This window comes from Pomacea canaliculata, linkage group LG4 (genome assembly GCF_003073045.1).
Source record: "Pomacea canaliculata isolate SZHN2017 linkage group LG4, ASM307304v1, whole genome shotgun sequence".
In the NCBI taxonomy this organism is placed as follows: Eukaryota; Metazoa; Mollusca; class Gastropoda; order Architaenioglossa; family Ampullariidae; genus Pomacea; species Pomacea canaliculata.
Window position 1 is genome coordinate 1560648 of NC_037593.1, and position 144179 is coordinate 1704826.

At 45.3% G+C, this 144179-nt stretch overlaps 4 protein-coding genes across 18 annotated transcripts in view; 1 reads left to right on the top strand and 3 right to left on the bottom strand.

The window, feature by feature from the left end:
• The first annotated feature begins 3016 nt into the window (after window positions 1-3016).
• Window positions 3017-53319, top strand: LOC112562339. Of its 2 annotated transcripts, none has more exons than XM_025235556.1 (8): window positions 3017-4427; window positions 38344-38594; window positions 41872-41989; window positions 42930-43246; window positions 43524-43778; window positions 43927-44136; window positions 44350-44669; window positions 45433-53319. In XM_025235556.1, exons 4-8 carry the CDS (start codon window positions 43118-43120, stop codon window positions 45977-45979), a joined length of 1461 nt encoding a protein of 486 aa, XP_025091341.1. In that variant the 5' UTR covers window positions 3017-4427; window positions 38344-38594; window positions 41872-41989; window positions 42930-43117; the 3' UTR covers window positions 45980-53319. The 2 variants fall into 2 exon arrangements, with proteins under 2 accessions (XP_025091341.1, XP_025091342.1); XM_025235557.1 differs by having other exon boundaries at window positions 3017-4020.
• Window positions 53320-59724: 6405 nt separating this feature from the next.
• On the bottom strand, window positions 59725-78895 carry LOC112561071 (innexin unc-9-like). 8 transcript variants are annotated; one of them, XM_025233273.1, is made up of 11 exons: window positions 78701-78892; window positions 75818-76057; window positions 73144-73165; window positions 71794-71842; window positions 70365-70563; window positions 69701-69898; window positions 68507-68984; window positions 67906-68030; window positions 67143-67354; window positions 66303-66390; window positions 59725-62809 (listed from the first exon to the last, which is right to left on the bottom strand). In XM_025233273.1, the coding sequence occupies exons 4-11, from the start codon at window positions 71799-71801 to the stop codon at window positions 62756-62758; spliced, it is 1362 nt and encodes a 453-aa protein (XP_025089058.1). In that variant the 5' UTR covers window positions 71802-71842; window positions 73144-73165; window positions 75818-76057; window positions 78701-78892; the 3' UTR covers window positions 59725-62755. The 8 variants fall into 8 exon arrangements, with proteins under 8 accessions (XP_025089058.1, XP_025089057.1, XP_025089062.1 ...); XM_025233272.1 differs by having other exon boundaries at window positions 73144-73328; XM_025233277.1 differs by having other exon boundaries at window positions 70365-70578; window positions 73144-73328; window positions 78701-78891.
• Window positions 78896-98745: 19850 nt separating this feature from the next.
• On the bottom strand, window positions 98746-109950 carry LOC112561073 (innexin unc-9-like). 3 transcript variants are annotated; one of them, XM_025233281.1, is made up of 9 exons: window positions 109642-109950; window positions 108994-109010; window positions 106400-106598; window positions 105411-105518; window positions 102984-103461; window positions 102049-102173; window positions 101496-101707; window positions 101198-101291; window positions 98746-99629 (listed from the first exon to the last, which is right to left on the bottom strand). In XM_025233281.1, coding segments are annotated over exons 2-9 (1305 nt in total). In that variant the 5' UTR covers window positions 108996-109010; window positions 109642-109950; the 3' UTR covers window positions 98746-99542. The 3 variants fall into 3 exon arrangements, with proteins under 3 accessions (XP_025089066.1, XP_025089064.1, XP_025089067.1); XM_025233279.1 differs by having other exon boundaries at window positions 105411-105599; window positions 109642-109944; XM_025233282.1 differs by lacking the exon at window positions 108994-109010 and having other exon boundaries at window positions 105411-105599; window positions 109642-109944.
• A 6363-nt stretch (window positions 109951-116313) lies between these two features.
• The window catches only part of LOC112561074 (protein ABHD15-like), a 32839-nt gene continuing 4973 nt past the window's right edge, over window positions 116314-144179 (bottom strand). For 2 of the 5 annotated variants that reach the window (XM_025233287.1, XM_025233285.1), the window contains exon 2: window positions 116314-118732. In XM_025233287.1, the coding sequence (XP_025089072.1) occupies window positions 116916-118184 (1269 nt within the window). In that variant the 5' untranslated portion in view covers window positions 118185-118732 and the 3' untranslated portion in view covers window positions 116314-116915. Of the gene's footprint in view, window positions 118733-130139; window positions 132968-139853; window positions 140533-144179 lie in introns of those variants that run through there. The other 3 variants (XM_025233284.1, XM_025233286.1, XM_025233283.1) reach the window with 3 other exon arrangements.

The following is a 144179-nucleotide window of genomic DNA, read 5'->3' on the forward strand; positions in this document are numbered from 1 at the left end:
TTGCCGAGTGTCGCACCTGTCGCTGGTTACAGACCGAGAGAACCGCCCGCCACTAAATGATAATTAGCAACATTGCTTTGATGATGATGACGATGATGATGGCTCGGCCTTCACATCCATTATCTAGTCCACAGCAGGTGTTCATGGCCGACTGACCGAGCTCTCACTTGTCGGCCTTCCCGTCTCCTCTCCCCCACCTCCCCCCCCTACCTTCATAAAACTGTCCTTTGTTACATATGACAATTAAATTCCTGCCGTTAGAAAGGTTTATCAAAAAAAACTTTTTCTCGACCATTAGTCTCCCAACCTTCAGCTGAGGATACATCTACTAGTGTCCTCTGTCTTCTGTTTTATTCACTCTATCCACACTGCGGCCAAAATGTTTTAAACTAATTGGACATAGTCAGATGACATTTTTAGTCTGTGGACGTGTTGTGATGTTTTAAGTAACTTATGTGAAGAATCGAACCTCATGTCTCCCGATTGAAGCACAAGCTGGACAGGAAGACGATCCCGGGAATGTCACGAGTTCGAATCCCGGAGACCGCCTGCAGGTCGTTGTCGCAGTGTGAAGAACCTATGGTGGAGAGAGCGGCTCACCGTGTCTACAGCCCACAGTTCGTGTTACCAGCCACTGCGCATGAGCTGTAAGAGTGGCTTCCTGTGAAGAGCGCGAGGCAGCCTGCGGTTGACCGCCAGTGTGGACAATATGGCGAGAAACACCGATAGGTGGCGCTTGTCATCTCGCCACATCGCCATTATCTGCTCCTGACGGCGCTGGTCGCGATGTGTATCGGAGCCAACACCAGGCATCGATTGGCGCCTGGCAGCCCCGGGGGTGGACTCCGGCACCGCTAGCCACCCGCACCTTGTCGTGTGTGTCCGTGTGTGTGTGTGTCCGTGTGTGTGTGCTATCATGTGTCCGTGTGTGTGTGTTTCTGTGTGTTCGTGTGTGTGTGTGTGTGTGCGAGCTGTCCACCCTGGCTACTCATGACCAGTATGAGGACGGCGTTGGCGGGTGGATGACACGCTGGGTGCTACTCCGCCATAAACTAGGATCAAAGGAGGGTTTGTGTGACGGCGTGTGTGGACCTGTGGATGCCAGACACACGCACACACAGAGCAAAAAGTGCAAAGCAAAGCGAGGCTGAGCGTGCGGCCATAAATATTGTTGTCATGACGCCGGGCAGACGTTGAGCACTGAGCACCTTTCACATTTTTCTCGTCCCTTTCCTCGTGTAACAACAACACACGTCACGGTGTGGCATTTCCGCCTTGCTCCCACGTGTTGCCGAGGAGCTGCGCGGCTCCTAATGTGGAAGCTGTTGGCGACATCAGCCCTCGCCAAAAACCAGTCGCAACATCGACGCAGGTTGAGACCAACCGCCATAAAGTACAGTCTAACGAGACAACAGCCCCCAAGTCCGCCCTCAGCTTTGGCTGCGAGGTGACGCACTGACAGATAATCGCTGACACCAGCCGGCCGCCCAGGATTTCCACAGAAGTGCACGAGCTGCACTTTGCACGTCACAAGCCAGCGGCGCGATCTGGCGGAGGAATTATTTACAATGTCAAGATCACGACACCAGCGCCACACACCGGACACTACACCTGTCTAGTTCTTGTAGCTAGTGTGAGCCTGGGATACGTCACGGCATCATACGTGTTACGTCACTTCAGTAGGTTCGTTACGTCATCTCACGCTGCTATTCACGTCACTTCACTATATTAGTGTCATCGTCATGTCCGTCACATTTTAGTTACGTTATCACACGGTGACGTCATGTTGCATGTCACCTCACGTACGTTTTCGCCTCCTGACCTGACGTTTGCTTGAAGCCAGGCTATTAATAGCACCGGTCACTCTCTGAAGGAGGACCACGTGACGGCACAACTGCTCCACGTCGCCTGTGGAGTCCGGCGATAACAATCATCAACAGCAGCACGACGCATGTTGTCGTCAACGTGTGTGTGACTTTCATCTTTGATAACAACGTCGTCCACACTCCAAACTTAACTTGCATGTTGTTGACGTGAGCTGCCGTCTGCTAATGCATGAACAAAGCGACCACGTGACCACAGGGTTAGCAGCCTGGCAAACACGAGCGAGGCTGCTGCGGGTGTTCATCCAGATATTACAACAACAACTACAACAACTACAACAACAACTACACAGACTTCGTGGCGAGCCCTGCCGAGAGCAGATGGCTGTCACAATGGTCATCGACTCCTGTAGACGACGTTCAGTTAGTGACGTGTCACGTGATGACCCTACTGACATCTTGACTGACAATTCCTGATGGCAGTGTTTCCCTGAAACAACAACAACAGCAACAACAACAACAACAACAACACACGCACAAGACTGGCATCATACGATGACTTGAATACAAAGTCGATGGCGGGACGAAGGAAGGAGGCAGTGGGGGCGAGGGAGGAACAAGAAGCAAGCGATTGGCTTGAATAGTTTGCTGGTTTGATTGCTTGCTTGGTCTGACAAACTATTTTTGTTGACTGGTTTGACGGACACGTCGACATCTTACAGCTCAGTACGTCACGTGACGCTCACGCCGCTGGTTGACGTCCTGATACCGATCCCGACTATCTGAAGACCTCAAACATGCTGAGTCTTCACGATCTGTAATTAATGACAGACATTGATGACCGGGGTCATTATTAATGAAGAATGGAGAGTGTAGTGAGATGAAGAGCGTGTAAACACAATGATACTGTAGTCGTAGTCCGGACACAGTCTCGGTGAACTCTCGCGGACAGTGCGAGCACCGAGTGTAGCGTGACGTCACAATGGTGGTGTCAGGGGCGGCAGGTGTAAACACCTCAGACATCCACGCCTCACGTGACTTGTAAAGTATTTGTTTCCATCCACACTTGCACCTCGCCAGCTCCTCGCCATGTTGTAGACAAAAGCAGCCGTTGTGACGCTCGCCCAGCTCACGTGGACTCATTCTTTCAACGACTACAGCAGCGCCAGGACTGATAACGTGTTTCATTTTGTATGAAGGAGGAATAAAACAATCTATTTGCATCTTTTCGCGATTTATAGCAGCATCACTGTTATTCTTATCTGAATAAATGACAACCGTCAGTCACTCGCAGCTCGGCTTCACGGTCCGTGGACTGCGAGCAGAACAACGCGCGAGGGCTGTACGTGTACGGGTCACGTGACGAGAAAACACTTTGTGAAGACAGAGAAGTTAGAGGACAAACCCCGGATGACGGCGGAAAATGGTGCACAGCCTCCCCCCCCCTCCACCTCCCTCCTGCTGCTACCTCCCTCCTCCTGCAAATGAAAAGTCGTCTGCTCATTGATTAGCTTTCTGGAAGTTTAGGGCGGGCGCGGCGCGCGGGACTCGGCTCCCCCAGCTCCCCCTCCCCACCACAGCGACTACCGGACAAATGAGAGGACACCACCAGCGCCTGCCCAACTTGCCAACGCCGACTGCAACAGCGGCGGGTGGTGGGAGGCAGCGGCGACGTTTTGCACGCAGCGTGCAGGCGGAGGGAGGGAGGGGCTGGAGGGGAGGGCAGGGAGGGGCTGGCGTGGAGGATGCTGCTAAAGCCCGCTGCAAGGTGTGGCTAAGGCAGTCGCGCGGTGTTCACGGTGCACGTCCGTCCCCGCCACAACCCAGCGGCCAGCAGCCAGGCGCGTGCGCAGTCCCCGACTCACACCCGTCATCACACGAGGTGGCTGTAGATCACTTTCACCATCTTCACATTCACCGGCCTCCCATCACATTCGCCGGGACACCCTTCCACACCGGACATCTTGGACCACAAGAGATGCAAACTTGTTGATGAGGTCTGATGTTTGAGGAGATCATCGCCGGTCGTCGGTGAGATGCTGATGATGATGATGACGACGACTTCATGACGCTCACATTTCTAGGAAGTTTCACTTTCACGTCTGACGGCGATCACAGCGAACAACAAACTCTTCACACACTTTGACAAAAGTGAACGACGACCACCCGATGCCGTGTGACTGACAAACTATTTCAGGTGAGAGATCCTCCCACCGTGCCCCCACAGACCCACACAGGCCCACACACTGCAGCCCACAAAACTTACAACTGACGCCGACGTCGTGGAAGTGATACCTCCGCCCTCCTCCTCCCTCCTCTCCTCCTCTTCCCCTCGTCGCTGTCGTCAGTGGCAGACTCAACAGGCGTCGTGAGCTGCAGCAGCGACTGGCGCTGCCTCCCACTGTAGCAAGGTGTAGTGATGATGATGGGTGGGCGTGGCTAGGCTAATGAGCCGGACTGTCTTGAGGCTGTAGCATCTCCCCAGTGATAAGCTGCTGCGACAGCTGCTCGCGCCGACACTTCTGACGTTCCCTGACGCTCGTGACGTGCCCGTGGTTCTCGCCCTCCACAAGGCTCGCTATGAATGGAGTTCTCTGACGTCAGGTAAGTGCCGCTACTTCACTTACCTTCTCGGCGCATGCGTGGGCAATCGTCTCCGACTCGACTGTTCACTTCACACGTAGCGGGACTTTGTGACAGTTGTTGTCGGTTGATGTCAGCACAATCCTCACGAGTTCGGCACCACGAGGGGTTAGCAAAGGTCACACAGAGGCGAAAGTGGTGTAAAATATTCATGAACGTTTTTTCTGCAACGTCAGTCTGTCCCTGAAATGTGTAATTAATTTAATTTAAGCGATAAAAGGATAATGTTGATGCTTCCTCCATCACCGAGTGATTAGCATACGATACGTCTGTACACACAGCACGTATGTATCACACATCACACATCACATCACACAGGATCACATATTTTGCCAGTCACACATTACACTGTGTATCACATATTTTAAGTCAGTTTTAGGGAATAACAAGGGTTAGATGTGTCATGACAGGTCTGCCACTTTATTTATGGCAGCAGTCTAGTCAGTACGTAGATATAAATATATTTTATGCAAATGTGACGATCATGTGATTCCTGTAAGTTTGGAACATTTTGAGTGAAGACGGTGAAGGCAAAGCTTTAGACATGTAAACTGAACACATCTACAGGAACATTATACAAACTCAAGTTACAGAGACTAAAGCTCTCATTATCCCGGACATGAGAGTGAGCAGCTCTCACTGAAAGTCTCTCCTCTCTCTCTCCACCGTCACACAACCTCCTCACAAACCGTTACACTCTCTCCATCAACTGTAGCCGCCCCCCCCCCATCACAGACTACCCTCTGTGTCTTGCAGTAAACAGCTCGCCGCACAAAACTGCCTTTTGTTTGGAAATCGCGGAAAAAAAGATTTTGTGACAGTTCTTGGCAACACCTCTGCGCCATGATGGATTGCAGGCAAACTGTTCACGTCACGTGACTCACAAAAACTCACCGCTGCCAGAGTAGTGCAGGTAAAAACTGCTCACCTGCCTTAGCAACAAGTGGCGCCCTCCTTATCGCTGGCAGTTAGCTGCCCGTGTCAGCACACCCTGGTAATGACAGTAATGAGAGTAATGAGTGATTATGAGGGTAAAAGTGTCAGTAAAAGTGTCAAGGCGTGAAGGATTGTGGGAGACACTTGAGCTGCTAAGTGATGCTGTGGACGGGAGGGGGAGCTTTACCAACGGTCTGGAGGGGTATAGGGGCGCCCTCTGTCGGCACAAAAATGTGTTAGTGCAGCTCCCCTGTTACAAGTACATTACCAGCTGTTAGTGCAGCTCCAAGTAACCCAGTTACAAGTGCATTACCAGCTGTTAGTGCAGCTGCCCTGCTACAAGTGCATTACCATCTGAGTGTTAGTGCAGCTCCATGTAACCTTGTTACACGTACATTACCAGCTGTATGTTAGTGCAGCTCCATGTAACCTTGTTACACGTACATTACCAGCTGTATGTTAGTGCAGCTCCATGTAACCCTGTTACAAGTGCATTACCAGCTGTTAGTGCAGCTCCGTGTAACCCTGCTACAAGCCAGAAGAAAGTAGTTTGTCCGTCTGTAAATAAATTAACCAATCAGCGCCTGACAACATTATTCATGCTGTAACCGCCACTTCCTGCTTTGTTAGAACCGTTTCCTGTGAAACCGGTCTCTTGCACCCGTCTTATCCCCTCCTGTGTACACCCGGGGTGGCAGTGAGACCACCGATGTTCTTGATGTGCAAACTACTCAGGGACTGGAGTCAGTCGACGTGAACCTTCACCCTGGACTGTCTCTCCTCTGTCTTGCTGCCCGGGGTCTGGGGTCTGGGGTCCGATTTATGAGCTTAAGACTTAGGAGGTTGGAGTTCCAGACTTAGCGCGTCTGCAGCTGTGTGATCGGCTTTGTTGTGTGTGGTGAGACACAAGCTCATTAGTTAGCTTTACAGCTCTCGGGTTAGCCTCGTGCCAAGTGTGTGAACTCAGTTTATCAGACTTGTGTTGAGAACTTTGGGCTTTGACAGCTTTACTGGCTTTTTGTTAGGTTTCTGAGATTTTGATTACAACTGGGGACTGCTACATCAGGTCTGTGGGTTCTGTTGTCGCTGTTGCTGTCTCCGCATGTTGATACAAATTACTAAACCCATTTTAATACTAAACTTAAAATTAAAAATGTGGAAACAAAATTTAAGACCAAAACAATAAAACACAAATTCAACTTAGTCGGCCTTTCTCAAACTTGAAGCAACAAGGATGTGTGTTTGACAGTCTGTCCCCAACCACCCGGCCTTACTAACCCTGACTGTCATCCTGACATCGTGGGTGTTGGCGGCCATGAGATGTTTATGATGACCGTTGGACTTACTGTGAGGTTTCTGTCTAAACACAACAACTCGCAATGTTGTCAGTAAATTGCTGATGTACACTCAGAGATCACAAGGAACATCACTACACGACAAAAAAATAAAATAAAATAAATAAATAAAAAATAAAATAAAATAAAATGGTGAATTAATCCACAAAAGTGAATGTTTACTTATTTCTGTAAGTGCATTACTACCCGCCAAACTTAGTTTCTCTCTCTCTGTGATCGTCCATCCGGTTATCGTCCTCTGTTTTCTTGCCATCATGGCGCTGGTGTGTTCAAGCTGTGTGTCTGCTGGTCTGTCCTATTGTCTGTCTGCTGGTCTGTCTGCCTATTTTCTTCTTTTTCTTTATCTCCTTCTCTCTCGCTCTCTGTCTATTAGTCTGTCAAATTGTTTGTCAGTCTATCTTTCTCTATGTTTTTGTCTTTCTGTCTGCTGGTCTGTCGACTTGTCTGTCTGTTTTACTGCAATGTTTCCTCTCACCTGTAGTGCACCTCCCCTCCATCCCCTGTGAAATGTATTTACAATCATGTGAGCTCAGGTTGCCGGCGGGTGTTGTACCCCGGGTACTGACTGCACTGCCTGTACCCACGACAACAATGGCGGGTGCGGGCTGTCATACTGACTGACATTTGTCTTTTTGTCGTGAGTACATTAACTCAGGTGTTGCCACAGTAACTGACATTTGTGACCTTTCACTCACATTTCGTCCGCAGTTGGCAGTTGGCGGAGTTTTTCTGTCTGTGCTTCCGACACCCACTGGGAGCTCGTGTGTCTGTGAGAATGTTTGATCATTGCTGAGGCCTGTTTATAGGACATTGAGTAAAAACTTCACTGACGGATGTACCTGACAATGTACCCGGCATTCTACCCGCCACACACAATGTTCCTCTAACAATCTGTTGTCATGGGAAGCTCACATTTCCTCATCCAGGGTCACGTGATGGCGGACAGGCCTTGAAACTTCACAATAAAACTCTCGTTACACTCGTTTTTCTGTGATCTTCCACACAAAGCCCCTCCCGCTCTGTCAGGATGTGAAAGGTGAGAAGGTGCGCGAGGTAAAATACAAACATCAGCGTGTTCACCGTCAAGGACCCTGGCCTGGTGTCCGGACTGAGGCATCATGGGTAATTGCTCGGCCAATTAACAGCCATTGATAGCCGCTGCTCGCCACTGTTTCTCCACGCGCCACGAGAGCTCGTGACGGAGTGCCGCCGATACTCCTGCACTCCTTGCTCACCCGACAGCGCTAACTGCTGTTGTTCAACAACCCTCGGCCACCGACTGTAAACACGCCGCCGATGGTGTTGCCGGCGTGCACTGCACCCGCTGACCTCTGTCCCTTGTTGTCTTTCCCCGTAAAATCAATCTTTCCTTTGTTCACCTGTGTGAGAGGAGGAGACGGGGAGGGGCGAATGGAGAAGGTGGAGCGATGGATCCACAGATGTAGGGGGAGTCGGGGGATCTCATGATCCGGGTACAGCGAGGACTGAGGGATCTGGCTAGCGACCTCTTCATCAACTGCACCCCGTCTGTCGATGTTACTACCACCCCGATGTGTCCACCCGATGAGAAAGCAGCGCTCGCATACCGGCGGCTGACGGGGTACCCGACTCATTCACACCCCGAGTGTACCCGCCCACAACCAGGTGTCCGGACGGGGGATCAGCGACATGCTAAAGGTCGTCACGCATCACCTGTGTCTCCCCCTGGCGATTAAAAGGCCGCTCGAGAGTTTGGCGAGCAGCCGAAGGACCCAGTGGTACCATCTGATCTTAAAAATAAAACTAACGCAGGAACGCATGCACGAACACACTGACACGCCGAGATAATGTCTCGTGTAGCCGTACAACACCAGCCAACAGACAAAGTGCGGAGAAGAAACATCAAGGGAGGCCACTCACAGGCTTAACGAGTATGTATGTGACATTAATGTTCAACAGCCAAGAAACTCTTGAGGTCCCCCCCTCGTGCTCCATTCTCCACACCCGAACCCGCTGCCCTTCGTGTCTGGCACGCTCCCAGCTCATTTGCATGACACAGGAAGTGACGTCATAGCCTCTGACTTAAGCGGGGAAAGCGGTGTTGGCTGATTAATCATTTAATTGCGGGGGGCAGGGGGAGGTAGTGACTGACCACTGGGAGGCTATCGACCTGTCTGTACCAGTCACGCCGAGCGAAAGGTCGAGAAGGTCGGAGGGTTTTAATCGTTTGATTGAGATGGTAGGACGACAACAATTGCTCGTCCAATCAATTCTTTTGTCCTCCTTCCTCCAGGAAATGGAGAGAAGAAAGGAGACACTCCTAGGGAAGGTAACATGTTCCATAAAATTTGCTGGCGACTGGGACGTCCACCCGAGCAGCCGACACAAAGCCGTTAATTTAGTTGAATGTAGAGGCCGGGCCCTCACTACACCCGGGGTGCAGACATCGGGTGGACAGCAAGACGGTTAGTGAGAGCTGTGTGCACACGACACCATTGTTGCTGTGAGTATAGCAAAACCTGTCTGTCTGGTGTTTTGTATTCACAATCTTGACTGGCAGATATTTTCTGTAGTTTTTTTTTTTGATCACGTGTCACCGTGGGTGGAGGGTGGGGATGGAGATGAGTTCAAAGTTAATTACTGCCTCGTCACTACTCTTCCGTGAACTTCATTACCTTCGCCCTCTCCTTCCTCCTGCAGCCGCCGGCCACCTCAACTCTTTGTCCTCCTGTCGTCAGTCCTGCAGCAATCAGTGACCACCACCCCCACCCCTACCACCACCACCACTACCACCACCACCACCACCACCACGGAATAAGAGAAAGACTGTTGCTCGTGTGTTCTGTGCGTCGTTCACCCGCTGGTAGCCGTTGTTAATCAAGTGTTCAAGCCTCGGTCGTCTGCCACATGGAGGCGTTTACAGCTTCCGCTCTCGACAAAGACTAATCTTCAACTGAGTTGCTTGTGACGGACAATCACGTGATCATGACTGTGACTGCAAGTGCGAGTCACGTGACTGTCACACACGTGACCGCTGGCATGTCGTTGCCCGGACCAGTCGTGCCTGGCATCCCGCGCGTGTGACCTGTGGGTCGCGGACAGACGGCCACGCATTATTAATGCTCATTGCTTACCAAACCTTTGGCCGGAAATACACAAGGGAGGTAAGCGCGCGTCCTGGCATAGCAGCTTAGTAGATTACCGGAGTCCAGAGAGTTATGTCCCCGTTGGTGCCGTGTGCATCCTCCTCCTGCCCTCGCTGGTCAATGTTGTAGTTGCCGTGTCCTCCAGCCTCCTCTCACGGCGAGGGCTTCGAGAACGTCACTAAAGCTTCTGAATTAAAATATATATATATCTGTGCAAAGAGTTAATTAAGATAATTGTTGGTCTTGACAACCGTCTTAACCGGTGACGAATGAAAAAAATTCCCAGTCTGGTGACGTATGAGAAATGTCACTTCCGCCGTGTGATGTGACGTACAGAAAGGTCACTTGTGGCTGGTGACGTATGAGAAATGTCACTTCCGCCTGTTAATTCGCGAGCGACGTGACACAACAGCGCCACCTTGTGGCGGCGGCGACGACTTGCTGAAGTGGAACTTTTCTGTGGCAGACGCCGCAGTCCGACCCCCGCTGCTTTGTTCAGATGCGCTTGACACGAGAGTCCGGGCTGCGGCTGACCTTTCCCTCCCGAGAGCTGGCCGTCCTCGTTCAGACGCACTCCTCCCGTCCACACCCTCACGGCTGAGCCGCGCTCACAAACGACTTTTCCCGCGTGCAAAATTTGTCATTAAAATGGTAATAAACTGAGATAAGTGGATCAGGGCCTACAGACCGCTTAGCGCAAAATAACTCCATTTACTCGGCGCCCTCCATATTGCATCCCCCCATCATCCTTCTCCCCCCCATACAGCAACAATCATCATTCCTCTCCTCCCTCAGCAACAATCATCGTGCAATCACACATATTCTCCAATTGCTCTCAAGAAGTTGCTCGTGGAATTTGCTTGTAAAGACATTAGGGAAGGAGTCCAGGGTGTGAGGGTGGTGGGGTGGGACTACGGGTGGCGCGAGCAGGTCCCGCTGCACGTCCTCGCGCCACCCAGCAAGGGCCGCCACTCCAGCTTGATGGCATTTGGACGGTGACACGAGGTCAGTGGTTGCCATGCAAATGGATCCAGAGGGAGAATCGTGTTAGTGGGGGATGTGTGGCGTGGAGGGTCGCGAGGACGTTGGTTGCCATGAATGTTTGATTGTCACTCGTCTCGCGCACCTCTGGCGCACGCGCACTCTCGCGTCCATGCATGTCGGTGTGCTCGTCAGTGTGCGTGTACTCTTTCTCCCGCCAACCACATCAACTGATCGGGGAGGCTGATGTCGATGCTGCTGCTGCTGCTGATGATGATGATGATGACGTGACACAACCACGACCAACGTCTGAGTTCGTCACAACCACCTTTATTACAAGCGACAGGCCGTCGGTCGTTACCCGCTCAAGAAGTCTCGCGCCGCGTGGCCGCGTGGTTTGAACTGCGCGATCACTCATCAAACATCATTAGTTGTCTTCCCTCCAAAGACATCTTACGCATGGAGGGAGCGAGTGATTGCGGGTTCATCGCGCGGCGGCGCTGAGGATTAAAGGACCGCCACTCTGGAGGTCATTACCTCCCGCAGGCATCACAAGCACGTGACGACGGGAGGGAGAGCAGACGGCACGGACCGTTAGGTTACAGAGTGTATCCCACCGTGTGTCAACCTGGGGGAGGGTCAAGTAACCCCCAGCCTCGCTTTGAGACTGGTGTGACCCCGACACGTGTTACTGTCAGGGTTGTGGCTACTGTCCACCTTAATATTGTTTGCTGTTGTTTGCCCTGTCGTTACTTCTTGTTGTTGTTGCTGTAGCAGAGAATTGTTGGAGGATTGTAATGCCGGCCTGCAACACTCCAACACAGAGTTATATTAACAAATAAAAAAGTTAAAAGAAGAAAAGAAAAAATGAGTATTTGACAAGAAGTATTTTGAAGTGAGTGGGGGAGCTAGTAGAGGGCTCTACCTGACGCAACCTTTGACCTGGAGATGACTGATCTCATCACCGTTCTATCCGACATTTCTCACACACGTAGATGATGTTGACAGCAATAATATTGAATGTGTCGTAATAATATTGAATATTTACTTACAGAAAGAGAAATTTTTATGATTCCCTCTTTCCTTTTTTTTTTTTTTGATGTGGGCACGCGTGTGTGTTGATTAAGTTCTGTGGGTTTGTGTGTCCGGCTGGCTTCTTATTTTTTTGTTATATTCACCCCTTCCATCTGTCCCTTCATTGTCTACCTACACCATTCTCTCTCTCAGTCATGTCCTCCAAGTGTCGTCTGCTCTCTCTCTCTACGACGCTCATCGTCCATCTTCTTAATTCTTGTTTAAACTGTCGTGTCCTGCAGCAGTGTCGTCTGCTTCTCTCTCTCTACCTCCCTGTCTCTTTCTCTCGCCTTCGTCCCCCTGTTGCCCTTTTTTTTTTTTTTATATCCTACCTGCCCTTTCCTTTTTTCCGTCTCTGTCTCTCACTCGCTCACCCACCATTAGCAACTTTATGGCCGAGATTTATCACTTCCGGTTTTTGTGGCCGCTGGCAGAAGCCCCACTCGCTCTCTGGTTTGCGCTTCCGACATTTGCCTGGCTTGCTGCTGTTAGGACCGCACACCCCAACACACAAACACACAAACACACAAACACACAAATATACACACATACACACCCCAACACACACACATAAACACACACACACAAACACACACACATACATACACATACAGTCACACACACAAACACACATACATACACACTCGCGCGCACACTCATACACACACAAACACACTCGTCACGCGCGCGTTATACAATCCCGACACAAGTCACGTGACGTCCTAGCAGCACGCGAGATGGCGCTATAGTCTCGCAGACTACCAGACGGTCGGTGCTGACCAAGGATCGCGACTGCTGTCGCCGCACGGACAATATTTAGTATGGTGGACTAGACTCTAGTCATTCACTTTTATGACGGAGCACTCGTCTGCTCGCCTCCCGACACCTAACGAGTCTTCAGGGAGGAGGTGGGGAGTGTCACGTGACGTGTGTCCCCGAGCTCGGGCTTGTATTTCCGCCGCGCGTGTTACGCCAACCATAAAACATTTTCTCTCTCTCTCTCGCGGGATCTCGCGCCATGTTGGTCCCGAGCTTCCACTGACTGGCGGTGCACCTCGTGGACTGAGCCTGGAGACATGCGCGGACTCTCACACCAGCCTGTAGGTGGCGCCACTCAGTAGTGGGAACATGGCAGTCTGCACAAACACGGGTGGACAAGAGTTGGCGGCCACCCGATGGACGGGTATAGGTGGACTGCTGTCTGTCTGCCGAGACCAACGCTTAGCCTCTTGCCAAGTTCTCCTGTTAGTCTCGGCGAGCCGTAACAAAGAATGTGTCTAAGCCGGAAGCTTTGTATACACCTGCCTCGTTTTAGTAGTTAATCTGAAATGTGAATAAACCGGAAGCTTTGTATACACCTGCCTCGTTTTAGTAGTTAGTAGTTAATCTGGAAAAATCGTCTGCCAATCGTCTGGCTCAGCGGTAGGCGTGTCACCAACACAGTGAAGGTTGGTTGTCCTGGGTTCACCTCTCGTCTCGGGCACGCTGTTCTTTCTCTGCACGTGACATCTGTGTACAGGGCTGGCTGCCTGCCGTGATACAATCTTAGCTGCTGGCTCGGTGTAGAACACCAGTCGCCGCCCCTCCCTGTCCACAAGAGGATGTGAATGTATCTTTTCACAGACATTTCACAAGTGCTTCCATTAGAATGTTTCCACGGAGACATAAAACATTGAACATGCACTTGTCTCGACAAAGCGATATCATCGGTGTCTGTGATGATGATGGCGGTGGAGTTGGCGGTGGCGACAATTAAATTTTTTTTTTAACTCTACTCGTCTTTGTCCTTTTTTTCATCCCTCACTCACTTTTTTCCTCCCTCAATCTCATTCGCTGACCGTTTTTCGGTTTCTGCGTGGAGCTGATTACCCATCCTTCTGTCGTCTCTCGTTTTAATCTCTCTCTCTCCTACCTCCACCCCACTTCCCCAGGTCCCATTAAATCCTAAGCATGAGCGACTAAAAGGAGGCATAAACATCCAAAGAATGAAGCTCATCAAAACGACACAAACGAATGTCAAACGACCTCCGCCTCAGCGCCACCTGCAGCGCCCACGACACAAGCTCGATATGTGATAAAAATAAAATTACAGCAAACCAATCAAAACATCAAAAAAAAAAGAAATAAAATCCACCGTAGAATGAAAATAAAGAAAGACATGCTTACCGTGAACAATATGAACAACATGATGACGACGATGGTTATGGCGATGATGAAGATGATAGACCTTTAGCACAGCTTTAGGATAATGGAAAAGGTTTCTTTGAAAAGAGTTGACTGCCGAGGGCGATGCGGGTGGACAATGGCCGGGGCTGAGTGTCAGGGGAAGGAGGCATCACTCGGTTACAGTCTATTGATTCCCGCCCTGTGGCACGAAGGAAGAATTGCGAGGATGAAAAGGCTTCCTCTTGAGAAAAAAAGTCGTTGACGTGTGCGGCAGCATTTACCGCCATTTTGTGCATAAAACGACTTTAGCCTCGTCTGTGTTTATGAAATGTCAAGAGCACATTTCTTCCTCACTTTGAGGAGAGTGTGGATGAATACACCAGAAACTTGTAACTTGTATGGATTGACTGAAGGCGGCGTCACCACTGTCGTCGTCCTTCCCTCCAACACAAATAAACACGTGTCCCCGGCTTTGTCTCGGCACAGGACAGAAAAAGTGGAGAGAAGCTTCTGGAAGACACGATCATTACTGACATTAGGTTCGTTAAGACTCTCGCAAGGTGGTTGGCAGGTGTTTTCAACTTTTCTTCGCTGCCGTCGTCTTTGATGTCGGACGCTTCATAACCGCGATTTTTCAGCTGACAGACCACGTGAGGCTGTGACTGGAATGAGCACCGGGGAATTGTGGGTAAAAACATCTCACAGATGATAAAACATCTCTCACCATTCAGATGCTGGCGGTTGATGTGCTCCATCTTGTGTTCAGTGGCGGATGGAGATGATCATGTGGATGAAAGACGAGTTGCAGGGAGGGACAGGGAGGACGTGGGGGGCCATGAGGCTAGAGACAGCGGGAGACACAGTTGTGTGGAGAAAGTGAGTGACAGAGAGGGACTGGTGGGTGGCTGGAAGAAACATGGAGGTACAATGCATCACTTAGATAATGCTGAAAGTAAACACCAGCACGGCAGACAACAAATGTCCACGTGGCCAGGTGAGGACAAGGAGGGCAGTGTCATGTCTGTGGGAGGAACAGCTGAGTGGTGGTCACGGTGCTGCTGAGGTGTGAAGCCCGGAGACAGGAGATGTCAACAGCAGCAGTCATGGAGTTCTCCTACTCACGGCATCCTTCACACATGAGTCCGCTTCTCACCTGTTGTGCACAACAAATGTAGACAACAAAACTTTGTGAGATGGAGGCGGTAGAGCGAAACCCTTCTATGACAAACTTTGTCCGCAGACCCGACACTGAAGACAGGAAGGAGTCAGTCGTCAAGAGGACAGGACAAAAAATATGTTCATCAATCTTCAGCTCAAACATAGTCATCATCCTCAGCTCCGACGAGGAAAGGACATCTCTATCTGATGAAACACTTCTGATGTCTGCTCGTCCTTAGCAACCTGACACCGACGATGTTAATGAGTCGCTAAGAGCTGGCGACCTTTAGGGTCACGTGGCTCAGCATGCGTCCCTCGCAGCTCAGTCTTTCAGTAAAAACATGCAGACAGCGGTGGTGGTTGTTGTGTTGTTGTGCTGGTGATGATGATGGTGGTGGTGATTGTTGTATTGTTGTGGTGGTGGTGCAGGTTGGAACTCCACTCACTTTCTTTAGTCTCACTTGCCTCCTGACAATGTCTGTCCCTTTCAGCCTTAAAGATGGTGTACAGACCACTTCCTGCTCCTGCCTTGGCGACGGTTGATTAGCATACTCTCTCACCTCTCTCTCACCTCTCTCTCACCTCTCACACCTCTCACCTCCATCTCTCACATGTCACACACCTCTCACACCACACTGAGCCTCGTAACAAAACCAAAGACAGTCTGGTAACTTTCCAGCAGCTTTGAGCTTTCACTCGAGTCAGCGTTTAATTTTATCGTGATATTTACGAACATTTCAATATTTTTCGGCGAAAAAGCTATTTGTGTCAACATTTTAAATTGTTCATTTTTTTATTATTTACTGGAAGGCATTGTTGACCTCATTCCTCCGTCATTTGACCTCTCAACAGGTCGCTGAGTGAGCTGTAATCACTGGCGCCAAGAGGTTAGGCGGCTCTCGAGACTGAAGTGACTGTACCCGCCATCTCCCCTCCTCACCCTGTCTTTATGTCGTCTGCTGTCTGCCATTCCGTTAGTGGCTTTACACTCCAGATGTGTCAGGTCTTCTCAGGTCTTCAACGGACCTCATGTCCGTCATTCCATCCAAAGAACCTGAGATCTCGGAGTTGGAATGAACGAATGAACACAGAGAGAGAGAGAATGAATGAAGAGGAAGGAGGTGTGAAAGCGCTCAGATCATGAGAAGGACGAGCGAGACCGGAGGGCAGACAGCTGTTTGGCCAAAAGACAACAAACAATCTTTATGCCCTCGGCCACCAGAGGGCGAGCTGTGCGGCTGAATGGTGATTATCACAGATTATCTCCCGCTGCCGGTTGCAGCTGTCCAGACGACCTTTGTGGCTGTTGTAACTGGGAGGCTTTGTGCAAACTTTTTCTTCTTTGCATCTGGAAGCCTTTCTTTTGTATTGCGACTACAGAGACCGTTACAGACACGGAGGGGGAGTCGTGGTGTCCACAGGATCTGGTGCCGTGAGTATCGAGTGTTTGTGTTCTCACCTGTTGGCTCGCTACTCAATAATCTCAAGTCATTAATCTACTTTCCCCAAAAATAAAATGTTGAAAATAATAGGTTTTGAAAACTGAAGGAACTTTTGTAGACTCGTCTCTCTTATCACCTCAAAAACCGTTGTAACGGTTCTCAGGCCACAAGACCGTTTCCTCCACTCAACTGCTGTCAAATGTCAAAACAATTTCGGATTGTGCAAACATCTTGTAAGTGGTGGCATTGAGTGTCCGCTTCCTCTGCCAGGAATGTTTTCACATCCTTCGTTGCTTCCAGAGGAAGCGAGTTGCCAGAAGGACGACGACAGCGCCACCACCGTCATTGTGCAGCCGCGGCCTCCTCACCGCCTTCCGCCGCACTTTTTTCTCTCGTGTACTGGAAAATAGGAAACTCGCCGGTTGCACCTTTTTTTTTCCTATGCAATCCAAACATTTAATGAGCTGCCGGTGGCTTGCTATTGGTCCTTTCTGACTTGTTGTTGTGTTGTTAGTTCACAAATGTTCATAAGGGTACAGCGAGAATTTACACTCATAAATACCCGTCTATGTGTATGTATTTGTAAAGACAGATAAAGTGCATACTTGATTTTATCCGTTTTACCTGTACACCCCAAACCTTGTAAATATATCAGAGCTATATACTGTCCTTATGACTGATGTCGGGTACATTTATTTCAATTAAATCCTGAAAAAAATGTGAATCGATTTTTGTTTAAACTACATTCGGGGTAGAAAGTGGCTTTCTGTTCAAGTAGGTCGCTGACATCAGCCATCCACCCCGGGTGACATGTCAGCGGCCCTTGTGTGGGAAGCGGGTACACACTGCTCACTGCTGTCCACCCGCCGAGTGCGACAAAGCCAGGGACTGACGGCCTCCACCCTCCACCGCACGGAGGACAGCGATTCCCGACACAGCGGAGGTCGCGGGTGGTTGACTGCTTAGTCTCTTTGTCGGATGCAGTGATTGGTCATGCGCGCGCTGTCACGTGTCTGCGCGAGACGCCGACTTCCGTTTCCGTCACGCTGAGCTGTTCTCTTGTTCCACTGACCTGCGTGACCCCGCCTCTCGTCACAGACACAGAAAATCAATTTACATTGCACGTGACACGTGGTGGGGTGGGTGTGTGGTGGGGTGGCACCGATCAGCACCCGATGGCCGCCAGAGGAGGGCGCCACACTCAGAGGCCGCGAGGGTTCCCCCTGAGGGAGGTGAGCCGTGGGTTAGGCTTGTTGATGGCTGGACGGACACCAATTATCGCGGGGTGGGGAGGGGACGGGAGGGGAGAGATGCACCCCACTGTAGTCCGTTTGTTCAAACATGTCGGCTACATTCGATTGTCAGCAACAGTTAGCATCCTCTCTCTAATTGCTTTTTATTTTCTGTGGCTGTCGAGTGCGGATGGTGTGACAATGTCCATTAAAAACCTCATCAATATCTCGTCTTAGTTTGTCAGACGTTTTATAACTGATGCGGGTACTGCCTGGGTGGCTTCCTTCCCTTTTTGCACATCCTCGCTGTTTAAAGTTTTGATTTTGTTAGATATCAATAAATGATGAGAGCATGTCGATCAATCAAGCAGCCAAGTACACACAGCCATCACAGAAGTATGATCTTTGTGCCAGTCTGGGTAGGTGTACCCGTCAACAGGCCCAGTGTCCATCCTACCTGATGAATTGATGTGCACCTGCCACTAACCATCTCACCTGCCCACGTGTGTTTAACTCCGGGGCAAGTCCCTCCCACTAAGGCAGTGCACGTGGTGCACGCATCTTCACGTTCCCACCCGGTATACCCAACACCTACTCATATTTATTCTCTTAGCCACGAAGGCCAGTGAAAAGGCGACAACTTTGCGAAGGATGCGAGGAACGATGACAGGTGATCAGGTGTTGTGATGAAGTTGACGATCACGAAGACCGCGGGGATGTCTGGGAGCGAGGTGGGCGAGGGGCGGTGACTGTCTTTGTCGGGTAGAGAGGTGGGAAATACCGGGTGGATTGTGAGACAATGACAAGGACAACAACACGATTCGCCAACGTACAGCAAATTGTTCAACGGTCGCAACAACACAAAAAGTCGTCGGCAAAGTCAACAGCGATCGTCGATGTCTGCTAATGAATGCAAAGACAGAGTGAGCACAAGGTGTGGTCCGTCTTCTCTCATTCACATCGTCGCCATGAGTCATCAAGCTTGTCCTCCACAACAGCCACGCCAACGTCAGCTGCACACACGGGTACAAAGCCCGGGTAGGAACTGTCAACATGTCGGAGTCTACCCTCGCCCAGTACCCGCCAGTCACTCACATCCAGGTGTGCGCACGACTCCCATTGTTCCTCCTTCTCTCAGGGCGAAAGTAAATACACTCGGGTTTAGTGTCTTTGTACCCGGACACATTGATCTCCATTGATTCCACCCGGCAGCCATGCACCGCCATCAGGTGTACACCGGTGCAAAACATTTTGTTTAAATCCCCGGGTGAGCTCGGCACAGGAAACGATTTTTAAACACAGATACCCGCTTCCGCTCTCGTTGTCCACATACCCACCTGATACACGGACATGCGCAACGTGAGATCACCCCGTGTCAGTCACAGGTGTCCATGGATACTAATTAACTAATTAACACGTGGTCTCAACTCTCGCGATGATTGTAGTCTGGACAACATGTCTATGTCTATATGTCTATATGTGTCGAGCTCTCCCATTGGCTGTCGCCATGTCAACGGAAGTGAACTTATGAACATTTTGGAGGTCAGTGTCTTTAGTGCTTGACCTGTTTTTTTTCACAGGTGTATATTGTATATCTGAGAAGGGTAACAGGTGCTACCTGGAGGTTATTCACACCTGTCTAGGGGCAGACAACTTAGCGTGTTCTGCACTCTTGTGGACATTCAATCGTCTGCTGTTGACACTCCTACACATCTGGAAGATTCCGCCATAACTGAATGTTTCCATTGTCGTTTACATCTCTACACCAGGGGAGGGAAGGCTGTGAGTAAGGGGAGGTGACAGGGACGATGAGTGTCACGTGATCAAAATGTTTGTGTTCGTCTTGTGACACTAAACACTAGTTACAGGCGAAAACAAAATCTCCTCCCTGGTATTTATGGCAAGCAGTCCTCGCAAAACAAAATCGTCGTTCGTGTGTGTCCGTGTGTGTTTATTTATATATGTGTTTACATGTGTGTGTCTATGTGTGTGTTTGAGTGCTTGCCCACTGCTGTTTGTGAGGTCAGGTTGTTTATGCGATGTAAACCTGCTCATCCAGTCACATGTCTGTGCACTTGTCCGCTCATTCAGACGCCGATTGACACAGGAACGAGTCACCAGCCACCCTGTCCGCCCACCCTGATCCTAGCAAAGCCTGCCACACACCCTGCACGTGCACAGCGCCACCTAGCCACAGCTCAGTCCCAGCCTCAGTTGTTGCCCCTGACATTTAGTCTCACACTCAGTCTACAGTCTACACACTCATTCACAACGTCTTCATCGTGACAACAACTCATTGGTTCACTTCCGGGGCAACAGGAGCCGCTGTGACTTCCCACGTCAAACCTCGGCACAAAATATGAATGTGACAACAAGGCCTGAGTACAGAGCTTTACCCTCTGTCAACCACCATGCTGACCCCATAGCTGATGACGTCGCTGAAGGCTGAAGCCACCTGGCGGTGGGGTTTGAGGAAATGACAGAGGAAAAGCTAGACAAGAAAAGTAAACTCCGACCCCGACCTAACCCTGAACCCTGCGTAACGAACAGAGCAGACCTGCAGCAAGGCTGGATTTCCTGTCGAGGCTGTAGCTACTTACAGGCCGGTCAAGCTCGCGCATGTCAAAGAGACGATAACTCTATGGACCCCAGAGTTGTGTGCCCGTGGCGGGCAGACATACTGCCATGCGCAGAACACGTTTATCGGGTGGATCCGCCTGTAAACTCGCCACAGCCTCCACCTGTCACCAGGCGCTAACAACAACAACAACAACAACAACAACAACAACAACAACATATCATTCAAACCCCACAGAACCCGGATGTAACGCTACGCCATGTAAGCCGCGGATAATACACGATACAAGGATGTGGCGTTGAACGCGAGGCCACAGAAGCCCGTATGTAACGCGAGGTCACACAAGCCCGTATGTAACGCGAGGTCACACAAGCCCGTATGTAACGCGAGGCCACAGAAGCCCGTATGTAACGCGAGGTCACACAAGCCCGTATGTAACGCGAGCCACAGAGCCCGTATGTAACGCGAGGCCACAGAAGCCCGTATGTAACGCGAGGTCACACAAGCCCGAATGTAACGCGAGGCCACAGAAGCCCGTATGTAACGCGAGGTCACACAAGCCCGTATGTAACGCGAGGCCACAGAAGCCCGTATGTAACGCGATGACTTGTTTTTGTGGCCGAGCGCTGGCGAGATCGCGTACATCAGTTTCAGCGAGCCCATGAGACATGCCGGGCATGAACGAAGCCAGGAAAAGAAGAAAAATTGAAAACAAGAACCCAGCCCGGCTTTGACATGCGTCAAGGCGGACTTCCGTCTCCGGGTCCCCAGGGCATGCTGGGAAAGGAGGGCGTGGCCAGAGGGCAGTGGCAGAAAGAAATGTGTGCGGGCGGCGGTGTCTATACCTCACGTGCCTCTGACGAGAATGCACCGGTGGGGGTGGGGGAGGGTTGCAGGGGAGGCAACTGCACGTGCGTCCGACGTGAGGGGAAGCAACTCGAAGTTGCCATCCTGCAGATCACGCAGGTGGCCTTCACCCCACGTGCGGAAGAAGGCGCTGCCATTTCTTTAATTAACTGGTAACATTCTCTAACAAAGCTTGTTGCCTGAATACGCGGGGGATTAAATTTCAGCGCGCAATGTTTTTAATGTGATTTACCGCCCTTTCATTACTGCGCGCGCTCACTCTCGCAATTGCTTTACACACCACACCGTCAACACTTCTTCTAGCGCTCAGCCTTTGTTTTGTATTTCTCTTGTCTCTCAAATTCCTCATCACACAGTCCACCGGTTCCTGAGGGGAGAAAGAACTGCAGGCAGTTATATGTCTCTGGCAGATGAGTAGTGTGCGACCTCGTCAAACGATTTAATGATGGGCAGTGGGGAATGTGACACTTTCACACACACACCGTGAAGGGGATGCAGCAAAAAAAATAAATATTTAATTTAAAAATAAGCTAATGAATCAGTATTTAACAGATAAGCAAAACAAGATAAAAAGAAAAAAAGAATAAAGAAAAGAAAGAAGTTTTAGAAGCGAGACCTCGTCTTGTGCTGGACCTCTTTCCCGAGGACAACACGATGGGTGAGGTGAAAAAAGATGAGGAACAGAGAATGATTAGTGTACACTGTGGATGACACTAATACAGAGGATGAATAGTGTACACTGTAGATGACACTAATACAGAAGATGATTAGTGTACACTGTAGATGACACTAATACAGAGAATGGACAACAGACGATGTTTAGTGTACACTGTAGATGACACTAATACAGAAGATGATTAGTGTACACTGTAGATGACACTAGTACAGAAGATGATTAGTGTACACTGTAGATGACACTAATACAGAGGATGGACAGCGGTCAATGGAGGGAGGAAAAGACGTTTCTCTCAGGCACTAAATATTGGTGTCAAGCATTAGAGTTAAAAACACATCAAACAAACGAATAGAAACATAAAAGTCCGACTTCAAAAGAGCGAGGTTCATTGTGATGTAATGAACTATGAACCTCAGTGCCCGATGCTGTTTCTCAAACATTTCCGCTGTGGAGACGCCTGCTGACATCAACCTGCACGGAAAGTTTCCACTCGAGCTCGTCAACAGATGTTCTAATTAACATATTGACCCCGCTCCTCCATTGGCTGAAGACTTGACCCCTACACTTATCTGTGTACAATGCTGACGTGTGTCTTGTACTGACCTCCGCTCGGCAACACGAGGACTTGCACTTGACGACCCCTGTAAGTGCACGCCGTGCACGCGAGGGTGCGATGTCGACAAATGTTTCAATTTGACAAAAATAGAAAAAAGGAAAAAGTGAAAAGACCAGAAAAATAAAAAGAAAGAAAATGGGGGAAAATGAGGGAAATGTAGGCAGCGCCATCTGTGCTGAGAGGAAGTTCGACAACTCTCCCGCCGGGCAGGTGTGTGTCACTTGTGTCACGTGCACTCCACATAGCGGGAACTACTTTCTCTCCTGCACTTGTTTCTTCCTTTCCTTGCAGCAGATAGTGCAGCCATGCAGCATGCCGGTGTCCTGTCAGAATTTGTGTTTCTAGGGATGAATAAAGGTCTTTTATTTCTCCTTGTCTTTTATTCCTTTCCTGTTGCTGAGCTTGATAATTGTAGTCCAGCATTTTAAACGAGATTTTCTCCCCCCGGGAAATCTTCGCTTCAGAGGCTTTGAGAGAAATTATGGACATGAAAATTATGATTTTTTGGCGATACGTGACTCCTCCATTATTGACGGTTTGAACCACCTCCGCCCCTCCCGTCTGCTCGCTTGTGTGTCAGTTCAGCAAGGTGAGGCTGAGAGGTTAGACGATTCGTTTGTCTGTCCCGACGATGAAACATTCAAGATGCAGGTTGTCTTCACACTGCGATGTTTGAATCGAAACAAAAATCTGCCAAATCGCCATTGAGTAGGCACGAAGTCACGTGATCTTTGTGGGTTTGAGGCTTAGGAATGATGTAGAAAAGGTCACGTGATCGAACTCCCAATTTTTCCCAATGACAGGATGAGCCTCAGTGCAAGATGCTGTTTACCCACATTTGGGTGAATGTCTATTTCCGTTCCCGAGATACACGCCTACAAACACCTTGTAGTACAGGAAGGTCAACCCGTGACGTCACGCGTGTACACCAATAAGCTAATTAACATAGCATCCCAGGTACCCTACCTGTTGAGGCCTTGACACTAGAAATGTATCCACGATCCACGTACAATCTTAAGGTCAATGTTGTTAACCTTGACCTGCAGGTATGTGTCTCTAACATGACATACGGGTATTCGACCCGAGATGGTAGGACACGTACACTGCACTGAGTCATATCCATCATGTGACTGCACCCGACTAGTCCTTTGAGACACTGACCCCATGGGTATGCAAACCCGCGTGTGACAGTGGGAGGGCGGTGGAGTAGGAGGAAATGTGGAGTTGAGCCAGCAGACAGGTGGCGCTCAGGTGATCAAGTTTGACCCTCAGGTGATCAAGTTTAACCCTCAGGTGATCAAGTTTAACCCTCGGGTTATGAAGGCGGAGTTCGGGTTCCGTGGTCCGCATCACCTGCACCTTTTCTCTTCTACCCGTGAGTACGATCGAAGCTTTCAACTCTGGTCTCAGAACTCACCTGGAAATACCTTTCACACCCCAGCTAACCCTTCCGCTAACCTCCATTTCCCTTTCTTCGTGTTCGCCCCTCGTTGATGGTCGCCGCTGTCGTCGATACAAGCTTTTGTTTTTCTCGTCTCGTGCTTTATCGAGGGCTTCATTTCTTCGCGCGTGTGCGCGTGCGTCTATTATTATTATTAATGTGGAATTTGTTCTGGGAAAAAGCAGAGTTCAGGGAAGAGGAGAAAAGACGAGTGCTGGGATCAACGATTAAATTATCTCGGGGTCTTTCAGAACTGGACAAGTTGCTGGTCGGGGGTCGCCATCGCAGTCCGCCCCTCCTCCCGAGCTTTCACGGCGCGCGCTGATACAATGGAACGATTGAGAGAAAGGTATGAAAGGTCTGTATCTGCCTGCAAGTGAACTGCGAGCGGAAGTTGCCATTAAACAGGTAACCAACGTTCTCTCTAAACCACGTGACTCGTTTTTGGTTGTCTCCCCTTGTTTGCTGTGCGACGCCATTTTTTTTTCCTCCCACCATCGTAATTTGCAGCAACAGGAAGCCGCTAAAGTGTATTAAAATAATAAAAAAATCCCCACTTTCGATTACCTTCACTTAAACTTTCACCGCAGCCATGCTGTCGACCGGTTAATGGCATGCGCGCGACCTTTGACATTCATTTCAGCGGAGTTGTTTCCCCTTTTCCCGCTCCTTCTCGCGCAGCCCCGCGGGTGTCACGTGACCCTCTTATCAGTCTGGAGAAACAATCGGCGCTGTCGTCCATTGCAAGTGGTTTTGATGTTAAACATTACTCGATGCAACTAAAACACTTTCCTTGTCCCGCCAATTCGTTGTCCTGACAATTCAATTGCTCCGCCATTGTGGCGATCACGTGACAAGCGCACGCCGCGAGGACTGGAGGGTGGGGCTGGGGTGAGGGTGCGAGGGGTGGCAGCAGGTGAGGCATGGCATCGTTTCATTGCCAGTCAAGTGTTGGACACCTGTCAGGGTGGAAGCCAGGCGTGACGTAAGAAGGATGGCCGAGCGCTGGGCAGCTTCACGCTCGGGTGGCGCCGGTGTGTTACAGGAGCTTAGGAAGCTCTCCACTCCAGTGGTTTCCACAGCTGCTCTTGTTCCGCTGTTTAATCTGTGGGAGAGGCTGACAGAAATCCTCCGCGTGCATGCAGCTGCATGTCTGACCAGTCAGCGCGCATGTCCGTGCGTGCGTGCGCGCGCCTTTGTGGACATGGAGTAAATCACCGCCTGTCACACCACCCGGTTAGAGCCAACAACAAAACAGATGGCGAGCAGTGTCTGGCGGCAACACGTGAGGATGATCTATGTGCACGGAGCATGATTCTGTACAGCATCTATCACAACTGTCAGCACATCAGTCGGCCATCTTGGTCATGCGCACTGGACGGTTTGTCAGCATGCACTCCAAGTCATAGTTTGCACGTGATTGTTTGTTTCTTTTACAACCGCAACGAACATCGAAGTTTGTCTAAGAAGCAACCAGAAAATTAAAGACCAGGCATTCGAGAAAGGAAAACAAATCTTGTTTTTGCACAAACCGTCCTGAGACTGCCGTGTACACGAGGCGTGACGAGGCAACACACCCCGGGTGGTAGCTCCACTTCCCCGACACCTGATGTACCTGAACTGAAGAAAAACATTGTCGGGAAATCTTACAAGGCAGCTTTTCAAATTCTTGATTTTCTAAACAGTTGATTACAATAAATATAACAAACAACAGGCCTGCATCCTGATGTACAGGGTACCTGGTGTGACAAGACCAACATGTCGGGTACATGAAGGTTCTCTCAGCGCTAATGTCATGCTCAGACCTCCCATCCCATCCACCCCACATCCATATCAACCAGCAAGTGGCCCACAGTGTCACCTTTCTCCCCTCCCCCCACAGACTATAACAAGTCTGTGGCCCTCCCTCCTTTCCCCACCCCCCCCCCCCAGGGACTGCCCCCAGCCCCCACGCGCTGCACAGAACGGCGGCATCGACAGGCCTCGCCCTCTCCCCATGTACATCAGTTTAATTACCGACGACAACTCGGCTCGCACAGTCTCCTCAAATTAGACGAGCTATAAATAAGTGATGTTACATCATGCACGCCATGACTGATGGAGGTCTCACACCAGCGTTGACCTCACGTGACCTTATATACAGCTGTGTGTGTGTGTGCAGTCACCGCGTGTGTGTGTGTGCATCTGTGAGAGAACGAGCGAAAGAAAGGTAGGAAGGCCAGACAAGTAAGAGGGTGAGGCATTTCTTCCATAGCACCGCCCTCTAGCGGCCATCGATCCCCACGTAATGCGTGACGTGGCGCAACGGAGAGGTAGGAGAGAGTCGCCTCGTCAAGATGATGTTGCTCCTCTCAGCATCCTCGCCTTCCACCCGCTTTTGTTTGAAACATTTCATCTGCTCCCAGCTTGTCGCACCCGACCTCGTCCTGCCTCCCTCCACGCGCACACACTCACACACATAAATACATATACACTCACACATGCGCGAACAAACACACACACACACTCACACTCTCACTCACACTCTCACTCACACTCACACATGCGCGCGCACACATACATGGAGGTGGAAGCAAGAGATAGATGAGCTACACACGCCATCGATTGACAAAGCCAATACCCGAGTTCGATTATGCCACAATGGCTGGCGGTGCAACTGTAGGCTGTAACATCAGAAAGCTTTAATTTTCATCAATCATCGGCGAGTTCGCTTGTCCCTCGTTCGCTGGGAGTTTGTAAGCGTGACGAGCACCGGGTGCCGCTACGCACGGGTGGACAGCCCTCGCCCTGCTCTCGTGTAACTGATCCGAGTGCACCCCGCTCACACACCCGACTAATCTCAATATTCACTCGCTTCCACACCAACTTCCAGCCCTCGTGACGACACAGGGGAATGGCGGACACCGGGTGTCGCACCCACACGACACCTGAGGGAAATAAGCGGGTACGCTCCACTCATCGACTACCCGTCTACTTCCTGACCCCAGGGGATGTAACACGGGTCTCGGATACATTCACGCTTACTTGTCTGCTACCCGAGGTCTGACTATGTGACTGAGATATCGTTCGACCTTTAAGGTGAATGTTGTCATGTCTTTATTCTTTGTCAGCACGTGGCGACCGTCATCACGATGTTTGCAGTCACGTGACTAATAAGCCGATGCTTATCTTATTGTTGTCATCGTATTACTATTGTTAGTACTCTAATTGTTATTACCAGTATTGTTATCGTTATCACTGTTTTGTTATTTTGGTGATTAATCATTATCGTTATTGCTCTTGACATTAGTGTTATTGCTGTCAGATAATAAATAACGGTATACTTAGATATAAAATAAAATATATTTCAGATATAAACAGCTTAGTGAGTGAGTAGACTGCTAATCGAGGACAAAGTGATGAAAGAGATGATGGGTACAACAGAAATACTAGCGAGGTGATGATCCTCGTTATGATGATGACACATACAGTACCTCACAAAAAAAGAAGAAAGAAACCGACCAATAGCCGCAAGCCAATGTATCACGTGACCATCGCCTTCGATATCGACTTTTTCAAGTTCTGTGCTTAGAAACACTTTCTTTCTTTGTTTATTTTTTCTGTCTCTCCCTCTCTCTGTGTGTTGGCGTGTCTGTATGTGTGTGTGTTTCTGCCTCCCTTAGCAACCACGTGATGTCTGCCGGTCTCCTAGTCTTTCTTTCTCTCTGTCGCTCTCCAGTTTTTGTCGAAAGCGAATTTCTCACCCACACTATTCTAGCAGATTAGTGGCAGCACATCGTCATGGGAGAATTGTTCAAAACCAAATAGAAGCAAAATGAACGAAGGAGAAAATGAGCTTCAGTTTTTAGTTTTCTCTCAACACTTGCCAGTCTCTCAAATCCTACTCACCCGAACTTTTTGTTTCAAACCGAAAGTAATTTTCTTTGTAAAAGTAAATCCACAACAAGATGAAAGTGTGTATTTCTATATTTAGTCGCGACCCACTTTGCCTCTCCTGGGTTTTCCCCAGCCTCTGGGTGGTGGTGGTGTGGTTGGTGTGAGAGGTGGTCGGGTACATGTCACACGTCGTCTGGTAGCCGTTACTTCCACAGAAGCCAGTGTCCGGGCGTTTAAAAAAGATCTTGTCATTTTCTCATTTCTCTTTTTGTTTTGAAATTTTTCACCTCTCCTAAACCGAGATGCTCCATCTCTTCTACACCTGCCAGCGCCACCTCGGCGTCCCGAGGGCTTTGTGGAAGTAGTTTCTGTGTGCGTCACTCCACGAGCAGCTACGTCACACGTGCAGCAGCCAAACACCCTCCGTCATGCAAAAACACGTGACACCGCACTCCAGCACCAGGTCCTCCCACACCCCTCCACACCAAAAACTCTCTCCAGCTTCCGGACTGCAGTCCCCCCCTCGCGTCTTGTTCTTTTGTGAAGAAACAAAGTGGTTCATCGGAACCAGAGCTGCCAAGTCGAGCAAACAAATCCTTTCCTCTCAGTGTTGTCGCTCGCGGCTCTCCCGTTACAACCGCCGCTTGTTGCTGCACGTGACGTCCACTGTACTCACCATTAAACTGGTGATCTGTGGGTGTGTGCCAGTCGACAGGTCGCTCTGTAGTCCTGTGTCTGTGTCCTTGTGTCTTGTGTCCTGTGTCCTGTGTCCTGTGTCACTCATTGAGAAGTATCCCCCTCTCTAGCCATTAACGGAGGTACAGCAGCGAGTGGCCAGACTACCCAACCAGTAGTCGGTTCGCATGCTAAGTGGTTCATCATCTACAGCAGACAACATGCGAGAAAAGAAAGTCCACAGACGGAAATGTGATGTAAAATACTTTCGCTGCGTGTGTCTGTGTGTTTGCGCGCGTGCATGCGTGCTTCTGCCGACGTTAAACATGTTTGTTCTCGTTAATGTTCGCCTCATTGCCTGCTGGCGTGGCCATTAATGATTCATCAATCTTCCTCCTGCGCCCATCCACCTTTTCAGCCGCAGCTCAGTCGCATGTTTGGCCACTTTGAGAGCGAGGCTGAGAGAAGGGGCCGGTGCTTTCCGCTTGACCCTCGCGAGCTGCTTGCTTTCTCCACAAACAAATAGGGGGCGCTGCTGCACGGGCCCTCCGCCCGGCGTGAGTGGGGCTCAGGCTCCACAAGGGCGCGCGGGGTCAGGTCCGCACCGCAACTGCTGCAAACAGACGAGCAGCAGCCAGAAATCGCTCTTCTTTTCATTCCTTTTTCTCCCGCACCATGAAAAACCTGGCGAGAGCTTTCCTCCCTGTTCCTCCACAAATCTTCGCCAGTATACCCGCCTCCCATCTTCCCCCACTCACAGTCCACAGCTCCATCTTCAGAAAGTGATCGCCGAGGACGTCAGAAGCCGAGGGTTGTGCGAGGACGTCAAACATCTGGCGTCGTGCGATGCGATGCGCAGAACCGATGGAGAGGCAGGGTGGAGCAGGGTGGAAGTTGGGGAAGGACCCATGTTCTTTAACTACCATCAGTCCTTTAAAGCATACCCTGAGTATAAAGGGTACCACTGGGGTGGATTGACGTGTATCTGTCCCTTCCAGTGGGTGGTCTTTGAACGGTGTGATCAATCAACTCCAAAACGTGACGACACGTGACACGTGACCTACAGGTGCAGTCATGTAGCAGGTGCCTGGACCTCGCGGTTTATGTGAACCTAAGATTTTGGCGAACAAAAAATAAACACGTAGTAAATATAAAACACAATCAATTCATGCAACGCAATCTTTTAACTGTTGCTATGTAAAATGAAACGCGTGTTTGTTTGTGTGTTTTGTGTGTGTGTGTGGAGAGGCACGTCGTCAATTTGAAGAACGCATTGTATTGTCAGTTCCTAGAGTAGTTTCTACAACGTGAGAGTCGTTGTGTATTGACTGTCTTGTTTGGTATTGTTATTCATTAACATTAAGATAAAGTTCGTGGCGACTCGTTAAAACACTTGCTGTCCACTGAGATCTCCATAAAATAGTTTTACGATTATATATTTATATTTTTAATATGGATCCATATCAATTGTTTTGCATGGTAATGTATTGTGATATGCTTGTGACCTCGGTTGACCCGGAAGAGAACAGTTAACTACAGGACGATGTGAGAGAGGCTGGCGCCATGGTCAGGCGATGGAGACAGAGCAAAGCAGTCTGTCATAAGGCTACCGGACGTCGCGGGGCGGTTAACTCTTGACATCATCCGAATTATCGAACTGAACGGTACTTCCGACGTTAATTTCCGGTCCAGAGCCGGAGAGCCGACCACGTAGCTGCTTGGAACAGCTTCCATGTCCGAAGGAACTGGCGGATTTTTTATTTGCGGTTTGTTTTCATTCACCTGGCAGGTGCACCTGTCCGTTAGGCGCTGTTTAAACTGCAGGTGCAGTCAGGCGCTGGCGACTCCGGCTTTAGCAAACACGATTTGTGTTTTTCCGGGCTGTCACATCAGTCATCACAAACTGCGGCAATAAAAATATTAATTCTAAACACAATCATCGTCCTCAGAGAGTTCTCGTCACTCCACCCCAACTTAACACCCGGATAAACTCGGTGGCGACTCGTTAAAACATTTGCTGTCCACCGACTTGTCCATTACCTCGGGGTCGTGTGAAGAAATTCAACAGCATCACCGATGCTCTTTCTCGATAAACTGTCACCATGACAACGACAAGAATGCAGGTAGCGGCGAGGTTCTATTCACGACAGAGAGAGACGAGCGGCGGAGAATGGCTGACGGTTATTTCCAGTGGAGATGTCGTGAAGTGTCGACAGTCATCACGAGGACAGCTGCTGGCAAGCTGAGTCTGGGTTTAGGCAAGCGGAAGTCATCTTCATCAGACCTTCATTTGCTTAGAGGAGCTTGGTGTCATCATTACCGCCGCCAGTCCACCGTCTGTCCTGTTGGCGCGGAGAGCAAACACTCTGCCACTGCCTCACACCCGGGGTCCGCCCCACCCGCCCACGCGGCAGCCACCATCACCTCGCAATCAATGAAGAAGATGCAAAAAAGTCTTGCCTCCATCCTGAAGCCTTTCTCGTCGTTGAAAGATAATTTTTGTGATGCCGAGGCTGACAAACAAGGGCTGTGTGTGGGGCGAGACAAGCTAGCTTCCAAACGCTGGTGAATAAAGAGTCTTTCACTCGCTCCCCGCCGCCATTCGATAGAGCGATGACAGGAGCTTAGAAAACACACCCGAGCTTCTGTCGGAGGACAAGAGCGGCTTGAAAGCGTCAGGGCTTGCACCGCCCTCTGGCGGCTAACCGATGCTGCAGGCGTCATAATCGATGACGTCCATCTATCTCAACCTCGTTGGTCATCTTCCTCGCCGAGCTGGAAACGCGACCCCTACAGGGCACGACGTAGTTCCGGTGATCATGTGTGCGCAGGTTGTCACGTGACTTGTTTACAATGCGCCGTTTGTCGCTGTTGTTGTCGCTTGCATCAAAGATACGTGGGGTGGGGAAGTACCCAGCATCCCACCCGGGTGGCCTTCACCAGGAACAGAACATCTCGCAAACATCAGCCCTGTACCCACCCACCCACCATGTAGACATTCGCTGCTCTCCGCCTTCTCCAAGAACTATGCATGCATGTGACCTGAACCCCAAGAGCTGGTTTGAACTGTTCAGGTTTAGATGGCGGCTCATCGATATTTTTTTAAGTCGTCCCCTATTTTTTACATTCCCCTGGGGAGCGAAAATTTAAAGAATTTACTCTTCTTGTGAGCTGCTATATGCAGAGGCGGGAGGTGCTATGAGTGAGGACGGGGCCTGCTGCATGTGAGGGTGGAGCCCATCTCCTCTCTCTCTCTGGCTGCCTTACTTTCCCCATCCCTCCCCTCTATGGAGTCAGGTACACATTCCCGACAGCCGTGTGGACTCGGGGAAGTGAGCTGCGTTACGCGGGTATCGAACCCTCGCCCTTTATGTTCACACGCCGTCTTTATTCTGTAAAGTGTAAAAGTGTGGATTCTTGATTGTTCTGTTATTGAATATTCAGATAAATACAACTGGTTTAATTGACATTCTTACAGTTGAGCACGCGAGAACTCTCGAGGTCTGGATGGGAGGAACAAGAAGCAGTTTCAGTTCAATCATGTTGAATGATTTACTGGGAAGTACTCAGTAGGAAGATTGTTGTCAGACAATCCAGTCGCTGTTCTCAATCAAGGCGGTGTTATTGTACAGTCCTCTCATCATGTCAGTCTTACAACTCATGTCACAGTTACCCCATTGTCTTACAATCCTACAATGCTCGCTTCCTTCTCCATGGCTATTGCTGGCAAGCCAAGGAACGGAAGTCATAAATAACATTTTTTTTTGAACAATTTTGTGAGGAGTGCGAATAGCAAAAATGGATTGAAAATTCAGTTTCTGTAAAAATGTGTAGCCTGTGTCCAGACCACCATACATCCATGCTTTAATAATCAAAGTGACGAGAGAGATGTTAAAAGATGAAATATATTCCAAATCAACTCCAAATAATTTTGTTTTTGCGTGGGATACAATAACAAACAAAGTGTGCACGTTGTTTTCAACTGTAACTGTTTTATTATCAAAGTTACTGAAATGTAAAAAACACAAGAAACAGCAAATCACGTGACTTTTCTCAATTGCAGAAGGAGTGGTTTGTCCCTTTCCTTTCCCCCATCCCTTCCCCCCATGTTTTAACGGCCTGACTAACATTAAGGAAATAAAGATAAATTTCACAGATGAGGCCTGATATGACAGCAATACAGTCATGTTTGTCTGACACCTGTACTAGGGTGGCTACCACTTGACACAAAGCCACCCGGCAGTTCGTCTGCAATGAAGTTCACATCAGCGATAACAGAACAATCGCAGACGATCTGAGTTTTTATTTCCTGAGTTGCTCGAGTTTTTTATGTGTAAAATGTTTACTTTATTGCTCTTTTAGTGGCAGTTTAGTTTGAATTAATCGTAGTACGAGCTGTCGTGGAACCATCTCACTTCCTGTAAGCTGATACCCGCAATGACCTCATCAGCGTTTGAAAGTCCATCAAAGTCTGGGTGTCGACACCCAGCCTCCTGACATTTAAAACCGATATTGTCGTCCGATTATTATTTTAGAAGTGTCTGGTCTATTTCATTCGTTGTCTGTCAGTTATAGCTCGCATTATTTTCCTCAGTTCGCCAGCACAACACCCGAGACAAACACCTGTCTGTCGTTGACCCTTGTTTTGGGGAACCTGATGGCGCGCTAAACGCCTGTCACCATGACAACACTGATGTCGTGAATGTGTGGCGAGTTAAAGCTGTGTGCAAACAAACAGATCATAAATAGGAGGAAGAAAGACGATGGTGAGTTAATAAATGTACCCTCTACCCTGACAGGCTGTTCGAGTGTTGGAAGAACAAGTTGAGATAAGCAAAGTTTAAACATAGACGAGTTGTCTTTCCATGCGATGTCTACCCCAGCAGCTTCTAGAATCTCATGACAAAATATTCATCGTCCAAGCAAAAACTGTCCGAGCTTCTCTGCAGCCCCCCTTCACGGTCCCCTCCTTGACCCTGACAGCATGCACGTGACACACGCGTCGCGGCCAAGACACCTCCAGTCCAGGGGGTGGGGCTGGCGGCTAGGAGGAGACGGGTACCTGTGATTAATCACCGGAATGATAGTCGCCTCTACACCTAGTCTCGTTACAAAACAGCCGGCGTTGGGCTTCGATCCGTGATGTTGATCGCTGGCCCGTGGCGCCCGGCGCCAGCAACTCGAGAGATGCGCGGGCCGCCACCTGGCCCTCCACGGTCAATGGGAGGGCCATGAGGGCCACGTGGGCCGTGTGGGCCTCAGACCAAGCGCCGTAGCGGCTCTCCGTACACAAGAGCGGCTTTCGTCAAGTTCTCGGGCATAAATCTTTAACTCGCCACCCGGGTGTGGTGTCCACAAACTTCCGGCAATCATGTCACGCCAGGCCGCGCCATTTGTTCGCTGCGGCGGAGTGTTGGCTGGCACGCGCACCCGCACCCGCTGCCAGAACTTAAGCCACTAAGTTGTTTCTGGAGGATGGGGCGCTACAGAGGAGGGGTTGGGCGAGGGAGAGAGACGGAACAAGCCTTTAGCACACATGCCTCAAGCTTCTCTCCCTCGTTCTTCGTGTCCTCGAAAGTTCTTAAGTCAAAGTGGAAAAAAATTGACGAAGGAAGAGAAAAGTTACTGAGCGAATGAAGTCACTACGGAGCAGAGAAAAACTTCACTGGCTCATGAATAAATGACATCTCCGCGGCAAGATAGGAGGGGAGTGAGGAGCCTGCTCGCACGAGGGGAGAACCCATGGTTGTGGGATGCCGCCAAAGAGCGGGGGTGCGAGGGTGGAGGAGGTAGGAAGGAGGCGTCCACTGGCACTTGTGGCACCATCGAGCGCCAGAAGACGGCCTCCATTGAGCGGCGATTGCTCAAGTGGCGAGTGCGAGCCACGCGCCCTCTGTTTGAAATGCAGTGCTTATTAATTATTAAATGGCTTGGCCACGAGTCTGCTGGTACTTGTGTCCATCCGCGGCAGGACTCGATGGCAAAGTCTATTTACCGCCAACAGCAGTGAGGGGAGATTTAGTTTTGATTAATTGACGCGCATCTTCCGCAAGGAGGGACTTTGAGCTTGAGAGACCAACAAATAATACCGATCCCTTACCTCACCCTTACCTCCGCCCTTCTCTGGGGCTGCAAACGGGTAGTTTTGTAGGGAGGAAGGGAGAGAGGACCTGTGTGTGTGAGTGAGAGAGAGAGTGTATCTGTAAAAACATTCGTCTGTATCCTCACAAGATTGTTGCGATGTTGCCATTGGAGAGCATGCCATACACAGAGGCACACAAAGCTCTGTCCACAATGCTCTTTCTCATTTCTCCAGACCAGAGTCTCTGCAAGCCAGCTCATCATTTCTCACCAGTGAAATGCAAGGCTATGTCTATCACTGTTCACTGCATCTGCCTGGGGAGGAGGTACATTAGTCAGCAACACCTCCTGGAGTCGGGTGACAGGATAACTCAATGAGCCTGGACACCCGAGGATAGGGAGAGCATGACAGTCGTAACTTCACTGACGGTTTAAAGCACGTGACTAGTAACATCCGGGTATGCGCACCATGTTCAAACCTCGGGTGTCTGATGAAACTCAGGTAGAATGTGTCACAGGTGGACTGCTGTCCTTGACATCAGCTTGCTGGACATGCTCAGGACATTTTCACCTGCAGAGAGTTGTATGGCTGTCAGGAAAGTGATAACCTAGACTTCAAAACTAATGATTTTGCATAATTCACTGAATTACATCTACAAAACAATTTATTATGAAAATGTGCATCATCTTTCAATCGTTTGAAGGAAATACTAAAGATAAGAAATCATATCTTATCACTGTGCTATAAATGGCACACACACTTCAAACAAATAACTACTCACCTTTCTAAACATTATTGAGTTTACATGTTATTAATATCTTCAACAAGACTTTCACTTTCAAGGTTTGCAGTGCAAGTTGCCTTATGGTGGATTACATCAATGACTGTGCATTAATATATCAACTGTTGATATAATGACAATACTTCTCTAGATACAAATAAAGACTTGTGCTTTTTCATTCTTCTCAAACTTGACAATCAGCAGACTGACAAAGACAGCTTCATTAAGACATTGTTATTAAAACACAGTTCATGTGTAACTGCCGTCTCGCCAATTTTTAGTCAGTTTATTTCACTAGCCTCCTTGAAATGATGACAGTTTTATTTGTAGAATGTTGTTGTACAACATCATGAGACAAGGAAGAAAAGCTGAATTTGTGTGATAAGACTTACACTGCATTTATTAATGTGTCTGCAAATGATATGTGATAAATATTTATCTGAAAAAAAGTATTTTGAACTAAATCTTTGCTGAAGCAATAAGGTTGTGGATATTCTCCCTCCATTGTCTGCTGGATACATAGGTCTTCTGCAGACAAGTGTTATTCCCTGGCACCTTTCTTAATACATGTTTACAATATAACTTTCTTTTAAAAAAACTAATTTGTTAAAATATGTGGTTTAGATGATTTCTTTTTGCTGCAGCAGAAACGTGTAGGTGGGTTTTTCTTAATTTAGTGCTGAAAATATATTGTTAACAACATATGGCCACAGGATGTTTAGTTATTGTGCAGCAAACAATGGAACTCTCTCCCTGTCCATACCCGCCACCTACTCACTAGTGAATCCTTTACACGTGAACTGAACACACACCTCTTCCGTAAACATCACTCCTAACATCCTATCCCATAATGCTCGTCCTTTGTCACACCCTTCCTTTTGTAATATCATGTTAGTTTCTGCTCTTGTTCTTGTTATTTGGTTTATCTTTGTGTTTTCTGTCTTTGATTATATACTATGTTAGTACTGTTGTTTATTCTTCTATAGTTCATATGTTATTTGTTTGTTTTCCTGTCCGTCGTATGCTGTCCATGTTTCTTTCTAAGAGCATGCTACTTCGGAGTGTGAGTATGGGCTTCACAAATTTTGCATTTGTTATTATTATTTTATTTTTCAAACGTGACATTTTTATTAATGTGTACAACCTTTATAAAAAATGTCCGCCTGTAGAAAAGTGAAAATTGCAAAATGTGTTGACAAGATTTTGTACAAAGCAGTTTATTATTGTATGTATAAGCTGACTATCGACGCAGAAACACTCCGAAAAAAGTGTTGACAATGAGGCTGGGCGGCCATTGCTTTTAGTAACCATGACAGCAGAGGTCACTTGCTCTGACAATGAAAAAACGTTCTCTGGACACGTGATGCACGTGTTTGTCAGTAGTGGATCATGTCTTTGAGACGCAGTATACATTGACAAGTGTTTTACTCTGACTGCCGCGAACCCTCACTGTCGCCGGGGTCTCCAGGTTAGGCGTAGGATACGAACCCATGAGGGGTCACTGGGGTCACTATGGAGGGGTCCCTGTGTTTGATGTAAACTATGAGCAGTGCCGCGCCTCACTGAGATGTCTACTTTCATTAAATGACATTTCGATTGACAAGTCTGCGAGTTGCCCAGGCAGTGAGTTGTGCTCGTCCCTACTGGGGGAGCAGGTCGATGTCGGTTGTCGTAGAACTAAACTCCACTTTTGGCAAACAACCCTCGCCGGGGCTCGGGTACTGGACTGGTGGTGCGCGTGCCGTGGGGAAAGGCGGGTGCTGCCTGGGTGACGTGTCGGGGTAGCTGCCTGCTGGCCGGCTCGGTGGCGGCGACCGTGATCCCGCCGTGGCTTGGCACAATTGTGACTCGCTGCAGACACAAAGCATCGCAATTAACGGCTCTATTGTGGCCACAGCATGTTGAAAAAAATGCTCGGCTGCAGTAAGCGCTTCAGTAGAATCGATCCCTGAATGACTTAAGCGGCGCCGCTGTAGGCGATTATCAGAAGCTGAGAAGCGGGTGTGCAAGGGGCTGGGGAGGTAGGAGGTAGGAGCAGGCGGGTGCAATAAAGCGCTGAATACTTATTCAGGGTAGATGAAAGGGGAAAATATTTCTTCCAAATTTGTCAGGAGGAAGTCTCCGATGGGACGCTCGCCGCAAGTCGCCCAGTAGTGTAATCGCCAGGAGAAGGAAGCAGCTGCAACAGAGGGTAATGGCCACCACAGGGAGGTAACTGGCCTCTCCACCTCCTTCCCTCATTATCTACCCTACACCCTGCGTCGCTGTATAATAATTTTTTTCGATTTCGGACTGAACGTGGAACCGCACAAAGAAGCCTACAGACTCCATGAGGGGAGGTCCTGCACACCTCCGAGGTACCACGACCCACGAATATCAGTTACAGGTCCTGATGGAGGACATTACCGGCCGCCAACGACTTGTACTTTCCGCATGTGACCTGTGTGACTGGGGTAGGAGGACTGCATGCCTGCTGTACACTCTGTGTGTGTGTCTCTAGAGGATTCCTACGCTTGCTATAAACCGACTGTCTCGTGTAGATGAACCACACTACAATCAGACACGTGCTCTATATATCGACTTGTGTCGAGAGCTTTCCGTCGAGAGACCAGTCACTGTCTAGTCAACCCTCCGACCTCCGCTTTCACCTGACTATGTGTCAGACAGGCCCGACATGCTACCACGACCCAAACTATATTTTATGTAAGCAATTCAATACAAGATTACAAGTTAGTCACAAAATCAATAAAATTCTAGTTCTGACACGAATACTTAGCGAAAAAGCAACCAAGAGTATTTGCCGTTGTTTGTTGCAGATGACTGAGATAGTTTCTACATCCTTCACGACAGTCACCACAACAGACACACGTCGGCCGGTCACCATGGCAACAGCTTGCTTCCTGCTGCTCCTGCTCCTGTCGTTGCGTGTGCATGGCACGTGCCGATTCCCAGAATTCCTGCAGAGAGACGACCCCTGGGCGGCCAGCTACACGGAGGGGCGACTGGTGGTGTACGTCAAGGGAACCTACATGTCCATCAGCCAGCAGCACACCACCTACACACGCTCGTGAGTAGCGCTCACTGGCCAGCGTTAGTGAGTCGTTAGTGAGTCGTTAGTGAGTCGCTAGTGAGTCCTCTGTCACAGGATGATGCGGCATTTCTGGCTATGACAGGGTATGGGAGTAAGAGAGCGGTACCCGATACAGGTAACGGTATATACTATACCCGCTCCCTCACCTACCACCCCTCTTCCCTCAACCCCCTTTATCCCACAGGTGTACACACACGCTGACCACCACCCCTGCTCTGATAAGCAATTTTGCGGTCATTGTGTTAGGCTGCACAGGAGAGTTATAAGACTAGTGTCTGTCTGTCTGTCTGTCTGTCTGTCCCTCGACATGTCAGACACTCGTGCGGTTCCTGTTTGGTCTGGCAAAGCAGGAACTAATCGATAAAGCGATGGAAGGAGCAATGTTCGTCGTGTACAATGAGGCGGTTGGCAAACGACAATAGCACCCGGGAGTTGCAATAACATTGTGTCGGGTGGAGGGTAAGCGGGTGAAAGTACGCACGTGCATAGTTCAGGTGATGACGGCCTTGAGCTACCTGCTCAGAGACGGTGAGGGTCACTTCTCACATAGACATGCTAGACACAGTGAACCACTAAACAGGTGTGAGAAACAAGAAGGGTAGCACAGCGAATGACATGGAGGAACCAGCGAGGGCAAAACCCTTCACACACACACGCACCACACACACACATACAATCACACACACACCACACACACACACACACTCATACAATCACACACACACACACACACACACACATACAATACCACGCCATACACTCATAACATCTCAATCACCACACACACATCACCACACACACACACACACACACACAATCACCACACACACACACACACAATCACACGCACACACACACACACAATCATCACACACACACACAACACGGACGACTGTTAGCTACACACACGCGCTCGGGTCTCGTTCGATAAAAAGCTACCCGCTGAACTCGGGGAATCCCCTTGCGACGTCATAATTATGGCGAGTGGGAACCATAACCGTTTGAAAAGTTTTGAATTCGATTAAATGTTCACAGTCTTCTGATTGGGAAACTCCAGACTGGACTGAAGTAGGGTCACGGAGTGCACACAGGACACAATGTGCTGCAGCCACAGTGAAGTGCTTGACCCTCTCCTACCCTGCATCGCTCTCAGAAAAAGTCGACCACAAATAAAAGCTTTCAGCAATTAACTTATATATTCTGGCCTTCAAATTAAATATTAAAACCGTCTTTGTGTAAAGAATTGTTCTTTTCGAGTCAGTGAGGCTGCCAAGTCGTGCCCCGTTGATATGGTGGGCAGGCCAAGCGATCTTGCTTGCAGCGTTTGTAGACTTCTGACACAGTGTTAATTAATCTCGACTTAAAGAAATTAGAGTTTTCCACTGGCTGCATAAACGAACATGGTCGGTAAACTTTTGAGTGACACAGCAATAATTTATAGGAATCAGTGAACATTAGCAATAATAATTTATAAGGAGCAGTGAAGATTACAACTTACACGTAATGGTCCTCCATCTTCTGTAGACTGTAGACAACCCTGAGGAGAAAGTAGGTTCGAGAAAGGTAATTAAAAAAAAATTAATCGCTTTGACGTTTGTAAAGAAAACTAGATATGTTATTTAAACTAAACGGACCCTTTCTAAATAAAATAAACATTTGACAATTAAGTTAAGAATAATCAAAATCAAAATCAAATCAAAACAGACTTTATTTATTTAATTGATCCATTGAGCTACGAACGTTAATAGTTAACTAAGAAGAACTTTCACGGTCATAAGCTACAACAGTAAAAGCAAAACTAGATGTCGAAAAACTCATTATTCCCAGTCCAGTCACTACTGTAGACTGTAGACAGCCTTGAGGAGAAAGAAGGTTCGAGAAAGGTAATTTAAAAAACTACTTAATCTTTGATATTTGTAAAGAAAACTAGATATGTTATTTAAACTAATCTGACCCTTTCTTAAAATTTGTTTTTAAACGTTTTAATCGTCGTGTTACCTAGTAGTAAGGTCGTGAGGTTAGCTGTGTTCTCTGGTTTAAAGTTCATCAGGGGAAAAAGTGAGCATGAAACAGGCGGCACAAGCAGAGAGAACATGTGAAATAAAATAGCCTCAGTGTTCCTGCCAACTGTGCTCCAGTCTTCGTGTGCACAGGGCGCGAAATTTCTTCCGCCTTCAGGAACGAGGTGCGAAGGTTAGGCAGGCAGGTGTGCGGTCTGGGATCAGAGTTCAAGTCCCCTCGACTCTCCACTCGTTGCTCCGCATCCCGTTGGTCAGACAAAGACACCAACAGACGCAGACGTAGACTTTCGACACTTGCCTGCAGGCGCTGAGCTTTGTTCAACATCGAGAAACTCGCATCAGTGAAGTGAACTCACACACGGTGGAAAGTTCTTCTGAAAGGAAATAGGATTGGATGGCGACATTTATGTTGCTTTATAGCCTGTGTGGATGTTTTGTGTAAAGCTATGCTTTCATGCTATCGTCGGCAGACACAGCAACTGCATAAGAAGGATTAATAAAATGTTTTGGAAGTGTAATACTCTGAAAATGACATTTTCCCTGACATCAATCATCACTTACACACACACGATCCCTGCCTCCTCATCCCCGGTCCCCGGTCGGTCGTCTGGCCACAGGCTGCCTCCAGTGTCGCGCTCCCCGTCCGTCGCTAAATCAAGATGTCTACACCAATCATGTTATAAACTCCTGTCACCACCAGTCTTCACTTACAAAGAGCGACAGAGGAAGCAGGAGAGGAGAATAAATGTTGGAAACAGCGTGTAAATACTTCAGTCACAAGCAGACGTCAAGGCTCAAGCTACCCGGTGACTACGAATGAAAACAAGAATAAACAAGAATAAAAACCATTTGAGAATCTGACCGCCTGGAGTCACTGGATGCAGACGCTTGTGTAGATGATCCGATGACAACGACACTTGGCAAAGTAAAGACACACAGACACTTGGAAAAGTTGCACAAACTTTTAATCTGTTTGAAAATTAATGACACTGTCTTTGTAGATTGAATTAATTTTGTTGTTTTTACTTTCATTCTGGGGGTTCTTTCTCTCTGCGATTGTGCACGTGATGGTGACTTGGGGAGTGTGTTTGTGTGTATGTTTGTATGTAAAGCACTTTCAGCCTGCCTGTGTGAATAACTATTGTTGTTTTATTATTACCATTATTCTATTATCAAAAGCACGTGTATGTGCATGCGTGTGTGTGCGGTTTTGGCTGGGTGTACCTGTGCAGGTGTGACCGGAGTGTGCAGGACAACAAGTTCTTGGTGATGCACAGGGAGGACAACAAAGCAGCCAAGTTTCTGTGTATGCAGTTTATCCAGCGCAGTCAAAACATTGTGCAGATGAAGGTACAGTCACCCTCACATCACCATGGTTGTTATGACAACAGCAAGTGCAACCGTCTCTGAAACTCTCACAAACATTGAAGAAAATGCAGACCTACTTATACAGAAAATATCTCACATATTTTGCTTTAAGCCACTGTCTCATATATTTGAATAGAACAAACTATCAACAAACATCAAGATATCCTTTGCAGACATGAAAAACATGACCGTGTAAGACGAAGGTGTTTTGTGAGCTCAGGAAATAGAAAATAATCGAAGCCGCAATTTTTCTTGCCTTATTGCAAATGAATCCAGATTAAGCATTTCTTGAAACTTTTGAAAATCACTGGTTGTAGTTATCGATTGTTGGCGCGAGCAGAATAAACAAAATGTCTTTAGCCAATTCCTTAAAATCCGACTAAGATTAAGTGAAATGAGTAAAATTAAAGTAAGTGAAATTAGTTAAATCAGACTGATTAAGTGAAATTAGATAAAAGACAGGCGTTCCTGAAAAAAGTGGAAAACCTGCATTTTATTGGACATTGAAGTGTCGTCAGCATAGCTTAACTGTTTTAATAGTGAAGAAACATGAATATATATATATATATGAAAAATGCTTCTGATTGAGTGTTTTTGCACACTCCCTGGCCACATCTAAAAATAAATATCTATATATATATAAAGACAGAGCAAAACGAAATGAAAACAAGTACAGAAGGCCGACCTGTGCACACAGTGGTCTGTTCACATGGCAGACAAAGATTTCATTCTGTGTTTAAACTCCAAAAACTTTCCTCGCGGCCTTATCAGCTTACAGAGCAAACTGCGAATTTCTAGACAAATAAACTTCAGTTGATCGGCTGAATGCTACTTACCTGTAAAGACGACACAGGTGAGTAACAGCAGTAAATAAAGTCTTACTTACTAATACTGTATGCCGTGTTTTGTCGGGTGACCCTAGGTGTCGCAGCTGTACACCCGCCAGACGCTGGAACTGTGCGACGACCAGAACATGGCGCTGGACCGCTGGCCCATCGTGCAGGTGTCGCAAACACCCGAGCAGAAGATCACCTGTCCTTTCATGGGTGGCTACAATGTCAACATGTTTACCCCAACGACACGGCCGTCTGCCCCGACCTCCTGCTGGTCATGCGCATGGAGAGCGAGTGCGAGGAAGAGGAGGGCATCGTCTTCGACTTCCGGGAAAAACAATGCGTGCCGTCGTCACTTCCGCCGACCATAAAGCAACAGGTGTACTGCATTGCCTACTGGACGCAGGTAAGTAACGGCGATAGCGAAAACTCATCGGTTGCCCTCCTGACATTATCAAGGAATGTGTGTAGTTACAGACAAGACAAGAATACAACACTCCTGAAAAAAAATGAAGACAAGGCAGAGATTTGTTTATGTCCTTGCTGCTTAAATCACAAACTAAGTTGTGTTTTTGTAACAAACTAATCGTGTTTCAATAGCAGGCTAATGAAGCTTCATGGTAGCTTAGGTGGGAGGCTATGGATGCAGTCACGTGGTTTCTTTGTTCCTCCTCCCTTCGAAGGCCAGCCACTCGTTCATCATCCTGCAGCACGCCACAGTGCCCAAGCACACCTGGTGCCTGCGCATCAAGGACCCCCTGTCGGACATCCACAGCGCCTACCTGATGCTTGACCTGGTGTGCGACACCAGCCTCACCATCCGCGACACCGGCAACTTCTTCCGCCTCAGCCTCACGCGCCGGGTGTACGCCAGCACGTGCGAGGACGACATGGAGAGCGATGTGTGCCGCAGTATGTCCAACTCCAACCTGTGCAAGGTGAGCAGCTCCTCCACTCCCCTCCTCACCCCTTGTTTGTTTGTACTATTTTCTTGTTTAAACAACAACACTGCCGACAGACTGACGGATAAAATGGCGGTAAACAAGACGTTGTGGGTGAGCTGACCAGTGCCCGACCTGTCGACAGATGCACCACAGTCGCCACTGCGCGCGGACCTGCAACCTGTGCAAGTCGGAGAACGAGATGGGAGGGTGCGCCTTCGAGGAGCAGTACCGCGGTCAGTGGGTGGAGAGCGGCAACAAGGAGGATCATCGCCTCGTCGTCAACGCCTACTCGCTGGACATCGCCGTGCTGGGCACCTTCGACTGTCTTCGCCTGGAGAGTCGCGCGCACAAGGTCAGAGGTCACGCCTTCTCGTAGTCAGACGATGTCTAAAGGTGTGCACGCACACACAACCTCAAACATATCCTCACCACAGTCTGTGTCGGACCTTAAACAGAGGTCATCGCCGATGTGAACAGATGAGAAAATCTGGTTTATCTACTTGAATGTACTCTGCTAATGCAGCTTAATCTCTCTCCGATGTACTCTAATCTGTTTTCTAATCAGGAAAAGCAAATCCTGGTGCGGTTTGACGACAAGGGCTGCTACCCCCGCTACGCATGCGTGGAGATGGCGAAGGTGACAACGTCAGTGATGCGTTTCCGCCTGGGCAACCGCCACCAGTGGCCGCTGCACGACCACCACGACAAGCACGACAAACACGACAAGAAGGAGCAGGTGTGCTCCCCCAGCAACTTCCTCTCGCCCTCCGCCATCGAAAACATCCCCTCGGAGCCTCGACCCGCGCGCCTCCTCGTCAGCGAGTCGTACGTGCACCAGGTGTCGTGCAACCTGCCCCCGCGCCTGCAGCACGGCGTGGCCTTCAGGTGAGTGCAGGTGTTAGAGTTAGGTGAGTGGTGCAGGGATTAGGTGAGGGTGCAGAGATTAAGTGAGGGGTGCAGCCTTCAGGTGAGTGACGTCACCGCTAGGTGAGTGATGAAGAGATTAGGTGAGTGTCGAGTGTATTTCTACTCACACAAGTGCTGCGAAGTGTCGCATGCTGCTGACACTGCCAAAAGAAATGATTACTGTGCATATTTTAAGTAGAACACTAACCGTGCATCTTGCAACCTCCGTGTTGCCGCACATATTGAGCGCAATAAACATCAATACTGTTCTCACGCCCCGGGAACACGCACGTGAATATTGCTGCCGTCACGTGATGTGATGACAGAAACATAAACCATATTCCGGTGTGATTGTCGGCCCTTGGGGTAGGGGGGAGGCGACAAGCTGGGTGGAGGGTGCGACATCCGCTGTGTGGAGGACAGGGAGAAGACAACATGTTAACACACACGTCATCATTAACACCGCCCTCCCAGACATGGCGGCTCGCTCCCCACAGACACGTGTCGCGAGGCCATCTTGTCTATAACGAATTCTCTAGAGCAAAGATCGTTTTCAAACCTGCAATAGCAATAAAGTAGACTTCATTCAGGCAACTGGTTGTCGCCATACAGAACATGATAGTGAACTGTGCTGTGTGTATAACATGATAGTGAACTGTGACGAACTGGGTGTGACGTACTGTCATGCACTCTTGTGTCTAGAACTGTGATGTGACGAGCTTTTGTGACCTTTGTGACCCAGGGAGGAAGGCCGCAAGTGCAGCGGGTGCCTGATGTACCAGCCAGTCAGCGCCCCCGACAAGTTCACGGTGCAGCCGTTCAACTGCACACCCGAGGACAACGCCCGCGAGCGCTACAACCGCACCGCCATCAGCACCCTGGAGTACAGCTGCCTGGCCTCCATGACCTTCGACAACAACACCTACGCCGTGGTGACCAAGACATTCACCCCGAGTCCGCTGGGCCAGTACCTGTGCTGGGTCTTCACACCCGACAACCAGATCAAGGTCCTGAAAGCCGGCGAGTCGTTCCGCCTGGAGGACGACCCGCTGTACGTGCAGGACATCCTGGAGGCGCAGTTCTCCATCGTCAACGATGTCGGCGGCAAGTGCCGGTCCACGGCTCCCATCCGTCCCACCACCAGATCCCCGCTCGTCCTCTCCCCAAACCCGATCCCCACAACCCCGGCCAACTCGGACCCTCATCGGGGTGTGACGTACGGCATCAGCTCCCCGGCACCCAACACCCAGATTTTTTCCCCGTCTCCCCAGTTGTGGATAGAACCTTGAAGAGCGCGGGCGCTAACTCTGCCTCTCTGACACAGTTATGTGCCCTTGTCTTGCTGTTAGTAACGTTTTCACTCGTGCAGACCGAGCAGTGAAGAGACAGAACCTCCACATCCTCCCCTGCTCTGCTTTGAGTACCATTTTCAACAAATGTTTCTCTTTTTTTCTGAAATTCTTCGAGATCGGCTTCCGCTACAGTTGGAGACCCCGGCCAGAGCAGACGACATGTCTCAACCTGTCCTCGTCTTCACCAATCTGTCTTTTTCCTCCAGAACATCAAAGTGTGGGGACGGCGAAGGTGCAGTGGAGGCTCCCAATAAAAACAGGAACTGCGCCAGCACACAGGGGACCTCGTGCGATCCTCATCTCGCAGCCTCAATCATTGATGGAGTCGAATTACTACGCCGCACTGCGCATGGGCACAGGAGGACGGAAATGAGTGGTGCGCCGCAGACGGCAGAGCCCAGAGTCCGGACGCATGACGAATGACACAGAGCTGGTGCTGCGGGCCACACATACATCCTGCCAGTCCCCCGAACACGTGTTTGTCTGGCAGTGGACTCATACAACATCAAACACAGACAGCCCACCACGCCATGGCTCCCGGCGCTTGTCTGGCACTCACCAATCTTCATGAGGCTGGTCAGGGGTGGGGATGCTCAGCATCATCCACCCCACCCTACCCCACCTTGCTTATCATCTCCATCCAAACGTCTGCCAGCGACACTCCAGCTCTCGGCTTATCTCTCCAGTGTCCTCGACAGGTCCCGCGCGTCGAGAGGGTCCGCAAAGATTATTTATTTATATTTAATTACAGAAACTTTTATTTATTAACGGCTTCAATTTTAGGAAAGATTTTGGGGACGTTTCCTGCTCATCTTTTTATTTATTCAATTTCGGTGTGTGTGCGGCTGCCAGCTTTGTCGGCGAACTTTCTCAGTTCACTTCGGTCTCTCGTGTCTCTGGGTGCGTGCGCTGGCAACAGGCTGTGGGTTTATCTCAGTGACAGCTTACTGCATACAGTATTCACACCATATTGAAACACAATGCTTTGCGCTGTTGTACACAATAGTTCTGTCCTTTTCCATGAATATCGCTCATTTTTAAATATTAAATCCGGAAATATCTGGCTGAAAGTATTATGCTGGACAAAGGGTGTTGGAGGTCGAATGTGTAATTTATGACGAGAGGGTGGTAACTGCAGACACACACCCCAGCCCCATCCTTCATTCCACCCGTTTGAAAGACAGAAGGAGAGCCGTGTATGATGGTGAACATGGCGGTCAGTTCCGGTCTGCAGGCTGTGGACTGCGTGTGTGTGTGAGGTGGGGGAGGAGAGGAAGCAGCCTCCACTACTACAAGATGTTATTGACTACAGTCTGTAATCACTTCTCGTGTTTCCCGGCTCCTGGAGTCAGACCTGCCGTTGACTAACCCTCCTCCTCCCCTCCACACACACATTCCACTTCTCAGCCTCCCTGTGGCACACACCAGGCCTGGCAGTCTGGAGAACCAGTCTTGGGTTTTCATAAAGCGAGGAAGAAAAGAAGGAAGAAGAAAAGCAGGCAAGTTTCGTCTGTCCCTCGTTTCATGTGAGGCCTGTCTCTCAGTGTCGAGGGCGACACCCTGCCTGCAGGTCTTGTGGTGCCTGCACATCAAAGGGATGGCAGATGCCGCGGCACAAACGGCAATCAGAGGCTGGCAGGACGGGAGGGACCGTCGAGTGCAGACTCCCCGTGAAGCCAAACTCTACCGAGTGTTCGACTGTTCACCGAGAGAAGCGGTGCAGGTGACTTGACAGACTCAGCATCACCTGCATGAAATCATCAGAGGCTGATGACAAATCGTCGTCAGGTGAGACAGCGATGATCTGCTCCTGTTTCCGCCTGGGTGTGGGGCCAGCAGACGGCGCTACCCGCTGACCTCGTGTTGACCTGCGCTGTAAACACAACAATGAACTCTTGAGATGGATGTTCCTTGTAATTATTGTCCCTCTCTCAAACTGACCTCTCGGCCACTGTTGTTACGATCACCTGTGATTACCTGAGGGGTGTGTGCTGTGTACGAGAGGTGGTGTATCTCACTGAGTGTATTCAGCAATGACATTTCTCTATTATTACTATTATTACTTATTATTCTTCATGAAGGCGCTTGTCCAATATTCAATCACGTGTGCATTTATTATTTCGTATGTAGTTACTTGACCTCTGTTACGTACAGTTAAATGTTGACTTTTGACTGACAACAGATGACGTCACAAAAAACTGTGCGACTTGACCTTACAATACACTTGACCTATGAACTCTGTTACCTGTGTCCCCAAGTTCAGATGGTTCTGTGATGTGTACAGTTTCCCATGATTGAGTATGTAAATAGTTTTCTGCTTCTGTAGACTGCGAACTAGCGTCACTACAGTAGACATTGTTTGTTTGTTTGTTTTGTTTACTGTTAGATGTTGATGTGTGCAGTGTGTCTATGTCTGCAATGTCAACTCACACAATTCAGTTGCGCTCTACTCTTCTCCTACCTTTCCCACCCTCCCCACCTGTGTTCACCTGAACCTTGCTACGCCCTCGGTTCAATCAGTTCGCAGGTGAGTTTTGTTCAGCCTGCGAGCTAATAAAAAACCGTTTCTTGGCAATTTTATTGGTGATACTGTCCATAGGCTTCAGACAATTTAATCGTTATTGTTCTCGGTTTTCTAGTTATTTCTTCTTCTTTCTCCTCCTCCTCCTCCTCCCTCCTCCTCCTCTGTGGAGTTTGTCCACCGCTGTCCAAATATGGAAGACGTGCCGAGACATTTGTTGTCATCCTGTTGTTTCCAGAAGAAGATAAACATTGTGGGTGTGAACTACTGGCGCTGGTCAGTGATTGTGTAATGTGGGTTGAGACATCCCTCCACGCGGGGGAGCACTGACAAAAAGTATCTACGAAGCGAGGGAGGGAGTGGGGAGGGAAGCTGGGGGAGTGCGGGGCGGACCTGGTCTTGTGAGGAAACAGACCAAAGCAAAAAAACATTTCACGTTCGTGGCTGTGGGTTGTGTCTTCAATATTGTTTCCCTCCAGGAATCCGGCGAGAGACGAGACCAGCAGACAGAGGAGGCAAATGAAGGATAGGAGGGAAGATGAAAGGTGCATGCCAATAGATGGCGCTCTGTAAACGGCAAGAACAGGTCACGTGACTGACTGGGGCCGACCCAGTGCCGACTGCATGTGTGCTTTCGCTGCCCTCTGGGAGGGGATGGCGGCCTGGGAGGGAGAGGAAGCTGGGACTGGCATCAGGGCCCACATCGATTGGACAAAATGGAACCAATAGGGCGTCCCTTTTTTTGGTGGGAGGGGAGAGGGGCTAGGGGCGAGGGGCGAGGGGCGAGGGGCGAGGGCGAGGGCGGGTGTGGGCTCTTTGAAGTTTCGGACCGTCTTTTTTCGCTCACAATGTTTACTCACACCAGAGGGCTGCACACCCAGAGGTTTGCCCACCGTGTGTCTGTCTGACTGGGCGCGTGCGTGCGCGCGAGGTGGGATGTGACAGCAGGGCCCTGATGCATCCGTGGGTATTGTGAGGATGTCACAGGGCGGTAAGGAAACACGTTCCGCACGACTGAGCTCACCAACATCAAAGTCCTGCACGAGTGAACACGACTTTGAAATGACTTCATAGAACATGTATTCATGGGATGTGTAAGAGCACGCGCAACGCACGCGCTCCTGCATGCAGGCTTCATGCTAGTCACGGACTTCTCTCCTGTCTCAGCTCAAGTTGTTGAACTAGAAGAAGACAGGAGGTGCAGTTCAGTGTTCAGTTGTTCAAGCTGTCATCATGGACTAGAGTAGACGCAATGGTCCTCGCTCCACATTGTCCTCATGTATTGTTGCTGATTAATTCTTGCTTACTATTACTTAATAATTACTAAATAATTATTAAAAGTGCGTGCAGCTGCGTGTTTTATTTGCAGCTGTTGTCTTGACAACTGTTGTGTGACCGCAGGATGCACAGAAGACGGATCCATACTTTTTTTGGTTTGTTTTTGCAGCTGCGGCTTATTGTTGTTATGTGATTTCTGTTATAATATGTTACAGCTAACAGGTCTTGTGACGTAGTCATTGTATACTTTTTCATGTTATGATTCTTGTGATCTGCTCATAGTTCTTATGAACCCTTGAAGCTCATGCGTTTTGGTATGATGCTCCATTATTTTATGTCACGTGTAACACTTCATATCCGTAGTTACTGCTTTTGTCAGACTTTGGCTTGAAGCTGCCTGCCTGTGTAATGCGTTACAGCTCACATGTCATGCAGTGAGTTACAGCACTCCAAGTTATTACTGAGATGTTATGCTCCTTCTTGATGTAGTCCGGCTAAAAATAGTGTCAGCAAAGCACACATACACACACACACGCATATATATAAATACACAACGGCACTCAGCGTAGGTTTCACACACCAGCCAATCAGTCACGTGATTACAGAGACGAGGACTTGCAGCCATGAAGGTAGAAAAAAGAAACAGAAAATAGGGGCTGAGGGGTTAGCACGCGAGAATATCTGTGTGTGTGTGTTAGAGATACAGGAAGTAAACTTTTGTATTATTTGATGTCCCCTACGTCACCGTTGTACGATGTAGTTTGATTGGTTTTCTCGCCGGTCCTGTTGCCACGCGCCGCGTGCTGTTGCGACAACGCAGAGGGCAGGTGGTCGGCGAGACGAGGACGTGGAGGAGGTAGAGAGGAGGTCGGGGGTCGGGGAGTAGAGGCTGTCAGAAGATCACTGAAGCTGAAAAAGAAGCCGGTGCCAGACCCGATGTGGTCAATGAGACGGTTGGTTCAAGAACAAGGCGCGTGCAATGGCCTGCTGCTCGCTGCATCTCGGGGGCTGTGCTGCTGTTGCAGTTCTGGAGCAGGAGTTGTCGTGCTGCACGATGGGCTGGAACAAAGGGCTTGCTGTCTGCACGACCCGCCATGACAGTGATCACAGGACCCGCCATGACAGTGTCATCAAGTCACGTGTCGTTTGACGTCATCGCGAAAGTTTTCAAAAGTTACCGTTAGTCCATTATTTCTGAGCCTGGAGAGTAGCACTCAGTGCACGCAGCAGCAACTGAAATGAAAGCATCTTGCTTCTTCACCTTTCTCTTTTCTTCTGTCAGTCTGTTTCAAGTGTGATGCTGGGGGCTTGTGGGTAGTCAGAGCTGCCCAGTCCGACCAGTCTAACAATATGTGTTTGTATGTGAGTGAGTGTGTACACCTGTAAACATGTTGCTGCTCAGTTTGCGCCGTCAGGTGTAGCGAGGGAAGCGGGGGACAGAAGGACCTACACTGAAGATCTCTTTATGTCCAACAAAACATCGGATAGAAGCAGGTATCAAGGGTGGTAGTCGGTTAACTCGTTTCCTCTCTCCTACTCTGTTTTATCAATATCTCAGTCTCGGACATGACGTCACAGTCTTCATCCAATCAGCTGTCAGGTCTCTAGTGTCCCGTAATTAACTCACGAGCATCAAGGCCACTGTGTGAACTCATTGAACCTGCAGTCCAACGGCACATGTGGACCTTCACAAACACAGATTTACGTGGACCGTTGCAGGACGTGACCCTGTGATGACCAGGATGTAGCCAAGGCCCGTAACTGCTGGGAAACACGCTTTCATGTTGTTGTTGTTGTTGTTGTTGTTGTTGTTGTTGTTGTTGTTGTTGTTGTTGTTTTTGTTTTCTCTAGTGTCGTAAGTGGAGTGAAGTTGTTGCCATGCTGTATTTTGTTTAAATTTTAAAGCTCTTGAACCTGTTGTTACCCTAAATAGTTGATGACACCATGTTGGTGATGTGATCACTCAGCCCTCCACACCTTGTTACGACTACAACATCCACAGGAAATGTAGTCTGCGCCGTCAGTCTCCTGGGAAAGTTCGCCATCGGTTATGTTAGCTATTCAAGCAAGGACGTGTCGTTACAGTGACGATGACCAACTTTATTAATCCCAGTGGGCAATCACACTCAGAAAATGCGCAGGTACAGAAAAAAACAAAACCATAAACAAAACAAGTGTTCATTACAAGATAAAGATGAGGACAGCTAAGTATACGGTTGTACATCATAGAAAAAAAAAAAAACTACAATCTATCCTAGACCGTTCTGACGACTCACCCACACACAAACAACTGTCAATTCATCTCTAATTGAGTAGCTGGCTAGCTGAGACAACAGATGTCAAGTGCCTGTCACTTGTGTATACAGGTATAGCCTACCACAGACCTGAGCTCAATAAACAAACGGTCCTGCTAGTACCTCTGTATGGACACAATGCTTGCTAACAGTTTGCTGATCACAAAGGGAAGCGAACTCCCTCTGCCTGACACCAACCATCTTAAAACACAGACTGACAAAGCTGTTCACAGCATCCTCATCACTGGACAGCAGACCTCGGAGCCAGCTCACAGGAACAAGACTTTCAGTCAACGACTGATAAACTGATAAACACGACTCGGAACTACTTTCTTGCCTCAAACACTGCTCACCCTTTGCTGGCCACAGTTCTCTCAATGTTTACACCAACTCACCTGGGCAGTCAAACACTGACTGGGTACCCGCAGGTGTCGACCATCTCAACAGATTTCTGGTGCTGAGTGTCAACAGTGAGTACATGGCCATTGCTGGGTGAGTCCAATGAGTAAACTCCTTCATTGCTGCAGTTGGACAACTTCGCTGAATCTGTGAGTTCGACAGATGGGTGAGATGGATGTCTTACATTCATTGCCTCTTTGTGGAGTTCTACAACTGGGTGAGATGGATGTTCAACATTCTTTCCCTCTTTGTGGAAGTTCGCTGTGTGTCCTGGCGACATGTTCTCCTCAAACAATTTCAACTCGTCCGTTGTACGGTGGTTACAGCAGACAATCCTTATACACTTCTTGTTGGCACATTCTTTGGACATGATGTTACTGGACATTTTGCTGTTTACAATATTTATACGCAGTTATAGTCCTCCTGGCTGTAGAGTTTACTGTTCGTTGTCAGGTTGTAGCACCTGTCGGTAGCCATGTAGTCCTGTTTCTCGCTGATAGTCGTGATGTCCATTTACACCTGTCTACTTCATATTAATCGTTTTCATTTTGAGAGCTGCAACAGGCTTTGTCCTTTCTTAATGTGTGTGTGTGTGTGTGTGTGTTTGTGTGTTGTGTGTGTGTGTGTGTAAGAGAGAGAGATGAATATGCTCCGATGTGATCAGCTTGTATGTGTGATGAGATAAACAAGCCGTTGGGCGTCTGATTGTTTCTTCAAAGTGCATGTCACTGTGTGCTTGGGAAGTGACAGACCCAGGATGAAATATTAAACTATTTTATATTGAATTGTTCCAGTTTCGCTTTCTTCCATTTTGCTTTTCCTGTGGAAATGGGGTGAATGCTTGTTTTTGTCCCGCCCTCGCTTCTTGTCATCAGCACGTGCACGCACGCGGACAAACACACACACAAGCAAGATCGTGGAATTTAAATAGAAGAATGAGCGGAGGAGAGAGAAAAGAAAAAAGGAGAAAGAAAACAAAGAGTAAAGCTATCTGTGAATGAAGAAATAAATTCTATTAATTTCCCGGGATAGAATAAAAATGTTATTGTCAGTCATGTTACAATGGCGACAATCTTTCCCTGCTGTCAGTCGTTTGGTGTGAAGATGTTTTACGACATGCACGACAGCAGTGACGTCACCGACTGTTAACAGAACCACGCCAACGACGACGACAACATGCATGCGCACACAAACACGTGCGAGTGTGTTCGTTAGTTCCTCCTGCTTCGGAATTGTAGAGTGCTTGTTGTTTGTTTACGTGTTTATGCGACTGATGATATCAACTCTGGAGCGCAGTCGGTGCTTTCCGTCACAACAGGTCAAAGTTTATCAGACAAAAAACGAATGATAGAAAAATACACACATGTGCGCACACACACAAACACACAGAATAGAAAGACAAAACAATGAACAACAAGACCTGATCTGATCGCGCGTGCCGGAGAGAACAACTGTCGAGGATGAAGACCGAGAGTTTTGCTGTGGTGGCGGAGGATGAAGATCACAGAGTGCGTCTGCCGCTCACCCTGGGGGTCTGATGACAGACAGGCATTGTTACAGCTTCAGGGGCAGGTAAGTCAGGCATGGAGCCCGCACACCTTTCACCACCAACTTGTATTGCTGGACTGCTGGCAGACGATTTTTCCCAGTGAACTACTAAAACGAGGCAGGAGTGTACAAAGCTTCCGGTTTAGTCACATTCTTGTTGAGGCTCGCCGAGACTAACAGGAGAACTTCGCAAGAGGCTAAGGGTTGGTCTCGGCAGACAGACAGAAGTCCACCTACACACATTCGTGCTTTTACCTTCAAAACAGTGGACAGGCATCTTGACTATCGCTGCAAGAGTGCACACCTGTCCGAGTTTTCACCTGTTACATACTTCAGAGTGCGGTGAGACTTTCTTCTGTAACGGTGGTAACTCCAGCTGAGTAACAGCCATCCTCTTTCTACCTCCTGGTCACTCTAGTGCCCTTCAATAGACTGTCATCTTTTTTTGAAGAACTGACCCAACTTGCTGGGATACGACTCAAATCCGATTTGCTGGTGAAAAATGGAGCATGGGTGTGATCACCATCACTGGTTTCTTACAATCGTCTCACATTTGAGAGAAAGGTGTGTGTGTGTGCGCGCGTGTGCAATGGTTGCGAAATACTAGGATTGTAACCATGTGACCCCCCAGCCACAGACCACTTGTCCCGTCATGCACTGCTCTCCTCACCCTTCATCATCAACTTCTAGACCTGCTTGCACGGGTGTGAACCAGGTTTGTGTCTCCAAGTCACGGACAAAGGTGTTCACTGGCATCGCGGTGTCCGAACTGTCCAACAGCCACGCGCCATGTCCAGGGGCTCAGGGGCCGAGCGGTTGTGACTCCGGACTAATTATCATTGAAAGCGAAACATGTCGGTCAGACCCCCAGAGGGCGGTCGGGAGGCACGACTTGAGGGAGAGGAAGACGCCGGTCTTCATCATGGCGGAGGCTACAAAGCAAGACTGTCACTTTGGCTGCCTGCCCGACTTGCGGACACAGTGCAGTGGCCTCCCGCCGCCATCGCCACGCTCCACGCAGCCATTACTGCCACCTAGCGGCCACTCCAGGGAGCTAACTCTAGATCACATGAAACTCGTTTGCTGCGCCTTGTGTTGTGACGTCATGTTCTCGCGGGACTTGCGCACGTGCTAAATGGTCTCGTCTTTCCCTCGTTTCGCAGCCGGTCGATGGAATGGAGGAGGGGGAGTGAGTTTGGGGTTTGGTGTAGTGGACTGGGGTGGGCTGGGGTGGGAGGAAGCTGCGCGGGTTTCATGCTGGGTACAGAACTGTTTGGACAAACTCAAAATACACCGCTAGTGTATCCATGTCCTTATCTTCTTGATCATCACTCAAAACCCTAAAGGAAACAAAACACCAAACAAAAGCCACGCACGCGCACACACACACGCACGCACACACGTGTGCACATCCAGCACTACACAAGTAGCATTCACTCGCTGGTTTCAAGGAGTTTCCATGGCTATAAACTGTTTTCGATACAGCTCAGCTTACGACTGTTCAATACTTTGTATTTTTCCTGCACAAAAACACTGCGGCCCTCTCAGTAAGCCCCTGTAGCCCTCTCTCAAAGCCCCTGTTTGTGCCTGTAGCGTGCGCCGAGTGCGCGGGGGGTGAGGCGAGACACGCGGCGGTGTCTCAAGGACCGACCACTCCACGTTTATCTTCAGACACCAGCAGCACCAGGGCCAGGCGGGGTCAGAGGTCAGGTTCTTCATGTGAATGTACACGTGTATTTCACGCTGGTCCTGACAGTCTGCTCGGAGAGTTTGATCGCAGGCTGCTACCTAAGTGGTCATGCAGCTGGAGGAGGCGGAGGGCCAGAACACACTTTTTACCGGTTTTCGAGATTTTCTTTTGTTTGTGAAACTCTTAGACAGCGAGAGGAGGACAGACAGGAGACAGAAGAGCATCCAGGCCTGACACGTGACAGACACCAAGCTTCTCGAGTTATATGCTCCTCCAGTCTGAGTAAATAAAATAGCTGGAAGCTGTCCTGAGGTAGAGGTGTGTGTGTCGGTGCGATGTGCCTGCATGTCTATGTGTCTACATTTGTCTAGTGTTTCCACCGACGGCGTCAGGTGATTGCCTAGGAGACAAAAGATGTTCCGAGCTCGTGGTCTGGTGTTGCTTCAGACCTGACCCGGTGGCCAAGGTCTGATTACAGAGTTAATAGTGTAATTAGCTTCCCTCACAATCACCCTCGTCTTCATTCGACGCTTTACTGGTCTCAGTTGTGTAAGAACGAGGAAGCCGAGGTTGTTAACACTAGTGACAGTGTGTACCCTTCAACCCTCTGTGGACGTCAGGCAGAGGAGGTGGTGGTGGTGTGGTGGTGTAGGTTTCTTTCTTCCAGCACGCGCCGTCTCATTAGCAACAAGCACACGACTGGCGACACGACGGGCTAATCCTCGCCTCGGCCTCTCCGCGACCCACACCCCGAGCCTCTAAGAGGATTTTCTCCTCCTTGACTTCTACTTCAAGAGACTGTGTCCTGCTTCCTCACCTGCCACACCCCCTCTGGCTCACCTGTCCAAAGAGTGTTGTGTGAACCCATTCCTTCACACAGACACAATCACACACACAATCACCCACACAATCACACACGCAATCACACACAGTCACACACAGTCACACATTCATGCAGTGAGTGCGTGTCCCGCCAGGTTGCGGTCAATGAAGTCTGTGTGTCTGTGCGTGTGTACTAGCGCGGACAATCACCATCGAGAAGACACTCGTCTCAACCGTCAGACCTCGGAGATGTGAAGCTTAAGTACAAGTGGCGCCACCTTGGTGTCTTCCGGGATCTGATAGACGAGAGGACAATCTAGACTCTACTTACCACGTCTCTAGTATTTTGCCCTCCGCAACATTAAAAGGGAGGAAAATGTCAGGATATCCTTTATCTCCCTTGAACTCTGCTTGCTGATTGATGTTCAACACGCGATGCCGTGTACCTACCCTTCACACACAGACACACATACCCGAGAACGCACAGAGACGCACACACACACACAGGCGCGTGCACACAAATAATGTTACACACACGCGCGTGTCTGGAATAGTCGTGTGTTTCATGCTCTCCCAGGAGAATAACATGATAAATACCAGATACTCTGCTCACGTGACCTGCTATGTCTGTCTCCAGCTTCAGCACATGCGCACTGTAATAAGCGGGTGACACAACAAACGGTAACAATTACAAAATGTCAGTCTGACAATGTCTGTCTAACCACGACTGTCTGTCCATCTTGTCGCCATGTCTGCTGTGCCCCAGGCCTGTGACGATGTCGGACAATGTGTGAGGCAGCAGCACATCCTCCAGTCGTTGCCAGCGTGAACTGACTTGACCTCGTAGATAAGATGGAACAGACAGCGCCGTTTGGCTGTTCCCCAGGTTACAGAGTTATTCCTTGTTTACAGACCTCAGCGGGTACACCGCACCTGTTCCCAGCCTACAGCAAAACAACAAACATCATGTGGTGATGGAAGGGGACAGGGGGAGATAACGACTGTCACAGACCTTAATCACCGCACCAACCCCCTTCCCCTGGTGTTCGACCATCGCAGGTTTCGATCCGGGAGGGTTGGGTCAGTCAATGGCGAGGGCGCCAGGAGAGGCCCCATGTTGACAGCGCGTGGCCCTCGGCGTCTCGGATGACGCTCCTGCCGCGCGTGCGCAAACAGTAGGCGGAAGTAGGAAAAAAATGAGGACAAGCCCTGAGGATGGACAGGAAGCGGAAGTATGAGAATAAAATGAGGACATGTTCTGGAGACAGGAAGCTTGCCCGCCAAGGACGATAACCAGATCATACGAGGCTCGTGATGACTGCCGGTCAGTCAGTTGCTCCCCCTCCTGCAGCCTCCCACAGGGTGGACAAGGGCCTCAAGTAGGGGCACGTTTACAGCAGGAACAACGCGCCGGGTACATTATCTACCCCAGAGGTTGTGCCAGATGACAGCTGCTGACAAGAGTATTTTATCGAGCCTTGTCCACGCCCGCTGCCACAGACATTACATAATGTTGGGAGCAAATGAAATGACAGGACGCGAGAAAGATGCTGTAAGACTGGGTGGGTCGGGTGTGTGGAGGTGGGTCGATCATTCAATCTACAAAGAAATCCCTGACTCCAGATATGGTCTCCCCAGCCCACCCCACCCTGTAAGCCAAAGTAAACTGGGGAGCACGCGCTATGAGTTGACGCGGAGTATGATTAAACCGCGGCACCAGACAGAGAATCCAATTTGCAGGCTCCGTCTTGAAATCCTGGGGCCCTCCGTCCACCCCCGGGCCTGTGTGAATGGCCAACAAAGTCGGCGCTGACGGTTTGAGCCCCACCACGGTGACGACACGGCGCAGGGGAAGCAACTGAGGGTGTGCGAGGCAGCTGAGGGGGGAGGAGGCTGCGGCGCTTTGATGTGCATCACGACCGGCGCAAGCTGCTGCCTTTGTACTCAGGCTCCGCTCCAGTGAACAGAGTCGGCAAGTCGCGATTGTTGCCAAGACAAGTTCAATGGCGGGGCTTACACGTGCGGCTGGAGGGTGAGAGTAATGACCACCCCGCACAATGGAGGAAACAAGCCGAGGCACGGAAAGATAAACAGTAATCGTCTGCTCCAGTGTAATCCGAAAAAAAGCCAAAAATAAATAAATAGAGGGACTGGGAAAAATAAATAAATGAAATGAGGCACTGGAAAAAGAACATCAAATGTTGGAACACGAAGATGAAAAAAAAAAGGAGTGATCCTCAATGCGTGCGTGCGCGCGCATACACACATACAGATGCAGAGAGAGAGAGAAAGAAAATCGCGCCGCCATATTTTAGGCATTGAGCGACATGGGGCTGCCTGGCATTAACTAAGTGAATAGACTTTAATAGTATGACCTCCATCATGAGGGTAGGGGCACTGTTACAATATTGTTACAAAATTCCGCTGCTGAGGGGGAAGAAGCACGTGACACCGGTTCTGACGTCATCACGAGGGCTGCACGTGTCGAGTGCCAACTGTCTCTGATGTCACAGCGCTCACAATATCGCATTTTATTGTTATTGATCAGACATAGGATGCAAGGAGGGGGACAACTGGACTCGGGGAGTGCCACTGTGGCGGGGCTGGAGGGTGTGCACAGTCAGGAAACATGGCGACTGTCTCGTGATCTCACAGCTCGCCGTGTCTGGCAAGTGAACTGTGCTCGTGAATCGCATGTGTTGTGTGTTTGTTATAGATTTTCTCATTATTTACCTTTATCGCGTTTTCGATTTGTTTTCTCTGTGAGCCGATACGGCACTCAACAAATCTCCTGATCATCATTATGAAAATATGTCATACATACATATGTCATAAATACAAGCCTAACAACACTGTGCTGACACGGGTAGCCAACCCCGGTGCTTTCCCCACTCGGCCATCCACCTCCCACAACTCTGGTTAGCATCAGACTGTTCGTCTGCACAGCATGCAGGAGCACGTGCACACACACACACATCACAACACTATACAGCTGCGGACTACACCCATCACTGTCAGTAAAGTGACAATTTCTACTTCATCATGATCTCGCATACTCTTCAGACAGTAAATATAGCAAAGAGTAAGTATTGCTACAGAAATTGTTGAACATTTTCTTCTGAAACGCTGGTGAATTTTTTTTTTTCTTTATTTACTTTTCGCATGAATTCCGCAAATAGCAAGGAATGATGTTTCAACAATGAGACACAACCGACGAAAGTGTAAAAACTTCTTTCTTGATTAAATCAAAATATGAGGACAGACTCCCCCATTAAATACATAAATACACTGAGATAATACACTAATACATTGAGATAATACACTAATACACTGAGATTATACACTAATACATTGAGATAACACTAATACATTGAGATAACACTAATACATTGAGATAACACTAATACACAGATAATACACTAATACACTGAGATAATACACTAATACATTGAGATAACACACTAATACATTGAGATAATACACTAATACATTGAGATAACACACTAATACATTGAGATAATACACTAATACATTGAGATAACACTAATACATTGAGATAATATACTCCAACAAGTGTTGTGTTTAAAGTTGTCCGTTATATATTGTACAGGATATTTATACATACCTGTAAATTAAAACAAAAATCCAGCACCGGAGAGACAGAAATGTATGACAATGAAGTAAGAAAACTCATTGACACTGACAGCCATAGCTATCCCATAATATCATATTTACTGCAGTACAAACATGTCACAATTGTTGACATTTCTGAGACTAAAGGCGGTGTGTAGATAACAAAGTCGATACAATAAGTAACAGCTGCTGTAATTATAGTTTATTTGTACAAAACTACATTGGGTACTGAGGCTGTCTGTGACAACAAATGTCTGTCTTACCAACACACTAATAACAAACCTTCCCCTCTAAGTGACTCCATCGTGAGTCGAGCAATATCATGTTTACATCTCCCTGTTCGTCGTGATAAACACACAAAGTAAACCCCCAAACCATAAACTCCTTTAACAGAATAAACATGAAATCTACCGAATGATGCTCCTGGTGAGTGAGGGCAACACCGTTAATCGTCATCACTCCTCCCGTCCTCCCATCCCACACATGTATCACCTATTCCCCAGTTTCCGATAAGAAACTAGAAGAGCTATGACTTCGGTAACGATGAAAGGCGACGACTAAACGAGAAGTGTGCGGTCACATAGCAACACAAACACAAACATGTTGACAGTCGAGGTGCAAGCTGCCATGCCACTGGGCTAAACTGTCAACTTTGTCATCAACGGGTCTTGTATAGAACATGAAAGCTCAAATAATCGCACTTTTTAAAAGCAGATATCAAACAAGTTTAATTAAAACTCATTGTAACATATTGAAATATGGATATTAATACGCTGCAATATAATATTGTAAATAACATTTTAAAACTTTGATTTTGTCATAAAAATTATAAGTTAAAATTGAAAGCGCAGAACGATACCAAAGCTTTTTTCAGAAATTTCCAGATTTCCACAAAATTACAAAACATTCGGGGATAATAATTTGTGTAAAGAATCATTTTGTCTATTTTCGTGTACAGACTAGATCATTAATTAAAATAATTTAAAAGGAAGAAATATTGCGACTGTTATTTCGCCTGGCTTACCCAAACCTGAAGGACGTGCCGGCGTGCCATGTGACTGGTATTTAAAATTGTAAAAACGGTAAAAATAATGTCTACTGCTGTCAACAACAGTACATGCATGGGAATATTGCACTACATAAATATAATAATAATAATTCAGCTTATATATTAAAGCACAGTTTTAAACAGACAAACTTTTATAAAACTCAGATCACATACTTTATAAATGAGCCAAACGGACCCTTCATGTTACTAATCTCGTATCTTTCTTTGTAAACATATAAACAATATTTTATAAATAAACCATAAGCCCGGAAACAAACATTATGCACGGTTTCATGCACAGCCCTAAAGTTCTAAGTGCTATGAGTTGGGCAAGAGGCTGAGTTCTGACACCTTAGTCATGCGGTAGATATCAAAGACAAAGACGAGAATATCAAACGTGTGTGAGTAACGGTGGCCGCCTGTCAACTGGGCAAAACGCTCATTTTCAGCCAGAAACCTTCACGAGAAACGATTGCCTTAAAAAAAATGTCTACTTCTGGCTGGAAACAGTAAGCAACAGCAACAGCAACATGAGCAGCAGCAGCACATTATCAGCAACAGCAACAGAACAGCAGCAGCAACAGCATCAGAACACCAGCAGCAATAGCAACAGCAACAACAGCAGCAATAGCATCAGAACACCAGCAGCAATAGCAACAGCAACAGCAGCAGCAATAGCATCAGAACATCAGCAGCCCTATAACCACTAACTTATTTTACTGGACTGCTGGCAGACGATTTTTTTCCAGTTAACTAGTAAAACGGTTTTAGTCATTCTTTGTTTAGGCTCGCCGAGACTAACAGCGGAGAACTTGGCAAGAGGCTAAGGGTTGGTGTTGGCAGACAGACAGCAGTCCACCTACACACATCCGTGCTGTAACACTGGCTTTCCTGGCTGAGCTGCCAACGCAGGCGCAACAGGGCGTGTCCGTGCATCGCGCTTGCCACTCAAACTCAGTGAGGCGAGTGAGTTCATCACCAGACCTGTCTACAGGCCGACTCTTATCTCACGGCTCCTGGGGTCTTGTGCCTCCTACACTTGTTTGTCGGGCCGCAGCTCCTTTCCCGAAATGGCGGCATTACCACACGGAACATTTCACGTAATCTTCATCATAAAAATGATCATAAGGAAATTATTTTTTGTTTTTGTTCTGACGGCAACTGGCGCGTAACCATTAATTTCACAATTTTTTTAAGGTGAACTGTATCACAATGCCCCCTCTCCCCAACACACACCTTACCCTGACTCGCCAGGTGGTTATGGGGTGAGGACAGGAAACAGACCGCGAGTTGCCGTGGGAACAGAAGACAAGTGCAATGTAGCTGAGAACAAGCCGGTGTGATCTGTAGACATCGATGTCGAGGAGACGAGAACTTCGTTACGACTGCAGCGACGATGAACAACGGACTTGGTGACGTCACACGTGTGCCGGAGTCAGCTCTCTGTCGCTCTTCCTCCTCTCCGCGGCTCCGGTCATCCCTACTCCGATATCACACCGACTCCGGCACCTGCCTCTGTGGTCTTGTCTGCCGCCTGCAAGCAAGTAAAAGGTAAGTCACGTGGCCAAGCATCATCCAGTCCGGAGCCCTGACTAGCAGCGCCTCCTCACGCCAGTAAAACAAGGTATTGACCAACCTCTTCCTACTAACAGTGGAAGTGAAGAGATGCAGCTAACAGTGCATAGACACCCTCATACCCCTTCACTCACAAAGTAAGGACAGGCACCGGTTGTTAGACATCAAAGGAAGGTGAAGAGGGGCACATGCAGTATTTTCATCCATTCCACAATTCTGTTACTAAGTGTAGTTAATTACAGTCTGCACACAAACAGCTTTTCTGTTTCTAAAAACTAACATGCACATTTGCAACTCTCACACACTCGCTTGTTTTGTTTTGTGACGAACACGACACCAAACAATTCTTTAGAATTATAATTGGCAAACCATCTGATCCAGTACAACATATTCCACATCCTTACTACAAAAACTACTATACAGAAAATATACAGAAAAAAGCAAACAAGACAAAAGAGGACAGGTAGATGCTACCCAAGACTAGGCAATGTGAACAATGCAAGACAAAAACACGACAATCTATCAAGGGGGAAGTTACAAGATAAACTGAAGAAGCACTGACATGTCATGCCCTAATATCAGGAAACTGGCAGTCTGTTTGTCCTCACAATCTTGGGAAATAGAAACAACACAGTCTGGTGTGGTGCAATCCATTATCAAGTGTATGCTTCTACACTAACACAGAAATGGATTTGAATTAATGTATCAAAAATGTAATCTTGCAACTGCACTACAATGTTCCAGAATTGTCTCGATGAAAATAAAATTACACACAAGTGAGGTGGATAATGGAAGATAAAACTTGTTACATTCTGCCTTAGCTGGAGTTTTATGCCTGTCAGCAACTGAGACTATTTCATGGTGAGAGCAATGTGTAGGTTGACAAAAATATTTTAAGATAGACTTTATTCTTTTCTTAAAAATGTACAATAAGCTTTTGAATGAACAGGACCTATTATATTAGGTAAAACATTTGGACACTTAAGATAAGCTATGATTGATTTGGACGAAGACTACAAAAATTTCACCGAGTATCTTGGCTGTGAAATAGTTTTGATGAACTGTTGAGAGTTTGGGACAGGTAAGGAGTAAATGTTTTATAGTTAACATCATGACAACAAGGACAGAGAGGGGAGTTTTCTCCCATGAGTAAAAAACGATGAGTGATAAATGTGTGACCAGCTTTTAGCTTATTTACGACCACCTCTTCTCTTCAGCTCAAGTGTACATTTTAAATGTTGAATGAACAAAACCTGATTACACAACTGGCCACAAAGAGTGCAAAAAGTGCAATTTCTGGCAGCTCATGCAGAAGAATACTCCTTGAAATTTTTGTTTTTTAAACTCCACACTAACACAGCACTATAAACGTTTTAAAACATTACACGTATATACATTTGGTATGCCTCTATTACAGGTATAGACAGCGTGCCTCTATGTCATGGAATTCTTTCGCTGTACTCATCAAGTGAGTAAACTTCACTTATCTTGAGGCCAGCTCTCTACTGTCCCATATCCATTTAACAATACTTTGTGCCACACTGGTATTAACCAGACTCCTGTGCACACCTTCAAACATCGATATTGTTGCTCAAATAACTCAGCAATCTTTCCTCCCTTTATCTCATTTATAACTAGATTCATAATAATGAAATAATAGGGAATGAGCCACCAGATTCTAACGGCACATAATCTTCATTACTCTTCACCATTACCAGCCCTTTATCGATATTATTAATATTACACTTTGGGTGGCCTGCCACAAGTCCATGAATACAGGGATTTAGCTGCTGTATGTTAGCAAGTATACTCTGCTCAAGTAAGATAATGATCCAGGTAAGCATTGCTTCACAAAAACAAGCTTATATCCTAAGCATGCCTGGCTGGTCAGCTTTAAAGGTCAATGAGGCATTTCACAGAATAAAAAAAAACGAATCTGATATAAAAAGTATTTGCATTTGATGATGGTTGATTGTCAATAGCTTTGGAATTATCTCTTACCAAGGCAGCTACCTTTTGCTGACTACTGATTGTCAAAAACTTTGGTAGTGCTAAAACTTTACTACTAAAAAAATTAAGGCAACAAACCTTCACCAATCATAGTGTAAAAAAAAAAGTGAAGTCATTTAATATGTGATGGTACACATAAAAGTGCACACCAAATAAAAAAAAAAAAAAAGCTGCAAGAAAGGTGCATGCAATGGCATGCTGTCAGAGGCAGGTAAACTCATTTGTAATTTTCTAGTGCAGCCTGTCACAAGTTACCAATTACTACACCATTTACACAGTTAAAACACTAGTTTCACTAAAAATTATAGTGCAACTTGATCATAAAATGCAGTATATGAGTATATAAAGTTAAGCAAAGATTAGTAACATGATTTTAAAACACAAGGTAAATCAATAAAAGCTTCATGAACACAAAGTCACAAGTATTCTGAAAAAAAAACTTAGTAAAGGCAAGATTGTTAATCAAAAGTACTGCAGAGTTTTATTTTAGAATACCCACAACCAACAATAACATAACAATAGTTATGCTATGACTCAAAATGTTTTATAACAAAGGTCGAAAGCCTCTAGAATATCCTGCAAAGTTACTCCTTGCCATGAATAATAATTGCCATGACAAGAACAGCACAGCACTGTGTCATATTCCATATACAGCATGCTTGCAGCACATAAAAACAATTTAGATGAGATTCACCATACACATTTGTCGTAATGGCTCAAAGTTTAAGTGTAAAGATTTCCTGTTAAATAATATCATAGATCAGAAAATGAAAAGACATACAACACTTAATGTTTGCCACAAAAGCATTAAAAACAAATCTTCAAATATGTGTGGTTTTTTTTTGTGACTGCATCCCAGCATGCAATGCTACAGTCGACTGAACTCCAAAGATGTTCAAAAGGAGAAATGTTGCTCAAAGGGAATACTAGAGGTATTTGCCACTCACAGGAACACTTAAGTACAGCCTACAATGGCAGCCAAAGGTAACCGCAACTAATTTCTGGTTTCTGTAAATTATTTCACAAAGCCACAGAAATTCCCACAGCATCAAAGAAGAATTTTAGCCTAAATTATTTGTAGACGGCTCATGGGAAATATTTCATCAAATAAAACAGAATAAAAACTAAAAACTAATATATCAAAAGATGAGGAAAGGAAATTTAGCATTTGGTAGATTTGCTATAAGCCATGTAAGCAAAAATTGACATCATAAGCTAGATGACTGACAGCCATGTAAGTATATGAATAAAAAAAGTGTTAGTATTAAAAGGCTACAAGCATGTATCAATGAATGCCATGCACTTTAGGTGAAGCTCTCAACAAAATCTTGCATGTGAGTGGCGTACATAATAACCAGGTTTAGCAATTTAAAAGCTGTCATTGCGGAAAATGACACTTCTTCTCAGGCAGGTGAAATTCATAGAACAGGTATGGGGTCAACCTCTTTACTGTCATGGCTGAAAGTTGTTTCTGCTTGTTGTGAAGCCTCTTGTAAATGCCCATTCTCAGCTAGTTTGAACTTGATATATCTGGAAGAAAAAGATACACAAATAGGAATAAAGTAAATTCAGTGATGGTGTCAAACACACAAGAGATGCAGGTGTACTTTTTGTATATAGGCCTTTTCTGGTGCTACTTTAGCGGTGTACCCACTGAAGGCGAAAATTAAAAAGCATTAGGCAACTGTACAGAGTATAATAGTTATAAGATATCATCTTTACTCATGCAAGATCCACCCTACCAACCTCTGATTTCCTTCAGTTCTCAGATCAAGAGACAGAAATTATTTATTCGCAGTAATAGTGTTCAGATAAGTGATCAAAATTAGTCTACCAGAAATATTAAAATTCAGTTTCTACTGTCATCTATACACCAAACAAAACAAGAGCTAATGACATCCACCCTACAAATGCTTTTATTTCAAACAAGCTGCTTTCAAGCATCTCGTCTATATGTGACATGTTACAGACATGATTTTAATCAATACTTGATACTGGTCACACTGGAAACCTAGCTGGTCAACCAGAATGACCCCAATTAATCTAAGTGCATGTAATTTTGCCTTTAGTAGACATTTATGATAGTTACTTTTGTCATAAACATACTCAATCACATATATTCACACAAATGATTGCACCCATGAAAACATATACAACCATGGGTGCACACACACGCTACTTGAATTCTTATTTTTAAAAATCCTAATCAACAGTACTGATTCATTAACACTATGCACCATGTTAGCACACTGACAATCCTCTACCACAACCCCACATCTGACCTTTTCCACAACTCCTCCACCAGCTGTGACACAACCACCTCATCGGTGTTGACAGCAAGGATTCGAAGAACAAATATTCCATCGCTGCGTAGGTACTCGGTAACAAACTGCTCTACTGTGCAGGTCTTTGGTACATGCACTGGCTCGCTATAAAACTGCATTAGACGCAAGTAACTCTCGACAAATTTCAAGGCTGCCTGTGTCTGCAGAATCTGTAGCAGAGGGAAACAAAATTTTACTTAGAAACGTACACAAAATTCTATGCATCTTTCCCTAGAAAATAATGTTGAAAGGTACAGGAGTTTCCCTCAAGACAGTTGTACTGGTCATATGAAAGAACAATATAAGCAATAAAAAATATACAAACTACATCAATCAAGAACACAAAAACCACTGCTCAAGTCAGATCTGTTAAAAGCTAGAAAAAAAATTATTCTGGACAGTCTTTGTCAAAATCTCAGACACACCAGTCTAGCTTCCAAAAATGTGATTCATTACTATTTTTTTCAATTCCACAGAGTGCAAAAAGATCAAGGAGCAGGGAACAAAACAAAGTCAGGGGATGTAATTATCAGGTGAGAGCAAGTTGTTTTCCCTAGGGCAAAATGAGGAACCCAAGGAAAAGCATCTTGTTTTGAATTTCTTGACCCCAGGGCACCTTTGTCACCGTTATATCTACTGCTCCAGGAGTGAACATCTGTGGGGTCTGAACTCAAAGCTATAGACCATAAGAAAATATAAAGCCAGTGAATTGTGCGAATACCTTGTAGCACCACGCAGAGAAACTGATGATGGTCACTACTAGCATAATCAGAAGCCACAGCCACTCAATCAGGAACAGTTTCTCCAGGAACATGTTGATGGTTAGGATACACTGAACCCATATCCCTGCACAGAGACAGCTCTGTAGCCAATGGCAGAAGGTGAAGACACACCAACATTTCAAATCTGACATGCATGTCACTTAAAATGACCATACGCATGGTTTAAGCTTTGACCTACATTTTGACTTACACATATCCACAAATTATTTAAACAAACGTACACCAACGTTTAAAATTTTTTTGAACTGATCACAAAGCTCGAGTTTCTTACTTCTCTTCTGTTCACAACATAAAACTGATTATTATATCTTGCTTATTTACATTAACACAATGTCAGTCTTATTTACATTAACCTGATGTCGGTCTTTGCAACTATTGTGAAACGTTTCAACACAGGGCACCACTGACCAAGCATTACGGCATCAATCAAAAACTACTGAAATTCAATGCATTCAAACTTTAAAATGTTATTCTACAAGTTCTCTTAACTTTAAGGCAACCAATTACTTTGGTCTGTTGATAAACCAAAATTCATCTTACCTTTAGCTTGATAGTTATCATAGGTTTGAAAATGACACAGGGCTACTATGGGAAAGATGGTGTTGCTAAATACATCAGAAGATCCAGTTGAGTAGCTACCAAGGGCCTGCACACCATAATTCCAAAAGTTGATGTGGAGAAATCCAGAAAGAATGAAAAACTGCATGAGGTTATTGAAGAGGAAGAGAGCCTTGACCACAAGGTAGAGGGTGGAGAGGTAGTTGCTTGTATCTGTGCCAATACACATCATGCAGCAGGAGATGGTCTTCTTCATGTACGGCAACGAAGCCCCGTGTTTCAAAAACCAGCGAGGCTTGCGGTGGATGCGGAGCCACTGTTCCAGGAACAGAGCCACCTGCTGCAACTTTTCTGCCTTCTCCTCTGTCTTTGCAAACAGAACTCCCTGCAGCATCTCAACCATCTTGACGATGTTGCTGCCAGAGTAGGAGTTGAACTCCCTCCACACCAGGTTAGGAAACTGCATCAAGAAAAAAAAAATCATTCAATAAACAAATGTGAATGGAAGCAAAGCAGATCTGAAATACTTCAAAAGGCTTAGAGGATGGCATCTACTTTGCTAGACTATGGAAAACAAAGGATGAATGGAAAATGATGCATTACAACATGAGCGATGATAATGGGAATTACAGAAATAAAATCATTTTTAGCAGCACATCTTAATGAACACATAAGACTTGTACTGTCTCATTCATAAAAAGTTTTTTTGCAATTTTTGTGGAGTTTCTGGCAGATGTCATACGATGAAAGGGTTGTTTTAACATCTGCCCTCAAAGTTAAAAATATTCTTGCTGAACAATCATCAGCTGATTCACAATTCTGTTGCCTGTTACCTGCACATACACTTATGTTCAGCAAACAGAATGCATCATACTTTGCAATTAGCACCGCTCTTCACAGCATGACTGAACCTTGATAAATTACCAATGAGAAGCAGATGTCCGAGTGGATAAGTCACTGGTGTCAGAGATGTACACTCATTAGCTGAATCCACAATTATGTAGAAAGTAATCTTTCTCAAAAAATCTAGCCCCTAAGTTAAGAGTTGTCTTTAACACCTTGGTGAGATGAAAGCGGTCAAAAACACCTCACTCACCAACAAGTGTAAGTTTATGGGAATGTCTTTTCTTCCCACCTCCTAAGGTCAAGTAGGTGGAACACCACTATAATTTTTACCTTGAAGAGAAATGCCTGCAGCAAAAAGACAACTGTGACCCAGCGGTAGAAGGTGATCTTGTCGAAGTCCTCCTCCCGTACCACAGAATCAGGCTTTGCTCCACCAAGTGAGTTCAGTTCATAGGGCGTGATGTTCAGGTTGCTCTGGTTTGGGTACTGGTAAAGACTATGTGTCCAGCAAAAGCTGTTGACATGTTGCTGAAACAACACGTAATCTGATGTTTTAAATATGTATATATACCTATGTATACAAATATAACCCATAACATACACTATTGTATTATCTATAGAAATATATCTTATTATGTGTGGATATTTGTAGAGGATAGAAATACATAAAAAGCTACCCAAATTACAGAGCTACAAAATTAACTAGAAACACTGACTGCGTGTGATCCTGTGCCTTCATATATAATTATGTTTGTAAATAAGTAGACAGATATCAACTGTAGTTTGGCTTGGAGATGATGTGCACGTCATCAAGCAAATAAACCCAGTGACAAGACATGATAAGTCGTACCAGCACAAATACCATTCTAGACTGAGTACATCACTGACTGGATCAATGCAATATTGCTGTTGAGGAGCCATTAATGCTTATGCCATGGTAATACAATAAATGATAATGGATGCCAAGATGAGTTTTGCAGTAATCATTTCTTACCTGATAATGCTGGAGGAGGTAATTTCCATAGTTCCAGCAGTTAATGGGTTCACTGGCATACTCTTTGAAGCCTGCAATTGCTGCAAAGAATGCAAGCATGGTGACAGTGACAAAGTGATGCAACTGGTCAATTCCATCATCATCACGAACTGACGACCGCAATGCCAGATGTGAGATGCCACTCAAGGCTGTGTCTATCCTGCAAGTACATTATCTGTGAATGAGCCAAACACACAGCATATCATGATATATGGCAAGTCGGTAGTTGTTTGTAAATGAACATTTACTGTAAAATACACTTTTAGTTGGCTTTGCAAATTACAAAAATATGTTTGAATACTTTTGGTGATACAGATAAACAATTAATAAAACTAAAATAATGATGTTTCATACATTTAATAAGCATTAAAACGTTTAATGGCATACAAACACATCTGTACTGATTTTAAGAACTCGGATATATTTCTACAGTTAGCTCAACAAAAAAAAAAAAAATAAAAAAAAAAAACCAACATCAACTTGATGGCTTAACAAGAAAAAGGTAAAACATAAAGCTGCAAAAATATAATGAAAAATAGTTCCTTGTTCAATTCACTGCCTGTTCAAATTTTAAAAATGTAGAAAGCCTAGGTACAGGTTTCAACATTAATAAATCAGAGACATTTGAGCAACTTTACAGACCATCTAAAGATGTGCCCCACCCTGCCACCCACCCCCACATGCCAAACATTTAGTTACAGATAGAAATGTGTTAATTTGTAACTTGCAATCTGTTTCGAGCATTGGTTATAACTCCTCTATGACAAAATGTTCATGCATGATCCGATGACCATGCTCTGTTAACAGCATAAGTTCAATTGCAAAGCACAGGATCCAACATAGAAAATCATGCAACACATCTTTACGCTCAACATCTAATTGACTAGCAAGGTTCATGCATCATAAGTATAAGGCCTCTGCATACCTGCCCACAAATCAGTTCATTTTTATGGTGTAAAAGAATCTTTCTGAATGTTTCTCTTAACATGGTGTTAATTGATGGCCTTGAAAGATATCAAGACTTCTTGTGAGATGCATTTTCTGGTCAGTGAATATTACAAGATTTTTGCTGTCAGCCACCAGAGACAACACAAAAGCATCTAAAAATTAATGGAAAACCGTAAAGGGTTGATGATCTGAAATTAGACTGGAAATAATGCGCATGCTTGCTAACGAGTAGACATTTGTTGTAACAACAACCAGTCCAGCAGAAATCAAAGCAGAGCAGTTGACCGTAGCAAACCATACCATCTAACATCACTGGCATCATCATCAACCCATTCCAGAAATGTTTCTACAAAAGACCCCCAGTGTCACTTAGGCCACAACAAGGAGCTTCTACAACATCTACCACAAAATTAAGTACAACATTAACAGCTACCACTCTTACCCAGGCATGTTCACAAGTAAACGAGTCTACAAAGGTCCCCACAGAAAAGCTGTGAAAGAAAACATTGACTCAAAAGTTTTCAGGAAATCATTCTAAAATTAGTGTGGACCAGGGATGCCCAACCACGGCCCGCGGACCATATCCGCCCGCGACACGGTGCCGTCCGGCCCGCAAAGCTTCTGCCCACAGTAAAGGAAATCGGCATGTTAGTAATAAAGAAAACCTAAGAAAAAAAAAAAAAAAAACGAAAAAAAAAGGGAAGAAGAAGTATTTATCCCTACGTAGGGGCGTCTCTCAATCTTTCGATGGATTTCATTCTTGATTTTCATCTTGGGAGGAAACCAGTGTTTGAGAACGAGGGACGCCGCATTCCACACGGGATTAGTGATCTTTTGATTGGTTAATATCTGAATCAGTCGTTAAAGAGATTGAAAATACAGACTCCGGGCTTTCTAGCAAGGTATAAAACAATGGGGTTCTGATAAGGAAGCAATACCGAAACAGCGTTTGAATTTCAAATATCTCACTAATTACTACATAATTAATGGTAAGTACAACTTGCTTCTAATAAAAATGGTATCTGTTCTATGTTTTTTTCTTTTTTGTATTTTTGCGGTGAAGTGGCCCGCGACACGGCTGTCCGAAATGGATATGGCCCGCAGGCCGAGAAAGGTTGGGCATCACTGGTGTGGACAAATAAACACACACACTGGTAGCTGCTTGTTAGATTAAAGCAGATTACCAGTCATCTTTCAAATGGAAAATTCTGTTTTTTCTTAAAAACTCTCAATACCTTCAAATCAATAATACATTTTTTTTAAGAATGCTCCTTTTAATTAAAAACTGTTTTAACAAGCAGAATCTTTAGTTATGAAAAATTTTAGAGCATTGCATTATCTATCTGGTATTGTACTGCTACCTGGAGTATACCATCCATCACATGGCCACGTTACTGTGCAATCGGTAGGTAGATGTCAAACACTATTGGAGATCAGAGTATGAGTAGGTGAGCAGCCAGCAACAGAATGGTCAGTTTAGCATGATGACCTTCACTGTATGGTCAGGAAATGTACTGTAGATGCTGCTAATTAGTTTAGTTGCTTACTGAAGCTGGCTGCCTCATACAAATCTATCACTTGTTAGTCCACATCTTTTCATACTTTTGTTGTTTGTTTACACGACAATACAGTCTGCTGAACCAAAGCAAGCAAATGTAATAATAGTCAGTAGGAACATTGTATATTGCTGTTAATGGCTCTTTAAGATGTTTCAAGAAACAAGAGCAAAATTACGAAAAAAACAAAAACAATCAAGCTTGCATAAAATGGCAAATGGGAAAATCCTACTTACATCTTGTCGGCAAATGAGAAAGCTGAAAAATGCAGGAAATGTTAATATCTGGCATGTGGCCAACACCTGCCTACACACCACCCACTCAAGACAGGGCAACCCTTTGCTTTATCTTCTCACACCACTGATGTCCTGCACCGGATGAAATGGGCAGAACTCTGCTCAGTAGGAAAGCCTGTCTTACACTGCAAAGTGAAACGCAACCAGAATAACAACTAGCAGTTGGGTAAGGCAGGGCCTACGTACATGTTCCTTACCAGTAAAAGGCTTTTTTTTAATACTAGATACATGCCATGCTATCAGAGGGGGGTTGGGTGGGATATTCCAGAACTGAGTGGATGAGCCATGTAGGTCAAAGGTTTAGCATTATTGTCTGTAAGGCATTCAAACCAACAGCCTACTGTTTCTTATGAGATGCTTTGTCTGCTCTCGTCAGGTAGCAGCTAGTAGTACTGCTTGCAAATAAAAGATTAGAACAATGTATAAATCACTTAAGGTATATACATCTGCCAAGATCCATAAAACCTGCTTCCACATCACGAGCCTGTTCCAACACTTCCTCCACACACACACACACTGTCCATTATTAAGAGGGTGATTGTGAAAGTACCAATAAGAAGTAATTATCACTGGTTCATGGTTTGCAATGCATGTATGTAATTGTTGATCATCATGTAATGTACTTGAACAGAGTAGTGAAACATGCATAAAAGACATTATTTACATCTTATAATTAAACCATAGAAAGGCAGCTTTGTTGAGCAAAGCCCACATAAAAAAATATGCTCTGAAGTTCATCAACTGAGCATACTTATTTCTTATGTCCCTTTCGCAACAATGCAAGTGGTAGCATATCCTAACTAGTCAGTATCAGCACAATTGCCCATCAATTTTAAATAATAAAACAAAATTAATTAACTAAAATTAATATTTTACTCAGGCTTAAGGACTAATCAAAAGAGACTGCTCTGGTTAAAAGCTAGTTTGTACATTAAAACAAGCTGATAAGCCATCTGCTCTTCCTAACAAATTCTATACTTTCCAAATTAGATTAGCCGTTCCCTCAGTAACTCAGGGCATTGAACTCCATAATTCTATGGCAATAAATTTTAAGAAAGAAGATATATTCATGTTTAAAAAATAGACAGAACTGTTTCAATTTAAGAAGAGGCATGCAGACATAAGAAAATTGTTTAATGAACCTGAAACTCACTCATTAATCATCCACACAATCTCGCTCACACACACACTGTACAAGCACGTACAGGAAATACTGCTTAGGAAGTTAGATCTTCAGTCCAAAACATGAAAGGAAGATGTCTAATAGATGTCATAGGGAGAACATATTATAGGCATGGTGAGGTTTGGCTCAGAGACTCCATATTTTCCAGTATCATAAATGTTAACAGATTTTGCTGAAGGAAAAAACGGAAACATAACAATAGCTCAAGCTGTTCTATGAACACATAATGCATTTAAGCACCACATAGCATTCCATCACCTAAAGAAACATATCCCTATTCCCATTTTCAACAAGGCTTAATGGACCTCCCTATTGCTCTGAAATCTGACCCGCACAACCAATCTCTCAATTATTAAACATGAGCCCTTGTGGAGAAATTAGCACAGTAAACCGTGAGTAACTGCACTGTGTGTGCGGAGGGTGGGGAGGAGGATAATGAGTGCAACAGAGAAGAGAGTGGGTGTAGGATGTATCTGATGTCTACTTGCACTACGAGTTAGTGTGCTCAAGCACCTTTGGGTATATTTATGTACATTTGATGATGCAAAATGTTTCTGTCTTGCCTTTTTGGAGGCAAGGAGATGTACTCATCTATACACCATACTTATCATTTCAAGTTAAAGTATGAAGAGTTGCAGGCAGTATGTGCAGGGCCTGGAAGAAAGCCTCCATGGGGCATACAGAATGGCCGCAGAGCAAATGGAAAAGATCTCACTTAAGAACAAGATAAGGTATGATGCAGGAGCTTTGGCAGCTACCTCAGAGGTGGAAGACAGAGTCCTGGTAAAAAAGATGGGGCCACGAATTACATCCAAAAAGACATTATTTAAAAGAAGCCGGAGTTAGTGCAATTTACAGTATGTTCTGTCAGAGCAGCTGCCAAAAACTCTAAAACACCACAATCTAAAATAACGCCATAGGTTTGTGATGAAACCGGATATGCAAATAAGTGGCGGAGGGGTTAAAACCCAGCTTCTTTATGTGATCTTGTTTTGCTTTTTCACGATCTGTTTTCAGCGCTAAGCTGAATATAAGAGAGAAATCCTGTGAGTCCCATGCAGTCACTTATCTGGCTCACGACGTAAGATATATGCTATTTAGACGATGACAGCAGTAAACAGATAAACTGTGCTGCATTTTAACTATTTTTAAAAAAATAGACACTGTAACCGAGGAAAGTATATGCTACCATATTTTTAAAACTCTGTTTGAAACTGGATCATAAAGGTGGAAGCCGGAAGAAACAAAAGAATTCATTCAGCCCAGTGACTACTGTAGTCAAATAATATTACATGAGTCACACAGACCCTCCCTCCCCCAAAAAAACCCACACAAATAAAACGAATGAAAGCTTTGGAACATAACTGAAAGTATCAACAGGTCAATGTGGATTTTAACAGCACTGATTTAAAAAGGAGGTTATTTTCTTACCAGAGATGGAGAAAGCCTACCCGTTGCGTGCGGGGTGCGGGATGCGGTAATAAGGCGCGCAATCCACCAAGGGAAAGCACTCCGTCTGATCAACGTCTGTTGTCTCCCTTAGATAATAACGCGGGCGGCGACGTAACGCATTGAGGGGATCATCTGTTGTCATCAATCAACACTTTCTATTGAAACGTTGAGCTAGCTATGCACCAATATATGCATCGTTCCAGGTGTGTTCACGTTCTCCTGAAAAAAATAAAACACGCAAGTCAGGACATAACCAGTGATCCGGCAAACATGCATGAAGTCGATCCTATGTATATCAGAGATTCTCAAACTTTTTCGCGACTGTATCCCATAAGGGTGAAAGTGCATCCGCGGGTACCCCTCGCACGTAAAAGTACTTATTCTCATAATGGCGTGTTCTTATTTACGTCGCTGCCTACCCCTGCATAAACCCTGGCCGTGCCCCTAGGAGTACGCGAACTACCACTGAGAACCGCTCGGCTATATTCGGCTATATACTCTGGGTGGAAGCCCATTCCTGTCAAACCAACCAACCACATTATCATATCAAACTGTGAAGATTCAGTAATATTCTATTTTATTCACGAAGCTGTTCGTAGGCGAACAAGCAGACGAAGGGCGCAAACTCTGGCAGACTTGGGAGAAAACAAATGACGAGTATGGCATGGGCTTCAGTTGCACACCCATTTCGGGAAGGCTGCTCGCTGTTCACATCTACACCAGATGACACAGGTGTCCACGTCTACGCTCCGACACACATGAAGACGGTGAAAAGATGGAAAGCAGTGTCGAGACAGATGACAAGATCGCCCCACATGCCTGCCAGCAATAGACAGGAACTATATAGGTAAACACTGCCAAGGTGAAACCAACGACAGGGTCCATAGTTTGTACAATGCCACTGTAGCGGTTACTTATCCCGTGGGGGGACAGCCGGGGTCTTTTCTTAAGTCCGTACTATTTTGTGCTTTGGGATGGCGAGTCCGCCGTCATTGTGTTATGTTAAACCAATACAGTTGTAACCAAACTTCAACAGTGTCCGGCGTCTGTCGGCTGACAGCACGCAGCACGATACAGCCACCGACTCACCTTAGCACCTTAGCCAATACTTTCCAATCAGTCATTCGTTCCTCGACCTGTACCTGTCGTTGGTGGGGGGGGAGGTGGAGGAGGGAGCACATGGATATACTCGGCAGATGGCAAGGTCCGCCACTTACATCAGTTTTGGACGATAGTGAGCAGGTCGACTAGTTGGACTGCATTGGACGACTAGTCCAATTTTTGGCTGTTGTAAGCCAGTTCTTCCTCTGGCCACCGCGGTGTTGACCACCCTCCAAAGCAACTTGAATGACATCTTCAACAAGGTGTATTGGCAGGTCACATGGCCAAACCAGACCACCTTACGTTGCTTGTCTGTTGCAAGTAGAGGTTCCTGACTGGTTTTATGACTACGAGTGTGGCAACCGAGCTTCGTACAAAGTCGTTGGTTTTATGTTCCTTGCACGAGATCCGGAGCCATCTAGGGCCTCCTCAAACAAAGAGCCATTGAGTGAGATACCAACACCAATTTCTTTGCTTGATCTGTCTATCCGTAGAGCAGGATCGGTACTACAAGGGCTTTGTAGGTGTTGTACTTTAAATTGTAGGCAACTTCATTCTATCCAGGTTAACTATACCCGCTGTTGTTGGGTGAAATGACCTATGACCCGCCATTTGGGTCGACTGGGGGAAGTTTGCTGTGCTACTCGATGTAGGATATGAATGCAGCACAGTGTAAACAGATCTCTGCGACTCAAAGGACAACTTGACCATTACCATTAGACGACCAGCAATGTAACTACTCCTGAAATGTAGAAAGTCTTTAGCAAACATGTCACGGTTCACTTTCATCATAGTCTCCAGCTCGCTTGTCCCCAGCTTGAGATAAGACATCGTAGAAACAGGTCAAATATCGTATTATGGATTTCAGATTTTGGTATGAAATATAGAAAATGTGTATGCATAAGAATCTCCTCTTATTTTTTTGACGATTTTAGAAGTAAACAAAATGTGAATTACAGACAAAAAATTGGTTCGTTTTACTGCCTTAATTTGCTCATCATATAGGACAAGAAACAAGTACAATTAAAAAGCCGTAAATATTTTCCTTCACCGTAAAAATCACTTTTAAAGTAGAAACAAAACAAGAAGACTGGTGGTGTTAGGGAAACGAAACATTTAGGTCCTCCACATTAGTTTGAGCAGAAACACTTAGCAACAGAAAGACAGCAGCTTTGATTATGATGGTAAGTGTTGACAGCAACACACATACATTGTCAATAATAATAATAAAAAATGTAAAATGTATAAAGCTCATACTCACACTCCTAAGGAGCAAGCTCTTAGCGCCTAAGAAAAAGAAGAAACATGGACAGCATACGAGGGACAGGACAACAAACAAACAACACATGAACTATAAAAGAATCAACAACCGTACTAAACAAAGACTAAAATAAAAGACAGAAAACAGAGAGAAGCAAATAACAAGAACAAGAGGTGAGATTAACATGATATTACAGCAGCAAGGACATCTGTTTATGTTGGTTGCCACGAGCACAACAAGTCACAAGTCAGAAGAAGCGCACACCGTCCATGAGGCATACTTTTGCGGATTATTTTGTTTTGCTTATAACCCTATGTAAAATATTTTATTTCATCCGCATCGAGGCTTAACAATTGTCACACTTTCTAAAGTTTAATGATGCTTTGACACTGATTGAGCCCTAGCTAAACAATACAGATGCTATCCCTGGGATCTAGCTAAACAATACTGACTTTATCACTCAGACCGAGCTAAACAATACAGACATCGCTGAGACCTACCCTTTGATGTATACACACTAGATTTTGTCGTTGCCTGTACTGCCATCCTCTTACGACCTGCTGGTAACTCGTAATCAAGTGTACGTGTATACAAATCAGTAATTGTCACAGTTCTGTTCTCGTTTGCTGATGGAGTTGCTCCCTCACTTCTGGTCACAGCATTTGTTGCGATGTTTCGTTAGAAATCCGGTTCTTTACTCCGCTGGTGCTTCTCCTCCACTGCAGGAAACAATAAATTCAAGGTTTCAAAAGGTTCTCTAAGGTATAAATTAGACCTAAATCGTAATTACTTCTTAGAAGGACAAGAAAGGTAAAAACAATGCAGCACAGATAAAGTCCAAAGTGAACACATCAAATGTTGCCTTCCATTGACAACGTGTCTTGTTTCCCTGGATTTTGTATTTTCTAGACGGGAACATGCTTCGTTGGTTTGTAAGCAGCTACTCAAGTTTTAGATGTGTGCGATGAAGTTTTTTTTTTTTTCAAAAGTCTGCATTTAAAACAATACAGTTTGTAACACTCTCTCTGTCCATACACATCTACCAAACATATCCCTTGTCTCTGTCTCTGTATACACATCTGTTTGCTAAACCCAAATGCATGATATCGAGTCTTTGGTGCGCGTTTCTGTCTGTCAGTCTAATGGACATCATGAAATGGTCATGTAGACGTTCGACCTTCATCTCTTTACACTTCTGTCAGTCCCACCATCTCTCTGTTTTCAAATACATGTCGGTTTGAAAGTCATATTTTCTGACTAGTAATGTCACTTACCCTTCTGCTGCTTCTTCTGCTTCTTCTGACCTGCAACAGCAGATATAAACATTGGCGCTTACTTCAAAAACATAAATGCTGAAATATGAAGTAAAATGCCTTAGCTTCTCATGAAGGGAGGAGAGCAGCACAGTGGATGCACATTTTAATAGGTATTTAAATTTACGACAGCTCCGATAAAACTGTAAGAACAGCACAACACATCTCTATTTTTTCTCTCCTTAACAAAGACGGAAATTTCTCTTTCTTGGAAGCTTTCATAAAACATGTACTAGACTAAAATGGTAAAATAAAAAGTCAAAGTCAGCCACACAACGACTCCCACTCAACCACTCAGTGGCATCGCAACTGATTAAAAGACTTGGGGAAAGATTTCTTCTTGGCGACTAGTTGTTTATATTGGCAACCAGAGAGGAGCATTTGGAAATGGTGACGACGGGTTATGATGGTCTGTGACATGGAAAGCTTTATTTGTTTCCTTATCTATACTCGTACCTCAGTTTTGCAGGCACCTGACATTTTAAAAAAGCAAACTTTACTTTGAATGAATTTTCTAAAGATCATCAAAACTGCGCTGAATTGTCACAGGGAGCATTTATGTCGCTACTTTCCAACTAAGTACAATGTGCTTTGTCTTCAGCAGCTTCCCTTGAGAGGTGTGTCCTGTCTTACATGTACTAACAATAAAGTGGCCAGTGAAATACATTTCTCTCACACTGTCTTTCTGTCGTTTTCTTAGGAAGCTGTATTAGTCCTACCATTCTTCTCTACCTTTAACTTTGTTAGCAGTTGCATCTGTCGTCAGACGATGTCATAGACTATTCAAATTTACAGTATTTACTTACTCCTCGGCACCTTCCGCGCTTTCTGTGGGCTCTGCTTCGCTACCCTCGAGATCTTCCCTGCAGAAGGAAAAGAAATCGCAGGTTAAGACAATATTATCAATATGGTCAATTAAAGTCATTTCAGAAGCATTTTACAAGAAATGATATTAACTGCCCATACGCAGATAATTTATTTCATTTTAAAGTAAAAGCATTGTCAGATAGACTAAGAAGTGTGAAAACATGTCTTAAGATAAATATCATGTAAGTATACAGTAAATATCAAGTCACCAGTAAAATACATTTCTCCCAGTCTTTCTGTCGTTTTGTTAGGAAGGTGTATTAGTCCTACAATTCTTCTCTACTTTCAAGTTTCGATCTGTCGTCAGAAAATGTAGTACGATGTTGAAGGTATAAACTATTTACTTACTCTTCTCCTTCAGCGTTTTCTCTGTAGTAGGAAAAGGAATCCCAAGTTAAGACAATATTATCAATATTCTAACTTAAAGTAATTTCATTAGCATTTTACAAGAAATATCAGGTTCAGTAAAAAATAATCATTTCATGAAATAAGGTAATTTCAGAAGCATTTTACAGGAAATGATACTAGATTACCATACGCAGATAATTTATTTCATTTTAAGGTAAAGCATTGTCACAGAAACTGAGAAGTGTGAAAATAATATCTTTAGATATAAATATCAAATCGCCAGTGATTATCATTTCTCCTACACTAGGAGTATTCTTTCTGTTGCTTTGCTATCTCAGTGTATTAGTCCTTAAACGTCTCTACTGTCAGGTTTGTAAGCATGTCTGTCTGCCATCAGAAGATAAACTGTTTAATGTATACAGTAAATATTTACTTACCCTTCTGGATTCTCCTTACGTCCTCTGCAGTAGGAAAATTAATCCCAGGTTTAGACAATAATATCAGCCTTGCATATTAAGGTCATTTTACAAACATTTTACCAGGAATAAGACAAGATTTCTTTAAATACTCTGTTGTGTTTTAAAGTAAAAGCATTGCCACAGAACGTTAATGAATAGGATTAAAAAGTGTGTCTTATGTTGAAAAATCATTTTACAAGTTTTACAACTCTCCCAGGAATGGGACAAAAGTGTCTGAAGACATGAAGTCGCCAGTGAAATACATTTCTGTAACACTGGCTCTGCCACTTTGTCAGGCCGGTGTATTAGTCCTACAATTCTTCTGTACTTTTAAGTGTGTTGGCATGTCTGTCTGTGATCATAAACTGTGCAAAGTATTCAGAAAGCATTCACTTACCCTTCTGGATCTTGTACGGGACTGCAGTAGGAAAAGGTAAGCCAAGTTTAGACAATGATATTTATCTAATAACTGTTAAAAGCTGTAAAAGTAATTCCTAGAGTTTAGCTTGGGAGCCGACCCAGGGTTAGTTTGTGTTTGTGTGCAAGAAATCATGCGAAACACATGAGGACGCGTTTGCGAGAAATGACGAGCACGAGTGTCATGACACCTGTCCCCAATGTTTGTAAATTCATCGTGTTTACTTATCTTTTTTTCTTCATCTCCGAACATCGTTCTCCTCAAGAATAATCAGATGTTTTAAACAAAAGTAATAATTTGTTTAAACATGTATAACTCACTCTGTCTCTTATTTCACAAAAATATTTACCTTTGGGCCTTTCGACGCTTTTTGCACGCTAGGCACACCAGGCACAGGCACAATGCTGCAAGATACCACAGTTTAAAATATGATTGATAGATTGAGGCACTTTTGTTCTCAGATTCATAATTTCTTGTTTAGTTTTATCATCAAGCTAGCTTGAATATTCAAACCTTCATTATCATCATAAGCAGCAGCAGCAACATGTCCTGTTAACCCTCATTAGCGTGTGGGAGGGACACTCTAAGTGTTCTGCACTTTGTGTGACTTGAAGGTCCGATTGGCTGTTGTGTGGATTTTGTTTTCCTCTCTTTTACTGATGCTTACCTAAAGGTAAGGACTTACAAACTCTTGGTGTAGATCCGTGCCTATACATTGGCTCAGCCTGTGAGCAATACATCTATATCTTTTGACATACAGACATGTACAATATTCAGTTCAAGTTGCGATGTTTGCCACTCTTGAGACAATGGTAGATTATTATACCTTTTCTGTATTATTTTAATTATTCGGTTTCTGTGTAAACTTTATTTATCATTAATATTCACATTTCTTCTGCTGTTTTCATTTAGTCGTTTTACCGGATCACTTTCTACTTTGTCTTTGCCGTTGACCACGGCATTGTCTTGCCAGTGCTGGTCTGATGCTTACTACACGTGTCTGTCAGTCCGCTTGGAAGGTCTTACAGATCGCTGCTGCTCCCTGCGATCGGATCCGTAGGTTGCTTGAGGAGAGGTGGACGCTGAGGTGGACAGAGGAACAACTGGCAGGACTGGTCATTCATGTAGGACCTGCTCACCCTTATTTCAGACAGGCACGTGGTGAGCATTGTAAGCCCGTGCACTCATCCTTCTGTTGTCTTCGAGGAGTGCGTGCGTGCGTGCGTGGGAGCTAACATTCGATGGCATCCGATCTCCCGTTTAAAAACTGAGACAAGAAACAACTGACTAGCGGTGGATACTCTTTCCTCAAGGGTCTCATCTTAATTACTTCCTTCCATTATGAAAACAACGCACACACACATATTGCAGAACCAGCACGTGCCCTGTGATGTTGACGCATTATTTAACACAGACATGTATTACTCACCAATCAAACCGGCAATGCCAATTGCAGTGAGGACTGCCGTCCATATGGGAAATTCTTCCTCTAGTGGAGGTGGTGCGGCAGTTGGTGGTGTGCCAGTCGGTGGTGCGGCAGTCGGTGGTGCGGCAGTTGGTGGTGCTGCAGTTGGTGGTGCGGCAGTTGGTGGTGCGGCAGTTGGTGGTGGGGCAGTTGCTGGTGCGACAGTTGGTGGTGCGGCAGTTGGTGGTGCGGCAGTTGGTGGTGCAGCAGTTGTTGGTGCGGCAGTTGGTGGGGCGGCAGTTGGTGGGGCGGCAGTTGGTGGGGCCTCAGTTGGTGGTGCGGCAGTTGGTGGGGCGGCAGTTGGTGGGGCGGTAGTTGGTGTTGACCCTTTGAAGATTGAGATTAATAATAAACTTCATTAGCTGATATTCCGGACACTTACTTTTTTATGGAGACTAATGATTTCTGACAGATGTTCATTCTAGCAATAGTGATATCTAATAGGCAACAACATTAAACATTTGGTACACTTTTATTTTCTGGATATTAACGTGTATTATTTCTCTCAATTTTCAATTTACAAAATCTTAATCTCCAAAGAATGCTTCACTTGATTACAAACAACACTTTTATACATCTGGCCTACACTTAATAAAAACACAATAGTGTCTACCTACTCGGAAGTAACACAACCGACCGTACTTGTCTTCTGTTTCTGTCGTCAACCAGCACCCACGACTTTTCCCATGTAGTCAGTCAAGGAGCGTGTGCTAATTGTCTGATTGTAGTCAGTCATTACACGACCTTTCGCTTCTCACTCTCGCAAAACAAAGTGCCCAACCTTCCCTCTAGCATTTCAACGTAGTCAACCTGAATGGTTCTACATTATTTCTACAGGCCTCTGCCGTGGTTCACCATGCCTCTACATTATTTCTATTTGAGTTTTCCTTATTTCTACATGACTCTACCTTTTTCTGTATGCCTGATCTCGATTTGTAGCTTTTCATGGAACTAAAACTGTGTATGTTGACTTTACCTCTAACTCTTCATCCATCAAAACTGTGAAAAGTTACGGAGTTAAGGCCATGGTCAAGACAACTTAATATTGAGACCAAGGCATGTGAGTGAAAGAAAGCAGCACCACAAGTCCAGCACCACAAGTCCAGGACCAGATACCTCGTCACGTGACTACGATATCAATAGGCGGCAACGTTGTTTTCCTTGAACCCCAAGAACACGAGAAAACACTGGGGTCACTCATTTCCAACTGTAGGATTTTCATAACATATCTCAGCACTTGTTGCAAAGTTTCACACTTGAAGGGCTCACAGCGTCTCTTCTCCACAAGTCTCCGTCCCTGACACCAATACAGTGAAGGTTGGCTGCCCTGAGTTCATTTCTCGTCTCGGGCACGCTGATCTTTCTCTGCACGTGGCATCTGTTTACAGGGCTGGCTGCTTGCCGTAATATAGCCTTAGCTGCTGACACGGCGTAAAACACCAATTCCCCCCCCCTCCGTCCCTGACTAGATCACGTGACGGGCAAAGCCTGTAAGCAGCAGTGGACCCATCGTACCACTCCCCACTATTTGGCGAACACCAACCAAACTATGAACAACGAGAAGGTGGCTGGTCCTGGACTGCGTGCACATAGTAAACATGAACCAAAGGAACTTTACCAGCGAACACGAACAACCGCACAGACAGGTAGAAGAAAATATCCTGAGCAGTAGGTCAAGAGGGCAACACACTAGAATCACCTGTGAGAGAAGTGCATCAACGGGAACAAGGACATAACAGATAAAAGAGGTGATAACGGGGCGTAAATAGGTATGTCTGGTCACTGGTCATGGGATGGATACGAGAGGAGGAAGTTAACTGAAGGTTTTTTGTTGTTTTTTTATCTTTATTTTTGGAACAGAAGGTCTCTCTATTTTCTTCAGATGCTCAAACATCTTCCCACTTGAAAAAAAGTGTTTGAGAATGTTGCGCTGTGACAATCCGAGACAACGCTCAGTGTCAACAGGTGCTGCCATGACATACGATGTACAGTCTGACAGTCACTGACAGTAGTGTCCATGCCTTGTCTCCAACGTTTACTGACGACAGACAAGGAATCCAGTAATCTGGCACACAAAGGGGTGAGTGAGAGTGAGTGAGCGAGTCAGTGAGTGAGAAAGTGAGTCAGAGAGAGTCAGTGATAGAGTGAGAGAGTGAGAGTCAGTGAGAGAGAGTGAGTGAGTGAGAGAGTGAGAGAGTGAGCGAATTAGTGAGAGAGAGTCAATGAGAGAGTCGGTGAGAGAGTCAGTGAGAGAGAGAGTGTGAGAGAGTCAGTGAGAGAGTCAGTGAGTGACAGTGAGTCAGAGAGAGAGAGTGAGTGAGTGAGCGAGTCAGTGAGAGAGAGTGAGAGTCTTCTCGCGCGCACTAAAATTACAACTTACCTACTCTGAGAGGCTCACAAGGCTCGGTACGGAGCCCATGAGTATCACGTCTCCGGCAGTTTATGATACAGAACGGTTTGTTATCGTAGAAACCCTTAGGTACTGTGAAATAGCAATGTAATTTCCATTTGTCACCATCTCGTTGACAGCTAATGATGCCAGGTGCCACACGGTTCGATGGGCACTGGCCAGCTCTGATAAAACCGCTCTTTCGGCAAAGGGCTGTATTTTCATTCAAATACACGTTTATATTCGGCGTATTCCAAGTGCAACCGGCAACTGCGTCCTGATGATCCACTTCACATGTCAAAGTTCCAATTGTGTTTTCGACGTAAGGATCGCGGCTACATACGATTCTAGCCCTTGAGTCAGTATAGTAAGCTGCCAAAAATAAGATTAATAATAATCATCAACAGTTTCTTTTGTGGATTTCAAAATGAACTAGAAAGGAATAGGATGTGCAAACATAATGTGCTACGTAATTACTTGTTAGTAGGTACTAACACCTTCCTAGCTAACACTTAGCCTTATATCAAACACGCAAGTCTTGTCAACACTGTAAGTGTGTATTGAGGTGGCCCACTCTTTATTTCCTGTTTTATTGCTCTGTTTTTTTTTCTTTTGGAGGACGAGGAGGTTTATTCATTCGCACGTTTTCAGAGTCACGTGAGTTTAAATCAAAATATCGTTTGCAACATTTTTCATTTTCATGTTGCTCTCGTAGAAATGGCAGTTAACTGACTTGATTCACTTGCACCACTTGAGGGTTTTAGTAAAGGTATCATTCCATTGGATATTTAGGCTACATCTGACAAAGGAGGCCAACGTTTTTGAAATGAATATTTTCTCTGTTTGTATCTGACCATGCTTTTAAAATTGAAAACGTTCGGGGCACGTGACATGCAGGTTCCCACCGGACGACAAGAAATACCCGGGCAAGCAATATTTTCATCGATATCGAGATCTCAATCAGTCGATAGTCGGGTGGATCTGTGGTTGAACCAAAGTAACTGGCACAAAAGCAGAGGAAAAGACTGTACATAAGTGAGATGCTGTGAGGGCGCCACTTCCTGAAGTGATATTATCAAGCCATCAGAGGTTTGTCCTACCCAATGTTATTGTTATGATGCCTGTTGTTTCATCGAGTCACCGAGCTGTCCTGTCGAGTGTTTAAGTCAGCGGTTCTCAACCTGTGGGACGCGCCCCCCTTGTGGGGGGGAGAGACGTGCTTGCAAGGTGGTGCTTGCGCGAAGGTGGTCATTTTTTAAAAGTTCCTTATACCGGTATTAGTGAAATTAGCTTACATTGCTGGCTAAGGGGGGGGGGGCGCGGACGTACCTTTGATCGTCAGGGGGCGTCATAAGGAAAAGGTTGAGAACCGCTGGTTTAAGTGTTTAGTAAGTGTGCATGATACTTACACCATTGTTGTCAAGCTGTTATGACAAGTGGACCACTCTAACAGCAAGGTGCCTTACAAAAGGTGTCTCTAGCAGTTCTTATATTAGTAAGGGCTTATATATAGGTAAGGTTCTTATGTTAGTAAATTATAAGTTAGTAGACACTACAAACAAGGTGACACCATGGTGGTAACCGTCCTGGCAAGATGGCAGATGTTATTATAATAAAGGCTACTTATAAGGCGCAGCATCACCACCAAGATACACCGCACTCTCTGTGCGGACCAGTCATGATAATAGACAACAGAATAGATAACAGACAGCAGACGGTGAGGTAAGTATAGCCACAGAACGTAAAGCAGTGGATGAAGGTATGAAGGGATGTAGATACTATACACAGTGTAAGATGGAGTCGTTACATGACGGTTAGCATGACAGTATTGCCAGGGAGTTAAGAATAGTAATTCAGGGATAGTACTTTGTGAACAGATGTGTTCACAGAGCGTGTGAATGTAGCCTTGTAGTCCGAGTGGTGAATGTGATGAGGAAAAGTTCCACTGCATAGCAACACAGAGGGAGGACGTCCGCTGTCCGTATGTGACTGACTGTGGGAGGGAGGACAGAATGAGTAGTCTCATGAGGAGCCAAAGTTTGGGACAGGAGAGTGGACAGACACGATTTCAGTCTGTAGTTGAGGGGGGGGGAGGAGGAACCTTCAAACGATCCAAAGCATAGAGTAGACAGCTTGTAGTCTATTGTAGCTTTGACTGATAGGCAATAAAGAGTGAAGAAGTGGTGTGACACTTTCCATATACGAGTCAGGAAAACGAGACGAGCCGCTGAGTTGTGGACTTTCTGAAGCTTATCCATGAGGTCCTGTGGACAGCCAGCAAGAAGAGAGTTGCAGCCGTCTACTTTAGACACAACAAGTGAGCAGATGAGAATGTTGGTGGTTGAGATGGACAGAGAACGATGAATGGAGCTGATCTTTTGGAACTCATAGTAGGCAGAACGACAGATGTGAGAGACATGTTCACCAAGAGACACGTCAGCAGACATTATGTAACCTAAGTCACGTGTTGAAGTGACAAAAGGAACATCGGCATCGTCTTCCCGAACAGAGACAGGCAGTCAAGGGTAAGCTCTGGCTCCCCTTTAAATAGTCAAGCCAGACCGTCTTAGCTTGTTGATGATCCTTCGCTTTCGGCAGCTCAACACGAATGCTGGGGTACCATGTTTGTTGTGGTGAACTCGGGTACACACAGCAGGAGCAGCCCGGAGCGGATAACGGCCGCAGGTCTGTCAGCAGAGGTTGAGGGTCAGAGGACCATTTCGCTTCCCAGGTCATCACGAAACATAGACATGTCCATGTCACGAAGACGGCGCAGAGCGCGAAACACTGGTGGCAGTGCTGGGCTACTGGCTGACAGGTCAAACCGCACACAATAAGGATGTGAAGAGAGCACACTGAACACTAACCATGCGTATCATATGATCAAGATGACTATTCACCACTCAAACCAGTATATGATTGTTTACGTTAAAGGATGAAGACACTGAACAGATCCGTAAACCTTCTGGTATACACAGATTTTTTTTTCCGTCAAAATGGACATTGAAATGTCACCTACAATCACAGGTATCCCTCTGAGTGTGCTGTAGTGGTCAAGCAGGTCGTGAAATTCTGATAGAAACATGTTGTCAGTCAACTTGTTTGTGGCGCTGAGGGGTGGTCTATACAAACACGTTAGATGAATTTCTTTGTCTGGTAATGAAAGTCTTGCATTAAAATATTTCAATGAAGAGATTATAAAATGGAGACAAAACACAAGGTGTCTCATAAAAGATGTTTGAAAGATCACAACAATCCTTTCTCCGCGACTGGCACGGCGAAATAACCGCATACTGTAGTTAACTGGGTTCACACCATCACAGACACTCCACAATCTCTGAGCCACGAATCAGTAAACAGCTTCATTTCCAGACAATTACACGAACTGAAGCATTAAGAGACGACGAAGTACCGAGGTCAGGCAGGTCGTTCAAGCCCACACACAACTGGAACCGGAACGACGGGGCAGAGGTTGATAAACAGTTAAACAACCAATATGACACAGGACACCATATGCAGTCTTATGGAAACAAAGGACAACAGATGTCCAGAGCCTGGTGTTGAATGTCCACAGTTCAAGAGGTCAGCGTGAAGTGGTCAGGGTTATCCTCTAGGTTGTCCATCATGCGCTGATGTCATGAGTGACGACACTGCACAATGAAGTATACATACAGCGGACTGTTTACTCCAGGCTCAAATAAAAACAAATTGTTGAAAAAATACACGCCGTCGTCCACACCTGCATGTGACACACCCGTAGAAAATGTAGTCTCTATGATAGATTACAGATTCCGTGCGATTTGCATGAAATATGTGAAGCAGAACTGTTATATACACCCACAGATGGAAGGTGAACAGAAAACTAGCAGAAAAAAACTTTGAAGAGAAATAATAGAGATGAGAGGTTAAAGACGAAAGGCAAAAGCAGTGGGAGAGAGGAGAAAATCAAAGCGAGTGGAAAGAAAAGCTCAAAAAAAGAGGGAGGAAAGAAAGGCTAGAATTTGAAAAAATAAAACAAACGACAGAAAAGGTAAGTCTAGCCAGACCAACGTCACGTGCGACTGAGAGACTAGCTCAAGATAAGATTAGCGAGAAGGGGGAAGAGGGAAGAGAGTGAAAAATTGATAAGCAGGAATGTCGCTAGGTCAAGCAGGTCATCCAAACCCCCAGGTGACGTCAGGAGTTCATGAGGTCATAGAGTCCAGCGACTCACTACAATCTGTCGCCCCAAACTGTCTAAAGATTGTCTGCCCCGAGCCTCCAGTCCACTCGACAAAACTACTTTCCACCACCAGCGTTGAGAGTGAGCCTCCGGAAACACCCGAGATCACAGGTAGAACAGTCGCTAGTCAGTTCAAAGCTTGTGCTGCTACGGTTGATGGAGCTGCCTTGGGGTAGTTCCTCCTTCTTACCACCTTCAGTTTTTCATCCCAGTCATCCAGAACTTTATTTCCTGCATTTGCTCCATCATTTCTCTTAGAACGCTAAACTCTCACCCATGCTTGTGGCAAGAAAGAACTTTTGTACCGGGTAAGAGGGATACGGAGCATGCGCGGTGCTGGTTACCTTAATCAGTCTCCTCGTTACCCATTCATCCCTCCCTAGGACCCAATCTGTGATACCAGATGGTCAAAGAGTGGTCTGTAAAACAGCTGTAATGATGTCCTTTAGACTGTAGCAGGCTGGTACCTGTGGGGCGTTTGTAAAAAGTGAGCGCTCTCTAGACCAATAACAGCATAAATTATCACATCTCTTTGTTTCATAAGGACCTAGTCGCAACTAATGACCTACTCGCTAAAAAAGTAAGTACTTTTAAGGTCTTTATTTTTCCACTCACAAGTCTACAAAGGTCTGGGCACCTGTGGCTTTAAGGACCGCGTGCACCCTGACATACGACCCGGGGGCACCTGGCAGTGCAGTGGGTAAAACACTCGCTTGTCACCACTGCAGCGAGAACGTCAGGGTTCAGATCTCGTCTCTGTATGTCACACGTGGCTGTTTTTATTGCAATTAGTTCTGGGTTTTTAGTATTTTTTCCACAGATCCACCGGACTAGTAAACTAACACTAAATCAAAGAGCTCACGACTAATTTAATAACTACCACGTGACGTGTCGGATGACTGGGACGTTACCAAGCGTACTGTAACAATAACAATAAAAGGTAGTGACATATCTGTGGCTAAGCGACTTCTATGATGGGTCAAACCTTAGGATTCAGACATTTCTGTGTTACATCCTTGACTATATGGCGCAAACTTTACTCAGTAGGGGAACATAGTCACACAGACCCACACCGCCATTACACTACTTTGCCACAGCCTGCATGGCACATCTTTATGCCGACTGTGCACAAATATTTCACGACGATGTTGATGGCGCGCGCGAACACATACACATGTACGCATACACTCACGCACACACATGCACGCACATTCACACACACACACACATGCACACACACATGCACACATATACACATGCACACACACACACACACATGCACACACACATGCACGCACACTCACACACACACGTTTCTATTGTGTTTTGAGTTTGCCGCTGTGTGCTGACAGTAAGACAAGGCAACTGCCGCTTGTCCGTTGATAGTCGAGTTTAGGTGCGTGAATAGCCCTGGCCTGCTACACAATGCTGTCTACTGATACAGGAAACTAAACACTGTATCATATCTACAGTCGTTACAACTAAATAACTGGCTTCAGTAACCAAATCTAACTACGGAAAGTCTGTGTGTGAGATCTAACCTATTAGACTTACACCTCAAGCACGATTATCGTCATCGTTATCATTAGTATTAGTATTATTAAAAGGAAGCTGAAATAGTGTTGTAAGTTAGAAGTCAAATAACAGTGAAAGTAAAGAAATGTCAGAGCGAGAAGCAAGTTGTACAGATTGTGTACACGCACACAAACACAAGAGCAGTAAAATCGGTTTAACGTACTTCCCTAGCAGCATGGCAAATAGGTCCCATATGGGTCCCATAAAGATTGTCCCATATGATCTCGAAAATGCGGTTCTGACTGGATCTCCTAATACAAGCAACTACTTTTAGCCAATGGCAGACGTGCACAGCGACTGTGGCCGCCATTTTTAAATTTTTGTTTCAATCCGCCATTTTGTTCTCCAGCAGCTGAGCGGAAATTTAAGTGTTCTCCAGGATCAATTGCAAGCAGCATTCGACTGTTCGACAATACAGTACGTTTTTCTAACTTATACATACTCTAAGGTAAATATACTAGTTATTTATTCATTCCAATAATGTCCAAATTCAATGCAGAATACCACGCTCAGAGAAGAAGAATTAGAGCAAAAGTTAAGAACTACACGAAAGCAATAAATGCAGAAGTTTTCCAGAAAGAAGTAAAGGCAGGCTCAGCAGTTCTGAACCCTAGCAATTTGATAATTCTTTAGTCGTAATTAATGATGCAGAGAATTCGGAGCTGTCAGAATTTCCTCCAATAACTTGTGATAACGATTTATCTGGCGATATTTCATCAGCTGTTATAGCATCCACTCGCGATCGGTTTCAGCTTCGCAATACCTAGATCAGGATCAAAACGAAACAGATGTAATGGAAAGGGATTCTTTTCTTGATTATTTAGAGCAGGAAGATCAAAGTGAAACAGACAGCGACACTGAATTATTACAGAATACCAAGCGCATATCAGAAAACGATTTGTATCAGGATTTAGCACTGGGCAAGCCAATGTAACATTACACTTAGTTCTTTGTCTCGTTTACTGAGTATTCTACGTAATTACCATCCATCTCTCCCCAAGCATCCCAGAACACTGTTGAAAACCCCCCAAAAGTTAAACATTAGATCTGTAGAAAATAGTTCTGAATATTATTTTCACTTTGGACTTAAAGAATCTCTGTCTAAATCTAGTCTGGTTGGATTATCAGAAAAGTACGTTCTTAAGAAAGATTAAGGTAAGACTGTTCCACTTAACACATTTTGATCTGTCATTATCAATTTGAATTGTTCTTCTGTCTTGTTTAGTTACTTTTTTAATAATTTCTTGAAAAGGGGGTAAATTCATGGGTACAGGGGGCCTTTAGGAGGGAAAGAAATGTACTGGGCTGTGTTGTGTTAACACCTGCATTTGAACTATCAGTGCAAATATGCTTGTACATACATATTTTATTTATGCTTGCTTTTACACATTTAACAGTGATGTTTACAAAGAGATAGGCTTGCATATTTAGGATAAAATGCCTACAAACTGCATGTTGTTTCAGCAGATGCCTATTCCATGGTGAGTTTTTGGAAGAAGCAGAAGGTTTAAAGGGGCCAGTAGCTGTAATTCCAGACAGCTGGCTGCTAGCATTTTTAAAGATTCCAGTGGTCGCAGGATGTGCAACTGGCCACCAAAATCTGCAAGCTTCATTATTAAACACCAGATTCCTCATGGCCCATACATCCAGTTTGCCTGCACAAGTCATTAAGTAAGTGCAATTTTTTAATTCATAATTAATTTATACCAGAAAGAAAATTTATGAAGCATGTGAGCATTAATTGTCAAAATGACTGCTATACCATTATGTACTGCAGGACAAAGGAAGGAGATAAAAGATGATATCTGGACAGTTGGAACAAGTAACAGGTACTGTAACTTTGGTTATTATGCTTGCACTATAAAAGTGTAGTATGTTAAAGGGAAATTTATGATATACTTTTTGGTCTGGATTTGGTGAAATTTAATAAAGTTTTTAAACAACATATCAACAGCTTATAGTTTTAAATTTAGTGAGCTAAATAAGTTTATGCAAATATATTCATTTGACACAGGGATGCACAGCTAACAGACAGCGAAGGAGAAAAGAATGACCATTCAATGCAGCAGTGTCCACTACCATTTCCATACTCTCTGCCGCCAGTAGTTGTCAGCCCTAGGGTGTCCCCAAGTAGCAGCTATCGCCAAAGTACTATTTCACCTTTGCCTTCACATCTCCAACACTCATTCTCAGGTTTTCATCCTGCCAGCATAGACCCAACCCTTGTAAGGTAATTTGAAGTCATTTTGTTTATAATCATTTTAAAAGTTTGTTTTTTCTTACTCTCGGCAAGACTTATTAAGTGTTTTTGTGAAATATAGCCAGAAGTGGAAAATCCAGCCTTCTTTTGCATAGTGAAAAAAAAAGGAAATAAATATGGATCAGATATCAAATAGATATATGACAAATAGGAAAGCAACCAAGAGTAGTTATATTTTCCAAGCATTGTGAATTATAGCGAAGCCAGCAAAGATGACATCTTATATGTTTTCTGCTATTGTGTTCGTTAGTTTCAGCTCAACTAGAGAAACTTGGGACAGCAGCAACTGTCTTTTCTGGAAGAGATGAGAGATATATAAAAGATGTGAAAAGGAGGCTTCAAGGATGGAGAAAACAACACCAGGAAAAGGAGGTGACAGGAGGAAAACTGCCAGAGGGTTCCAGTTTCCCTTACAATCTTTCAGAGGATGTTGACCATCTGGAGTGGGATTGGAAGACTGACCCTGGAAAACGGACACACTCGGTATGTGCTGTATTCTGATTGTTAGTAGGAGGAGTCAAATCTATTTCTGCTATTCCCTTTGAAGGTTTTTATAGCATTTTATTTTATAGAACAAATGACATGTCTGCAGTACTAAAAAGTAACAAAGGCATTTGTTATGTTGCATGGATTACAGCTGATAATAAATTTCTGTAACAACTTCAGCTTGGTTACAGAGAAAAATGGGAAATTTCCTTAATGGTTTTCATCCATATTTTGGTTTTATAATACTAGTTCTCATAACATGTATCATGATACTGCCCACAGCAACTTTTATTTTTAAAAAATGAGTATGCTTATTGTCTGTTTCCAGGAATGCCATTTGACGATGGGTGGAATATTCACTTTAAAGCATGGGGTGAGGAGCATACTATCTGTGCTATTGTCAACTGACTCAGCCCGGTGTTACAACTTCAATGGTCTGAAAGAGAAGAAGGGACTCAAGAACCACTCCTTTATTTTACAAACCAGTTCAGGGTAAGGATTTAATATTTGACTGTATTTTCATGAGATTAAAAAAAACATTACAGGGAAACAACTCTAGCCTGGCGAACTTTTCCTACCTCATTTCATTGTGATCCAATTACATTGGAAAATTAAAAAATATGGACACATGTTTATGCAGTGTCTAGTCCTTTAATCAGCTGGTTAACGCTGTGTAGAAAGGAATGAACACAATAATTGATAGACATCTTTACGTTTCGCATGTATTGGGATTTTAAAAGAAATCAGTATATGTCCAGAGTTTGTGTGCCTAAAGAAATTCGAATGCAGTTCCACTTGTACCTTTCTGATTATAACACTTAAAATTGTTATGGCACTTTACATATCTATATGATTTGCTTGTTCCTTCCTTTTTTTTTCTCATTATATTCTGGATTTAGGGTCGGTGACCTGCAATTAGTGATTACTTTTATGCGGACCTCATATCTTATATTTGTTCTATTTTTAGATGCTGCAAGAAAAAGTTATCCTGAAGCTACAGATGCTGACCTGCAGGTGTATACATCAATTTGGTTAGCTGGTGCTCGGGATCGAGAGAATAGCAGAAGGGAAGGGCCTGAGCACAGCCTGTACAAGTCAGTAAATTGTTATGGGGTGGACGACGAGTAAAGCTGTACAACTTTACCTGCAGAAAAAAAGACTGTTAGGTTTTTAATGAGATTTTTTTTTTATCAGCTATTTATAAAAGTACAAGTTTTAAATTTGCATATTTTTTTAAATGGTTGTAGTTAATACCAGAAGCTGCAATCCAGCCTGGAACCTTTTATATTTAATCTCGTGGATTTTATTTATTATAAGAAATGTCTGTTGAAGCTTTAATCACTCCCTTTTGAAAGCAATTCAGTTCATGCTCATCATTTGATATATTTAATAGATCTTTGAACCTTTCTTGGGAAAAATCTAATTAATGTAAACTGCAATTTAATTTTAATGTTTTGTCAGTGGATACTTGTTTTTGCTTCTTCTACAATCATAATCAAATAACGAGTGTTGCATTAACATGTCATGAGGAAACATTTTTTTATGCATTTAAATGGACAATGCTTCACAATTGTTGTATATTTAAAATTATTTTTTTAATGACCTTGCTTTATCCTTATTTTCACAGACATTTTAACTTCAATAAACGTCAGTAAAAGACAAATCATGTTTTTGGGTTTTTTGTTGTAACATTTTGCATTTTTTTGTGCACTTTTTTGCTGCTTAATTAATGTAAATCATGGCAAAACACTCCTTATTAATCCATTTGTTTGCATTTATAAGGTATTTTAATGTATTTATATTATTGGTATTTTTAGGAATTTTGGCATATCATGATTTACATTGTTGTCAATCAGGATATGTCAAAATACCTAAAAATACCAATAATATCATCAAGAATTCAACTGGATTTATCTGGGATCTACCCGGTTTTTACACGGAAAAACACATATGGGTCCCATGCTTTGCCCACTGTCATTTTCGGCCTGGGACCCATATGGGTTTTGGCAGATGAATCCCGGGTAACCGGGTAAATCCCATATGGGTCCCATGTGAGTCCCATATGGGTTCCTCTTTCAATGCTACTAGGGTTTGTGCAGAGACGCAGTGAGCCATTACATCAAGGAATAGGTACAGGATGACCAGCACACGTGTGACAGAGTTGAATGAGGGTACAGCCATCTGGTGCACAGTGTGGCTGCCACAGGTGGAAGCCAGTGCAGTTGGACCGTTGGAGTGTTGGCCAGGACCGGTCTCGCCCCGCAGGTTGTGATGGCGGGCGGAAGTGCAGTGACTGCTGGTAGTGCAGTAGATAAGTCCACGTATTCCTACAAAACCATCAGCTAAAAGAGAGGACAACTTCACGGTTATTGTAGAAATGTCAGCTAATTACTGTTGAGTCAGGTACAAAAATACGGTATTTCAATTCATTCTAGGCCTTGATGACCCAAGCGGATGTGAACGTTGCACTCTGTCAGATCACTGCGCCATGTTGTTGTCACGTAGATCTAACAAACATGTCGACAAACACACTTTGGCAGAGGTGATGGTGCGGCAGTTAATTCCCCTCAGACCTTTATTTCCACTATGACTGTCTCATGGACGGTGTGCGCTTCTTCTGACTTGTGACTGGCAGTTCGTTGTGCTCGTGGCAACCAACATAAACAGATGTCCTTGCTGCTGTAATATCATGTTACTCTCACCTCTTGTTCTTGTTATTTGCTTCTCTCTGTTTTCTGTCTTTTATTTTATTCTTTGTTTAGTACCGTTGTTGATTCTTTTATAGTTCATGTGTTGTTTGTTTCTGTTTCTGTCTCTCGTATGCTATCCATGTTTCCTTCTTGTTCTTAGGCGCTAAGAGCTTGCTCCTTAGGAGTGTGAGTATGAGCTTTATACATTTTGCATTTATTATTATTATTGACATTGTATGTGTGTGTTGCTGTCAACACTTACCATCATAATCAAAGGTGCTGTCTTTCTGTTGCTAAGTGTTTCTGTTCAAACTAATGTGGAGGACCTAAATGTTTCGTTCAATCGTCCAATGAGGGGCGGCAGGTGTGCTGTGGAGGGGCGGCGAGGTGATGGTGGATGGGGAAGGGGCTGGTCAGGGTGGGTCTCAAGGATGGATGGGACATGCCAGCCTCACCTTTCTGTCTTCTACCCCAAGTCGGAAGAAGTTCCTCACTTATTCATAGCAAACACTGCAGCTGAGTTCAGGGACAACCACTGACCTTAGGGCTGTGTACAGCGGCGACACTACTGGGGACAAGATTTGACCACTGTAGGTTTGTACTGTTGTGACTCATGGTCGTGAATATTTCACTTTCTTAATTAACGATTCAATTTATTATTATTATTTTCGGTTCAATGTGTGTATTACGCTTAATTTATTTTTCAAATTGTAATCTTTGTTTATTTTGATTCGTTTTTTTAATTATCTAAGAGTGCGTCTGTTTGCATACAGTGTGAACGGATAGCTTGTTGTTATGCTCTGTTGACAGAATATTTGAAGTTGGTTGTTAAGAGATAATACGTATTAAGACCTCTGAAACTGGTGTTGGACGACCGCGCGGTCTGATTGTGCTTTGGTGCTGTGCTGTTTTTTCTTCCTCTGTACAATAGCAAACAATGGCTCCGAAAAAGACAAGAAGAGGAAACAATAATTAAGTTTTGAGGAAAGTTTATTCAGTACTCATCAGAGACCCTGTAGGCAGGGGTACCCCATCTCACCTTATTTATTCCTTTTGTGCGCAGACATTCTGGCTATTATGATCAGGAAAAACACATAGTATAAATGGTATAAAACTCCACAATTCTCCACTTAATCCACGCCTTCTGAAGACATGGACAGTACCAACGAGGCATGGAAAAGGACATGGAAGAGGCGACAGAGAAAGGAAAAGGCGAGAGATGAAGAAAGAAAAGTCTATCTTAGATGGCGTCAGTTGTCTATCAACGCGTGGTTTCCATGACAAACCCCGTCTGTCGATCTCCTCAGCAACTCGTCAGACTAAGAAATAGATGTTTGTTCTGCGCACAGACACGCTGACAGTCACACAGACAGACACTCACGCGTCCGACGCGAGCAACGAAGCCAACCGCCCCTCAGTGAACAGATAAACAAACACGTGTGGCCGGCACCTAACTGCCACAAGAAGCGTGAAACAAATAGGTCTCTAGCACAGCCGACATGGACTATCTCCAGGAAAAGAAAGTCCGGCGAAATCGTAGAATTCACTGACGACCGCAGTGAAGCTGTCAATCACACGTCCTGTCAGGGATGGAGGAGAAGTCTCAGCATCAAAAGAATTCCCACGAACAAACGTAGAATTTTCTGTAACTGTAAAACCGCTATCACAAGAATTCCCCCTAAAAACATGCCCAGTCCTCTGCATGGTAAAACCGTGGCGCAGGCAGCACTGACAGCAGTCAGTAGTCTTTTGACGGAAAAACAGAATTCTCTGTAACGTGACAAGTCCGTGAGACAGGCCACCCTGCTCGAAAACGTCGAGGTGGTCAGAGCAGCGGCTAGTGAACCCCACAGTAACCATGGAAACAATTCACTATATAGTGAACAATTCACTGATGTTGCCTGCACCTTCTGTTTGGACTTTCACGATGTTAGAGGGTAACCCTCATGTGGTCATGTCATTTGGTACAGACAAAGAAGAAACTAAAAAATAAAAGTTAAAAACAAACAATAAAAAAAAATTCTTCTTCAGTCTTACATCACAAAACATGACAAAACCCTTTTCCCTTATTTAATATTTACAAAACAACAACAATATTGAAATCCATCTATAGGTTGTCCTTCACCCTACAATAGAAACAAACTGTATAGACATGCTTTCTTTGTAAAATATGTATAAATAAAATATGTCATGCTACCATTCTTCTGTTTGATACAAATAGTAAATAAATTGCTAAATTATAGCATCATATTCAAAAAAAGTTCAATGATATATATATATAGATCTACAATATACCTTAACTGGCCTAATAAAAGAATACTGTTCAGCTTGTTACACGATAAAGTGTGAAATTGGTATAAAATCCGCTTAAACCTTATCACAGTCAAATCTGTTTTCAGTGACTTGATTTACTTCATTACAACATATTTATACCCCACATCTAAGTAAACAACTTAATTCATGATGTTCACCAATACCAAAATTTCTGAAAACAGAAAAAGGTTAAAACTGACAATGGGTTTGCTTAATAGGCATACTCCTCTAAATCTCCTACCAGCAGCATTCTGTCATGTTGAATTTAGTGGTTTGTTCATAAAGCAATAACAACAGTAATAAAAATATCCTAGTTCATTTGTGAGATTACAAATACTGACTCTTCCATGATGTCTAGGGAGATATATGGTGCCCACTTTAGACACCATCATCTGTTGGAGCTGCCGAGTTAATGCGGTAGAAAATGGACAGAGTCAGACGACACCTTGTGACAGGTAGTTGACTGCTAACAGATGAGACAATGGCACATACAGCCAGTCACAGTCAAGGAAGCTTGGATGGACTGAAGTCTTTGACATCATACGCTTGACATTCCTTTGCTGTTCACTGGCTCAGTATCAACATCCGTGCTACTTCTTGGACCTGTTTCTCTTTCATTCTCTTCCTGTAATGGAAGTAAGCAGTACAGGGGATGCATAAGTAATGCTGGACATCTCCAGACTTTCCTGTACACACAACTTGTACTAAAAGAAAAATGGTAGAAGTAGATTGTTTTTGGACATACTTTATAGCAGCCATCAATCATAAAATCAGTCAGTTACAATTCAATGCACAGGTCAAGACAGTCTCACATGACAATACACTGGACAATCTATGAAACTTGTGCAATCTTTTGAAGAAATTATTAGAAATTAAACAAAGAAAAAAGATTTAAAAAAAAACAAACAAAGCAAATAAATACAACATTTGATAGCACACGACTGTAAAAATTGTAAATAAATTTGTAAACTAATTTTATGGTAGCGTGAGTTTAGGCTGGGAACGACACACACTTATGCTCCCACCCACCACCCACCCACACACAGGAGCTGCCACAGTACTTCAATGTCTGATGAACTTTTTACTCTTTCTAGGGTTATCCTGAGAAAGAGAGATGGCTAGGGGAGCTGAGTTCTGGGTTCAGCGACCCTATGAGCTGGTTTTCCCCACTGGTCTTTCCAGGGAGATGAAGATGGGTGGGGGCACCGTAGCAACAAGGTGTATTCTAGAAGATTTGCGAAGCAGGAAGGGAGAAGAGATTTGGAGAGAGAGATGTCTAGATGGGAGCATCACCCCACCAATGAGATTATAGACTGCTTAGATTTCATGTGAATATTTTGCGGTTTTGCCTTGGATGGCAACATCAACCAGCATAGGAGTAAAGCCAGTTCTACCACGAACTAACATCCGTGGTTCTACCCACCACAGTGTTGACTGTGTTCATTGTTGTGGTGAGACTGTGTTTATTATTGTAGTAAGACTTTATTATTATTGAGGGGAGACTGGGTAAGCAGCCCCCATCTCCCCTGTTACAATTTCAAGCAATGTTAAATAGCCATCAACTTTATGAGAACAGTTCCTGTCGTTGTCAAATCAATGTATCACACTTCAGGCAGGTCTCATGACTCAAATAAGCTCTGACACTTGCTGAGCTAAAAGCTGTGGGATAACTGCTAATTATTACTGTTTATTTCTTATTAACATTAATGTTGATGTAGTCAACAGCTGACAAAATGAAACTATGTTACCCACAGAGAGAATGCATTAATGTACTCATCCCAGAAGAATTCCTGAGAACAAGCTTTTAAACAATAATACTAAAAGTGTGCATGGTACTTGAGCCCATTATTATAAAGGACTGTCAACCAAATCAGAAAATAATATCCACATAAATAAAGCACATTCACCAAAAAACAAAATTATAGACCAGTGTAATAATTACGCCATGTTACATGATGATTACCTGTCATATGCTTGTAGCCAGCTTTCCTTTCAGGATAATTGTAATTCATAAAAGTGTAGCTGACAGCAACATAGCTCATTTACTAAAAAATAAAGGTGAAGTTGTCGGCATATTGAGTGGCATTAGTAGTATGTAGGATTACTAATTTTGGTGACTGGAAAAATACTTGACAGTGGACAAGCAAAAACTTCTTTCCTAGGAAGGTCAAATTCACAGAACAAGGGACATACCACTTTTCTGTCATCAGGTCTGAAAGGTATCTCTTGTTGGAAAGATGAAGTTGGTGAACCTTGTCCAACCTCATTTATTTTGAAACTCAAGTATCTGGAAAGAAAGAATGAAAGCATACTGAAACATGCAACATGAGTTTGAAAACAGCACAAAGAAACAGGGTATTGACAAGTAATAAGTAGTTCACATTTTAAAAACTAAACATTAACAGAATTATTAAAATCCTCACTGTTAAAACCCAGTGCATGTTAGCAAGCACACTGACACTTATCCACTCTGACCTTACATCCATCTGACCTGTTCCATAGCTCTGTCACCAGTTCTGAAACAACCACCTCGTTGGTATTGACAGAAAGAATTCGAAGAACAAATACCCCATCACTGCGCAGGTACTCTGTGACAAACTCCTCTACAGAGAATGATTTGGATGCAGTCGCTGGGACACAGTAGAAATTCATCAACCGCATATAACGCCTCACAAATTTTAATGCTGTCTGAGTCTGTAGAATCTGCAGCAGACAGGAAAACAAGTACATGAATGAAACAACCAATCAACTTTTGCTAATGCAGTGATATGTCTCGGTGCAGGTCTGTTTGCCAAATATCCTGTATAGGATGTTCACAAAATCACTCGGCCACACACACACAGCTATTTTATTCTCATCTGCTATAGTTAATGTACACATCCTAGGTATAGCAGACATGCCTTATAAGGAATGAAAGAAAAGAAACCAGCTATTACATGATACTTATTATTGCAAGTCTGAGGCAATGACTGCACCATTTCAGAAAGATTGCATGATAACAATACCTTAAAGCACCACACAGAAAGAGTGCATGCTAACGGTACCTTGAAGCACCACACTATAAAGCTGAAGGTGGTTACAGTCAGCAGCAGCAGAAGCCACAGCCATTCGATGAGAAAGAGCTGCTCCAGGAACAAGTTGATGGTTAGGACACACTGAACCCACCTTCCTGCACACCCAGCAGAGCAGCTCTTATTCTGGCCGCCATCCCCAGACTCTCTATTCACATGCTCAGTTCCAGTGATTATAGATTGAGATAAAGTAAAATTAATCTGTTTTATGCTCTTATATTGGGTGCCGTGTGACCTTTATGCCCAGTTAACAAACCATGATGTTCTCAAATATCCACTAGTAGAAACTGAGATAGCCCAGGACTATCCCACGTAATGCCAGTAAATTACAATGACAGCTGTGGGTCAGTTTTGCTGCATACAATTTTGTTACAAAAATATTTTTTCCAGGTAAAATAAATAAAATGCACAGAACACTTACAATTCTTAAAAATGGTTACAAGGTGACTTTAGCTAGGCAAGGACAGGTCTGCTATTTGATTCTCAGGTTTGCACACACAAAGCTGACATATGCTACCTCTAACAAGATCTACTCAAGAGTGTTCAAGCTATAAAGGTTAGCATTCTAGTCACCTGCACAGGTTTCATGCATACACGCTCTCAAGCTAGCTTTCATACAACACAACACACAACCATATACATGCATAGAAATCTCAGAGTGATAACTCTAGTCTCTGACACACAAACAAGCACACAAAGTATAAATCCACCTAAGTACTTTTAAATCAATGCCCAAGACCAACAGCAAGTATGTTTTGCATTCACATCGATACAGAATAGCACAAATTCAGTTGTATCTAAATATATTTCTGTGTCGATTACAATTTTATAAATCAACTGCATATTTTTTGTTTTTTTTTTTTTTTCTGTCAAAGTCTAAGAATCCATAATATATGCGTTGTACTTACCTGTTGTACGGTGATCTTGATAGGTTCGAAAATGACACATAACTACAGTGGGAAACATAGACTTGCTATGTGCATCAGATTTCCCCTCTGAGTAGCTATTGAGAAGTCTTATGCCATAGATAAAAAAGTTGGTGTGCAGAAATATTGATAGAATGAAAAACTGCATGACGGTATTGAGGAGGTAGAGCGCCTTAGTCATCAAGTAAAAGGTGGAGAGGTAATTGCTTGTATCCGTTCCAATGCACATCATACAAGAGGATAATGTAGTGTCAATGTACGGCAAAGAACTCTGGTGACGCATGAACCAGCGAGGCTTGCGGTGGATGCGAAGCCATTGTTCCAGGAAGAGGGCCACCTGCTGCAACCTCTCTGTTTTCTCAGCTCTCTTTGCAAAAATGACATCCTGCAGCATTTGAACGATCTTGACAATGTTGCTGCCTGCATAGGCATTGAGTTCCCTCCATATCATGTTAGGAAACTGCATCAAGATGAAAAATGTGAAGAAATATAAAATGACGCCATGTTTGAAGTTTGTGCTTTTTTACATCTACTCTCAATCTTAGGAAAGGAAACTGAGACACTACTACAAAACAAAGGTATTAAAATGAGGGAAAACTAGCATATGTACAGAAATGAATAAGTAGCATATGTCGTATGTTCATTTTGTCAATGTTCGTAATGGGTGTTAACTTTGGGTGAGAGGTCTCTGCAAGTGTTCAAAGGTTTTGATATAGAAGTTGTGGAAGTCCTGCTTTAAGCTGGTTGAGACTGTTTGTTGGAGGCATGAAGGAAGGCTAGCTGAATATGTCAGGCCATCTTGAGTAAGTCGATTCTAGGTATGAAAATATCGAATTTGAAAAATCATCTTATTATGTTACTAGAAAATGGTGTAGAAAGTTGAGGGGATATTTTGCCTATTAGTAATTTTTAGATTCTTCTTCTTGGTCCTGGTCGCCCTCAGTGGAGCATAGGGCCGCAAACCTAACCTGCCATCGGACCCGGCTCGCTCAGTAATTTTTTTGAAATTGTAACGATTCGCGATTCAGGCGAATCTAATTAGATTCGTATTGTGTTTAATTCCCTTTGATGCCAGGGGAGGGCAGTCGAGACCAAGCAGTGAGAGAGTCAAGAGCTCTGTAGAGAGTAAACATTGTGTGCATTGCTTCAACGTTCTATCCAACGTTCTTCAGAGGGAGGTTATCATTTGTATTCCGAGTTGTGGTGTAGCATTGGAATATATCAGCTTCGCCGATACAAGTGGTGTGGCTTTAATGTGGCTTTTAGACTCACGAACTTCGTGAAAATATTCGTCGGATATAACCTGCTGGTCCAGTCGGTCACCTCGCCAGCCCGTCTGTTAACCGTAGGAGGGGGTTGGCAGTGAGGGAGTAGTGTTCTTTTATTTTGTTTCATCCACATTTCATCATTAATCAATTTCTTAAACATTAAATGTGTTAATCGTTGGCCGGACTTTTTTGCTGAAAAAGGTGAAAGAGTGCGGCGAGCGTGGTTTACATGCAGATGTTTACACGCGCTCGCAGACACATTTAAACACTCTTTTCAAAAACGTTACAAAAATCGACCTGTAATAAGGACTAAGACAGAAGCAGGTCTTTATGGCCACCAGCAGATATGTTATAGTATCTCTCTAAAAGCATAAGTAAAACCTTGGTACATCACAGCAGGTTTGAATGCTCAAAACTAAAAAATCCCCGGCCCTCCTCTATAAGACACAAGTATTAGCTCTTTTGAAAAAAAGGTAAAGACCATCCCGTACCCTCTGTTGGGGAGTAAGGTGCAAGAACCCACTATTAATTCACAACCATCTTTTGATCAGGGCGACGCCCATCTCTTCTCGTTGATGTCTTACCTTTCCCAACCCTCTATGGAGTCAGGTACCCATTCCAGACAGCTGGGGGAAAGTTGCCGCACTACCAGGTATCAAATAGGTTTGCCTCTGGGCTTAGATGCCCAGTACTGACCTCATGTATTTCCAGGAAGTTCAGCTTACAATGACCATCAGAGTGTTGCTCTCACAATGTTGCTCTCTTATGTTGATGGAACGATATTTCTATTTGTGAAAGTTGGGCCTCTGCACCGAAGATTGCGAGTTGAGGTTCGATACAAATGTCATAATATCTTTCCGATACCTTCAGATGTATAACCTTATTGACTTTTCGAAGATTCCATGTAAAGAAAAGGCTGTATTCACCACATCTGTTCAGTGTGCCTATTCGTATCCAACCTTCCACTGTCTTCCTTTTATCATCATGGTCAGCGCAGAGTGCGACCTGTCTTGGTCGTAATGCTGTGCACTACAAGCTCACAAATTAAATTAAGGTACTCTAACCATTAAAAATCCACTTCCTCTAAATTATTATTATTAAAGGTCTAGTATTGGGAAATCACAAGCAAAACTATTTGTACCTTAAAAGAAAAGGCTTGCATCAAGAAAAGCATTGTAACCCAGCGGTAGAAGGTGATCTTGCCAACCCCTGTCTTCGTATCGTGCTCAGGTGCACCAAGTGCGTCCAACTGGTAGGGTGTAATGTTCAAGTTAGTCTCGTTTGGGTATTGATACAGATACTGAGTCCAGCAGTAACTGTTGACATGTTGCTGGAATTATTGAAAGCAATAATGGAACAGTTACATTAAACATAATGTAAAACAACAGCTTCAAAATGATAAATAGTTCTCTTCGTCTTCTGTGTTCATGTAAAACTTTGGTTTATAGAGTATACTCTTAAAGACAGCAAATGCCAACAGCCCTAAGAACAACACCAAGAATATATTAAACATGCTTTACTTAGCTCTAATGGTTTCGTCTGCAGCAACAAATATTTTGAATGCAAAGCAGTGGGAAAAACTATAAGTAGTTTCTTTCTCCATCCCTGTTAACGTACAACTTTGATTTCTTTCTGCTATTTCAAGGACTCAGTGCATCAAGTCATTCAATACCTGTAAAAGGTGCTCACACCAAGGGTCGGTACAAAACCAACCCAATTAACTCTAACCCAGCACCAGAAATAGGTCGAGATATGTTTTTCTTTATTTTCTTCTTAGGAATATATCATGTGTCTTATTGTTAAACAGTTTTTCAGGAGGGAAGAAAATGAACTTCAGATTAGTGCTGCAAAACAGTCTCCGTGCTAGCTAATGTGCTTTAAATAGCAATTTGAATAGCAAAAATATATATAAAGAATAATAGTGACCTAAAACGTAATGCCAAAAATCTACATGTATTGAGAAGACAGCCTAGACCTCTAAAGAGTTCCAGCCACAGTCTGAGAAACATTAGGAAATGCTCCTTCAAGAGTCCAGAGATAATAACAAGATCCTGGCAGAACATTTACCTCAAAGTCTAACGCTTTTACTGAAGCATCATACTTATATTTGTGTACTTTTTACTTCCTCACCCCGTAATGAGGAAACATGTACTGCCCATAGTTCCAACAGGTAATGGGTTCACTGGCATACTCCTTGAAGCCTGCGACTGTTGCACACAGCACGTAAAGAGTCACGGTGACAAAGTGATGCAGCTGGTCAATGCCATCATCATCTCGAATTGTTGAATGGAGTTCCAGATGAGAAATACTACCCAGAGCCGTATTTATCCTGCAAAGTAATTGATCAATTATGTGACTTTGTTTATAAAAGCATACAATGTGATAAATGGCTGAATGGGCTGCAGTTGTTTATATATGAAAAATAAATGCAAACAATGTTGTTGTTATTGTTGTTATCGTTATCGTTGTTGTTGTTGTTGTTGTTGTTAGTATAAAATACCTTACATCAGGCTGAATATCTCAAAGCTATATTCCAGTTACTATACTAATAGCTATCATACACAGCTAACAATGTCCACTGCCTTATGACAGTTAATGATCAGCTTCACACTCTAAAGACAACAATACAGTAACTCATAAGTCATGCCATCCACACAGACATATTTTAAAAGTGATTTGTGTCTAAGTATCATGACACATTGAAAACCCTTTTGAGAAAGGAAAAAATAATTTTTGAATACAGTAAGCAAGAGATATATCACACACATTTTTAACGGAAATATTCGCTATACAAACGTCTTCGCTTTTACGACCTCCGCCCTACCCCCCCCCCCCCAGCCCGACATTTTAAGCTCTATTACGACTTTTTGCAAACTTTGCATGTTAAAAAATAAATACATTTTAAACTATATGATTTTCGGTATAAATCATCTAAAATAAGTACATTTTAAGAGACTGCTGGTTCTATGGATCCTCTGTCATTTCTCTCCAACCATAGCTACCAACACCGAAAGTGGAATCCATCAAGTCTTGGAAGACGAGTCAGAGGAATAAGTGTTAACATCAAATATAATCAACAGACCCATGAGTTGTTTGAACAAGTCAGGCTTATCTCGGACAGTCATTGAACCTGGTCCTGATCCAACAGACTCTCGGGTGTTGGACGATGTGGTCTTCCGTGGGATGGATGGCAGAATAGGCTTGATCAAGTGAAAGAACATCATGCTCGAAGCTCTACACGACCATCATACTTCCATCTCAATTGGTGGAAGACCGATCTGCAATCTGCGCTTTGCGACGACAGACACCTGTTAGCAGACACTAACAAAGAGCTACAAGACCTCACCAACAGATTGACAGAAAGTTAAAATGCATATGGAAGTGAAAAGAGCAAAAGTTATGGTCAATGGCAGTGGCAAAGCAGTCTCTATGAACGGGCTACAGCTTAAAGAGTTCAGCAGCTTCAAATACTTGGTGGCCACCCTCTCCAAGGAGGGCAACTCCAAGCCAGATGTCCGCATCAGGATCGCGACAGAAACAGCGGCAATGGCTAGACTAGATAGGATCTGTCAGCCATAAGATAAGGTTCACTACCAAGTACAAGCTGTACAAACCCCTGGTAGCGCCGATCCTGCTCTACGGATGTGACACGTGGACTCTACTCGCCGAGACGGAAAGGAGAATCCGGCCATTGCTGAACAAGTGCCTGAGGAGGCTGCCCCCTGATCTCATACACAGAACACAGAACCAACGACTTTGTACGAAAGAAGATGGCCACACTTGTAGGACACCAGGAACCTCTACTTTCAACAGTCAAGCGACGTGGCCACGTGACCCGACACGACACTGTCGAAGACTGTCCTACGAGGTGCCCTGGAGGGTAGAGGACGCCGCGGTGGCCAGAAGAAGAACTGACTTACCAACGTCAAAGACTGGACTGGTCGTCCTGTACAGGATAATAATAATAATAATAATAATAATAATAATAATAATAATAATAATAATATGCAAAATTAATAAAGCCCATACTCACACTCCTAAGCAGCATGCTCTTAGCGCTTAAGAACAAGAACGAAACATGGACAGCATACATGGGAGAGGAAAACAAATAGCGTATGAGCTATAAAAGAATAAATAACAGTGCTAACGTATAATAGAATCAAAGAGAGAAAGCACAAAGAGGAACCAAATAACAAGAACAAGAGCTGAGAGTAGCATGATTTTACAAAAGGAAGGGTGTGACAAAGGACGAGCATTATGGGATAGGTTGTTAGGAGTGATGTTACGGAAGAGGTGTGTTTTCCTTGCACGTGTAAGGATTCAATAGTGGGTAGGTGGCGGATATGGAAAGGGAGAGAGTTCCATTGTTTCGCTGTACGATAACCAAAAATCCTGTGATCATATGATGTTCTGGTGACAGGAAAAGTAAGGAGATGATCGTCAGACGAGGAGAGGAGTTGTCTAGCTGGGAAGTAAGCTATCGCCCACAATAGACTAGAGTGATGAGTAATGATGGCTTGCTTTTATATTTAACTCTTTTATATCTTTAAGTATTTTCAGAAGTTCTTTTGCATTACTGATAATAATGCAACCATTAGCATGTATGACACTTTAAAGAAAAAATAAAACAAAAACAAAAACAGCTAAACAAACAAAAATTGCAAAAGAACAATAAAATGATTATGCTGCACACAAACAAATGACACTTGAAAAGATGTACTTACATTTTGTCAAACGGTTCCTACATTACCAAAATATAAAATAATAGAAAATCCTCTCCCCCTTAAAAAATAACTTTGAATACAGAATTTTAACTCTGCGAAAAATAGCGCGAACGCCGCTAGTAGTACCATGCTGTACTCCTAATGAGTGAGACGTTTTGAGGTTTACATCTGGTACTGTATAATACCATGCTGTACTCCTAGTGAGTGAGAAGCTTTGAGGTTTACATCTAGTACTGTATAATACCATGCTGTACTCCTAGTGAGTGAGAAGCTTTGAGGTTTACATCTAGTACTGTATAATACCATGCTGTACTCCTAGTGAGTGAGAAGCTTTGAGGTTTACATCTAGTACTGTATAATACCATGCTGTACTCCTAGTGAGTGAGACGTTTTGAGGTTTACATCTAGTACTGTATAATACCATGCTCTACTCCTAGTGAGTGAGAAGCTTTGAGGTTTACATCTAGTACTATACAGCAACAGGCTTAGATTCCACCATTTACAGTTCATACAATCTAATAATGAAACACACTTATTTGTCATAAGTACAAGCGCATACTGAAAATATGCACAAGGTAAGTATACCAGCGCAATCTCACCAGTGAATGACTACGATAAGGAATGTAAACGGCCAAATAAATGGTTTACCTGCTGCTAGCAGAGCGACGACACGACTCCGGTGAAGAGTGAAGCGTTACACGACAGGGGAGAGCACTCTAGCGGCCTGTGAGCAGACGTCTCGGCCTGTGGTCGCATCTCTGTTCATGTGTGGCTTCAGCGCAAACCGTGAAGTTCATCTTTTGATTGCATCAGTCAGCACGACAGCTCGTGTCATATGCTCTGTCTGTTGGAAATGCGGAGGTTATTTTGTTCTTTCTTATGTCTTTGTTTAGATTTGTTACGTATACAGAGTTCTGTCCCTTGGCCTAACAGGCTGAGGGGATTGTCTGCCCTTGATATTGTTTATGTTTGGTTGTTGTGCTTCGATTTGGATAAAAGTGTTGGACCTTCATGTTTACATGCGCTTCTGCTGCGTTTTCTTCATCTTCTGGTTTGCAACTGGACGGTATGTAATGTATATAATGTATATATTGTACATACTGCTATTTTGAAGTGTGACCTGTGTAGATCTGTTGCTGGAGTCCACTCCGCCATGTTTCGCGCGCTTCGGCAGCGAACTTGAGGTACAGTGAGTAAACTGAAGTGATAATCACCCTCTTGTAGTTTCATCTGGTAACATTTCTTCATATTCTCAAACCGGGATAAGAGGGAGGAAAGTCTTCACCATCCGTAAGAAAGCTTCACTGTATTGCCTTTATTGTCGTAAAATTGATGCAGGTTTTTATATTGTGAATTTATCCTACGCATTTCAACTTCTTGGTATCCATAGGTTGATAGAATCAGTATTTCACATGCAAACTCTGCAGCTACATTCCGACGAGATAGAAAACACTAAAAAAAATCTGAATATAAGAAATAAATATAATTCAAAATTATTCAACAAGCGAAATGATTAAACCTGTTTTACGGACATTAAGACACACTAAACAATGTCCTTCCTAAACGATTAAGAAGTCTTTCGTTATATCCACTTCTATAGAAACTCTTTAGATCCCCCATCGCCCGTTAGGTTTGAGCTCCAACAAGAAAAGCAACCGACATAACAGGTGTTTTTTTTCAGTAAGATCCAGCGCATCAGTATACGAAGAACACACGAGAATGGAAGGAAGAAGAAAATAGACAGAAAAATAAAGTACTTAAAAGCTTATAATTTAAAATTTATAAGTTTAAAATTACAATACCATTAATGGGATATTCCCCAACAAATAATTTACATTCCGTCAGCAACGTATACACTCCCAAAAGATTCTCAAGACAAAACTGAAAACATGAATAAATTCACGTGAATAAATTACACTATACAAACAAGTCTGGTCAGCTTCCAAAAAATCCCTCTTCCCTTCGCAGCCCTCATGTCCATAATTTATACCATTGGAGTCTCTCAATGGTGCGAGTCGGACACACACACACACGTTCCAACGAAAATCACTCGCCATCCGCACACCCTCTCCGCTTGTCTTTCTCATCCCACTGATTTTTTTTCTAAATTACAGGTTAGGAACAAAGTAAGAATAAGTAACTAAAGCCCATCGGTCACGTGTGTCGTCTGCCAACCCTGCCTGTGCTTCACTTCACCTAGCTGCCATGCTTGACCTCTGCTGGTCATTCACTCACACAGTCTGACTTCATCAACTCAGATAAACGAGAGAACAGTAACGAAATCTCATTTATTGTAAGATGCTTGAAACTAGAGCCGAGGGTTGCTTTTTACAGCAGTGATCAGTGTCGTGACCAGACGTATGTGGAGAAAACTGAGTCCACCAGTGACGTATTGTCTGTAGGGTAGGGGTTACAAGTGGGGGTCTTTGTCACGGGTGGGTTTTCATAGATCAGGGTGGTGGAGGGAACTCGCTTTATATAAATATTTTTTATTTATATAAATATTTTTTTTCAAATACATTGTAGCTGCTTTATTTTGTTATTTATTTATTGAACTAAAAAAATCTAGGAACATCGCTGCTTGTTTAATTTAATTTTTTAAAAAACCTATGAAATCTGTGATTTGTGATGGTTTGTCAGGAAATGAGAATATACTCGGAGAATCGACAATGCCTTGCATGCACAGGAGGAGAAAGGAAATCTGCGTTGCTTTGTGCATCTCTCCATCCCATTATCTCCACAAATAAAGCTGACACATAAATCAAGCAATTTTAAGAAATTTGTTTGGAAACTCATATACAGTATTAGGCATTAACGCAAAAGACCACGAGGATTCATCACTGCAGAACACGATAGAAGGACAAACATTTCAGTTGACTTGTCACACGTTAAATGTCACTCGGCAATGCAATGATCTATATCATTACTCTGCCATGTGATGTCTCTTCCCTCAGGCGATTGTAGCCACTGATTTTGTAATTAATATATATATACTGTAATCCAGCGGTTCTCAACCTTTTACTTGTGGCGACCCCCCTGACGAACACCGGTACGTCCGCGACCCCCCTTAGCCAGCTAGGTCGGTGGAAGAGCGGGAGGGGGGGGGAGCCTTAGCTAACCTCCAATCCCGCGTCGAGGAAATCAACAACGGAAGAACAAAGTTCGTATCTGCAAAAAGTATAACTGTTAATGAAATTTTACTTAAGCAAATTCTGCGGTGCTAATAAATATTATTTTATTAATTTTATTAGACACTCTCTTTGATTAATGAGAAGGTTGAGCCTGCTTGCTGTTGCATAGAGAAGTGAACCTGTGTGCGATGTTCGTACCCACTGCTATTCGCAACTCAGCCTCTGCGTCCACACGATTTCTGTATTGAGACTTCAGTGCTGCCAATGCTGAAAATCCTTGCTCACACACATATACCAAGTTGAAAATGTTAGAAGAACTTTCATTGCTTTCTCAGAAAGCACCGTTGACGGTAATCCGAATGTTGGCACTGGTGTTGTTTGGAAGACCATTTTCAGGGATTGGTCACTCGAAAGGTTGATGAGCTGCTCTTCTTCTTGCGTGGACAACCCGCTTGTGCTAGGATCAGCCAGAAATGGATTACGAATCCAATCGTATTTAGTCACATCAGTTTCAGCGAAGTAATGCTGAAACCTTTCTGCAGTCCGTTTAGATGGGCAATAATTACATTCTTCACCTGATCAAGATTCAAGTTGTCAGCCTTGCACTTACACAAGCACGGAAACATCAAAAATATTTTCTCTTGCGTCCACAACGAAATTTTTCGGACGAAAGCATTCATCTTGTCAGTTGTTTGTAATATGGTGGTGTCTTTCCCTTGCATAGAAGTATTCACAACGTTCAGCTTCTCAAATATGTCCGATAAATATGCCATGAGCAGCAGTCATCGGTCGTTCTTAAGCCCCCACCCCGCACTGTCTGGTCATGGCCTTCTGTCAGGGACCTAGAGTACTAGGTCTGAGCACGTGCGAGGGCGAAATGGTGTGAATGATGGACGTTTCCTGAATGCCTGCCTTTTAGATGTTTGGTTTTTTTTAAAAAAAGAGAGAGGTATGACTGGAGAGGGAGAGGGGAGTCAGAGATGAGAGATTGGGAGAGAGAGAGGGCAAAAGGCGAGAGGAGGGAGATTGGAGGCTTAATTGTTGAGAGGGGGATTGTGTTTTGAGTTTTGGAAGTGAGAAGTCACTGCATTGCCGAGACAGTGTACTTGAATAGGGAGAAGCGATTTGGAGTTTGATCGCCCTCACCACTCGGTTACACAATGTAAACTAATTTCACTAATACCGGTATAAGAAACTTTTAAAAAAGGACCACCTTCGCGACCCCCTTGTAGGCACGTCGCGACCCCCCAGGGGGTCGCGCCCCACAGGTTGAGAACCGCTGCTGTAATCTTTTAACAAAAGAGACAGATTTTACATATCTGTTTTAGTCTCTTTTATTGGGTTTTGTTTGTTTTTAATATGGGCAGAACATACCTTCCTACAGCAGACATTTTTCCCATGCATTTTCATTTTTTCCCCAAAACTCTTCTCGTACGACGTTAACTACAGCCGGTAGACTTCACAACAGGAAAATTCGGATTTGCCTTGACCTGCGTCTGTCCGTTTTATCGTTCCCACGATCTGTCTATCTGCCATTTATCTGTCAAGCCCGTTTCAGGAGAATCCGCGGTCAAAAAGGTCAACATCGCTGCAGTCCTGCAAATAGGGCGGAGGTGATCTGAATAGCAAACACCCTCTTCTGCCTTTATATTTTTTTGGAAGTTTAAGATATTTTCAGATTGAAAGATAAATTGAGAAAAGAGAGTCATTTTCAACAGGGAAACTGCAGTACATCGGTGGTCTTGTTTTACAAACAGGACTAGCTTTTGGGATTTTATTTAAGAAATACAAGGAGACTTACCATAATTTGCTTTTATTCTGGAAGTTGCACAGCCCATCCCCCTCCCATACACACACCACTATACCCTTCCAATTAACTATTCTCGAGAAATTTCAATTTTTTTTTCAAACGGATGTTCTCCCCTTCTTGGCCTTATTGGGTCTTTTTCACTTTTTTGTTGTTTATTTGTTTGATATTTTCTTGACAAATAATATCAGAAAACATTTTTTATTTCTATTTCCCAGACTAGATTTCTTGGGTAGTTTTATTTTCGTTTAATCTCTTTAAAGTACCATAGCCTAGTACTTGTAAGGGCGGCGAACTGGAGGTGGTTTAACGTGTCTAGTGTAAGCATGTGGCACAGTGAGGCCAACTGTCTCCTCTCGCTGTCCTCTAGCTTTCCATGGATTATTTCATAACTGGATAGACCAGAGGATTTTTTGTTTTTTGTTTTGTTTTGTTTTGTTCTTGCCACTTTCTTGAACTACCTTACCGTCAAGCTCCTTTATGAATTTTCCGAGTAAGCTCACTAAGGTCACGGATTGCAGGTATCCTCAGTGCGGTACATGTAGATGATTCCCTACGAGCGACACCAACAATGATAATAGAATTTGTAGGGCGCATTTCATCCTGTGGAGTTATTGCGCTGTACACAAAATACTACAAATGAACCGACAGTCAACCACACAAAAAACACAGGCGTCGGCAAACAGTCGGCAAACATGGTAAATGTGGACGAAGTGGATGGATGAAGAAGAAGAACTGAGGAGTGAGTGAAATAATACGTTTGATTGCGAAAGGTAGTTCTCACAGAAATAGGTTTGAGGGCTTCATTAGACACCGGACGAGGAGAAAAGAAAGGTGCCTTGCGAAGTTCTCCGCTGTTAGTCTCGGCGAGCCTCAACAAAGAATGTAACTAAACCGGAAGCTTTGTACAAACCTGCCTCGTTTTAGTAATTAATCTGAACTGTGAATAAACCGAAGTAGTATCATGCCTCGTTTTAGTAGTTAACTGGAAACAATCGTCTGCCAGCAGTCCAGTAATACAAGTTCGTGGGTGGTAAGGCGTCAGTAACTAAGGTATGTTGGGGCGAGGCCGGGTAGACGAGGAAGGGTGTAGCAGGCTCTCCTTTTATCTACGAGACACAGTACGAGCGGCACCATTCTGAGCCCTTTGAAGTTTGTTCAGTACGCGGTTAGTGAGATCGAAGAACCAAAAGTTGCGATAATCCATCTGGGACAACACAAACACAGACATCAGCTTTTAGGGGGCAGAAGCTGACAGGAAGAGTCGGATGTGACCGAGATGGACTGACAGACGGCATTGATGTGAGATTTAGGAGATAATGATTCAGTGACAACATCAAGAAGCTGGACGGTCTGGTGTTCGTCCCAGAGAAAGTAAAAGTAGCAGAGGATGGCGCACAGTTCAGTTTGAGAGGCTCTCGCAGCGCCATTATTTTCTCATCTTTAGTTTGTTCAGACACATCGAGGTGTTCAAGCAATCTTCTATTTGATGTGTGGTGGTGGTGGTGGCGCCGGTGGTGGTGGTGCAGACCTGCTGGAAACATGAGAAGCGACGCCAGACGGTGCTAGCTGTGTCATAAATACAATAAGTAGAAATAGAAATAATCTTTGTGTAGCAGGAGTTTGCCTTCCATGTCAGGATTCTTTGACAAGAAAAACATGTAAAATCTGCCAAAACGAAATTACCATCCAGTATTATTAGAAAGAACAAGACAAGACGGAGTATAGGGTGTCTGAGATCCTACTACATCGCAGCCATCGACTGTTGGTTCAGACTATTTTCAGTCACCGGCCAGAGGACTCCATTTCCCGAATTATCTGATTTTTAAGAACGCCTGCTGGAGCTTAGAGGGTTTTTAAAAATATTTATCTTACCGTTTCTATATATCATCACCAAATATTTAGAAAGCAAGCATTCCTGCTTCAGCTATTCATGGCGCACACATGCAAGCACACATGCTCACGTCCACGTGCACACTCAGACACAGAGAATGTCTTGGCTATGACCTGGCTGTAAGAGAGAGAACAAACACACCCGATTTCCGATCATTTTGAAAGAAGAAAGAGATTCTGGCGAATATGGAGTAGTAGTTTGTTCCCAGTGAGTGGACCAGAAAGTAAAAGGAATGTGCTTCTAATGTTTCTTTTTTTATTTGTTCGTATTCTTTCTTTTTGTTTTTATTCTTTCTTCCTTAATTTTTCGACTCAAGACTTTTGTGAGCGTCAGATATTTTTCGCCGTGTGGCTATTAATCTCAAAGACGGCAGGACATCAGTTATTTTTAATCATTGCACCGCAGCATCTTTCTTGATTTCAAACACAGCTGCAGCGACTTCCAGACTTACATGGGGTGGACTTTATTTTGACTGGCGGTTTTGTTAGTTTTTTTTTTTTTTTTTTTGGTAAAAGGGGGGGGGGGACATATTTTACTTGCTGGTCATGCGGTGCTGAATTTTTTAAGTAAATGAGATTTCATTTTTCCTTCCTGAACATTTCACGTCACAACATAGAAGTGTGGTTATGTGTACAATACACTGAACATCATAATCATCTTAGAACATAGAACTGAAAGAGACAAAGGACGAATCGCTACGCACGTGATAGCCCATCATACTCTGAGTTGACCACGAAGTGGACATCAATCTTCTCTCTCCTTCTGACACAGACACACGCCCTGTTCATTAGTCTTAAACAGATCACGTGCTATGGAAGAGCGATAGGCCAAAGGTACATTAAATTTTTGTCACATGACATACAAAAACTAATGTTATTAGAAAGAGAATGTGTGTTTTATAGCTAAAAATAAACCAACGTTGGGCAGACCAGACAGCGGAAGTGTAACTTGAGACGTGATTGTCTTCTGCAAACTGCTTCACATGATGTGAGTCAGCCGCCCATGACAAATGTTCCTGGACTTGAGCATTGCAAGTGATGTCACACAATTTAAATAAAAAGCACGTGTCACACCGTAGTCTCGTCCTACGTCATATAGTGGAGCGGGCGTGACATCGGGTACCGTTACTGCACGTGCTAGAATACCCTTTAGTCGTGATCTCCATGACGGCCTCCAGGTAGTCTAAACACAAGCGGTCCGCCCACGACCTGAGTGGGAAGCCCTCCAGAAACCCGCAATGGCCCCCCTTCTCCGTCACCACCAGCAGGAAGTTGGGGCAGCAGTTAAAGAGGTCATAGGGAATGCTGGCACCAGCGTAGAAAGGATCGTCCAGACTGTTGATGCACAAGACGGGAACGGCGATGTCGTCGACGTCCCTGATGGGGTTGTTGCGTTCCCAATAGTCCTCCATCGTGTTAGCTACTGCGGAGGAGCAATGTGTCGCACATGGCGTCACACCTGGTGCCGTAGAGGTACAGCCTGGTGCTGGGGTGTACATGCGGCAGTACACTCGTTCCTCGTACGTGGTGAAGTCCCAGGCTTGCAGCGCTTGCGTCACGTTGACGACGCCGTGCAGCGCCTTGGCGTGGCTGCACAGGATGGCCTTCAGCTTCAGCAGGTACACGAGGTCGTACACGCTCTTCAGCGGCCCGGAGAAGCGTTCGGAAGTGTCGTAGCACGGAGACACACATGCGCCTGCTGACAAGATGGCCGACGAGCCGAACTCGCCCAGGTAGGAGATGAGCAGTCCGCACCCCGTGCCGTACGCCACGGCCGCTAGTTTGTTGCGCGGAAACCGCAGCCGCAGGTACTTGACCACCTGTCGCAGATCGGTGGGATCGCCCGAGCTCTGCATCCTGGGAGTGGTCAGCACGCTCCCGCCGTGGCCGCGGCGGTTGAAGACCACCGCCTTGAAGCCTCGCCGCGTCGCCAGATGACAAAGGGACGCTACCGTCATGGCGTCACCGGTGACGGGAGGCAGGACGATGAGTACCGTGCCCTTGCGACGGGTTTTGGGCGCGCTGCCGGTGAGCCAGTCCAGCGCCACCACGCCTTTGTCCCGCATCTGCAGGTACTCGCGTTCGAAGCAAAGTTCTGCGCTGCCGTCGCCGCGCGGTAAGAGGCTTGCCGCCAGCGTCTGCGCGTGGCCTGAGCGGAGCCAGAAGGGCGGACTGAAGACGCGTTGGCGGAGTCCGCACTTGGTCAGCACTCGAGCGCTGAGGGTCGAGTCCCGGTAGTGCAGCGAGGGCAGGTGAACACGGCGCCGCAGCAGGTCGTGCAGACACACGGCCAGTCCCACCACTGCCGACACCAGCGCCGCCATGGCCAGCGGCACCGCCAGCAAGGAGCACAACGACATCCGTCTGACGAGGACGACACGATGTTGCTTGTCTTCTGCACGCACCAGCGACACCCTCGGAGGCTGGGTGATGACGTCACGCCTGCCAGCTTGGCATCGTGCCCCGCCAACGCCAGTCTTAGCCGTCTGAAGAGCAGGTTGTCGGTGTAGTTACGGCTGCTGCTGTAGTGGTCGCAGGTCAGGTTGCTCTTGTCACAGTTGTTGCTGGAGTGGTGGTGGTGGTTATTGGTGTGCTCACCCTCAAGGTGTGCAGGATAAGCTGACCATTCAACCTGTCACAGTGAACTAAAATTACGGGGTAGAGGCTGTAGGTACGTGACGGTCGTGACGTGCTGTTGACAATGGTGTGCGGCCCAAGACGACCTGTACATGTACACTAGATGATGTCACATCGACCACGCTTGGTGTAGCAGCTGCCTGGTCACACATATAGGTATGTTCTATGATGCTGCTGCCTGTCGCTTACACACCTGTTCTCAGCAACTGAAGCAAAGTACAAGCATCGCAGGATGCAGCTGACCGCAGGTAGGGCTGGGTCATCGAGTGCACTGCAACAGGCAAAAAGAAAGTCAGACTTCTTCCCCAAGTGCTAATGAGGTCACAGTTTGCGACACCTGCACCCAACAAATCAGTCAATGTGTTTTGTTTTCATCCACCCCTGGTCTTGCTGTGTCCATAGTCGTCATAGTTGTCACAGATGGCGTCGTCAGAATCAAGGAGTCAGAGGATCAGTTGAAGGCAACGCGGGCCTGCATCGGCTGTGCTGGCTCCTTCTCGTCTTATTTATACGTACACATCGAAGCCAAATGTCCGCCGTGAACTACAACGACAAAAACAAACAAACGACAAGTTGATGCACGTGATGTCTGCTCCTCGTTGCCACGGAGACTTCTCGTCGTGAAGGAAAAGACATAAAACCCACCGCTTATAAAGTGAACAAACAAACAATCCAGAGACTTTTGCTAACTCTAGTCAAAAATATGTTTCCCGGCATTTTGTCTCGCAATAAGTTACATAAAATGTCTGGTTGAGCTGATTATGAAGCGACTTATGACCTGGGCATGACCTAGTCTTGGACTGATGATGACCTGACCTCTTGGACTGATCATGAACTGGTGATCATGACCTGACCTCTTGGACTGATCATGACCTGACCTCTTGGACTGATCATGACCTGGTGATCACGACCTGACGTCTTGGACTGATCGTGACCTGATGCTTGAGGTGATATCGCTCTGGTAGACTCCAGGTTATTTGTCTCAAACATTGCTGCAAGCGATTCGTCTTCTGGGAAATCTCTCTCTCTGATATTGTGAAAACACAACTTGCTGTAATTAAATGTGTATTTCATTAATATTTACTGTCGTAATCATTCCTAGTGCACAATGACTGTAGCGGCTTCCAAGACCTGTTTGTTGTGATGTCCGAGCTCTGTCTCAGGGGGAGAAAATCCTGTTTGGTAAATCAGCCAGCTCTGTCAAGTCACTGAAGCAAGGTAGTTTATCATCTCCATATTGCCCGCAGTTGCATACGCACATTGAAAATGAGGTTTCTTCGGTAATGAGAGACAAAATGACACCCGGTTATGACCAGCAATCTGCCAGTGAATCATTGAGGTGCGAGAGAAATGGCAAACCTCGTCTCCGACTGTTGTGTCCGGTGTTGTGAGAGACACCCGGGTAAGAAATGACAGAAGTGTAGGTACCCCATACAGGGCTCCACAGCAAACTTAACCAGTCGGGCGCCGTGACACCTGGACTCCGTGATTATGTAAGTGAGTTCGCCTTCTTGCATGGATTGTTCTAGAATATTCACTACCCACACGGTACGGTTACCCAGTCCCAGTGGGGAGGGTGTTGGGAGATGTTACCCTTCTTACCGCACGTTTCACTGCAGAGCGACAGATGGGTGACATACACTGACTGTTTACACTGTTTGTGGTAAGCATATCTCTTTCGATCACCTGTGTTTACTGACTGCCCTCACTAGACATCACGTGACAACATCTAGCCACAGGTTAGCAATCTCTCGTTAGTCTGGTGCAGGCAAAGGTCGGCTGGCCAGACCGTCTGTTCTCGGAAAGACAGTTGTAAAACTTTGCAGGGAAACTGAACTGTCAGACTCATGAGCGGTAATCCAAGTCATATTGACGATGCTAGCAAAGCAAATCGCGGTGTGTTGTGTTTGTTGATATCAGATGCTCCATCCACCAGGCTCCCTGTCAGTCCACTCTTAGCTCTGTGTTTGTTGATATCAGATGCACAATCCACCAGGCTCCCTGTCAGTCTACTCAGCTCTGTGTGGAGTTGTTGAATGGTCAGTAGCCCCCTGTTCACACGCTCACAGACATAATCTATAGGATTCCATTAAAAATAAACACTACTCAGCTCTCTCTCCTGCTGTTTGAGAGATAAATAAAAACAAGACTTTAATTGATTGTCGTGTTCCCAGGCTCGGAAGTTGGTGTCTTGTGAAAACAATAGAAACAAGCCGCCATTTTGTCAAGTTATCTACTCCTGAAACAATCTACATCATAATGTGACATTTTTAGTGAAATAAAATAGCACAAATAAAAAATATAATAAAATACTAAATTAAAAAATGCCGTCTTCCAACACGGATTTCGGTGGTTTCCATTCCTATCCGCCAGGAAATGGCGTTGATTGAGGCGCCACTGAAGACTGCATGGAGTTATCACGTGACAGCCTCTGTTGGTGGTGGCCTCAACATGATATTCTGTAAATATTGCGAACCAGTCGATAGTAAAGAGGAGGAGGACAATCAAAAGATGAAATAGCAGTCAGTTGAATGTTGGATGTTGAATGTCCAGTCCAGAGTTTGTCGTCCCATCCTCATGCCAGCCCTCGACATTGCGTGTCAGACGTGGAGTAGTCAGCAAGGGTAGACTCCTCCTGCAGCTCTCTCAAAGATAAAAATTGATGTTTTTTCTCAGTTCCCGAGAACTGTGTCGCAGACGGTACCAATCAATGTCAAGTTTCCGCCAAAAATTGCAAATAAGAATTTGACAGGAGAGAGAAGTCGACTTTTGTGTCTCTGTTTCACTGTCTGAAGCTTCTGTTCCCTGGTGTGCATACCCGATTTCCGTAGGCATTGCCTCTGTGGGTGGCAGCAGTTAACTATAACTTTGTGATGTGTTCAGTTATCAGTTAATGATCAATATAATCAATGCAAAAATGACATCTGGCTCTGTCGTGTCACCAATAAATTGATGGCCAACTCATCGACATACCTAGAAGGTGGTGGGTCACCTGGCCAGGTAAATAATGAGCAAATTCTGAAGAAAGGAATAAGATAGGGAGTGAGACATACGGACTGCTAGCACTCGGGAACTAAACAGTACCGATATATTTAACACCAACTACCATACAGTGTATTCTAGGAGCCAGGCACAGTTCAGCACAATATAACAAACTGGTTAAAGCACAATGAAAATCAGTTTGTTCATCAGGGCTAGAGGCTAGGTCAGCAAATGCAAACAGGTTTACAAACAGGAATTGTTAAGGTGATCCAGGTAACTCGTCTTTCACGGCATCTTTCATGAAAGATGGGAGATTGGTTCTTATGTTTGTCGACCAGAGTTATGCAGTCATCATTCATTATTGAACTCACCATCGCAAGAATCTCTAAACAGAAAAAGACTCATGTTATCAAGAGGAGCAAAAATCTGAAAACCTGGCAGAAGTTACGATCAGTAATGGGTTCTAACAGAAAATGTTTCTTGTTCTGTGTCCATCAAGAGGATTGTGTGCACCCAAAGCTCTGCTGCTGCCCATAGTAATGACTCTTAGTGACTATCAGTCACCACACCACAACCACAAAAAGCCGCCATCACGTCCGCTCTCAACGACAGCATCCACAATGATGAGGATGAAGCATCAGCAGCAGCAGCTAATACTGCATAAAAAAGACATTTCGATGTTTACGGCAGTGCGACAACATCACAAAAACCAAGTACATTAAAGAGGGAGCGAGCTGGTTGTGGGTAAACATTTTTGTAGCAGACACTTTCCCCACCACAGCACTTCCACCGCCAACACCCGCCAACATTTACACCGGCAACAAGACACACAGAGCATCATGTTACGGGGGAAGAAACACTGTAGTCCTCGTCCAATTTTCCTCCATTTGTATATTCTGTCGATTTTTGCAAATGTTGTGAACTGCTCAATGTCGAGGGAATATGAGAAATGTTCTACCTGTAAATTAATTTAAAGGTCACCACATTTTTTCGGGGTGAGGAGGTCAGACTAGTGCATTAATAAAATGTATTTAATGACGTCCATGGCGCTCTCTGGGTTGAATGATCTAGTTAGGAAGAAAGCAAACTAAATAAATACATAAAAGGGAGAAAATAACCCGCGATTTCCATTGTCCTCTAATGTTAGACACGAATCAGAAAAATGTATCTGTCATCTCTGATTTCCTGTGAAGCTTTCTGCTTCGCAAAATATTTCAAATGTCATGAATCTCAAAGAAAATGTGTTTTCAGCTTTTTGGTCGAAGAAAGTAAAAACACTTTTGCCACCTGAGGTGAGAAACTTGAAACAAGGAGCAACAGGACATTGTATGTTGTGGTTTGCTCTCAAATGATTGACTAACACGAATGAGATGAAGTAGCTTGGCCCCCAAACATTCACTGCGAAATGAATAATGTACACACACTTGCATACACGTGGGAAATATAATTTAAAAATATTTGAAATAGCAACTCAAGGTTAGAAAAAAGCGAAAGGCGTTTCAAGTATACAGTAGAGATGGCTTGGCAACCAGTAGTCATGAGTGAGAAGTTGTGCATACCAAGATATCATGATTGTTGTTTATCTAAGACATCTTTACACACAATGCCGTTGCGAAAATATTAATTATGTACATGTAAATTTACAGACAAACATTTCTTTGTAGTGTCTTGGCGACATAACCAGCAATACCAGTTTTTAAAAAAAATTCTGTTCACAGGAACGGATAGTTTCTCGGCAGAGTTGATGAGGGCAGACTGGGAGATGATTGTATCAGAAATGGCGGGAGTGATGTGTGTGGTGAGCCCTGGTGTTGCTCACTGTCAAGAGAAAGTCATCTTCACCTTGATGCAGTGGGTACTCGCACTCTGCATGACGAGACCATCCCCATTCCCTGGCCGAGGACTTTGGACTATCACCATACCCTGCTTTCCCTCGTATTAGAGGAGATATTTTCGATGCAGTTGTGACAAAACATGGAGGTGAATGTGTGACACCTGACGATGATGGCTCGCCTTCCACCCTTCATAGGCTCCACACGTTGACACCCTGTCATTCGGGTGTTTGTTTTCACCTGCATGCGCAAACCAATTGACAACACAGCAATCAACAACAGCGGCGATGGCGACAATAATTCGATGGTTGCCTCACGTCCACCGACAGACGACAAAGGTAACGGTGGTAACGATGACACTCGCCAGCAACTGTCTCACATCGCCTGCTGACGACAATAACGACAGCGGTGACGATGCAGATCATCAAGACTCGCGTGTTTCATTGCTTCTCTTCGTTTGTTGTCTGCGAGGAACGGCAAACAACTCAGTTTTTCCTTGAATGGACAAGTGCCAGTAAATAGTGACTAGAGTTCTCAAAGAACAAGCCTCCCTCCTGCACACTTGCTGCTGACGACGGCCCAGACACCCGGGACAGTACAGCCAGTATGTGTGAGCACGGCAAGAGGCGCCTTACCTTGCTCTATGTCGGCCTGACTGACCACGTGACTCTTCTGAGAGACGATGGTACCATTGGCACTAACTGTCCTCACCTGGGTGATAGTGAACATGTACATGATTACGTGGCCCACAACACGACCTTAACAGCATCAGTCATTTACTCTCCGAGAACCAAGATCAAGGTGAGGACAGGTAAAATTACAATGCACCGACTCTCCACCCTCTCTCTCTCTCGATGAACCTAGTGACCCGTACGCATAGTTGGTTGTGGGTGAGACACGACTGGTTTGTGACAGCAGGCTTGTCTCAGCCTCAAGTATATAAATTGATATAAAATAATTGAACCTCATTAGCTTTCTAGGCTTGTATAGCGATTTTCCCGCGCAGTCAGACACGGAAGAGGCCTCAGTGAGTTCTTTGAAGTGTCGGCAGCCATGACAAGGTCTCGTGCAGAACTCCACGTGACCCGACGTTTTCTGTCTTTATGTGCCGTGGGTCTTTATACAAGCCCCAGGGATGTTTCACTGATTACCCTTGTTCTTCATCCAGACAATCGTATTTGTGTAGCAACAGTAGTCAGTGCTGCTGGAGGAAGACATTTCTCTTAATCAGGAAGCAGGCGGAGCTTCCCTGTGAGTTGTGGGTGTTTGCAGTACATTTCTGTTTTTACTTTCACGTGTACCACTCCTTTTGAAGTGGGGCGGTTCTTTGTTAGTTTGTTCTGCACTGGTGGATGGTTCAAAGAAACACGGTGACATGGACCATATAGAAGGTGTCCACTGTATCTCTACAGACGAGAAACCTGCTGACAGGAACAGAATTCTAAAATACACAATAGCGCAAAACCAACGACTTCTTACATCTACTCTAGAAACGAAATACTGCTTACAGACCTCTCCTCATCCTTGGAAAAGAAAACAACCAAAAACCTGCATTCGAGGGTTTTGACAACTGGGTGCAGTGAACCATGAACCACCAGCGCATCCTCCCGTGAAGACTGCTGGTGAAGGAGACGGCAGAAGGCGAGACCTCGTGGCTTCCCTTTCTCGCCTGAGTGGACTTTCTGGCTAACCCTCTTTGCTCCGTGCTGGTTCCTCCCGTCCCCCCCGTGGGCACAATTTGGACGGCGGACTAAGTACCAGAAATACGAATAGGAGGTTGTGGTGGGAGGGAGAACGGAACCGACGGTTAATGGTCGTGAGGGTGCCGTCCGGCATCGGCGGGGAGACTGGGATGGTAAGAACGGGGAAGCTGTGCCAACTGTGATGGCGGGGAGATTGGGATGGTAAGAACGGGGAAGCGACGCCAACTGTGATGGCAAGAAATAGACTGAAGTGTATCGGAAGACACTCGGGGAAGGTAGTGGACTGTCAGGGGCAGACACGGGGCTCAGCAAGTCGAAGTCGCTTGATGCATATCCTGAGCTAAGACTTAAGTCTGCAAAATCTTATATTAAATACTGAAATAAGTAAACAAATATTGTGAGAACACTTTGCAATGGAAGTAATCATAGAAGAAATTATATTTGCATTAATAATATTATCGCAAATTTTTTGTCATCGCAAGCCAGTCTCACTTTGCGAAACAAACCGATGAAACAAAGAAAAAAAAAAGAGTTTGACAGGACGCGAGCAGCTTGAGGGAGATGGAGAGATGGAGAAAATTTAACAGGTTCAATATTTAAGATTGTAGATGTGAAATAACGATTGCTTCATGACTTCCACCACAACTATCTCGCTGTCCTGATCTGCGAGCAGCTCAACCGTCAACTGTTCAGTGGAGCGAGGCCGCCATGACACCCACGTGGTGAAAACAGATGTCAGACCTGTGAACATGTGTCAGACCGGGGATGCAGGGTCGTGTACAGGAAGACTGTGTCAGGCCCTCGACATCATGGTGTGGGTTTGAACACAGGCTGGCAGTTGTATGGACTCGCACCTTGACTGCATCGCGCTGAGCAGCTGGCTGAGTGACAGAGTGATGGAGGGATCGAGGCTGGGTGAGGTGTGAAGGGGTGGAGTGGGTGGGGTATGATGGGGTGGGAGGTGTGGGGCTGGTATCGTCCGAGAGACAGAGGCAAGAAGCGCCTGTAGCCGGGTGTTCACAATATCAAGACACTGCTAGGGTGTCGCGGCTAACGAGGTGGAGAGCCTTGGCTTCAAACCCCAACAGTGCTCACACAAAAAAGCATGTCGATCAATAATACATTGTTTCCACCTTGAGTACACGTAACTCAGCAACGCACTGACTTCATTTAAATAAAAGATGGCTGTGTTCACAATAATATTGAAATAAATTAGGAAAAGAAAACATGCCGCGCAGTGAGTGTTGCTGGCATCAACACGGAGATAAGATCCACGTCTTGCAGCTCATCCGATGGTAGAGGAACAGCACACATGAGCAATATGTATGAGCAATATGTATGAACAATATGTATGAACAATATGTATAGTGTATTTGTATGTGAGGCTCGTGGCCAGTAAACTATATTGAGGTCGGGGCAGGTCAAGTGGGTGTTGACCCCGTTATCTGTCATGGTGTTATTGGTCCCTGCACGTGCTACCCTCGCTGGTGTTGGGAGAGAATGACTACACAGACACCTCACACCCTGGGCCAACGGCTGCGGTCAGTCACCTGCACTCACTTTGACGGCTGTGGTCCGTTACTTGTATCGCCATTTACTTTTGTAGTCGGTGAGTTGCTCTGTGGTTGACTTTTGTAGTCGGTGCATGATACTGGCACTGACATCTATACTCAGTTAATTGGACTGGGATTCACTTTAGTAGGCAGTCTTTTATCCGTGACTCAAACCGAGCGGAGCGTCTTTGGTAGTTTTTGTTTGTTTGTTTGTTGTTTGTTTGTTTCTTTTTTTTTTGTTTGTTTCTTTGTTTGTTTGAGCCGAGGATTCAAAAGCTCACCACCGGAAGCACAAGGCGATCCCTTCTCTCCACGACTCGATTGAAAAGTAAGTCACTGTGAATACTTAGAGAAGAAAGTAAGATTACAGTGAGCTGAAATGTGATCACTAGAGACGGGAGGAAAGTGGGAGGCTGTCTGTGTCTATATTTGTGATGGCAGATGACTGGTCATAGAATCCGCTGAACTCGATTACCGCTCCTAGCAACTGTAGGCAGCGCAGTGGCCTCCCTTCTGGAGCAGGCTGCACGATGTCCTTTGGATACAAACGTGAAGACGACGAGATGAGCAAGTGTGTGCGACATGTAAGTCTCACATCGTGTATATACAGTGATACCTCGGTTCTCGAACGCCTTGACTTTCGACCAAATCGGTATTCGACCAGGAAATTCGAGAAAATTTTGTCTTGGAATTCGAACAAATATTTGGAACTCGAACATCCGAACGTCCGAGATGAGCCGAGTTGAGCCGAATGGCGTTCATTCGGCCCAGCGCGCCTTGCTTGCGTCATCAGTGACAATAACCCTTCCCTCCTCCCTCCACATTCATTCCCTCCTGCCATAAAGTTTGGTACAGGTACAGTAAATGAAACACAATTTACTGTACAGTACAGTACATTTTTTTTTTGTTTTTGTTTTAATAAATACACTTTTATTTCTTATTTCTTGTTGAGACTCATGTTTTTCTACATATTATATACAAACTAGGCCAGTAAATAGGCATTTTCTGGGGCTTGGAACGAATTAATCCAGTTTCCATTATTTCCTATGAGTTTCATTGCTTCGGTTCTCGAACAATTTGGTTCTCGACCGTCCTCCTGGAACGAATTATGTTCGAGAACCGAGGTATCACTGTATATATATAGAATGATGCATGGCCGTGCAAACACTAAATGACAACGAAATCAAGGTTTTCACGCATTCAGCCACTTAACGCTGACTCGGTCACATCAACCACTCACTCGGTGGAGAGACTAATTAGTCACGTGACCGTCCTTGCACACACACACACCCAGACATCCACTTTATCCCTTGGGGTGCAAAAATATAAAAAAAATCGCCAATCAAGTGCTGCCTGCCATGTTTTGCGCACGGAGGATTCACCTCCGGCTGGCGAGTTCTATTCTGTGAACTAAATGATGAGTGAAAGAAATAACTCATTGCGACAGCTATTCCTCCCGGACTTCCCAATGTAAGGGAATCTTCTAGAATCTGCCGGCAGCCACTTAGAACAAAGGGCCACAACAGGCAAACATCATTACTCAGTGCTTGACGCCCAGTAATGGCTGCAGTGAGGGCCTGTTATCCACGCTTGTCCACATTTTCAAAAAGTCGGTTTTAAATTCTTCCCATCCTCTCCGTCCTGTCGGCGCCCTGCGACCTTGTGGTCCTGCAAATTGCAGATTTTGTGATTCCATCGTCGCCCACCCACAGAAACATGAGACATCGTGGGTTCCACAGGGAGGGTCACATCTCACAGAATTTCTGGTCACGTGAGGGACAGAACAAGGTTTGGTGTTTTGTCGGAGAGAAGGGAAAGGCAAAAACACTTCTTTGATGAGATGGAATTAATTTCTCTTGTCTCACCTCCAAAACAATAAATAAACTTTAAAAGGGGTTCACTCTGAAAACCTCAGCTTTTAAAGTACTTTTTATCAAAGGCCGTTAAGTACATGAACCGTCTGTGTTCTTGACCCCACTGACCCCACCTGTCAGTCTGAAGTCTTCTGAGAAATCTAGCGAGGAACAAAGTTCCTGTTGTCTGACTGTTCTTACCCCTTCGTCGTAAACTTTCTGTTTTGTGAATCTGTGATTCTCCGCACAAAGCAAGTGCTTGTCATTCTTGTATCTCGCGGCTCTCTCGTAAATTCTCGCGCGAGTTCTCGAGGCCTCTCGTGTTCGTGCTTCGCCTTCTTATCCCCGACTTATTAAAGCCCTTTCTGTCAATCACCCACAACTTCTGCCTTTTTATCGCCAGTGGAGAAGGTGGTGTTGAAGTGTGTTCAGCAAAGCCCGTTACTGGCAGAAAAATCTCGACTTTTTTCATCCCAGAGTTCCAACCTTCCTGGTTGCGACCGCAGCTGACGTGTGACCTCAAGCATTGATGTATGAGAGGTCACTTCCGGAGTTTAATATTTTCCTGACATAACGCTCAGCAGTTTACTTAATAGACTCGGGGAATTGGCGAGAGAAGAAAGTATAAAATAAACATTCCCAGAAAACGATTAATTCTTCTGTAAAGTGTTTCTCTGATAAATTTTTCTAATCAATGAGTCATTACAGGTCGCTATCCGATGGATATGATCCTTGTGCAAGTAAGTGTTTTGTGAGAAAAATGTGTTGTAAATTACATGAAATATAAAAAGAAACCTAACTAAAGATTAAGTACACGAGGACAATGCTGTCAATACAAAACAAATTAGCACAAAGGTCAGAGTATATACCAAAAGAGCAAAGTATTTATGTAATACGCCCTATAGAGTTTCGATGAGGCTAAAGCTTGCAGACGAACTCAATCGGTCATAGTTCACATATTCAGTTTGTTTGTTTACAGAATAATTACATACAGGACTAATGAAAAGCTATCAAAAAACTCTCTTAACAAGATCGCTTTAATGGACCAAAGTGACACTCCATCTGCTCTTACGACCCACCAGTGCTTTCAGTGTGTGACAATCACAACAAGTGAACTGGCAGTGAACGACGGGGAGACAAAATGAACCGGAAGTCACGTGGATATGTTTGTGTGACTTCAACATTTCAATTGCAGTGAAGTGGCGCATGAAACCCTCGACATGACCTAACTCTTGACTCCACCGTGTGGGTCCTCCCAGTTCACTGTCACAGGATTCTTGCCATTTGATGAGTTCATTTTCAACAGTGTGGACGACTCTAGAGACCTGTACCTCTCTAAACACGCCTTCTCGCAGGATCTGGGAACCGGAAATTGTGTATCGCCAAAGAGCCAATCAGAAGGTACCAAACCCCACTGAACAACAAACTCAAGCAACAAGTAAACACAGTCCATAAATTAAACGATTCAGAGTTTAAAGGTAGACACGAAGCTTGCAGTTCTCTCTCAAACGCTGTACATTACCAAGGAAAACAATTTCAAATTACATGAAAGACCTAAAACCTGTAACAGCAGTCAGTGTTAAAGGTCGTGTTTTGTGAACTCAACCAAGATAAACGAGAAAGATAAACATCACATCAGACCACGTTACATGGCGATAACCTTTCGACGATGGCAGCGCTTGTTTTTGTAGTGTTAGTCATGGCATGGACATGGACACAGAGGTTCTACAACAAATAATCGCAAGAACACCTTACCTTGAGGCTTGCAGCCACCGAGGCCGTCACACACCCTCTGAGGTGACGTGCAGCGAGCTCGTGTCGGCCTGTGACGTACCGTGCTTCGTCACCTCACGCGGCAGACCAGCTGCACGCGCCGCGAACACCGCAGACATGTACCCGGTGCCTGGGTGGGGCTGCAGGACGGTGGGGTACCTGGACTGCGAGTGCCGGGGCTCTGAGTGGACTTGTGCTCATCCTCCACAATAATAATGTAAATTTATTTATTTGTTTGTTTATTCATTTAGTGATGGTGTGGTGGGAGCAGCCAAATGTATCAATGTCCTTTGTTTGTCGTCCACATCTGTGGAGTTGGCCTCAACACAGTGGCAGGACAGAATGGGTGCAGCAGCAGGCGGGGTGTAGACAAGAGACCAGAGGATGAAGTTGTTGACTCAGTGCATCCACAGCCTACAGCAGCGGGCAAAACAAGTTGTGACAAAATGGACCGTCCAGCAGAAAGCGTTGGACAATTGCAGGAAAATGTAGAATTAATCCACCACAAACACTTTCACACAACAAACCTCGTGTGTTTCACTGGTTCTCAGTCGAACATCGTATCTCCATTGTGATGGTGTAAAGCTCTTGTGGTCCATTCGCTCCCGGTAGAGACAGCCCTGGTTTCACTGTGAGTTCAATGGAATGACACAGCAACGACAGCTACGTTGATGTTGTATTCGATTCACCTCCCGATTGAAGTGTGAGCGACATTTTTACACGAAGCCCGCGGGGACTTGTTGTGATGAATGCGCTGGTGACAAATAACACTGGGTATGAGCGGGGACTTTTCTTGCAGTCTTTCTTCCGCAGACTTTACATTAATGCTTCACGGAACTGAATTAAAATTATTATTCTTTTTTTCTTCTTTTTCTTCTCAACAAGATATTTTAAAATATTTTTTTCGCTTTTTTGTTCTAATTTTCCAGTAATTGTGAGTTCAAGGTTATGAAGATGGCGTCATGTGTATTTTCCATTGCCTGCTCCCCCCTCCAATGGCAGGAACTATTTTCAGGGTGCCAAAGCCTGCTTGCACTCATGTTGCCAGCTGTTATTGTCAGACTTTATGTTCACTCAATGCCACGCCAGCCCACGTGACACTAGCGAGCTGACAAACACTCCTAGAGGTGACAGATGAACTAGCCTTGTAATCGTCATTGACACCAGAGGTTTCTAGTCTGGAAACCACTTTGCTCAGTCTGTCAAGCCAGGGTCCGTCAGTATACACCTGCTGAGAGCAAGTCCCTTCTCACCTGCACACATCACACCTCGCTCCTCCATCACAGTCTTCGTCGACAGCAAAATAATGTCAAGGACAGAAAAGAGTCAAAGTCTAAGCCTCACAAGACAAAACCCCTGAGGGATGAACAGTAAATGGTGATGGCTGAATAATGAAGCAGGAAGTGCGTGATGTGCGCGCAAACACCAACATGGTGAAAGGTGAAAGGACGAGACCTGTCCCGCAAAGTTGTCTCTAGCGTGCACACACACACACAGGTAGGTCGCGAGAACACTGACGATCGTGTTGCTGAGGATTTGTAAACACCCTGAAAACACTAACATGCCACTCATTACAATTATTTGTAAAGCTGTTTACTTCCATCTTCCTACTTGAAACCTGACTCATAATTGGCAGCGGGTCGTAACTACGGGGGATCAAGATGGAAACTTTATCCGTCCTCTCGTTACGATGATATCTTTAATTATATATTGTATAGCAATAAAATACATTCGATAATTGTGATAACTTATACAGCTGTAAAGTGCTTTCTATAACGATACAATGAATCGTATAGCTACAGAGAGAAAATTATAAAACTTCATCTATTTGCGCCCCTTACTGACCGTCCCCTGCCCCGGAGGTCTGTCATCGTACGATGTACGTTGTACCTGATGGTCTCAGGGTGGAGACTGGTCCCCCCACCCCAACTGAACCTCTGGTACTAGTACATCCTAAGGAAAACACGAACTCGGTGAGTAATGAGTTTTCTCCTGAGGGATTTATTAATAATGAAGATGTGAGGAGACATTAATTCTATTCTAGCCGCTACCGAGCATTCCGAGGGTTTTCAAGTTTCTTTTTAGCTTGATTTATGTGTTGTGGAAAGGATATTGCAGAAATGTTTTAAAAAACTGTGCTTGAACTCAGGCACCAGGTACGAAGAGAGGAAAGTGGGGCTGAGCAGACTGAACAGAAGGGAGGGAGGTGCGGAGGTACGTGCCGTTAATGAAGCAGGTGGTAGGAACATTTCAAGTTTGTTTTATTTTTGCTTATTTTTTTATTTTTCATTTATTTATTTATTTTGTATAGGTTACCCTTGTAAAGTCTCGATGACTAAATCTGAAGCTCCGCGCCCAGCTTCAGTGAGGCGCTTTGGTTGAATGGAGCATCAGCTGCTGCCCCCTACCCCACACTTAACATTCACAATTGTCTGCTCTTTATATTCGGTCAGCGCGTGCATACACAGGTACACAAGTACACAAGTACACAGGTACACACATCCACGGCCTGCGCGCGCGCTGAACTATTGGAGTGACGTGTGTAGGACGTGGCGAGTGCACTACAGTGCACTTAGTGTAGTGGCCGACCCATCAGCCATTGCGCCGCGCATGTCAATTCGTTTACAACCACCGCTTCCCCCTGTGACGTCACAAGGGTGTGCGAGGTCTTTCCTGCTCTGCCTGTCGGGAGTGAAATGAATGATCCACCCTGAGGCCGCACACGAGGTAGGCCAGCTCTCCCTCCTGCACCAAAGATGTGTTAGCTAGAGTCTAGCTAGGCTTGCCCCAAAGACAAGTTAGCAGCTAGTGTCTAGCTAGGCTAGCCCCAAAGACAAGTTAGCAGCTAGTAGCTAGGCTAGCCCCAAAGACAAGTTAGCAGCTAATGTCTAGCTAGGCTAGCCCCAAAGACAAGTTAGCAGCCTAGTCTAGCCAGCTAGTGTCTAGCTAGGCTAGCCCCAAAGACAAGTTAGGAGCTAGTGTCTAGCTAGGCTAGCCCCAAAGACAAGTTAGCGGCTAGTGTCTAGCTAGGCTAGCCCCAAAGACAAGTTAGCAGCTAGTGTGTAGCTAGGCTAGCCCCAAAGACTAGTTAGCAGCTAGTGTCTAGCTAGGCTAGCCCCAAAGACAAGTTAGCAGCTAGTGTGTAGCTAGGCTAGCCCCAAAGACAAGTTAGCAGCTAATGTCTAGCTAGGCTAGCCCCAAAGACTAGTTAGCAGCTAGTGTCTAGCTAGGCTAGCCCCAAAGACAAGTTAACGGCTAGTGTCTAGCTAGGCTAGCCCCAAAGACAAGTTAGCAGCTAGTGTCTAGCTAGGCTAGCCCCAAAGACAAGTTAGCAGCTATTGTGTAGCTAGGCTAGCCCCAATGACAAGTTAGCGGCTAGTGTCTAGCTAGGCTAGCCCAAAGACAAGTTAGCAGCTAGTGTCTAGCTAGGCTAGCCCCAAAGACAAGTTAGCGGCTAGTGTCTAGCTAGGCTAGCCCCAAAGACAAGTTAGCAGCTAGTGTCTAGCTAGGCTAGCCCCAAAGACAAGTTAGCAGCTAGTGTCTAGCTAGGCTAGCCCCAAAGACAAGTTAGCAGCTAGTGTCTAGCTAGGCTAGCTCCAAAGACAAGTTAGCAGCTAGTGTCTAGCTAGGCTAGCCCCAAAGACTAGTTAGCAGCTAGTGTCTAGCTAGGCTAGCCCCAAAGACAAGTTAGCAGCTAGTGTCTAGCTAGGCTAGCCCCAAAGATGTGTTTGCGGCTTCAGACCAGACAGAACTCGTCCATCGTCACACTACGATGCTTTCATCTTCACCAGGATTTCACGAAGCTCCGACGCAAGAATGAAGATGCATGAGTGTTTGCGACTGTCTGACATTCAACAGGGCGGACGAGACGGCGCTGAACATCACTCATCGCCTTTATCGTCCTCCGTGGCTGCTCCAAACATCTTCCAACATCTACAATCATTGGTTGACCTTTAGTGGCCTTCTCTCCGTCTTGTTTATGCCATTCTGGGAGTTTCACATCTCGTCTGATTGTGGCAAAGAATGGCGACTCCTGCTCTCTGATTATTTCCAAACCATCTGCGCAATGATACTCTTTCACTTCCGGTCATAAAGTGTGCTCAGTGTGCGGTGTGAGGGTGTTAAATACAGTGCCATGGTCTGACTGCAACATGAGCAGACTGACACCTTTCTCGTCTGGTCCACTAGCTTCACATCACTGACCACACCAGACACGTGAGGTCATCAAGTCAGACATCACGTGTCGCTGGACGTCGGACTTTTTATTGTTGTTTATGAAGAGAGGCCAACGGCAAGCGAGGGTTTGTAGGATTCAAATGATGAGACTTATAGCAACACCAGCTAGGTATGGGTATCACACCTGGTTAGCCGGGGACAGACTGACAGTTTCACGCTGTCTCCTCACCACGGAACAAGATCCACGATCCTTTTGGATCCCCACAAGTTTCACTGACGTCACAGTGGGACAGACTGGTTGTTAACCTGTTTAACCTCTTGACCCCAGTTCGAACCCTGACTGCAACTCTATCCGTGCCGTCCTGTGATTAGCCCAGCAATAGCGGGTGTCTGTAAACCTGCGCGAGGTCTTTCAATAAAACAAGCACTTCGATGACATCGATTGGAGTGTGAATGAATAGTTTGTTCTTGATTTCTGCCACGAGAACACACACACACACATACACACAAACAAACTATCAAAGCACTGCTATAACAAGAGGTCCAGAGGTCGAACTCTAGAAGCCGACATCATATCAGACCACAAACAGCTCACAGGCTTCGCTTATGTTATGAGGCTTCAAATATTTTATTTTCTCGTTTTTATGTTTGCGATAATTGCTGCGAGTCGATGTAACGAGTGCACGCTGTATTCCCAGAGTGAGTGAAGGACACGTTAACGTCTCCCTTCATCAGGCGCGTGCCGGACAGCCGGCCGGGTGGCCGGTCGAACAGACCCGTTACCCCGCGAGCGATCCATGGCCTGTCGCTACAAATGGCGACCTTGTGTCTGGGCAACACGAGCTGCTGGCCAGTCAACAGCCTGCACATTATGACAGAAACAAGAGCCGACATCGTCTGAGAAGGTCTGGGCTAATGTGATCAAGCAGGTGATGGCCAGGCGACCCGTCTACTCACTGTGAGCACGGCAAGTCTCGGCCACTACCCGACTGTGGGCTGGTAGACGATGAACTTTGATGAGGAGGAAAGAAACAACAATTTTGTAAACAAAAGAAAAAGCACTGAAACAAAGAAAACATATCACAGAAAGCGGAGACTGAGGAGGTTGGTGTCGCAGTGGCTGAGCGCCTCTCATCACGACAGTAACAGATTCTTACAAACATTCCGCAGTCGACTTCACAATTAAACAAGAAGTTCATGACCGTGATGCAGAAAAGAAAAAAACTATCCAAACTGTGTGTAGACAAGAAAATACAAGCTAGACTTTCCGACATAACTCCGCTGCTGTAGAGAGAGAGACAAAATGAGAAACTTGATACATCCTACTTTCCTGATCCACACACTGGAACTGAAATAACGGTGAAATGGCCACAGGGAGGAACACACACCAGAAACTCCTCCTTCCAGAAGAAATTTCATCCCACAGATGAAAGAGGAGAAGAGGATGGTAACAGAAGATTGCAGAGAAGAAGAAGAAGCCCCAAGATACAAACAGTCTTTCTGTGTCACCCTTGGACACCACATTCCCTTCCTCCCCAAACCCAGTGACGAAGAGGATCATCTGATGATCGATCGTCGCCGATGACAGCGACAAAGAAAGTATGTTACATGAGCACGCGGTGTCCTTCACGGGAGTGCAAAAAGGTGACAGGCAGCGGAGATAACTCAGTCAACATTGTCAGTACAAGCAAGGTTAACAACATTCCGTGGTGGGGAATAATTTACAGACGGGAACATGACATTAATGAAGTGCTAATGGCGGCTGGAACTTTTTTTTTTCTTCAACGTCACTTCAAGAGTCACTGCTCCAGCATGAGTGATGTTGAAGGTGTGTGAGTGTGTGAGTGTGGGAGGGAGGGCAGGGGCAGTTGGAGCCGAGGTCAGCCACAAATGAGAAACAATTTCGTGGATGATCAGCTTTTAATTGAGGAACGATTCTCTATGATCCATGAATCCTTCCATGAAGACATGGCTGTAATAGTATTCCACTCGCTGCCTCTCATTAAAGAACACACAGGTAAATATACACACGCTCTGTACGAGTGTCACCTGGGAGCGAGGAATGTCGGGAAGGGAAGTATGGGAGGAAGAAGGAAAAAGGAACATCATTGGAATGATTGGATTGCGGCCATTGCTGTCTTTGCCCAGTGAGCCGCCGAAGTTTCATCATGGCTGTAACAAGCTCGTGGTCCTAAATCCTGGCCACTCTATTATAATTACTGCCACACAGCAGGTAACTGCTGTCAGAGCGCAGAGTGACTTCCCTTCATCACCGCTGACGTTCTTAAGCCATAGCCTGACGTCACAAAGCTCGGCCGGTGGCGCCGCCGCACTGAGGCGGTGAGGATCTAAGAGCTGAGGTGGACTTCAAAGAAGGACAGCCTGTCGCCGACAGATCAAAGGAAAGTGTCGGTGCCGCTCTGACTCCACGTGTTGTGGATAAAGAACGAACTGAATTAAAGAGAACTTATTATGAAAAGTCGCTCTCACGGTTGCCTGCTCTTGTCGAAGTAATGATATTAAATAATAATATCCTAATAATAAACACAAAAACAGCAGAGCAATGGAAGTGAAGCGTGGAAACGTGCTTAATGCGTGAAAGAGTCTGGCACGGTCTGTCTGTGTCTGGCTCTTCCACCTTTGTTTGTTGGAGGAGAGAACGGTTGTCGCCAACATCTTTCTTTCAGAAGGGCAGCTGGACAGGAGGGATGGTGCGGCTTGACAGAGTGAACTGTTTTCACTCATTTAAACTGTATATGTACAGTAACTCGAGCATGAACAGCACATTAGCACAATAATAAGCCAAATTTAACAATACAGACTTACAAACAATACTTAGCTGACATTTAAATTTGCACAATTTATTTCACGTATTTCGTACTTAAATGATATTTGGACATTATCTTGAGGAAAATTCTTTCCTTATTTACGTGTTGTGTGTGTGTGTGTGAGACAGAGAGAGTTTTCTTATCATAATTTTTTTTTATTAAAAGCATTTTAATAGTTTATATATATATATGATTTGGCAAGCTGATCGCGGCAAACGTTAAAGGCAGTTAGCAAAAGGTCACGTGACACCTTTCTCCTTTGCTGAAAGGATTTGTTCCTTTCATAAAAATATTTCCTGTGTGACAGCATTTACAAATGTATGTCAACACTTACATGGCTGCCTCGGCCTACTGCTGTTACTTTGTGACAGCTTGTAGACCATTTACTAGCGTATGTCCACACATAAACTTCTCCTCCAGCTGCTGTATGGAATCAGTGGCTGCTGCTGCACCACGCGCTGTCTGTCAGCCTGGCAAAGATGCTGGAGCTCCGACTGTCAGCAGTTGGTTTGCTGGCCACGTGATGCTTGTGTTTGTCACTCATACCCACGACACAATACAGGGATGTAGTACATTAAACATTCATCTCAACCCCTGACACGACATGTCGACCACACTGCTGTTTGCTGTCAGTTCTCTCCTCGTATCGCTGGCAGCCATACTTTCCGTCTGTCGAGATTTTCAGTTTTTGATTATCGGGTAAACAAATAATACTTTCTCCTGTCATTTTTGTACAAGATATTGATTCAACCGTCTATGACGCAACTGATCATTGTTTTACATTCGTTTGTCTGGGTAAAGGCAGTGGATGGCGAGCAGACTCAGCCCCCTACTTCCTCTTTGACCCCGGCAAGTATGGACTGCGCATGCGCTGAATAATGATGAAATACCTTCGTTGTTTCGCCACTGCTGCTAACGGACCGCCTTCGTTTGTCTTATATCAATATATTCTCCTGACCACGTTACCAGATGTTATCAAGATCTCTGTTCCTTGACTTATCCTCGCCAGCTGTCGTCAGGAATATCTTTCTATCATCCTTCCCGGACGTCCCTCGCTGTGAAGTTAATGCGCATGCGCTCAGTAAACAACATGCGTCAGATAACTTGAAGCAAAACATCTGACAGCCACCTCCTCCCTTCTCACTAAGCACCCCACCCCGCACCTTCCAGGTCTTGTTACCTGGAGAAGTACGAACTGTAGGAGGACATGACAACTACTGTTCACAGGTAGGACGTGTACTCTAGTTGCAGCGTTGATGATGGACATCTGTCGTGCAGAAAGTAGAGGTAGACAGCGACTGCTACAAAGGACTGTGTGAGGGGCTGGCACCAGGGGCCGGCCCTGGGCACAACGGTGGCCCGTCGCCCTCCGATGTCACAGTGGCGGCCCCTGATGTTATCATCGCGCCATAGCTTATACTACTACATACAGCTCACTCCTCCCACTCTGGCAACATTAGTAATTACACAAACTAATTAACAACAAACACAATGTGTTCAGGACACGTTGGCGTCAGATGTCTCGTTATTTTCTCTTTCTATTTTATATTCAAGTAGATATTGGTGTGGCGGCCCCTGATGTTATCATCGCGCCAGACCTTATACTACATACAGCTCACGCCTCCCACTCTTGCAACATTAGTAATTACACAAACTAATTAACAACAAATACGATTTTTTACGACCACATGGCTGTCAGATGTCTCGTTATTTTCTCTTTTTTTTTTTTTTTTTGATATTCAATATATTTTGGTGTGGCAGCCCCTGGGATTTGGCGGCCCTGTACAGGTGCGCAGTTTGCACGTGACTAAGGCGACCTCTGGTGGTAGCAACACAACCGCTTTAATCAGGGTTAGCAAACTGTTCACAACACTGTCAGCAACTCAGACTTGTATGTCACAGAAGGTTGCTGACACCAGTGTGAGCGGCTCACCGTTGACTGCTGACACCAGTGTGAGTGGCTCACCGTAGACTGCTGACACCAGTGTGAGCGGCTCACCGTAGACTGCTGACACCAGTGTGAGTGGCTCACCGTAGACTGCTGACACCAGTGTGAGTGGCTCACCGTAGACTGCTGACACCAGTGTGAGTGGCTCACCGTAGACTGTTGACACCAGTGTGAGTGGCTCACCATAGACTGCTGACACCAGTGTGAGTGGCTCACCGTAGACTGCTAACAGTAGCGCTAGTATAGGTGGCCGTTAACATTAGCGTCAAGCTCTTCAGAGAAAGAAGTAATGAAGGAATAATGTTTACAGACCACGTGATGTGTTTGTGTTGCTGTGCCCTTCTAACGACCTCATCTCCTTGAATCTCGAGCGTGACATCTCGAGTGACGGAAGACGTCCTTGGAATAGCTTATCCCACTTTTACCTGAGGTTTAGTTTCTTACGGCCACCCGTGTGGTTGACTGACTGATTACCGACCTCCATTACAGTCACGTGACGACAGTCTACACCATTAGCGACGTCGTGCACCTGTAATTAGTCTCATTAACGGACACAACGGATGGGAGACTTTATGGAATGTGTTAACCTATGTACTGTTGGCAGTGTTCATGGTGAGTGACTGATGAGAGGGAACAGAGAGAACGTTGAGAAGAGGAACAAAATATTCCTTTATTTAATAATACAAAAAATAATTAGAGTAAATAAAACGGAAAAAATCAGACAGAAAGTCAAAAGGAACTCACTGTTAGAGAGCGCACATCGATAGTCGGCAAGCAATCCACAGACCACGTGACACCCTCCCTCCCGTGCTGCCACGCGTGGGCACTGAGAGAGAGAGGACGAGAGACTGAGACCTCCAGTGCAATGTTCTGTCTTTTATTCATCCTTATGTTACTCGTCGAAGCGGGAAGGGGGTTGAGAAGCAAAGTTCGAATCCGAGGGGATGATGGCCAGGGTGGGGTCTGATGACGTCAGGCGGCAGGGATGTCGACGCCATTTCTCGTTTGTCCTGTCCTCGTGAGACTGCGAGCTGGCGCGTGACTGTGACGACACAAACGGTGTAGAGGCAAGTGAATGTAGACTGTCACACCTTGTCCACCTCCTCCCTTGATGTGCTCGTCTACTTACAGCGCTCAGAGGTAGTAGCGGCAGTAGGAAAAGATAAAAATAGAAGAAAAAATGTAAGAAGAGGAGGTAGAAAGGAAGAGAGAAAAGATGAAAATGAAGAAAGAAGATAGAAAAAGAAAAAAAAAAGAATTTGAAGAAGTGGATGGATAATGTTGGGACTTTCAGGTCAGGTTTTCTTGTGTGGCAAAACCGTCTTTCTCTGAGACCTGATTTCACCATGACTACTGTTTAACCATTGGGTCAGTGTAGTGCCACAGCCACTGTCACAGCCACGAGTAGGTAGAGAGGCGTGTTATCTGTCTCACCAACACACACACACTTACACACTGTCATGTGGTAACTACAAAGGATGTAACATCGCCCACAAAGAGGCTGTATGATGGTTGTCAGCAAGCCAGGGACAGCTCATGCAAGGAAAGTGGAGCTGAGGTGTTACATGGGTTAGAGAACCCTAGTGACTACAGCAAGTCAAGCGAGACCGCTGGCTAGTAGAGGTGTTAATGACATCTACTAGAAGGTAACTTTTCCAACACCTGCCTGCCAGGACTTAGTAGGATGACACGGATGGAGGGAAGGGAAGAATTAGTCACCTGTCCATGCCGCCACCTGTAGGTGAGGCAGAGGGTCAATGAGGATGGTGTCTCCCTCTTGTCTATGCCCGTACTTGTTGATTGGATGAAGGATGCTAAGTGAGTGGTTGACCAATGGCATCCCTTGTATGTGTCTGTGGTGATGTGAGAGGTGAAGAATGGAAACGAGAACTGTACAAGACACTTCTGGTCACGATGTCAGCGTGGACGGAGCCGCCGGAGTCCAGAGAAACATCGCGTGAAGGTGGTGTTCGTGGCCCATCAGTCGTCTGACACCACCTGTGTGTCCCTGGACTGGGACAGGGCTCGGCTCTGTGTCGCCGGCAGAGCAGTCGTCGCTCACTGACGAGGTTGGCAGGAATGGACGACAGACAGTTTGATGAACACTTCGAGGAAAAGATCATCGGTGTGTCGTGACTGTCGACTGGAGAACTGGTCCTCATCTCACCTTACAAGCTTATGTTGCGATGCTGGTGTTGTCACCAAACTGGCGTCCACGTGACCAGAACATTTACAGTCACCGTGACTCTCATTATTTGTTTCACCATTGAGAACGAAGGAGGAAGAGGAAGTGAAAGAGAGAGAGAGATGGTAGTCAAAGAGAATGGTCGAGCTCCCAGCCCCCTGGCGACGAGAAATTACGCGGACGAGATAATTTCATTTGCTGCTAAATGTGATCTGTCTGAAGCCAGGCCTTCTCCTCCATTTCTCCCCCACCCCTTTCACTCCGTCTCTCACTCTCTCATTCGATCAGAACGCACGCACGCACGCGCGCGCCATCGTTGGTTTGCATATATTTGTGTGCAGGTGTTGATGTGTACATGCAAATGTCAGCACGGAAATGTGTATTGATCACGCAATGACATGTGGGAAGAAATCACTGGCGCTAGTTTTTACCCCGGGGCTAGGAAATCAGTCTTTCAACAACCGGAATTACTGCGCGCCATCTCGCCCCCGATTACATCCTCGGGCAGATGAGCGACCGCTGATTATCCTCCCCGCCAGCTCCTGCTGCCACCTTACCCACAAGAAGTCGGAAACCTCCGATTGCCGCAAACCTGCTTAAAAATACTCCGAACTGTAATACACTTGTCATACGAGATATAATAATGAGAATTAAACAAACAAAAACCGGAATTACAGCATGACACTTTTATAGAGCAAACGCTGACCTTTCTCTGATTTCTGTCGGTCACGTGGCTGATATTATAATATAAACGTGTTCTGTCTGTGATATGGGTTATATTGTAAAACATTGTTTGTCCGCTGCACGGATTATATAATAAATACTTGTAGCTGCCTGTTGTATGGATTATATTGTAGAATCAACCCTTCGTCGCAGCCACTCCCTGTGGAGCTGGTGTAATTGGCTGATCGTGACTATTGCTATGGTTACCTGTGTCAAGACAGGTGAGTGCGATGAGCTCTAGCCGTTGTGGTTCATGGCAATCAGCGAAGAACAGAGCCTCGTGAGCGGTGTTAAACCTCGAGCGCACACAACTAACGCTCCTCACCCACCCACGTGCTTTCCTTTCTCAGCCATCAGCAGCCATCACATCAGCAGCATCAGCAGCCATCTCTGACGGCCACGACTGTGGCTCCTATCGAATTTAACGGTTTGATAGCGGCGGGAAGCTGATGTGGAGGAGAGATAAAGGCCTTGACAGACACCCGGGCTCACAGTCTCACACGTGGACGCCACCAACCCTGGTGCTGACGTCGTCATGCGGACAGCATCCTTGTGGACATCCGCGCCATCAAGAAGCTGTGACGTCAGTGTCATCCATCCAATGCGCGAGACGCACGTTCAGCTGGCGAACTATGCTTGCATACGTCACTCACTTCACCTGTGCAGACGTCACTGTATTCCGGTATAGTCACGAGGCCAAATGTTGTACGTGAGTGTTCGTCAGGTGAGGACTGACATTATAGCCTTACTTTGTGAATTACCACCAACACAGACTCAACTACTAAAAAAAAAAGCGTGCCCGATACGAGATCTGAACCCAGGACAGCCAGTCCTCACCGTATTGGTGATATGCACTAACCGTTGCGCATCCGACCGCCAAGCAATGAGCGGGAGAGAAAGGGGAGAGCTGACTGATAATCATGGCGATCTGTAACATCGGTAGCACTCTCAGACTCAAAGCAAACAAAGCTAATGTCAGTTTGTATGATGGCACACTAGCTCTAAAGTATATCGGCTGCAGTGAATGACCTCTTGAACCCCATCTCTACCCTGACCTTTGAATGTTGTTTATTTTTATGTCCTTCGGACATAGATGATAGTTTCCTAAATCATCTGAAGCCATTTAGCCGCCATCTTCTCCGCATCACTGACCCATCAACAGGCCGCAGGATCCCCGAGAGCAGCGCTGTTCAAAGCCATTTGCTGACATCACCCACGGCAAGCACCTCCACAGATTGACAAGCCGACCGTCCATCACCGGGGCTTTGTACCAACGGGCTTCAAGAGAGGCCACCGATAGAAAACCTGAATATCATCAATCATATTAGCCTAATATTACCTGGATCTCAAAATCCTCTGTCAGCTATATTGTATTACACTCCTGTGAGATGTTACACGGACACCCTCACATCCCCCAGTCCAGTGTCTTCCTAACAGGAGGCTAGGCAGTGACTTTTTTTGCACTTGATGACTGACATTCTCATATCATTTTTACTCCGCAGTCAGCAGCAACCTCAAGGTGGGTGGGTCTTTCAGGGTGGTGCACATCCGGGTGCCATGTTCCTTGTCATTCCAGGCGGAATGTTTTTAATCCCAGCGCGAGACAACACGCCCTGACCCTGGTCGGCGCCATGACACCAGCTAATGAATTAAACGGATGTTATTTGTGTTCTCTGTATAATTCATTACGGGACTACACAGGCGGTAAACACCTCAAGGCAGCGACTAGACTGGACTTGTTCTGAGGGCGGAAGGTTTGGCGGCAGCGCGCAACAGTCAGCAAGAAGTAGTTCCCCGGAAAAAAACAGGGTTCTGCGCAGAATATTTACTTCCGGTGGCAATATTCAAGCGTATGACCAATAATGTTTTCGCATGAAAGTAGCACATGAGTAATGTTAAATCCCAAATGGGTATATTTGAAGAGAAAGAAACGTGAGCTATGGCAGGTCGAAATAAAGGTGTGATATAGGCCTTTAATACCATTTCTTAAAACTCTTACTAACCTGTTGCTGTATAGGGTCAAAAACTGAAGCTGAGGTTGTTAAAGAACCACTCCCAGCACTAAAAATGATGAGCACGTGACAGCGAGACTGGCTCCAGGTTTGTGTCAACCAAAAGCCAATGAAAATGACGATGATAGAGGATAATGACGAGGCGTAGTC

Coding starts and splice junctions, on each gene's coding strand:
- LOC112561071 (XM_025233271.1), bottom strand. CDS start 78,746: ATGGCAGTACAGGCAACGACAAAATCTAGTGTGTATACATCAAAGG. Junction 68,031..68,506: donor TGATAACTATCAAGCTAAAG/GTAAGATGAATT, acceptor GTCTCTGTGCAG/GGATATGGGTTCAGTGTATC. Junction 66,391..67,142: donor GTGGAGGAGTTGTGGAAAAG/GTCAGATGTGGG, acceptor TTTTTCTTCCAG/ATATATCAAGTTCAAACTAG.
- LOC112561073 (XM_025233279.1), bottom strand. Junction 102,174..102,983: donor TCAAGATCACCGTACAACAG/GTAAGTACAACG, acceptor CTGGGTGTGCAG/GAAGGTGGGTTCAGTGTGTC. Junction 101,708..102,048: donor TTATAGTGTGGTGCTTCAAG/GTACCGTTAGCA, acceptor TGTCTGCTGCAG/ATTCTACAGACTCAGACAGC.
- LOC112562339 (XM_025235556.1), top strand. CDS start 43,118: ATGCGCATGGAGAGCGAGTGCGAGGAAGAGGAGGGCATCGTCTTCGAC. Junction 43,779..43,926: donor CCAACTCCAACCTGTGCAAG/GTGAGCAGCTCC, acceptor ACCTGTCGACAG/ATGCACCACAGTCGCCACTG. Junction 44,670..45,432: donor CAGCACGGCGTGGCCTTCAG/GTGAGTGCAGGT, acceptor TTTGTGACCCAG/GGAGGAAGGCCGCAAGTGCA.